The sequence below is a fragment of the Myripristis murdjan genome, chromosome 17 (genome assembly GCF_902150065.1).
Source record: "Myripristis murdjan chromosome 17, fMyrMur1.1, whole genome shotgun sequence".
In the NCBI taxonomy this organism is placed as follows: Eukaryota; Metazoa; Chordata; class Actinopteri; order Holocentriformes; family Holocentridae; genus Myripristis; species Myripristis murdjan.
The window spans coordinates 15856890-15989484 of NC_043996.1; the positions used below are offsets into that span (position 1 = coordinate 15856890).

At 42.5% G+C, this 132595-nt stretch overlaps 5 protein-coding genes across 14 annotated transcripts in view; 3 read left to right on the forward strand and 2 right to left on the reverse strand.

Annotated features, from left to right (window-relative positions):
• Positions 1 to 3862, forward strand: part of LOC115374761 (integrin alpha-6-like) — an 18083-nt gene extending 14221 nt beyond the window's left edge. Inside the window, exons 18-26 of the mRNA XM_030073866.1 lie at positions 1 to 29; positions 137 to 239; positions 336 to 512; positions 752 to 853; positions 1111 to 1221; positions 1481 to 1579; positions 1961 to 2086; positions 2249 to 2343; positions 3004 to 3862. The exon at positions 1 to 29 is cut by the window's left edge and continues 49 nt beyond it. Of these exons, the coding sequence (XP_029929726.1) occupies positions 1 to 29; positions 137 to 239; positions 336 to 512; positions 752 to 853; positions 1111 to 1221; positions 1481 to 1579; positions 1961 to 2086; positions 2249 to 2323 (822 nt within the window). The 3' untranslated portion in view covers positions 2324 to 2343; positions 3004 to 3862. The remainder of the gene's footprint in view (positions 30 to 136; positions 240 to 335; positions 513 to 751; positions 854 to 1110; positions 1222 to 1480; positions 1580 to 1960; positions 2087 to 2248; positions 2344 to 3003) is intronic.
• A 116-nt stretch (positions 3863 to 3978) lies between these two features.
• On the reverse strand, positions 3979 to 18091 carry LOC115374760 (neurabin-1-like). 10 transcript variants are annotated; one of them, XM_030073857.1, is made up of 20 exons: positions 18074 to 18091; positions 17779 to 17859; positions 13908 to 16308; positions 12932 to 13064; positions 12348 to 12468; positions 12140 to 12244; positions 11416 to 11506; positions 11149 to 11286; positions 10862 to 10915; positions 10257 to 10357; positions 9919 to 10047; positions 9054 to 9150; positions 8894 to 8963; positions 7957 to 8093; positions 7608 to 7846; positions 6984 to 7052; positions 5949 to 6162; positions 5643 to 5741; positions 5273 to 5461; positions 3979 to 4769 (listed from the first exon to the last, which is right to left on the reverse strand). In XM_030073857.1, exons 3-20 carry the CDS (start codon positions 15954 to 15956, stop codon positions 4521 to 4523), a joined length of 4284 nt encoding a protein of 1427 aa, XP_029929717.1. In that variant the 5' UTR covers positions 15957 to 16308; positions 17779 to 17859; positions 18074 to 18091; the 3' UTR covers positions 3979 to 4520. The 10 variants fall into 10 exon arrangements, with proteins under 10 accessions (XP_029929717.1, XP_029929722.1, XP_029929724.1 ...); XM_030073862.1 differs by lacking the exons at positions 17779 to 17859; positions 18074 to 18091 and adding an exon at positions 17234 to 17307 and having other exon boundaries at positions 13908 to 15168; positions 15208 to 16308; XM_030073864.1 differs by lacking the exons at positions 17779 to 17859; positions 18074 to 18091 and adding an exon at positions 17234 to 17307 and having other exon boundaries at positions 13908 to 14808; positions 14854 to 16308.
• A 4043-nt stretch (positions 18092 to 22134) lies between these two features.
• On the forward strand, positions 22135 to 50618 carry LOC115374765 (rap guanine nucleotide exchange factor 4-like). The gene is made up of 30 exons (XM_030073876.1): positions 22135 to 22224; positions 26668 to 26810; positions 28112 to 28200; positions 29389 to 29535; positions 34721 to 34793; positions 35054 to 35118; positions 39775 to 39881; positions 40069 to 40190; positions 40662 to 40845; positions 41664 to 41748; positions 42414 to 42474; positions 42582 to 42658; positions 43348 to 43494; positions 43987 to 44081; positions 44183 to 44268; positions 44875 to 44953; positions 45827 to 45977; positions 46087 to 46175; positions 46285 to 46312; positions 46397 to 46472; positions 46623 to 46769; positions 47247 to 47344; positions 47665 to 47790; positions 48478 to 48656; positions 48804 to 48894; positions 49055 to 49105; positions 49216 to 49303; positions 49428 to 49492; positions 49642 to 49696; positions 49885 to 50618. The coding sequence occupies exons 1-30, from the start codon at positions 22157 to 22159 to the stop codon at positions 50010 to 50012; spliced, it is 3000 nt and encodes a 999-aa protein (XP_029929736.1). The 5' UTR covers positions 22135 to 22156; the 3' UTR covers positions 50013 to 50618.
• Positions 50619 to 52648: 2030 nt separating this feature from the next.
• On the forward strand, positions 52649 to 66139 carry LOC115374881 (mitogen-activated protein kinase kinase kinase 20-like). Its single transcript, XM_030074033.1, has 12 exons — positions 52649 to 53462; positions 55532 to 55619; positions 57574 to 57675; positions 58310 to 58375; positions 58514 to 58542; positions 58705 to 58842; positions 60240 to 60326; positions 61727 to 61801; positions 61948 to 62054; positions 63847 to 64027; positions 64610 to 64936; positions 65078 to 66139. The coding sequence occupies exons 1-12, from the start codon at positions 53304 to 53306 to the stop codon at positions 65597 to 65599; spliced, it is 1881 nt and encodes a 626-aa protein (XP_029929893.1). The 5' UTR covers positions 52649 to 53303; the 3' UTR covers positions 65600 to 66139.
• Positions 66140 to 66434: 295 nt separating this feature from the next.
• Positions 66435 to 121510, reverse strand: dnah9l (dynein, axonemal, heavy polypeptide 9 like). The gene is made up of 90 exons (XM_030074186.1): positions 121481 to 121510; positions 120665 to 120855; positions 119643 to 119838; positions 119267 to 119366; positions 118381 to 118592; positions 118009 to 118242; positions 116663 to 116830; positions 116105 to 116221; positions 115867 to 116004; positions 115421 to 115545; positions 114712 to 114907; positions 113689 to 113793; positions 113243 to 113434; positions 112397 to 112597; positions 111809 to 112144; positions 111422 to 111499; positions 111286 to 111341; positions 110784 to 110904; positions 110267 to 110436; positions 109642 to 109864; positions 109424 to 109540; positions 109094 to 109180; positions 108855 to 109013; positions 108429 to 108512; positions 108157 to 108315; positions 107850 to 107972; positions 107103 to 107225; positions 106119 to 106343; positions 105215 to 105433; positions 104381 to 104548; positions 103942 to 104067; positions 103739 to 103846; positions 103128 to 103259; positions 102847 to 103007; positions 102458 to 102614; positions 102174 to 102319; positions 101923 to 102039; positions 92321 to 92459; positions 91943 to 92035; positions 91298 to 91492; positions 90373 to 90450; positions 89941 to 90073; positions 89562 to 89689; positions 88897 to 89045; positions 88635 to 88785; positions 87980 to 88111; positions 87658 to 87831; positions 87286 to 87490; positions 86329 to 86494; positions 86109 to 86211; positions 85632 to 85769; positions 85348 to 85449; positions 84983 to 85144; positions 84325 to 84408; positions 83783 to 83892; positions 83487 to 83649; positions 83235 to 83358; positions 82754 to 82896; positions 81646 to 81807; positions 81324 to 81383; positions 81046 to 81219; positions 80758 to 80904; positions 80360 to 80473; positions 79939 to 80082; positions 79353 to 79535; positions 78663 to 78764; positions 78258 to 78392; positions 77889 to 78062; positions 77631 to 77763; positions 77027 to 77129; positions 76618 to 76740; positions 76301 to 76505; positions 75750 to 75914; positions 75389 to 75529; positions 74671 to 74841; positions 74445 to 74567; positions 73612 to 73805; positions 72876 to 73024; positions 71838 to 71965; positions 71492 to 71629; positions 71160 to 71249; positions 70640 to 70831; positions 70341 to 70460; positions 70110 to 70169; positions 69551 to 69733; positions 69002 to 69184; positions 68382 to 68497; positions 67352 to 67464; positions 67024 to 67164; positions 66435 to 66682 (listed from the first exon to the last, which is right to left on the reverse strand). The coding sequence occupies exons 1-90, from the start codon at positions 121508 to 121510 to the stop codon at positions 66435 to 66437; spliced, it is 13086 nt and encodes a 4361-aa protein (XP_029930046.1).
• Between the last annotated feature and the right edge of the window lie 11085 nt (positions 121511 to 132595).

Genomic DNA, 132595 nt, shown 5'->3' on the forward strand with positions numbered 1-132595 from the left:
GTGATTGAGTTGCAGCTGTCTTTAACAGGGTAAGGCACACACGCATGCACGCACATGCTCACGCATTATGTAGACACACACACACACAGACACAAACGCGCACATACTGATGGCAATGCTTTCTCTGTCTCTCCAGTCAGGCCCAGCCCTCTCAGGTCTACTTCACAGGAGAGGTCAAAGGTCAGGATGCCATGAAGAAAGAAAGTGACATCGGCAGTGCCATCAGATACCAGTTCACGGTGAGTACTGGGTTCTTTAGACGGTCCCTTCAACTATACATTTTTGAGTTGGATGATACCAACAGAGGTGGGACACTGTTATGTTTGGATTTGCAGATCATCAACCTGGGAAAACCCTTGGCGAGCTTTGGCACCGCCTCCCTGGTCATCCACTGGCCGAAGGAGACCGATGTAGGGAAGTGGCTGCTCTACCTGATGAAAATCAACTCTACCGGGGTGCAGCGAACTGACTGCTCTTCTTCCCAGGAGGTCAACCCTCTCAAACTTAAAGAGGTTGGTCAAAACATGGTCACAATGAATTGCTATACATTTGTCTTGTCTCCCTTTTTTATTATTATTTATTCGTTTTGAGCTTTTATTTTCCTCCTGTCAGAATGTTGGCCCTATAGTCGGTATCACTGCGCTACAACATAATTATCTGTTAACTGTCTTTATACCTTTGGGAAAGGTATAAAGGACGGCAGGTGAATCCAGTACGCTTTACACTGTTGTGTTTACTGTTCTGTCCTCAGGAGCCAGGTCACATCAGGAAGAGACGGGCCATGGAGGACACCCCCAAACAAGAGGAGGGCTCGATTTCACTTCTAACGGACCAGAGGAAATACAGAACTCTGGTAATCCTGCAATAACAAATTGAATTCATTTCCTTTCTATTCTGACATAGAAACCTGTGTATTCAAGTTTCACTGAGATGTCATTTTCATAACCTTTTGACCGAGAGTTTCATCCACTGTGCTCTAGAGCTGTTATGATATACAGCATTCCTCTGCGTCTATTTTTATCTTTTAAGTGGAATTCCAACAAGTGAGGGAATCCACTGGTGACTATGTGCTGTTTTTTTTTTTTTTTTTTTTTTTTTTTTAATTTGCAGTCATGTGACAACGGAGCAAACTGTGTGGAGCTCAGATGCCCCCTGCAGGACATGGACAGTAATGCAGTCATCACTCTCAACGCTCGCCTGTGGAATGGTACATTCATAGAGGTAAGTGACGGCGGGTGAAGTGTTTCTACTCAAGTACTGCATCTGCATTTGCATACAGTTTTAAGCAAAATAAACTGGAATAAAAAAAAAAAACAACAACAGCTGTGACTGTCCCTTCGATAGGTTTCTTAAAATCATTGTAAATTGTTGGCACAAAGACTGACTGTAGCAGAAGCATGTTATCTCTTTGTGTTGCTCATTTTTCCTTGATTTCTTCCAGCACCACCCAACCTACACCTTTTTTGTTGTTTTTTAACAGGACTTCTCCAAGATGAACTATTTAGAGGTGATAGTGAAGGCTTCTCTGCTTGTTCGTGGCACAACTAAAAACATGGTGCTGAAAAATCATGAGACACAGGTAAGAGACCACAATATGCTAGAAAAAAATGACGCATGCAGCAGTTGTGGATCCAGTTAGTGGATATAATTATTTATGACAAGTTGCGCAGTTTGTTGGGTTGTGGGTCTTCACATTGATGTCAAAAGCAGGGAGGTAGTGGAACAATATCCCCAAATCCCAAAACACAGAACTAGTGCATGACATAAGTAAGGATAATAATAATAATAATAAAAAAACAAACTCTCAAATACTCATCAGAATCAAGGTTGACAGTTTGACAGGGTTAGAAAGCAATGTATGAACCAAAACTGATCTTTAGACCCATCAATCCATCGAGTGAGTGTCGTTATATTGCTGCTTTCCTGAATACTGAGGCACTGCTGATGGTGTTTTCTCCAGGTTAGACTGACAGTATTCCCAGAGAGGCGTGCAGCCCAGTATGGAGGACTGCCATGGTGGATCATCCTGGTGGCCATCCTGCTAGGGCTGCTGTTGTTGGGGCTGCTGGTCTTCCTCCTCTGGAAGGTAAGACTGACGGACAGAATGAGCCCTGCACCAGCTGACAAGGAAAAAACAAAAAAACATGCTCACTGAACACCTACATGCATTTCAATTAAAACCATTTCACGCCTAAGAGTCCTGAAACCACCGTTTGCACACATTTTCTAACCATTTGCCTTTCCTCAGTGTGGTTTCTTTGGGAACAACGACAAAGATGACACTCCAGCGTCAGACAAAGAGGCACTGACAGCAAATGCATAGAAAAAGAGACAAGAAACGGGGTAAAATCACCTAGCCTGTCATCGAGGAGTGTAAAAGTGGCATTTGGAGCTTTTCCTCTCTTTCCCTTTTGCTGGGAGGGTGGGCAGCTCTCACTCTGTGACATGATACTGCAGTGACGGTGCTGAATGCAGTTTCAAAAGCTGATTACTTTTTGCCAACAGTTAGTGCCTGAAAGTCTTTCTTTCACACATGATTATGTGTTGATCATGCGGGTTTCCATGCATGGCCAAGGGAGGTGATGCCTGTTAAGAAATGTATATATTATTAATGCTCTGAAGAACCGTATCTCAGAGACTTTTCTGCATCTCTTTGGTTCCTTCATTTCCTTGCTGGTTCTTGTTTCTCTGGTTGCCATTGCCAATGCTGTCGCTGCTTTTGTCTGAAGGTTCCTTTTCTTCTACATGGTAAAACTCCTGGATCATTAAAACATTTTGGCTTTCTGAATGGAGAAATCCAGATGGCTTGTCAACACCTTTTACAATCGCTTTGCTGCATCTTGGCTCTTGCCTGTTAAAAAAAAATTGACAGATCCAAAGAAACAGAGACAGAAGATTGATTTAAATTTCTGAATGTCTCTTTGACGGCTTTGAACAGCCGTCTCTCATTTTTTCTGTCCTGATGCGAAAACATTCATTTTGTTTCTCCTTTCTTCTCTGCAGTGTGGTTTTTTCAAGCGTGCCAAATATGAAGACAATGTTCCCAGTTACAATGCCGTACGAATCAAAAGAGAGGAGAGGGATATAAAACCTGGGAATGACAGCTGGGAAAACCTGGAAAAGAAGCCCTGGATGACAAGCTGGCATGACGATGAACATTATTGCTAACGGCGTTGGAAATCTCAATCCAACAGACATTCCTGTCACTTTGTGCTGATCTTCCAATTTTATTGTTTTTCCATAACAACTCCCTGCTTTTTCTCTGCAGTGTGGATTGTAAATATCAGAAAAAAGCAAAAAACAAAGAAAAAGGTTTGTAGAATTTTATACTTGATCAAATATGCCACTTCAGGGCCGATTTGATCTCGGATGACGTCTTAATTGATCACTGAAAGACGTGCTGCAGTGTGGAAGCTGCTCCTGCACAACTACTGTCTGTCAGATTTGGAACTTGTTTTGTATGTGTTCTGTGTTCACAGTATTGACGGGGCGGGGTTTTTAGGTTTTTGTATATTTTCTGAATGTTTTGCAGAAATGTTTGTATTTATTCTTTAAGGGGAGTGCTACCTGTTACATGCTCTACAGGCCAAAGATTGATGCAGTGATTGCATATACAATATAAACTACATTTAAAACAACCTCACAGGTTTTTCCAGTTTAGCACATCTGTATTACATCTGCCTTAACTGTGCATACCATCCTCAATCAGCTTGTGTCTTAGGTAATGCGGTGCCTCAGACCGCAGGTTACAAAGACTCTTCAACAACTGTCAAGGACTCGCTTTGTAAATATTCTACAAAGCCTCTGGAAAATTCACCTTTTTATTCACTGACTGTCAAACGGAAGAGCTTGAGTGTAAAAAGTGAACATTTCTCTGAATTTGCTGAATAAATTTTTGGTAAAGTTTTGTTTTCATATCCATGTCTTTCATTGGTGACATTTCCAGGCCAAACTGAAACACAGTATAAGACAACAGCAGCAAGTTTAAAACATTATTTATTAATACATAAAAAAAGCATTTACAGCAAAGACAATTCGGTGCTGTGATCAGCACACATTTAATATTAAAACATGTATTTGGTAAAGCCTAAGAATAATTTAACTTAAAAAAAAAAAAACATTATAAAACCGTAGTAAATTGTCATACACTTTATCACTGGAAGTGTGCAGGAGATATATATTTGCTGGAAGGGTGAACTTTGGTGCTGGAGTCAAACTCTGCTTGGATCCAATAATCTATCAATTAAACCAATCACTTTTCCTCATTCTAAATGACGGGGTGTCTTATCAAATGTGTGTGCAGTAGAGCTAGGTGTCTGGATCAGCCAACCAGAAATCATTGGTCCTTGTAAATGTGTATGTGTGTGTGTGTGTGTATGTATGTGTGTCTACAGACACACCCTCGTGCTGGTGGCAACATAAAATAGAGGTTATGTGCTTGAAACAGAAATCCGACAAGGCTAGGTTGGTTTGAAATGTTAGGATATACTTATGACATCGCTGCAATACTTTTTATTTTTTTATAAAAGTGACTCAGTTCTTACTGTTCTGCCACTGCGCCCGACCTCCTTTCCAGCTTTTTCTTCCATCATCCTAATCTCTTTCTCCTTTCCTTCACTCTCCCTCTCCATGAGCATGTTCTTGTCTTTCTCCTTTTCCTCCTTCAGTCTCTTCTCTCTCTCCCTCTGCTCTTTCTCTTCTTTTTTCTTCATCTCCTTCAGCCTCTTCTTCAGAGCCGAACGGTCACTCTGGCTGCACACCCCCAGAGCCTGGAGGAGGGAGAGAGGGAGGAGAGGAGAAAAGAAGATAGGGAGCACAGACAGGGACACAGGTGGGGCGGGTTGGGTTTTTTAAATGGGGGAAACATGGAAACCATTCAGAGTTCATGAAATCTGCATGAAATGGGAATTTTTACATTTCATTTTCAGGCTATTACATTTGACTATTAAAGGTCTAGAGGCTACAAATTAGGGATGCACTGGTTCCACATTTTTAGTCATCAGCCAGATCCCAGATTCAGAACTTATGATCCAGACAGAACGAGATCTTGATCACATATATACAAACAAGAGAGATACACAAATCTATCTGTGCCTGTACGTGTATATTTAAATTCACCAGCACGCATCATATACCTCTTCAGCGCCTCTTCTCATAAAAGCTAATAATAGCAGGTATAAAGGGGGTCAGTGAAAGAGGACTCACAAGTCATAGCTGATTTGAGTCTTGTGGGACAAAATCCACAAATCTTGTCTAAACAACAGCAGCTCACCTTGAGTTTCTCACTGTCCATGCTGAGAAGCTGCGGCCCATCCACACCTCTGGCAGTGAACTCGGCCACGTACTGCTCCATGTTCATGCCGCTTAACCACTGGCACACCTGCTGGTTGGTCCACTCCAAGATGGGCCGACTTTGCCACTGGTTGTTGTTATGAGCGGGGATCGGATCATTGTCCAAAGTCTGACATGATGCAAGATTTTTTTTTTTTAACATAAGAAAAGAGGGAGAATGGGAGAAATAAAAATGAGAGACAACAAAACGATAACAAGACACAAGGCTTTGAGTAAAGAAAAGATGAGCAGGCAAAGAGAGCTCCATAGGAAAGGAGGGAAAAAGGGAAGGAGAGAAAGGACAGACTCACCTCAGTGGAGGAAAAGGTGAAAGTGTGTGAGTGTCCAGAGAGGGAGTGATCAGAGACATGACCCACCATGCTGGAGCAGCCCACTGGAGATCCAATACTCTGGAACCAACACACACAAACCCAGGCCTCCTACGTAACACCCCAACTGTGATCATGCCTATGAACTGCAATGTGTGTGCATGCATTCTCATTTTTTAAAGCTACTCCAGTTTGCACTCGACATGCATGCACTAAAGTATGAATGCAGAATTCAAACACATGATGGCCTGCTCTGCCGCCACAATGTGTTTGTGTGAGTTCTCTCACCTGATCTCGTCTGCCCGTGGTGGTCAGATACGGCAAGCTGCTGCTTGACACAGACCGAAGCCTCTCCCTGCCTCTCTCACACTCCTCTTCCCCTTCCTTCTCCCTCCCTCGCTCTCCGAACCAGGGAAACGGCAGGCAGGAAGGCATGGAGGTGACCGAACCTGACGGGGAGACTCCAGTGGGTCCGTCCACCAGGTCGCCACATGAGGCCCTGCTGGAAAACACACAACCTTGATAACAATAAAACCTAGTTCCTTCCATTAATTTATTTTTGCAACATGGTGTACTGGCCACATGGGGGAAATGTAACTCTGCTAAAAGAAAGCAGATCCATAGCTTGGCGAGTTTTGGGTAAAGGGAAAACAAAGTAATGTGTGGGTCATCATTAATAAACTTTATTTAATAGAATTTATTCATAAATTAAATAAATAAGCTTTCTTGGGATTTTATTAAGCTGCAACTAGTCAATTTCTATTATGATTATGAAAGTAGTATGATGAGAATCTTCTACAAGTTTTGTTGGTTGACAGCCAGAGTGTTTTAATTTTAAATTTGCCAGTATGAACTGATTATCATCGAGAAAGATTTTCTATTATAAATATCAATATAATATCAATAAGTGAAAGAGGCACCGATGACATGCCTGACAAAATATGTTTAAATACTTAAAAAGCTGGTAGATTGAGTTGTCAGTTTTAACTGGCTGTAGTTCGAGTCCTTAGTCTTGATTGGCTGTCATCCTTCTAGGCTTACTGCCGTGTTGTGACAGACACTGAAGAGTCTGTGCTTTGCAATGATTTTATTACAGCTAAAAAAGCATTGAGGAACAATGTGAAAAAGAGCAATTCCCTTTTACACCATGATTTCAAAAAACACACCATGGTGAGGGTGATACCAATTAGCATCTATAGATTTGATGAAGCCATGTACCCCTTTGTTATGTCATCGAAAATTCAGGGAAAATCTGCATCAACTTTATAACTCAAAGAGACCCGTCATGTTTTGTGTTTGTGTGAATGTGAGGCATTATCACACCTGTTAGATATGGAGTCTCGACTTTTCTTCTCACTTCTGCTCCTTCTCCCTAGAGACTTCCGAAGGCCACTAGGAGAGAAAAAGAGATTACAAACAGGAAAAGCATCAGGGGGGAATGTACCAGCAGCCGAATGATACCATTAGAGATGGAACAAAATGTTGTTTGAGGTCAATAATAATAATAATAATAATATAATAATATTCTATCTCCTCATCGGCTATAGAATAAATATATTCCATAGCCGATGTGATTTTGTTAAGAATCGGAAAACAAATGTAGGTGGAAAACACTTTCAGTTTTTCAGACAGGCCTATCTAAAGATAATTAGAATTTGTAAACAAAATCCCACGTTAGTTTTGTACTGTTGCTAATTTGGCAGCTACACTGATGATACAAGAAATGCCAAATTTCAGACAAATTTTGGCAGTAAAATACATTTTGAACTGATACCAATATTGCTTTTTAAAGCTAATACAGACCAGTAGTGATCTGTATCAGCAACTTTGGCGGGTAGCTAGCAAAGATCAAGAGGTTCTTTGTGGTTGATGAACTTGTGAACTAGGAAAATGAGGTATTATGATCCCAAGTCCAAGACAAAAAAGAAGGGATAAAGGCTCATGCACCTGAAGTCAGGAAATTTCCTTTTGGACTTTCTGGATGCCGAGGATTTGGTGGGGGAGGGCGTGACCACGTCACTGATGTGGATGGGAGGGGTGAAGATGGAGGTGGTGGGGGGCTGAGTACTGAGGGCGGAGAAGGATGAGGTACTGGACTGGTCACTTCTACTGCTCCTTTGTAATGCCCCTACTGCTGAAGGAGCAGCCAGCGATGGGTTCTCCTGCATTTTCTGGACTTCATCTTCCTACAGGAAGGAACATGTGTGTGTGTGTGACAAGGCTGCAAATGAAGGAAAAAAAACACAGCTACACTACACAACTGAGTGTCAATGCATTTTTCAAATCTGCATCCGACCTGTCTTCTAAAGCTCTCTCTGAGTTTGTCCCGTGAGGGAGGGTGGCGCTTGGCTTTCTGGGCCAGCTGAGCTCTAGCTCTGTGGGCGCTGGAATCTAGACGACCTGTATCAGGAACTGGAATGCACCAGTCTGGACCTGACACACAAACACAAACAACATTTTTTCAAGAGGTCTGACAAACCTGTTCATTTTCGTGTTGGCACACAACAACAGAGAAGGCTTACACTTCCTTTGGCCCTGAACCCATAAAATCTCCTCTACACCAAGTGAGTAATATTACATAATAATTTTCATTTTCCAGTATTAAAAGTAACAGTTCACCCAAAACACACAAAAAAGATAATATCTCACTTATCCCTTGTGCAACCTATCCATCCTGATTCCTTTGTCTGATCTGATTGTTTGGATTGTTAAGCTGGGGGCATGAAGCACCTCAGACTGTCAAAAACTCAACAACAACAAAAACTGTTTCCACAAAAAATGACAAGGGTACTTGGCATAACCTGCAGGCTTCAGGGTGAAGAGTTTCATTGAGAAACTTGCAAACTGTAGCTATACACTTGGGTAATGTACTTGCTGGGGGTGGATGCATACAATTTGCCAGTATTATTTGCCAGAAAATAGTTCCCAACAAAAAAAAAACTCTTCGCCTGTGAGGACTGTGGATTATGTTGGGTATCCATGTCACTGTTTTTGGATAGAACCCTTTCTGTTTTACACATGTACATTTTTGACAGTTTGAGCTTCACAAAACACTACCCATCCATAGGGAAGACCACAGCTAACTGGAAACCTGATGTCTTTTTTATATTTTGGGTGAACTGTTCCTTCAAGTCAGCCATAGAGAAATGTATAGCACACATAGAGTAAGTCAGTACTTGCACACTGGTGTCACAAGTGTTACACCGTCCATCTGCTGAAGTAAAGCTGCCTACCTGGGACTGAAGTGTCCAGAGCGTGATTCTTTCTTTCAGGCACTGGCTCTTTTCTCTCTACCTGTGTGAGCTGTGACGAACAGCATGGAACAGTGACCACAGAGAAATGGCAGGTTCAATGAAGTCAATCCATGTGGGAATGAGAGAAGTCTCCTCTCACCTGCATTTGCAGTCTTTCCACAGTCTCTCTGTGTTTCTTATCTCTGTCCTCCATTTCTCTCCTCAGATCAGCTTCTCTCTTCTCCCTCTCCTCCTCTCTGCATGAACAAAGCAGGCGAATTTTATATGAAAAGGTTAATTCCAAACTCATCTAGAAGAAAACAAAAGACTCTCCCTCACAAAATCATTGCTAGCACAACATCAAAAGTATTTGGTGGAAAATTACAACTTCAACTACTTGTCTTGTCCCTCCTCCAGACTTGTAGTACTCAAGTCCCGGACTGGGACCGCTTTTTATGATTTGTGTATTAACTGCCTTTGCACTCAGAAGCCGTGATTAAGGACTCAAACTTATTTTCCCATTTTCTTGTCTTCTTTGTCATACAGAGGTGTAAAGGCTTCCTTTGCTTCCTAAATGATGTAGTGAAAATGACATTCATAGCTCTTGTGGTTTTATACGGTTATGCTGCATTACTAGCGTAAATGTGTTCAACTTCCTCCCACGTGCTCATTATTGCAGCATGTAGAGATGCAGCAGGGAACTCCCCAAGTTATTAGAGTTTATTAAACACACAATATAGTCTCCTTTGTCTGCCAAATTTGCAGGCTACCAGTATGTTTCAAACCAAATTCAATTAATTAATGACATAGCTTTCAACAGTTGCTGACTGTTCTCAATTTTGCTGATTTTATACCTTTACAATGTACGTCAGCTCTTACACCATAGCAGAGTGGCTATGAGCTCAGCTTAAAAATCAATTCAGACATGTACAGGTGACATGGGCTCAGGCACAGATCACAAGAACTACAACACTGCCCTCCTCCACACACCTCAAACTCAAGGGTTACCAAGAGTTGAATATTACCTGCTCTGGTATTCTCTGACCAGTCTCTTGGCCTTGCTGTATTTAATCTCCAGGCCCTCTGATTGGCTCTGAGCATCAGCCAAACGCTGGCTAACAACCCTACACAGGGTCTGGGCCTCTTGCCAGTACCTAATAGATAGTGGGAAGGTCAATGGGTCATTCACATCCTCTTAACCATTATCATCATTTTCATAATCATCTTCTAAATCATGATCAACATGATTATCTTTATTGCATGCATCAATTTCCCCCCAGTCTCTGTGCAGGTTCTGATCTTTGTTATAAACAAAAACATGATTACAAACAGGAAAGGATGCATAGAGCTTAGGATGCAGTACTTCTCCAGTTTGTCAGCTTTCTCCTCTCCATCTTCAACCCTTTGCTCCAAATCAGCCCTCTGGCTCTCCCACTGGGCTTGCTGCTCCTGACACACCTTCAACTGGGGAACAAAGGAAATCACAGTGTGCATGTGTTCATACATGGATGACTGTCAAATATGTTAAAAAATCTTTCCTGGAGCTGTTGAAAGAGAAGAGTTATTTTGCCTCACCCTACACGTGCCCAATCCTCTTACATCCAGGATGTTGATACAAAAATAAATAATAATTAAATAAAGTATTCACAGATCAAACAGTTGGATAGAAGAAAGCCAGACTTTCCACTGAAAAGCTTTTGCCAACCCAGTTATGTCACAGCAGTGATTACTTCAAGGAAAAGGCAGAAAGGAGGGCTGACGTGAAGTAGTGTTGGAACACGGCCCGTGTCCTAATAACTCCACACCACGTCATTTTATACACAGTTAAATGGGTCAGACTGTTCTAAATGTGGAGGGAAAGGTAGTGTATTAAGAATTGAGTACAGGAGTACAGTACTCGTGTGTGTGTATGTGTGTGTGTGTGTGTATGTGTCTGCATGAGATCTCAATCTCAGCAGAGTGACCTACCTTTTCCTTAGCTTGGTGAAGTTGGGTTGTTCTGATTTGTAGTTTTGACTGGAGCTAAAAAAAAAAAAAAAGCGAGCAGAAAACCAAAAATACACAGATAGTTTGGGTATATCACACCAAGTTAGACATGAAGGATGCACTAATATCACTTCCACACAGGGCTGAATGATATGGTAAAAAAAAACAATGCTAATATTTGCATCATAATCCTCAATTTTTCATCTACTACCGTTGATATAGACTTTGAGCGTATGGATCTTGATGGATTTTTGCTCATTATGAAGTACCTGCTGGTATTTGAGGCAGAGCTGATAGTTGTCAAGACTGGACAGTACAGACACATCCTCCTCCTCTTCCTCCTCTTCTTCCTCTTCTACTGACATGCCGTCATCATTGTCTGCACTTCCATCTCCTGACCTTGCTCTCTGTAATGCACACACACACACACACACACACACATACACGCGCACACACACACAGAAAAAAGTAAGTGAGCAAGCCTGTACGGAACCCTGAGCAGAACTCAAACTCCCCTCCTCTCATAGGAATCACACCTCTCTCTTGGGCTTGTCCATTTCCAGGCTTTCATTGATCAGCCGTGCCACTTCACTCTCTACCCCCTGCTTCTCTCGGCCAATCAAAAACCTGCAGCAAAGGTGAGCAGCCAGTCAAAGATGTGGTTACCGACAACATCTCGAGACAGACTTGGACACAAACACTTGAAAAACCAGCACGGGGCCAAATCAATTCTCCTTTTCAGCTAGTCAACACTGAAAATACCTTCAAGTAACTCAGACCAGACATTTTTTTCATGTTCCAGACCCCCAAACAGAATTTCATTAAGCTCCCGAATGGGCGCCCATTTGAAGTGATTTTGCACTACGGACCATTATATGAAAAAAATTCTTGGTTTGTGTTAAGTATTAAATTCTTTAGATGTCATACTAGGACATCGCACTGACAAATACATTCAAAGTGGTGAGATTAAAATATAATGTTGAAATATTGAAAACCACTGACTTATAAAACTCCTGACCCTTTTCACTGCTTAGTTTGCAATTTATTTTTAAACTGATACACCTTAAGATATGCCTTAAGATATTCAGCCTCCAAATCACTGACAGGAAAAATCTTACATCTCTGACAACTCTCCAACACTGTCAAAGGAGTAGCAATATATAGAAATGCATTCCACCATCTGTCAAATGCAAAGAAACCCTCTCACTGCCATGACAAACATCCCATTGCAAACGCAAACAGCACTGAAACATGACTCACTTGACCAGGCCTGATGTATTCTTGAGGACTGTGGCTGCAAACAGCTGAGAGACTCCAACCAAACTCACCCCATCCACCTCCACTATCTGGTCATTCACCTGGATCCTAATGCACGTGCGCACACAAAAACACAGCCAGAGAAGAGAGTGTCATCTTTTGGGAGTCACGCTGAATCCCACGTAAACAAGCAAGTGATTTTGTACATTACCTTCCATCCTTATGCGTAGCTCCTCCTTCAGTGATGGTCTTGACAAAGATTCCCAGCTTCTCCAGGCCCTGATCGGCACCCACGCCCATCCCAATTATACTGATGCCCAGACCTTCATCTCCTGGAGGCAAGGAGGGAAAACGTTGAGTGAAGACATTTATCCTCACAATACCAACACAGTCTGTGCCATCATAGTAGAAAGTAATGAACAAAAAAAAAACAGAGACACAGATGGAGTTGACTCATCCTCAGTTACAAAGCTGCAAGCTGATTAGCTATAAAACTCAGCACTTGAGGGGACAGCGAAAGGAGAGAATATCATCATGCTAATGCACAGAAAGTATCTGTAAAGATCGGAGAGGGTAACAAGACTGTCAGATGACAGAAACATCTTGCGAGGAGCCTTCTCCCATCCAAACCCATCTATGTCAGAGTCGGATTATTGTTTTTTTTTTTTTATGTACAGCCCCGCTGACTGTTCTGTTTTTAGTTTAAAGACTTTATCTTAAATGGTTCAGGCTAAATCTGTGCAGATGATTACGGAGAAAACATACAAACAGACGCGATCAGGAGGAAACACCTACCTTTTTCTATCTCCACAGGGAAAACGTCCATTTTATCCACCCTCTTTTCCAGCTCGTACTCAGCCGAGGCGGCTACTGGATCAATATCGTCGTTGCGTCTGTCGTACACTGCGTTCGAATAGGTACTGTACACCTGGCAGACAGCAGGAGGGGTGGGAGGCGTGGAGAGTGAGGTTCACTCAATACATGTCTAAAAATCAATTGTGGCGTCAGTTTACCTCAACACTAATGTAAAACTTTGGCCTATTGTAAATACTGCTATGAAAAATGTGCACGGCTAGTGTGTGTGCGCCATAGACACAGCAGATTGTGAAGCCAGCCATCTGCAGTTATTGACACAACAAGACACTGTTTATGCTGGCAGATCTTTAAGTGAGAGTGTGGAGTCACAGAGGGAGACAGAGGGAAAGTCAGAGAAAGTGAGAAAGAGACCCAGCGAGTGCATAGGTGCCATTCTCTCTGAGGCTTGAGCTGCTGCAGGCACACAGGCATCATTACAGGGAATGAGAAAATCATGCCACACACTTGCACAGTCCATTTGTCAGCCTGGCAAACAGCTTCCGGTGCTAACCTGACCATTTCCACCATAATTTGTCATGCATGTGCCCAGGTTAATATTAACACAAACACATGCAAGCACACAGGAATGTTTAGCGCGCTGTTGCATCAAAGCTCCTCTAAGTATTGACAGAGAGGAGCGTGTGCCATCTTGCCTCTCCTCCTCCCCTAATGGATTAGAAACATGGCTTTGGGCGAACACGTCTCTTTTATGGATTCTGACAACAGCTGGAACTGACAGCCACACAAATCTACAGCTACACAGTTGTATGTCAAGCTGCTTTAAATGTATAAATTCAAAAACACCATGCAACATGCAGCTGCCAATCAAGTGAATAAAGGATGCTGAATGCCAGTAGTGTGAGGTAGTTCTTACAGAGCAAATTTTTTACTTCTTTAAAATGAGTTATTTCCTTACTCTGATTGGTGCTGTGGAGAACTTGACCGCTCTCTTCCTGACTTCCTCTGCGTCTTCATCATCCTGCTCAGCTAGTTCAGGAATACCAGGAATTTCCTCGTATCCCAATGACGGCTGCTCTGCCGGAGCCGGAGAGCCTTCCTGATCCTGCCTTGGTGATTTTGAGTCCCTGGGATGAGCCTGGCTCTCCCGTTCCTGATCGTACACAAAAGCCTCATTCTCAATCCCACAGATTGCTGTGGACTCTCCTCCTCCTCCATTATCTTTCCCATCGGCCTCACCTTTTCCTTCAGCAACTCCTCTGCTCTTCTCTTGTTTGACATGCTCTTCTTGCAGCTTAGAGCCGGCATCTTCTACTTTCTCGTTTCTTTCTTCCTCCTCTATTCCAATCCTTTCCTTTTCTCCACTTGACCTGCATTCTCTCTCTGCATCTTCCCCTCCCACTTTTGCCTTTTCCTCAGTGTACAACTTCTCTTCCTTGTAAACATACCCCTCAAGCATCTTGCCCCCCTCTTCCTTCCCGGCCCTTTCCACCACCACTTCCTTCGTCTTTTTCTGTCTGTTCTCCCTTTCTTCTACGAACTTCTCAGTCTCAGCACTGAGCCGTCTGTTGTTTTCATTCTGCTCCTCCCTTTCACCCTCACCCACCCCATGTTCATTCACCTGCTGGTACTTGTCTCTTCCTGCTACCCCGTCATCTTCAATCTCTCTTTTAGGTGGCACGCTGGCAGATAATTCCTTTTGGTATTCTCCTAAGAATTCAACTAGGTGACGATCTTCCAGTCTTTGCTCTACCATATGAAGGCCTGCAGAGGTTTCACATACTGGTGAGGTTCCCATACTTGGCTCTTCAAAAACATCATCCACTAGGGGCTCCTGGGTTTTTCCTAACACTTGTTTCATGCACATTTCCACCTCATCCTTTCTCCCGTTTATGTCCGCCTTCCTCTGCCCGTCCTCCTCGTTCTCATCGCTCTCTGATGACTCGTTCTTCACGTCTACGAGTTCTGCCCTCACTGGCTCTTCGGGGGTCAAACAGGGGTGAAGGCTTGGTGCTCCTGCCGACTCTTCCTCTCTGGTGCCCTCTCTGTGGGACGTTGCTCTTTGGGCATTAAGACAGCAGCAAGTTTGAGAGGCAGCTTGTGTGTTGGACACTTCATTCAAGGAATGCACACAGCATTCAGTCTCCTCCCTCCCAGATGTGACCTTGGCTATGGCACTAGGTGATGGAGGCAGATTGTCTTTTCTTGGGCAGAGGTGTTTTGGGTGATTTTCCAGTGATGTGTGTGCACGAAGCTGTGTCTTTGGTGAAGAAATGTTTATGATGGGTAAGTCTGATTCGTTCAAATGACCTGAGCCATCCTCTTTGTGTTCTCCCTTTTCATTTACTGACATTTTCACATCTTCCTCTTTTTCCAACTGGCTGGCCCCTCCTCTCCCATCTTCCCCCTCTCCTCTCCCATCCGCCATCCCCTTGCTTCCCCTGACAGAAATAAGTTTTCCACCGGGTCCCCCGCCAACCTCCATCACCTTGGTCTCGAATAACTTCCGGGTCACGGAGAACTTCTGAGCCAGAGCAGCTCTGTCTATCTCCTCTGACTTGGAGGGTTTATCTATCAGAGAAGACTCTACATTAAGAATGCCGGCTATGCTGCTGAGAGCAGATGAGGAACCGAGGAAGGAACGTCTTGGCTCAGGAAGAGGTGAGGGAACCTGCAGGGGAGTAAGCTGCGGGGACTTGAATGGTGTGGAGCCAGAACTCAGCAGTGGCGTGCCATCTTGTTTTAGCTGCTGGCTGTCCATCTGGAGGAAAATGTTGTCTCTGATCTTGGGCCCCCTGGTGCTGTGGACCCTCCCTCTGCTCCGTGGGCTGCTGGTGTGGGACATTACGGGATCTGACATGCTTGACGGCAGTCTTGTAGGAGCAACCTTGGACCCTGGATGTCTAGTGGTCGCAGTGTCAAAGGAGCATTTGATGGCATGGAAGTCAGACTTGTAGGTTATCCTGTGGGGGGAGGCACTCCGGCCTTTACTGTCTGTCCGCATCATTTGGGAATGGAGATTCTCCAACGAGTAGAAATAGTACAGAGGAGCTGAGGAAGTGCTCTTGTAGCGTTAAAGTGACTGACTCAATTTAGTGCTGAGCTTAGGCAGACGTGCAGTATATTAGAGCTTAATTTTGAGAACTTGCTGGTACAGTCGAATGCTGGTGATTAAGGCAGGTAAGATGCGGGAGGATAGATGTTAAGGCTGGTGTTGAATTGGAGCAGATTAGTCCTAGGACAGCTGTGACAAAGGGACTAACACTAAAGCCAATTGCATGCAGGTTTTGGTCCGTAAACCTCACAGTTTCCATGCAGTCTTCTTATTTCTGTTCACCATCACCACGCCAAACATTTTCCTGAAAGAGGTATTTGTAAACACGGTAAATAAAAAAAAAGTATGAAAAGACACATCATCAAAACGCACCGTCCATACAAACTATATCCACGAAAAGCAACAAACTTACTCGGGCGCGTATGTCCAACGCATTTAACTTAAAGCTAATAAAATAAACAAACTGTAGGCAAGGTACGTACTCTCACCGATCAGGGTTTGCAATTCTTCCCTCTGTCATATCAAGGCTACAAAACCACATAAACTCGTCGCTGACACTGGAAGATTACAAAGGCCATTCACTTGGCACAGCTATTTACAATTAACTCCAGCAGCAATGGGCGCTCCTGGGTAAATGCTACCTCAAGTGCTGTCGGAAATATCGTAAATCTGAGCGTTGCACACTTGAACGGCCCATCAACGCGATAATTAGGTCCTTGGATAACACTTTCTGTCCTCCCTCAGCCTGCCAAGATGTGTTATTTATAGATCGGAGGAAGCTGTATGAAGAACTGCTAATCAAACGAATGTAGGCCATTGTGTTCAATGGGATTGGGATTCTATATCAAGCAATTAACCGGCTATTGCGACGTGTTTCCTTTTGCATTGATTGTTTATCTTAGTTTTCGCGAAACAAATGAAGCCTACTTAAACAGTTTAAACATCAGTTGTAAGCCCGGTGTGTGCTGTCTCCTCTTCATTGTATCCTGCAGCGCAACGCACAGAAATAAAATATCAGTCAACAAATACTCATTTTGTAACAATGCACAAAATGACAAATACTTGAATGCGTGATATAAGTGGTTGGCGAAGTAGGGAAATAGAAGTTTCGAGGCGCACTTGAAGGCAGCAAATCTCACTAATCCAGGAGCGCGCATTTTAAAGGTGTGATGAGCATGTAATCACTGGCCTACTGGACTGCATAATAAAGTAGTATATCATTTTCTTACGAGATTCCCGATAGTTTCATCTAACTGCAGCAGCTGTGTTGGATCGTAGTCAGCCTCTCTTCACGGCTCCCTCACTGTGTTAATTACAGACAGATGGCGACTCATGTCTCTAAATACTGTAAGTGGATTATTCCTTCAGTAATCCTGTGTAAACTACTCCAGTTACTGGTGAAACACTGATTGTGAGTGGGTTAACTAACAAGTATGGCCAGCAGCGTGCCAAGGTAGCCGACATTCAAAAGGCCAAGTTGATCCATCTGTGCCGTGCTCATCCACACAGGAACCTTACACAGTTTTGTTTGGCTACTGGTTGCACACTTCATTTATATCATAGAGTCCTGTTACAGTAACAATGAAGGCTGCTACAACACAAGGGATGCTATTCTTGAGGACAATGTAGACTAATGATTTAATTGCATCTTTCTTATTTCAAGTGGAAAATGACTGACAAATCAGTTATGAATAGGTGTCATATCATAGAATGGTTCGTAAACAAGCAGTTATTGTCCCATCCAGACACAAAAGCAGAATATAAGAGGACTTACCTTTACCTATGATCATCACCATCCTCATGTCAGTGTTGTCATCACCCGTGAAAATGCAATATCACTCTGACAGAGGCTTCCCTGGGATCAGAGGTAAGCTTTTTGTGAATATATACCTGTGCGCATGATGCAGGTTAGTGCAATCAGCTAGAATCTCCAGCGTCTACCTGTGTGTACGAGGCGAACAGGAGCAGTGATGCAGCACCTGCTGATGCATGTGCCTCTGTGCGTGAGTGTGTGTGTGTCTGTGTCTACCTGTGTGTTTGCAATGCCTGTGAGTGAAACAGTGCAGTACCTGTGCCTGTCTGTGAAGCTGGATGTGTGGCAGATAGACTGGACTGGACTAGACTGGACTGGACTGATCCGTGCAGAGCAGGAGAATGGTTCTGCTTGCTGTGACCTGGATCTGACTGGAGACCATTGTCCCAGGTGGCACCGGGACCTAGTTGATATAAATACTGGCCAATCACAAAAGCCTTCCACTGAATGAGGCTAACCAGGAGAGGGAGAGGAGGGAGGGAAAATGAATTGAGTGAATTGAAGTAGAGACAGAAACTGAGGGAGTGATGGGGCAGGGTGGGGTGGGGTGGGGGGTTGATTTTGAGAGGTGGAGGCAAAGAGAAGGTGAGGGAGGGAGCACAGAAAGAAAGGTAGTGAAGGAGAGAATGGAATGAGAAAATTAACTGAACGGTACAGGCGGTGAAAATTGTGATTGCGGGAACAGAAGATAGGGGTGAGGGAGGGTCCACAGGGGTGAGAGGTGGCAAGCTGGAGGAAAAAAAACGAAATTAAAAGCATAAATGGAGCAGGGAAATGCATGATGATAGCTTTTTGTATGAAATCAGTGATATTTATAATTGGTGGCAGTGAGACGAGAAACACAAAGATCCCTATTTGTTGGCATAATCCTCAACTCATATTTCTTCCATCAGCAGCTGTAGGTCACCTTGACTTGTACAGAAGGCTGTGTGGTCCTCTCTCCTCAGGCTGCCTAACTGCAGGACAGAAACGCTGAGAGATTGTTTAGACAAGATGACACACAGTCATGCATGCACACATTACTAACCCTGCCATTCAGGGTGGGTTTGCAGGCAGACAGTCATAGGCCTGAGATGGCTGTGTGTGTGTGAGTGTGTGTGCAGGAGTAGGGGTGCATCTGTAGGCATGAACTGCAGAGGGGTCAATTCAGTCACTGCCACTTGCTCAGACACACCTTGTAGCGAGAGCCAACATCTATTATAACAACAACAGCAACCTGTACCCCTGCCAATGCAACCAGCTGTGCCAGCTGTTTGTGTTTGGATAAGCTTTGCTTTGGCCATGAAAGCATCACACAAAACTTGAAGACAGAGCTGTATGACAGTGTGGCATGTTTGCTTTCCCGCTTGGTTTTCCTGCGACCTCACATCCTGCCATTAGATTAATGTTGTTAATTCAGTGAGTCCAATTAGGGAAGGAGGGCAGATGCTTCCTCACAATCAGATACTGTCTGAAAGCTGATGCTATCAGCTGTGTGTATGTCATGTAGACTGAATTTGGCAGACCATCATCAGCCCCAGATGGTGATCTATTTAGTCAACCATATTTAGAGTTTTCCCAGCCTCACCAGGGAGTCACACTCAATCCTCTGAACATTCTGATGCACACACACACACACACACACACACTTAAGCTCAACCCATGGCTGTGACAAACACATAAGTCAGCAGCATAAATGAGAAAAGAGCAGCCTAATACTTTTGCAGCCCTCCACAAGTTACTGTATATGGTGCTGTGAGTTAGTGTGGGGTGTCCCTTAAACGGCGGCTTTAATCACTCACATCTTGGTACATCTGTGAGGGTACAAACACTGATGCTGCCACTTGGTGTCCAGATACAGTTACTGCACTTGAAATGAGGTAAAATGCAGTAGAATTTTCTTTTAATAAGAATGATAAGCAGGATAATAATGAACATCTGCAAAATGGACATTGTTTATGCCCTGCACAAACAATTCAAATTGTAGCTTTCTTAAATATTGAAATAGACACATGACTTTGTCTGCCTTGTATGGAAGGTAACTCATAATTGTGGAATCATGTCAAACCCTCAATGAATAAATTTAAAGGGAATGAATTAAGAACTTTATTTAATATAAATGAGCCATCACTCATGGGATTACAAGACAGTTTCACTTGTAGAATTCAGTGACGATGATCTGCGGCTTAACAGTTCATAGGTGTCAACCTATGAAGAACATCAAGATCTCAGTGTCAAATTTACCTTTTTGGAAATCGATTCTACAAGAGCTTTTCTACTGTGTTGTTTTCATGAACCTCATGAACTCATATCTTTTTTAATGCTGTAGTAATTTATTTTTCTTAAACACATTATTCAGAAGAAACATGTTAATAATAGCATGTTACACATTCTGAGACAGCTGGCACTGGTGTGTGTGTGCTGCTAAAACACTTACACAGATGCACACACACAGACACGCACCCACACACACAGACACGCACACGTACACACGTACACACACACACACACACACACACACACACACACACAGATAGCTTTACAATATGGCGAAAATTTGCTCAATAACCCTCCAGTACTACAGTCATGCGTAATGAAATGCCATGTCAAACAGTGAGGCATAAATACACATGCGCGCATGCACACACACACACACACACACACACACACACACACACACACACACACACACACACAGAGTAACAAGTGCGTGCATTATAATTCACCTGATGCAGTAGAACTAATACCTTTTAGGATGGGAATCCCTGTTTACATACTTGTCAGATTATGCAATGGGTGTGTGTGTGTGTGTGTGTAAGTGTGTGTTTGTTACATTGATGCACATGTAACAAATAGCATTTCCTCAGTCTCCCTCATAGCTCTCATCAAGTGTTAGGACCCCCCCCGCCCCCTCCCCGTAATGCCTTCCAGAGCCGACTATGCATCACTGGACACAGTAAATCTTCCTCTAACCCTCTTCTGTTCTCACTACTCTCTCTCTCTCTCTCTCTCTCTCTCTCTCTCTATTTCTCCTTCTCTCTCTCTCTCTCTCTCTCTCTCTCTCTCTCTCTCTATAAACACTCAGAACTGCCTGGTGCTCATCCATCTCCCACCCTCTCTCCCTGCTGTGGCTGTGGTCATCCTGGTGACAGGCCTGCATCACTGGGTTGACAGGCTGCATCTCCACTACTGCTGCCTGTCTGCCATCACTTGGGCTGAGACAAAACACTGAAGACTAACAGCACCTTGTTGCTGTTTGTATAGCATTTCATATGAGATACCAGTCTGCACTGGACCAGTTGTATCTTACACTAATGTTTATTTAGTCAAACCGAGGCTGATGTTGCAGAAGCAGCGTTCACAGGCTTGAACATGGCCTTAAGACATCAGCTCATGCCATGTTGCTCAAACTCTTATGCTTGGTTTAGCATTATAGCATCACCCTGACAATGCTGCAGCTCTAATTGGGTTTTGCTCCTTTGTCCTCATCATAGAGCTTACATTGTACCAAACCTCATGACTTATTTTCAAAGATACAGATTACAATTTGAAAATAAAGTCAAGGGCGGCAAAATTCACCATATGGAGATGTAATACATGTACACACCGAGGATTTCTATGTATTTCATAATGTAACCATATGAAATACCCACGTATAAAAAGCATTTGAATGTGGCACATTTTCAAAAATTGACATAAATGTTTAACATAATTACAAATAAATGCATCATCCTTATTGTAACACCCAGTATTTCATATATTCACATAAATATATATTCAGCATGGATGAGCTACACATAATCACCATATCCAGAAAGGAGCATGTTTGGTTCATAACTCTATGGAACCGATTCCTCTAGTTTAGGGCATCACTACAACATTCCCATAATATTCCTATGGAGGCTTACTGTGTGACTATGGTATATTCAACTGTGGGATTCTATAGGCTACACCCTAACTGTAGTTTGTGTTTTATCTTATATCTCATGTAGCCTCACAGTGACATTCCTATAATGTGCCATGCATTTCCACAGACGTACGCTGGAACATGTCTTGAAATGAGCACTGCTGTGTATGTCACTCTGTTATTTTGCAGCCCTTTCATGCCCTCAAAGCTCCATGAAAGCAGATTGACACAAGCCATCTGCATGGCATGGTGAAGACAGAGGGCTGCAGCCTGTAGCTGTGCGAGCCGCGGAGCTGTACAGTACGTGGGGCCATCAGGATGGATAACGGAGGGGCGGGGACGCCGGGGAGGGGGTGCAACCGGAGCTCTCTTCATTAACGACCACCGACAACCGGGGAGCCTCCTCCCCGTAGCATCACAGGCTTCGCCAACACTCACACACACCCGGGGAAAATGGTCGCGGTGCATACGGCAACTAATTCGCCTCCATCGGCGGAGTGGATCTACTGTCTGGATAAAAGGTATGTAAACACGCTTCATGCCGAGCATCCTCATAAAACCGCATGCTTTTCCCCGCGCCCTGCCTCGCTCCATTCATCCGCGTCAACGTGATTAATCGGAGCCGGCGATTGCTGCGTGTGCAATGAGTGTGTGTGCAATAATAATAGTGTAACACGCCTTGTTTTTTGGGCGTATTATATGTCACTGTCATTTTGTAGTTCATCTGCCTCGCACCCACTGATGAATCACGTTGTGTCGTGCATTACAATGCAGCCCTGCTTTTATTGTGTTTTCATGTCTCCTCCTCGGTCAAAAAGGCGTTGGTGGCTTCGAGGTTCACTGGGATGCTCCAGTCCCTGCATGGGCTGAGCTGCTGTGATAGATGGCAGAATAGACGCACATGCTTTACGCCCGCTGGAATCGAAAAAGACGTTTAGTGGTTGCAATATGTTGGCGGGTTGTTTATATTATTCCCTCATATATGGGTTAGAGGCAGGTCAATGCTCTGGTCTACTACTGCAGGATCATTTTGTCAGGATGCTGCGTGTGTGTCTTTGATTTGTCTAGTCTGACTAAACAGGTCAGAATGTGAGTATGTATTATGATCATGATACTAAAGGCTGTACTCCTAATTTGCCAGCCCTGCTTTGAGTTAATGGATCCATGTAATCATGACACAGACTGGAAAAAATCCCCCATCTATGTGTCCAGTTCCAGTAAAACAGAGAAGGTAATATTGCCTCACATGCAGAGCCGTAAACAGTCTCCAGTTGTCTCCAGTTGTGAAGGCTGGCCTTGAGCTTAAATAAATAATCAAGTGAAAGGGCAGCTTACATACATCAGCGATTAGATAATACTCTTCACAATTAAACAGTTCACAGTTCACTAGATCACACAACAAACATGCATGGCCACACACAGCATTCGCTGTGGCACATCAGGTTACCATAGGCAACCCGAGGCTACCATCTTGTCCTCCCATCATCTCCTTCAATAAAAACAGGATGCATGTTGATAAAGCTCCAAGGAGCTGTTGAAAGGCTGCAGATTAAGTGACAACTCATTTCCTCCCTACATCAAAATAATGGGTGTAATGTGCCACAATCCATTACTTTGCCTTCTGAGCTTCTTAATTACTTGTATCCACACTATGGATGCCTGTGATGTTAAAAGTAGTGTGTAGTAACAACAGTTTGTTGTTAAATGAGCTGGTGTAGAGCAATAGCAGGGTATGATTGCCTATTAAAGCTGTCAGTGTTAGACGGGTCTGATGCTTACGGCGATAAAAATATTGCATTTTATTGCCCTATCAGGTGAAAAAGAGAATAGTACAGGCCTGTGTTATGTCAAATGCAGTCTCTCTTCACTCGCTGGCGTTGAGTAAGTGCAGACTGTGTTTTCATGGGCCATAAGATTGGAGCAGACAGGATCTTATAGTGGAGCACTCAGTCCCCTTCAGCTATGCACCTCTTATTCAATCAATATCCAGCAGAGTGTGTGTTTCAGAGCGTTCATCTCCAGTAATTGTTGATGTGAGTGAGAGAAGAGTGAAAGCCAACATGAGGGAGGGAGAGAGAGAGAGGAGGACAGAGGTTAAGACGGGACTGTCTCTAATATATCCGCCCAAAGACATTTATTGCCAGTGAGTGTGAAGTATGTGAGATAAGATCTGATTTATTCTGAGTTCGGTGATGCCTGAGGCGGGTAATAGAAGGTCCAGTCAACACACACAGCACCATCCGGAAGTGTATAGAAGTGTGTGGCAGTGAGGCCAGATCTTCCACCTACAGATTACACAGAAAACATATGAGTCAGGAGTGAAAAAAAAAAAAAAAAACACAAAGAAAACAGAAGTAACACATAAATAAAGGCTGCCTTCCAAGTTACATTTGACAGCCATATCTCTGTGTCAGCTAATATGCAAATAGATATCAAACCCGGATGAAGCAGGAGTAATTGTCTTGTTTCCCGGTGAGAAAAACTGCTAACTGACATGTTGACATTGTTTACAGCGATTGATATTTGCAGGTTTCTAGAGGCTCTTATATATTTTGTGCTGATGGCAGGTGGGGTTTGAAAAAAGTGCCTACATACACTGCTTTAATCTTGATGTTAATCTGACAGTTTGGGAAATCTGTTTGCGCTGAGGCTGTCTCACATGTTGGTGGGCTGCCACAAATCAACTTATGGGGAAACACTGATATTATCAGATGAATGTTTCCCTCAAAAAAAAAAAAAAAAAAAAAAAATCTGCGGAACCTTCTGGAGTCTCTCTGTTTCCTCCTGAATCTTTCATCCCAGTTGATCTATAAATCCAATAAATCTGCCATGTGTGCATGTCTTTGAGTGAGTGTTTGTGTGTGTGTGTGCGAGAGTGTGGGTGAGTGGCTGTGTTTGTGCAGTTTGTGGTTGAAAACCGAGATCTCTGCTGACACTGGAAATGGGGGGAAAAAGGCTGAGGGTGGAGAAGCAGAGGAAGAGAGGAAATGGGAAAGAGAGAGGGCAGGAGAGAGAGAGAGAGAGAGAGAGAGAGAGAGAGAGAGGCAGGGCGAGAGAGATAGAAAGTGTGTTAAGGTGAGCAGCTCTCAGGTCACATCCGTCTCACACCAGCTGTGGGGGCTGGATTCCTCTGGACAGGCAGTGAGTGAGAAAAAACAGGACACAGAGAGAGAGAGAGAGAGAGCAAATGACTTAGAGAGAGAGGGAGAACAGGGCAGAAATCAAGAGATTACACCTGACACATCCTCACAGTTTCACAGTAGAAGAATAGGTGAAGGGTGACTGTGGTATTACCCATCCAACCCAGCAGTGTTAACCTCCCTGTCTCTCTCTGTTGCAGTGTGTGGGAGTCCACCTGTCTAAATCATTAACGCAGCCTACACTGGGATGTGACGCTCTGCTCGAGCACTGAGGGCCAATGAGCAGGCAGTAGGTGGATGTTGGAGGATGAGTCAGAGAGGAAGAACAAGTGATGAAGGGAGAGAGAAAGAGAGGGGAGAGAGGGAGGGAGAGAAGACCAGCCAGAGCTTACACCAGATGTTCTCAGACTACAGGCTGTGTTTTGTGTAACCCTTTAGGCATTGTCTGTGTTTAACGGGGAGTAATTGTTCTGGGGATAGAGGACAATCCACTGCCACAGGATACAGATTTGTGTGTGTGTGTATGTTCATGTCTGTGCATATGAGGTGTGCTCTGATAGATTGGCCACCTATTTAAATCTTCAATCAGTGGTCAACAAATTGACTGATCTGGAAACCGCTCTATAATCACAGATGTATGTGTACAATACAGAGGCCAGATGCTACTCCAAATGCTTTGTTTTTTCTTTTATAGTGCTGGAAAACGACTTGATCATGCAGTTTGCAACATACACAGAAAGGAAATCTCACATGGGGGGAATTTAGTGAAAAATTACAACACATTTTCTTAACAATAAATAAAACAAATGAATGAAAATAATAATCATCAGTAGCATTGATATGCCTATAATGTATATGTATGCGTATATGGGAGGAATATCACAGTCTTTGTGAGCTTGCACAGCATAAAGAATGTGAATAGATAAGGATATTGTATGTGTGTGTGTATGTGTGTATGTGTGTGTGTATATGAGAGGGGATGGGTGGCTGTGGTAATGGAAAGAAAAGCGAGTGTGCCCATAATAGAGTGGGGAAGAGGGGGAGCTTGAAGAAGAAAGGGGTCATTTTGTTCCTCTCCATTTTGCTTACTGTGTTCCTGAAAGAAAAAAACAGGCAAAGCTTGAAAGGGGAAAGGAGGACGATGGATGCAGATTAAAGAAATGTTTAGGGCAGGCAGACAAAGAAAAGACAGAGCTGGGAGGGAGAAAAGAGGAAAGAGCTGAAGAAGGAAGTCGGGATGGAGACAGCCTGTGGTCTTTGAAGGAGGAAGCCCACTGAGCCTTAGCTATATTCTACAAACACACACACTTGTACGCACATGCGCATGGGAGGTGGTGAGTCACTTGCGAGCGAAAATAACTGAATGAATGAAGCTAACAGCGGTGTGTGTGTGTGTGTGTGTGTGTGTGTGTGTGTGTGTGTGTGTGTGACTCTGAGCAGTTTTGTCTCGGCGGTGCTTTGCCCCACCGCAGAACAGTGTTTAAGTTCTCGGATCAAAAATCTGTTTGTGCCTGTGTCTGTGTAGATATACAACATGTGTGTAAATGTGCGTGTCTGTGTGCAGATTTAAGCACTTTAGAAATAGCAGCAGCACAAATGAGAACTTAGATCCACACCCTGTGGGGGGTCTGAGCCGAGAGAAGTAACGCCTGCAGCTCTCCGCCTTTATCACTGACACACCAGGCAGAACAATGAACACGGCACGCTCATATTCGCTAGCACACGTAAATGCACAGATAACATTAAAAAGCAATGCATCAACCATGTCGCTATATCTGGCGTCGCATCTAAGATTCCATCAAGTGGTTTGTCCTCTCCACGCAGGCCATCGGAGCGCTCGGGAGAGGATGTGGACATAATCCTGACCCGACTGCGAGAGGTCAAAGCCTTCCAGAGGTTCCCCCCCTCCCTCTTACTGCAGATCTGTGCCTGCGCCTTCTACGAGTACCTGGAGAAAGGCATCACATGTACGTATGCAGACACACACAAATGCACACACACGCTGATCCTGGGACGCTTTGGATGAGAGCTTCCTCCGGAGGGAATAGGTTATCTGACAACTGTGCAGCAGAAGATTCCTTTGCTGTATCTTGACTCCTTGAGGCACAGTGCAGCAGAATGCAAAAATACCTCGAGCATTTTCTTTGAATTCATGTGTACATACAAGCCCACATGTATCCATGCGTTGTGTGTATAAGTCAGACAAGCATACAAAAGAATATCAATGCCAGCACACGTTGTCACCCTGGAGAAACCTTTGCAAATCCAGTTTTTTTCCCCATATTTACTGTGACTGATGGCTGACACTTGTCATTCTTCCTTACAACTGGAAAAGAAGGAATTCACCAAGAAGAACTGGAGATGTGCCCATACACACTGTTTGATGCTCCCCAAACGCCTTTATTTAGTTAATAATAATCAAGAAAAAGGAAGTATATTCATCCGGTCAAACGGACAGAGTGACACATACTTCCTTTTAAATTCAAAAATATACTCATAATCCTCTTGTGTCTCCCTATAGATTTTAGCCTGCATGCTCTACAAAGAGAGAAGATAAAAGGGGGAACAGGGAGGGAGGGGACATTGAGGTGGCCGGGTTTATAGTGAGAAATGCATTTAAATCTTCAGAACATATGCATATATACAGTATATACATATTTGCTAAAAATCCAGCCGAAGGAACGCCGTATGACATGAATACAAACCAGTGAGCTGCTGCTCTGTGACAGTGTATCTTAGAGTTAAGACCTGACAAAGGATGTGCATATGACTATTTTTTCTGTCTCTTGGAAAAGGAAGAGCTTCATTCTGAAATGCATTTCCCACCATTTGAAACACATGACATCTTTTCTTACAAAGTGATTAATTGCACAGCATCAGCATGAATTGTGGTACTTTTGATAAAGAATAGTAGATAACCTCTTTAACATACTGGGTCATCTGCACCATGTGAGCTATTTTTAATAATGAGCTTTGGAAAATCCTCAACCCCAAATGCAGTGTTTCGAAGGATTTGATTATTTTTCAACTGTACCAGAGTTTAATATTTAAATCCCTGGAGCAAACCAAACCATAATGTAACATTAAACAATTCATGGGTATCAGTGGGATTATCAACTGGATTTCGTCGAAGGTTTCTGCAATACACTGGTTATACTGTATGTTACCATATTTATGCATGATGTTGTAGGTGGTTATGAGTGCACTGATGTGTTGTTATTGTATGTGAAATGGATTTTACAGTGTTTTTTTGCTGCACTGTGTTCAGTGTTTCGGCAGGGAGACATAGGCACCAGCTGGTATGCTGTCCTGTCTGGCTCGCTGGACGTCAAAGTGTCAGAGACGGCCAACCACCAGGTAAGAACAAGCGGTCAGTTTCAGGCGCGCATTTAGGTCCAGGACATGACAGAAAGACATGGCCACGTTTCAAAGAAGCTCCCTCATGTATTTTGGCAGACACTGCTGCTTTCTCTCTGTCTATTTTCTGCCCTCTCTTTTTCTCTCTTGCACCATTTTCTGTCTTATCCCTCTGTGTCGTGATCTGCTTCCCTGTCACATCTGTCCTGCCTCTCGTGTCCCAGGCTGCTCTACAAGTGTTCTTCATGTTGGAGCGCCAGCCCTGCGCAACTTTCTTGAATGCTAACATTGTTCTGATGCATCAGCTCATGTCTCCGAGCTAAAATATGCACGCCGGCAGAGCAAAGCTGCCATCGTGCAGAAAACAGGCCCACTGAGAATTGTGTTTCCTGATGCACTGTTACCCTTTATGGGAGAGTGCAGAAATCGGGTTATACTTACAGACAGGGGAGAAGAATGGCAACTGGGAGATGGGAGAGAGAGAGGGAGAGGGAGGGAGAGAAAGGGAGAGAGAGAGTGGGAGAGCGAGAGAGAGAGAGAGAGAAGAGAGGGAGAGAGAGAGAGTCACTCTTCCTAGAGATTTGCTCCCAGTGAAAAGGCTGAGATAAGAAGCGCCTCCATTGTGAAATGTCCTTTTCATGTATGTGGCTCTTAAATATCAACGCTGGCCCAGTTTTTGTGGCTATATCTGAAATGTCAGTTTGGACAGTAGGAAAGGTTTTTATAGCTTGCAGAATATTTGTGTCATTTCATGCATTTGAGTATATGTATATATTTATGTGCATATGTATGTTTAGTTGCCTCTGGCCTGTTCAGTTATGTCCATCCTCTAGAGGTATTTTACTGAGGAGAGCCTCCCTTTTAGCAGTCTATCATATATGAATGCATTTGCATTAATTGCCATATGGTAATCAGTCTGCTCTCCATGTTTTTATATGTTCATACAGTCTGCTAACCTTCAGATGTCTTGCTTTGCCATAGCTGTATCCATAACTGAAAAGATACAGTCACAGTACTCTGGTTTGCTTTTTTTGCCACAAAATTAGAATAAACATTTTCCCTTTTTTTGTTATTTAAGCCACAAATTGGCAATACTCACGCAGCCCACACGTTCAGTGGCTCCAGCACATTCATTTTCCAAAAAGCAATGGTTTCAGCAAATCTGTTGTGTGTTGTGCTTGTGTGCAGGATGCAGTCACTATCTGCACACTGGGGATTGGCACGGCGTTCGGGGAGTCCATCCTGGACAACACGCCGCGTCACGCTACCATCGTCAGCAGAGAGACCAGCGAGCTGCTGCGCATCGAGCAGAGAGAGTTCAAGAGCCTCTGGGAGGTAAGAGAGAGATAGAGATAGAGATAGAGATGGAGATGGAGAGAGAGAGAGAGAGAGAGAGAGAGAGAGAGAGAGAGAGAGAGAGAAGGGGGAGCAGGGACAGAAGCAGAATCACTTTACCTAATGGAGCCTCTTTCATTCTGAAATAAAAAAACGCAAAAAAACAGCTTCCCTGTGACACTGCACTTTTCAGGCTTATCCCGCCCTCTGCTGTACTTCTCTCTTTAATCACAAGGGGGCTGTCCGCCATAACTCAACCTCTCATCTCTCTTCCTTGGATACACACCTTAAGTAGGCAGAGAGAGAGAGAGAGAGATCAAGAGTGTGTATCAGAGTGTATCTATGTGTAGCCTCTGTGTGTGTGTGTGTGTGTGTGTGTGTGTGTGTGTGTGTGTGCGCGTCTCTGTAGTTCCTGCTGTTTATTTAACCATTTTCAGAGCCTGCTGTGGCTTCAGGCAACGTTTACAGTGATGTACCAAACAACACAAAAGATATGAGTGCAATATGATTATGTGAGGACAGAGAGGCATGGGGAGTTTAAGCTAGATAAGTGTAAAGATTTCTGGGCCACTTTTTATTGTGTTAGAATGCCAAGGAAGAGGAATACAGACAACATTATTTCCCAAGTCGCCCTGGCTTAATGTCAGGTAAAGCTGCATGAGTATTGTTTTTATTTAATTTTTCGTAAACAGGATAGTGTGGATCCTCTTTGTAAACGATACAGTCAGGCGGTGCCCTCTCCCAGTGTGGGAAAAAGATAAACAGCTGGGTAGATTTATTTTATTGCACATGAACCACATTATTCTACAGACAAAGTGAAATATGGAGCAGAAAGTGTCTTATATTACATGGAAGAAGTGGTCACAGTCAGCCAGTGAGTTGACCCATAAAACAAAAAAGCTCTGAAATAAAAACTATCTATAGCCGTGCTCCTGCCAGAGTGGGAGGAAGCAAAGGTTTATAAAAATTCTTGATGCACAGATGGAGGTGTTTAGATCTCATTTTTAACAGCAATTCAGATCTCTTGTATTGCTTGCTCCATAATTAAGATTCTACTGTATATCCGTTGAATCTCAACTGAAATAGAGATGAGGTTCAGGAGATCAGGTCTGAGCTTTTGTACTTTAAATACCAGCTCTCAGCAGAATTGGAGAACAGCTGTGGAAATGAAATAACAAGACAAAAGATATTCTTCTTATGATGTAACTCAACTGCATAAAAACTGATCAAATGAAAGAGCTCAAACAAGCTTTCCTCCTAAGATAATGGACCTATTTTTTCAAGGTTGCAGATTGCACTTTGGAACAACAACGTATAAACAGATTGAATGCATTAATAGTGTTGTCTTACATAATAATAGTTTTAATAAGTGGGTCATGGTCAATATACACAGGCAGCTGCTGCAAGGATCATCTCACCTTTTGCACCAAAGCCTCTTATAGTAATGAACAGTCATACATACATTAGAGATATTATGTAAGGCGCTCACAGCTCACAGCTCTTTCTTATCGAGCTCTGCATCAGCCAGACGTCAAATTGTCAAAAACAACATCTGAAGACACCCCGTGCACAGCAGGGCTTCTCTCCTGGGTGCAAGCTGGTGCAGGGAAGCAACACGTGAAAAGTGTTGTTCACGCCTTCTGTTTTTTTTTTTTTTTTTTAAATCTTTTAATACAATAGTGTCAACCGTAGTATCCTGGTGTGTGGTGGAAGATTCTTTTTTCTTTACTGCAGACATCAAGTTGTGTTGATATTTGATATTCTGGGCTAATATTGGTCTATTTCAGAACCAACTATTCTATTAATAAACCACCAACAAAAGTAGCATTTTTACTGCCCACCATGACCTTGAAAAGTGACCCCCCCCCCCCCCCCCCCCCCCAAAAAAAAAAAAAAAAAAAAAAAAAAAAAAAAATTAACCGTAAAGGTCCTGACCCAGACCCCAACTAACCTGCCAAGTTGATCCAAACTGGATAAAAACTGTGAGTTGCATGTTGCAGTGATTACAGTACACTCATTCATTACACTTAATGTGTGGGTTTAATCACTTCCAGCAGATGTGTCAGATATTGCCCACTGATATTATATCTTAAACAAAAATCCTCAAGCATCAGAGTCCTAGAGATAACGAGCAGTAAAATTTGGCCTGTGCACTTGCTGTGTTGCTTGAATTGGCTTAATGGCTGCTGCCTCTCATGGGGCCTCCTTGTTGGATTTGGGTTAAGGTCAACATGCATGTAAGGTGTGATCATCGTGTGGATCTGAATTGAAACTGAACTGATAAATGCTGTCAAGGCCCATGATTCCTGCCCTGCTCTTTGGTCAGACCGTTAATTCCGCTGCGTTTGCCTCAGTGGTTTCCTCACATGTGATTTTCAAAATAATAATCATTACGTGGTACTTGACAGACCCCTGTGGAGAGATCCTTGTTTTTTTCCCTCTCCCCGACCTGAACTGGCAAGGAGGACACTTCTCTTGCCAACATGAGCTTTAACCAAAACATTTATCCTTTCTCAGTAAATTCACTAAACTCACCCAAGTCCACGACCATCCAGGGTGACTTTGGACTTGGCTCGTTATTCGCACGAGACAGTTTGAAATGCGATCTGTGCATTTTTTCCTCAGTCACGGGGCTGTGCATAAGAGAGTCTGATGAGTGAAAATTGGCAGATAACCACTGAGTTTTCCAGTATTATGAACACCAGTGAACTTTTTAAACTGAATTTTTTTTCTTTACTTTTTAAGGGCACACAAAGACTTCATAAAGAACATTTGGGTTTGGACTTGCCATATATAGTATATGGATCAAAAACTATCACCTGTCTACCAATAAAAACGATACTGGCATAAGGAACAATAGTCAGTGAGGATATGTAAAAGAGATATTACATTAGCAACATAATTACATCACTGTTTAGAAGTTATTGTGAACATGTTTTTCCCTTAAACCAGGCCTACACAATAACCACCTCACAGCAAATATGCCCTCAAAAAAGATTAGGCTCTTTTGATAGCTACTCTCAGCATCATTACACAACGGATTTGTATATTTGTGCAATTTGAAAACTATAATGACCTCCTCAATAGTATTGTTTCATGAATATAAACGGAGTTTCATGCAGTGTGGTATTGTGTTCCTGGCATGCTGCATTTCCAAATAAATACGAGCCAAGAGAATAATTGGTTATTACAGCGCCTATCTTTCTATCGTATTAATGTGCTTGCCGTGTGTTTATTTGTCGACTAAGTGCACTCAGCCTCCCACTCTGCCGTCTATTTTAGGATGAGCAGAGATAAAGCAGGAAACAGTGCCCGAGGTTGTACTCTTTTTTAAATCTTATTCAGCTCATAGTAAAAGGATCATTGTGTTGTCTGTGTGTATGCATGCATGGATTAATTTGTGTGCATGTGCTTGTGTGCAGTGAGCGCTGGAAAGCCGGGATGAATGCAGTGTTTGATGAAAGGATGAAAGAAAGAAAAAGCGCCGCTCCATAATTTCAACACCGAGTGAAAGTGATATGAATAAACACCATGGAAATGGAAAACGGCTTGTTTTTGACGGATAGGTGTAAACAGATCTCAAACACTTATTGCCGATGCGTTGCCTGGTGCTTCAGTTTGGGCTCTGGGTTATGGCAGGCGGGCATTGTGTCTGTCTCTATCCATCTCTCTCCTTTTTTATTTACTCCTCTGCCCTTTTCACCACCCATAAGTTTCTCTTGCCTGCTTCCGCTCTCCTCTGTTGGACTCTGGCACATCGTCCCTCTCGCCAAACGTAGCAGAGTGTCCGCCCTCCCTCTCTTTCCTCCTGCCCTCCTCCCTCTCCATCCCCACTCTCACTACTCTGCTTTTCTTTGCCTCTCTCTCCTGCTCTCCCCCTACTAGAGTAGCACAGTCATACGGAGGCTCGGATCACCGTGGTAACCTGGAAGAGAGAGAGGTTGGGTTGTCGGCCAGCACAGAGACAGAGAGTGAGAGAGAGAGAGAGAGAGAGAGAGGGAGAGAGAGAGAGAGAGGACTGGGGTGACTGTTTTAAAGGGAACAGTGTGTGTATATGTGTGTGTATGTGAGAGAGCGGCTTGTTTGGAGCCGGATGCTATCCGGTGGCGTGTGTGTGTTGAGTTGTAAAGGAGCAGAGGGCACCTCTCTTGGGTTTTAATCCCCCCAGTGTTAGGCAGCTGAGTGTGTTGCTGCAGGTGAGTTGGGCTCCTTTTATTATCACAATTTGTCTGTGTGGTGTGTATATATTCCACTCTATATTTATTTCTGTGTTTTTTCAGATTTAGATTCACCATGTAAAGTTAATAAACTTGAATTTTCTATTTTGTATTTTTTAGCTGTAGAAACAAATCTGACTTGACTTAATGACTTTGATTCCAGCAAGTTTTTGTAATGGTTTTCACATCATATTACACATTTTACAGAGTGGGAGTGATATACTGATCATATTCCTATCTAGTGTGTGTTTGTGTGTGTGTGTCAGAGAAAGAAAGCGAGGACAGTGCGGGTGTCTCTAGGCCAAGCAGATGCTCTGTTCCAGTGTGTGTGTGTGTTTCCTCACAGTCCTCAGGCATGGGATGCCTGGTGTTGAACTCAAAAGCAGGAGAGCGCACACACTTTGAGGTTCAAAGTTAACTTGATGCATGCACAAGGAAGGTGGTGTGTGTGTGTGTGTATGTGTGTATCTGTGTCAACTGCAGAAACACAAACACAGTTTATTGTTCTTAACAGCTGTAAGACCAGGGCCCGCACTCACATTGCTGCTTTTGCTGCCCTCATTAACTCTGTCTTGAATGCAATTGTGTGTGTGTGTGTGTGTGTGTCTGTGTGTGTGTGTGTTATGTTATATAATGTTAGTTGTTCTGCATGTAAATGATCTTGGTTGCACAAAGGGCTTTGTTTTGAGGACTACTTGCAGTGTGTATGTGAAAGTAACACTGTGTGTGAGTGCCTTTGAGTGTGTGTGTGTGTGTGTGTGTGTGTGTGTGTGTGTGTGTATGTGTGTGTGTGCGTAGGTGCACACCCACTTGTGTGTGAGCGGCAAATATAAAGGGCTGTGATGTTTGCACTGATGGGGTGAGTGAGCACACTAAAAGATGATATATTGTTACTGTGGAGGTGCAATGCATTTTATGAATGTTGTAAATGATGGTGTATGTGTGTGTGTCTGTGTGTGATCTTGCAGAAATATCGTCAGAGCATGGCTGGACTTCTGGCCCCTCCTTACGGAGCTATGGAGAGCGGATCCAACAATGACAGTGAGTCCACACACACACACACACAAACACACGCCATCAAATAAAAATCATTCCTATAAATGTAATTGATAGCATTTCTTACATCTAATTTTACTTATTTGTATACAAAACAGCAGCAAAAAAGATGAAAGTTACAAAGCATTGTGCAGGTGCACTTAGAAACTAAACGGATATTGTGTTATATCTCATATCTTATGAGAATGAAGAGGTTCTGCGTGTAAAATGCACTAACCAGTCTGATGATACTTCTTCCTCCACAGGACTCACAGATAAAGACAGTTTGAACTCAGACTCCGTCAGCCTCATGAACAAGACTCACAACAAGGTAGATAATCACTCCATCTCACATATGGAATCTATTTGTGTGCGTTTGATTGAAAATTGTATGTAAAGAGTAGGAATGTCACAAAATCAATACCTAGGTACCCAGCTAATACCAACATTTTGACATAAAACCAATACTATTGTTTTTAGTATTGACGCAGCTTGATCCTCATTCTTTATGTTTCAACACTTGAAGCTTTTAAAGTCGCAGTCAGCGCTTACAGCATTGTAAATCAAAATGAGAGAATACAATCATATCACTGTATATGTTGTTACAGCAGCATTTGCTGCATTTGAGATGAATGTTCTGTTGTGCTGCTTTGTTTTCTACACGCCGATGTTGCAATTTTAACTCTGTGTTCTAACGTAGTCTATGTGATTAATAACTGGAAACACATACAATTTCTGCTTACTTGTTTTCTGCTTACTTGTTAGTGTTCGTACAAAGTTTTTTGAGATGAAGGAGTGTGAGCTGAATGGGATTTCTGCTTTTTGTCTCTGTGTTGAATCAGGTAGTCCACAGAAAAATGTGGAATTTTAACTGGAATGTGGTATCAGCTATCAAAATTCGGGTATCTGGTAATTCGGGTAAATTCGAGGGTCTAAGGACAGAGGATGTTGTATTTTTCTGTAAAGCCCTTTGGGACAAATTTGTATTTGTGATTCTGGGCTATACAAATAAATAAATTGAATTGAAATTGTATCTGGCATCACTCAAAAGGAGAGGACACCAAGGCTTCAACATACACATTTTTTTATTCCAATATGTTTTGTATGGCTGGCAAAGAATTCAATGAAATGGTTTTGAATTCTTCAAAAAAGGTGAACTTAATATACTGTTATCAAAAAAACACTAGAACCAAACAGGGACATACTGTGAACTATATGAAGCAGGCTTTGAAAATTGGACCACAGCGTTATAACGTCATGCACTGCTGCATACTTCCATGTTTGTGAATGAACCAGAATGCCAGAATAGATATTGTTGGTGTGTGTTCACTGAGCAGAGACTAGTGATGACTCACAGATGTGATGCTCTGTAGTTTTATGCTAATGCAAAGTAATGCATGCACACAGGAGAAAGGTCCCAGCTGCCCAATTAGCATGCTTTCCTTTGTTGTTCTGAACACACAGCTGTCTGCATGTGTGTGTGTGTGAACATATCAGTGTGTGCGCAACTGTCTTTTATTTCTGTCTGTCTCTATCTGAGATGCAGGTGTGTAAAGGTGTGTGTATGAGCTATGTGTGCGAGTTGTGTGTGTGCATGCAGGTGTACTTGTGTGTGTATGTGCGAGTGAGCATGTGTGTATGTGGATGCTCTATTTTTTCTGCTCTTTATTCACCGTCTTCCTATCCTCAGTGACGAAAGGTATGTGGTTGCCATGCAACCTCAGCCGTGGTCGTCAGTGTCTGAAACGGTATTGTTAGGTCGGCTCTGCTTTGCTGTTTTACACTGAGTGTGTTCAGAAGGAGCAGATATGATGCCATTTGATCAGGTTGTCAACATATTAACTGGCTATTGTCAGAGACTGCACAGTGTGCTTTGGTGCTGATGTGAGGGGTCACATAGATGGAATAAGATTTGATTCCAAACAACTTGACCCTGCATTAAAGGACAATTCCAGCATTTTTCCACCTGAGCCCTATTATTTTACCTTTTGGGGTCCACAAGACTGAATTTTTAAAATTTTTGAAATTGGTGCAGTATTGAGCTAGAAAGCTTCAGGCTGCAGTGTAATCACCAGGGACATGTACACATGTCAGATTACATCTACTAAAAGTGCTTGTTTTTGTTGATAGGTATTTTTCTTTATGTCTAATAACATCACCTCTGTCGCAGGTCGCTCTTTGAACAGCATTTTTCTTTAGTTAAAAGTGCTTTGTCATAGGATTTCTTCTGCTTTTTGGCTGGCAGTGGTAATCCTGGTTCAAAATGGTCACTGCAATGGTCTGCAAGGTGCAATGTATATTCAGGAATGTGCTCATCCATGTTCAGCACAGCTAGCCCTATCCAACAAAGGTGGCCTATGAAAGCTGCACCAGTTGTGGCACGACATTTTGTTGCCACAACTCGTAAATGTGCAAACAGAAACCACTTTTTTTGTTATCTTTTGGATAACACAAGCTATGCTCTCTGTACTCCAAAACAACAAACTCTTTCCTGCCAGCACTCCTCTCTCCGGCAGCTCTCATGTTTCTTCTGTTGCCCTCCTGCAACAACTCACCTCACACCAGATTGCAGAGTGAGACTTCTCCTGGAGCTAAACTCCTGTTAAGGTGGTACACACGTCTGTCTCTGTAGGGATCCTTTATGTAATGTTGTCACACACAATGACAATCTGAGTCTGTCAGGGGCAAAACAAGCTCTCTTAATGAATGGAATATGACGTGTGTACATGCCTTGTTTGATTACATTGCAGCCTGCTTCACGTCTGCCAGTTGTATTCTCACTCAGTTCTGGAGCAGTTCCAAAAATTTTTGTCCCCATCAGTCATTTGGACCCCAGAAGGTGAAAAAACAGGGCCCTGATTTAGAAATACTGGAATTATCCTTTAACAATATACCCAGTACATACAACATTTCATTTACTAGTTATGATGCAAATCAGATTTTTTTCCATGCTGTGTGTTATAGAGAACTAGAATAGCATTTAACTACACACTGGAGCTCTGTAAGTTGATACATAAATACGCACATTACTAAACAGGCTCATTTCCAGTGGATTTTGTTTCAAGCTGTTGGAAAAAAAATCTGAGTGCTGCCAAGTCAAGTGCTTGTGTTTCAGTGCTGGAAACCTTACAGATGCTACTTTCATTGAGTTAATGTTGCTCATTTATATTTTAAGATCAACATTTGCCGAATGTCCTTAATGCTCAGAGGAACAGAACAGAAGAAGTTTGGTCACCTTGAGCTTTCATACTCCTTCACAGTGCTGTGAAGTGATCAGTCCAGGAATGCATCTCTTTCTGTAAAGGTGAAAAAACAACCTTTGTAGAGACGTGGCGGTTAGAGGTTTTTGATATCTGGATTTACAGAATCAATCCTGAAACAGGAAAAGTAATATTTACAGGTACACTATATTACCAAAAGTATTCGCTCACCTGCCTTTACTCATACTATGAACTGAAGTGCCATCCCATTCCTAACCCATAGAGTTCAATATGATGTCGGTCCACCTTTTGCAGCTATTACAGCTTCAACTCTTCTGGGAAGACTGTCCACAAGGTTGAGGAGAGTGTTTATAGGAATTTTTGACCATTCTTCCAAAAGCGCATTGGTGAGGTCACACACTGATGTTGGTCGAGAAGGCCTGGCTCTCAGTCTCTGCTCTAATTCATCCCAAAGGTGTTCTATCGGGTTCAGGTCAGGACTCTGTGCAGGCCAGTCAAGTTCATCCACACCAGACTCTGTCATCCATGTCTTTATGGACCTTGCTTTGTGCACTGGTGCACAGTCATGTTGGAAGAGGAAGGGGCCCGCTCCAAATTGTTCCCACAAGGTTGGGAGCATGGAATTGTCCAAAATGTTTTGGTATCCTGAAGCATTCAAAGTTCCTTTCACTGGAACTAAGGGGCCAAGCCCAGCTCCTGAAAAACAACCCCACACCATAATTCCTCCTCCACCAAATTTCACAGTCGGCACAATGCAGTCTGAAATGTACCGTTCTCCTGGCAACCTCCAAACCCAGACTCGTCCATCAGATTGCCAGATGGAAAAGCGTGATTCATCACTCCAGAGAACGCGTCTCCACTGCTCTAGAGGCCAGTGGCGGCGTGCTTTACACCATTGCATCCGACGCTTTGCATTGCACTTGGTGATGTGTGGCTTGGCTGCAGCTGCTCGGCCATGGAAACCCATTCCATGAAGCTCTCTGCGTACTGTACTTGGGCTAATCTGAAGGTCACATGAAGTTTGTAGCTCTGTAGCAATTGACTGTGCAGAAAGTCGGCGACCACTTTGCACTATGCGCTTCAGCATCCGCTGACCCCTCTCCGTCACTTTACGTGGCATACCACTTCGTGGCTGAGTTGCTGTTGTTCCCAAACGCTTCCATTTTGTTATAATAGAGCTGACAGTTGACTGTGGAATATTTAGGAGCGAGGAAATTTCACGACTGGATTTGTTGCACAGGTGGCATCCTATGACAGTTCCACGCTGGAATTCACTGAGCTCCTGAGAGCGGCCCATTCTTTCACAAATGTCTTGTTTCACAGTCTGCATGCCTGAGTGCTTGATTTTATACACCTGTGGCCAGGCCAAGTGATTAGGACACCTGATTCTGATCATTTGAATGGGTGAGCGAATACTTTTGGTAATATAGTGTATGTACGGATATATTGTTCAATTGTCACCCTCAGTTTCATTTCTTGGTTTTAGCTGATTTTTTATGTGTTTGATGATTATATAACCTGAGTGCAACAAGAGGCAGATGGGAGTTATGGAAGCAAACACTGCTTGTCTGATCAATATCTGTCCACTTGTTTTTCTTACTCCGTACTTGAGACCTAGTTTAAGTGTTTATGTTATGTAAAGTGTGACAGCATAACTTCCACTTTCTTTCACGCAGGTTACCTCTGATTCTGATTCTGCTGCAGATAGATAGCTCCCTCCACTTTGCCGTCAGTTCACCACCCCGGCGTTCTTGTGTATTTTCTAGGTTCCCTCAGAGAAGCTGCAGAGAGGCGGGAAGGTTCTCCGCAATGCCATCCTCTCCAGAGCCCCGCACATGATCCGAGACAGAAAATATCACCTCAAGACATACAGGTGTGTGGGTGTATACCTGTTTACAAGCCCATCTGTGAGTTGTTGCACAAAAATGTATGACTGGGTCAGGCGTTTTTTCAGAATGTCTATGTTTTTACACTCATATAGGTGGCTGTTTTACTTTACTTTAGTTTACTTTTAATATTTGAATACCATGCATTTATGTGTGTTTTTGTGTATTTCGCAGACAATGTTGCGTTGGCACAGAGCTGGTGGACTGGCTGGTGCAGCAGAGCGCCTGTGTTCACACGCGGTCCCATGCTGTTGGAATGTGGCAGGCACTTCTGGAGGAAGGGGTTCTCAACCATGGTAAGTGACATATGTGGCTTTTATGTTTTTGTTTTTGTTTTTTTTTTTTTTTTAATTTCATCATCATTGTGATGCCTGTATTGGGCCAAATCAGGAAGGAGGAAAGTGTAACATATTCAGCTGGCCTGTTCCATCCCCTTGAGAAATGTCCTAATATATTCATGTACCATATCAAAGTCCAACCTCAAACCACTGCTTCATTAGAGATGAAAAATCAGAAAATAAGAAAAAAAAAATCCCGATCTAATGTGTTAGCAGAAGTCTCTATTTATTCTCTTTTACTTTATTTAACTTAGTTTTTTCATATATTTCAATACAATATTGATGCCACCAGGAAAGAAAAACAGTGAGCTAAGAATTTCAAATGTCTGAAATAATGGTTTGGGATAAGAAAAATATTCTGAAATTCACAAGTTGCGTAAGCGTTGATGCATGTGTGCACGCTTTTGTGTTTTGACTCCATGTGACCAGTGGACCAAGAGCTGGGCTTCCAGGACAAGTACCTGTTCTACCGTTTCCTTGATGATGAGGAGGAGGACACACCGTTGCCTAGTGAGGAGGAGAAGCGGGAGAGTGAGGAGGAGCTGCCAGAGACCATCCTCTTCCTGGCTCAGATCGGTCCGGACGCACTGCTGCGCATGATCCTCAGGAAATCGTCAGTAAACAAAACAACAACAAAAAAAAAATGCATAAACTTACATAAGACTAGTAATATATTACTCTAATGCTGCACAAAATGTATTACATGTACCAGTTTGCTGTTCCATTCCCAACTCTGTGAATAAGAGATTGCAACACTAAACATATTTGATGTAGAAATAATATACCAGAACATAACCCCTGAAAAGTATTTTCATCATCATTCTCATCATCATTTTCAAATATATCAAGGTAACTACTATTGACACAACTGTATTCCTGTATCTTCCTGTAGTCCTGTATGCAATGCAGTAATTTGCTAGGAGCACATCTCATTATTTCTCAGTCCATTTGTTTTTGATAAATAATATTCCACTCCACCGCAACCGATTTTGCAGAGTTCAGTTCTGCTTGAGAGCTGGCAAATTGGATCATATGAAAATGCTGATCAGTGTTTGTAATATTTACACTTATCTGTGAAAATGAAAACAAATCATTTGTGATGGGTATTTTTAGCATTTGAATGTGCCATTACATCTACAGAAAAGTGTGTGCATGAAATTTTTAATGCAGTGGGAGTGTCCTAGGCTATTTTGTGATTGTTTTATTGATTTTAGGAAGAAAAAACAGAGGAAATTAAACACATATCTGTTAAATCAGAGAGAGAGATGCTAAATAATCAAAAATGCAGCCAATACATGGAGGATAACCTAATATAAAGTTGAATGACATAGTGGTGTTAAAATAAAGGTAAAAACAAAACAACAACAAATTAAAGATACACCTTGAGGTCCTCTCAGTTTCTTTTTAACCTCCAGCTCTGTCTCTCTCCAGGCCTGGTCAGAGGACAGGAGACGACCTGGAGATCATCTATGATGAGCTGCTTCACATCAAGGCCTTAGCTCACCTCTCCAACACTGTGAGTCAGCCAGCTCACCTCTGTGTTAAAGGAACAAGACATGTTTCTGTTTTTAGAAGACTTACAGTGAACAGTGATTTATCATGTGCCACGGGTGCTGTGAGTGCCCCCGTGCAGCTGCCTCTGCGCTTTGCTTTTTGACATGAAAGGGGCAAGTTGTAATCATTGTTAGCAGTTCTTTAGGTGTCAAAGGGGAAACAGTTTCAGGGACATAGTCTGCCTTGTTTGTCATGTGGAAGTGTCCTTGAATAAGACACTGAATCTCTGCCAGGACCACGGGCGATGTTCTGCAGCCGATGCTGTGTTTCCTAGAGGTGGCAAACCAAAACAGAATTTCCCTTTGGCCATTGATATCACAGTACTGAAAAATCGCGTGCAACACCATGTTTACTACATCACAATAAAATGGCAAAAGTGCATTTTTTCTATTGAACTGGTATTCAGAGTTCCACTGTCACAGTGAGCAAATTGCTTTCAAAGGCTAATCATGTTTTCATCTACAGTATCAAAAAGCAAAAACGTGGTGCATATGTGATGTTTGGATGGGCTATAAGGAATCCCCCTTCATGTCAAATCACATAATCTGCTTCTCGCTCATATTTATGCAGTGCAGCCAAAACTAATGTGATCAGAGCTTTTTTAATGCGGGGTATTCTGGTTTGCAGGTGAAGAGGGAACTGGCAAGCGTTCTGATCTTCGAGTCGCATGCCAAAGCTGGAACTGTGTGTAGGTGTTTACATTGTCCCAGAATATTTATGCGTATGTGTGTGGAGAATGGATTAATGTTAACAGTGCATGTAGGGCCTAATGTGTGTTCCCTCTTTCTCTTCCAGTGTTCAACCAAGGAGAGGAGGGCACATCGTGGTACATCATCCAGAAGGGCTCTGTCAATGTGGTTATCTATGGCAAGGTGTGTGTGTGGATGTGTATGTATGTGTGTGTGGGTGTGTGTGTGTGTGTGTGTGTAAGAGAGAGAGAGAGCTCAAACTCTCTCTACAGGAATGTATCCATCTGCATGCTTTTGTTTCTTTGTTTGACACATCACCATTCATATGGTTTTCTGCTCCATTTGATGATATTTCATGTGTACATAATGGATTAAAATGCATAATCCTATTGTAGCCTCGGTCAGTCTCTGTGGAGCAGACTAGACGTAGCCGCCCTCTGGGCTTTGGAGACACCAGCAGTAGACCCTGCCCAGCTCATCATGACTCATCACTCTGCATAAATGGCTTAAGGGGCTGCACTCACACATATTCACACAGAGGGAGAAACACACTGCCTCACATGTCCTTCACACAGCCGCACATACTGTACATGTTCATGTATCTACAAGCACACACATGTACTGTATACTTGAAAACACGCATGGACTTGCATGCACACACGCATGCATGCACTGCACACTTAGACATGCACAGATGATTCATCCCTGTCATCATCCATATGAGTATTGCTGCCACTTTATGTTTTTTCCTCAGGGCTTCAGATGACTAGCAAACAGTGTTTGTGTCTGAGCCTTTTACCTCTATGTTGTTGTGTGTTTGTGTGCTTGTCTGGCTGTGCAATCACACATGTGTGTGTCTATGTGTGTCTCAGGGAGTGGTGTGTACACTCCACGAGGGCGATGACTTTGGGAAATTGGCTCTAGTGACAGATTCTCCTCGCGCTGCCTCCATTGTCCTGAGAGAGGACAACTGCCACTTCCTTCGTGTGGACAAGGAAGACTTCAACAGGATACTCAGGGTAAGTGGACCAGCACGGGACATGTACGACCACAGCAATATCAGGCTAGGTTGGAATCAGATGCTTGTACTCTCAGGTTCAAAATTAATTGCTGAAAACTATCATTACTAGAAGTTTGGTTTATGATTAGAAAATTCCTGTCACTTCAGGGCTGTAGATCAGAATTAAGCTTTGAGCTCTTTCTTGGTTTATCCTTATGCCTTATTCATTTTTTGACTTCCAAAGGTCGTAAGACACTATGCCTATCACGCTGATTAGCTTCTAAATAAAGTGAGCTGAAAATGGAAGGGGTCCAATCAGTCAGTCTGTCTCAAGTACAGCGTCATGCTGGGTTATGTATGGCTGGCAGCGCTGCCTGACTGTGATGTGTGTCTCCCTCCTGTGACAGAGGAGCTGTACTACACCTCACATGCCCCAATTTGATAATGTTACATGCATGCATAAATAATGCACCTGAACATTTTATGTGTATGTATTGGGTTGTATTTTTAGGATGTGGAAGCGAATACAGTGCGCCTGAAAGAGCACGACCAGCCCGTACTGGTGTTAGAAAAGAGTCCCCGCACCTCTACTCTGGGAAGCATCAAGTATGTGTGTGTTTGTATGTGAAGAACAATTTAACTTAAGCACAAAGTCTGATGTAGAGCATACATTCATTCAACTCTTTGAATCCTCTTGCCTTTTCCAGGTACACTGTGATATCAGGAACACCAGAGAAGATTCTTGAACACTTCTTGGAGACCATGAGGATGGACACGCATCACAGTGAACCAGGTAGATACAAAATTTTGAAATGCAAAATGACTTTCATTCTGTTGGACTATAAATAGATAACTGTGTGGCTGAAGAGTTGGTTTGGTTCAACTCAATTCAGAATCTTTTTTTTTGTACATGGGGGGACCAACTCTTAATCAGATATGCTGTTTAGATATGAGCAGATCAAAAGACACAAAGTGCAATGAAAGGCAGCTTGACTGAATAATATGGACAAAGGGAAAAAATACAATAAAATGGTGAGTCAGTTAGATCTAGTGAGTGATCTGACCTCATGTCACTTACTTAGGTTTGATACATTTGTATGCTAGGTACAGTACCATGAATTACCAAACTCCATTTAGTAAGGTTTGCCCTATCCCAAGCCCATAAATACAGCCCATACATGACACACAAAATGTTGACATGGCAATGTGATGTACCATAGATGACACAGAAAATTAAGTTAATACATATGAAGGAAAGATGGTTGGATAACTGAGTAGGTGGATGGGTGAATACACTGATGAAGGAATCTCCATCTCAACATTTTATTCTTTAGCACTCCATTTCCACTTTCCCCTGCTGACAGTCTTCCTTTTTTCTGTTTCTCTTTTCATCTGCCAGACCCAGCCGTGGATGACTTTGTCCTCATGCACTGTGTCTTCATGCCCAACAGCCAGCTGTGCCCTCTACTCATGGCACAATATCCTTTCTATCGCTCTCTCCCTCTCTCTCTCTCTCTCTCGCTCTCTCTCTCTCACTCTCTCTCTCTCTCTTCTTTCATGTACAGTAATTGCTATCTCTCGTCTATTTTATTTATAGTTTCTGTCATAGTGGTCGACCAATGTGGGTTTTTCAATGGCTGAGGCCGATATTTATAGAGCAGGGAGGCCAATGGCTGTTTTTTTTGCATCTCATAAAAAAAAATACAGCAATTTAATAGTAATTACAAATGAGACATGAAATTGCTGAAAATGCATAACTTAAATGAATATTTAACATTAATGTTAGTGCTTTATCTGTTTGCTTAAGTAGTCTGCACTCTGTCTGCAGTGCATTTAATTTAAAATAAAAAAAAATGTATCAATTACATAAATGTCCACAGGTAATCAAAAAAACTTTACTAAAACTAAAAGCAGTGTAAATAGATACCATGGTGACAGCAAATGTTATGTAAGGGTAGTAGATGATGAAAGGTAGTGGTCCTAATACTGACCCCTGTGGCACACCCTGCATATAAATGCATATGAATTCTGATATGTGGTTCTTGTGCTGGACAAACTGTTTTCTGTCTGTGAGGTTGGAAGTGATGGACGGTATCTGAGACTCTAGTGGTAGTGGCAGCACTCAGGCCTTATGCACTTAGATTGAGGAGTATGAGGATGGAGAGATGGCCAGAGTCAGATGCACAGAGGAGGTCACTGGTTATCTTGACCAGAGCAGTTTCAGTACTGTACTGTTCAGTACGAAAACCATTGTTTGGGATTTTTCAAAGATGTTATTTCAGAGGTGTACATTTCAGGAACTGAAGTATGGGACCTGTTTCAATTGCGTTTATCTTTAACCCTGTGTGTACCTATCATGCGGCGGCTCCCCCTGGCTCTGAGCAGGAGAGGTTGGAGTATGCGGTCAACACAAAGAGGAGGGCCCTCACCATGGCCCTGCGCTGGGCTAACACACAAACATACCTGTTGCAGGAGGAGCCTGCTGCACTCTCTTTCCTGGAGGTAAGCCTGAGCAAGCTTCCAAATGCAGCCAATCTCACAATCACATACAAAAGTCCTGGGATCACAGACTGGAACCTCTGACTCAGACTCTCTCTCTCTGTGTCTAAAGGAGTTATATGGAAGTGTATCCAATGATTCCCGGATGCTGAGAGCTCTGAAGGATTTTGTTCCTGACTTGGAGAAAATTGTCAAACTGCAGTATGTTCCACAACTGCTAAGCATTACAATTGCTAAAGGACACTCAGTGCCTTAACACCGATCTAATTTATTGTATGATTTTTTTTTTCTCATTTTTTGCACTTTATAGTTCAGAAGAGGCAAAATCTACAAAAAAGGTATGCTTTTATTTTTACACGATGCCACAGTATATGTTTACATGTGAGCTGCATTAAAAGTGACCACATAATCTGTTTTAACAGAAGACCCTCATAAGACAATTCAGCAATGGAGAGGAGAGACTGCAGAAGAAACAGCCCATTAGGAACCAAGATGACAGTAAGTTGGTGTGTGTGTGTGTGTGTGTGCATTTCTGTTATGAGCATAATGATGTTTGGTGTGTATTTAATTTTATTTGAGCATAAACTATCAGAAGCAGCTATACATGCTACTCTTTATTGTATTCTATAAATATTTCTGTGATTGTAGTCCTCTTAAAGGTATACTGCAGTGACCACACCTACACCACCATACGGGTTGCCGTGGCAGCGACAGGCAGAGAGGTCATTGGTGCTGTGACTGACAAACTGGGCACAAATGATGAGCTGCTATTGGTCCACCTCAGCTCTGCTGGCGGTGAGGAGCCAATCAAATTGCACTCCATTTTCACATATGCATAGTAACACTGGAAAAACCCATCACTTTTATAGGACAGTAGGAACAAACAACCTGCCACATGCTGCACTTTAGATTCACTGCCACCATCCAACATAAGTGCCTTTTCCCAAATCTCAGTATCAGTAATTAAAAACAGAAATTTTACCTGGGTCTCCCATGTACACTGTATGTGTTATAAACATGATTTTCAAAACAAAACTCAGAGTACCTACTAGTCCACAGAATGGCAAAAAAATGTCCGTGTTCATGATCTCCAGTGGAGGTATGCACCAGAGGATAACAATGTCTGACTACAGTGAACTGTCAGTGAATTTTTTTTTATTGTCATATGCTTTTATGTAAGGAGGCATTCATCACAAAGGTTAGCCTGCTGGCGACTGAGGCAGGCCTTGAATTTGTGTTGGAAGGTATCAGCCATGTCTGTTCTTCTTACAGAAAAACAGATCCTGAAGCCTAATGATGTGTCAGTTTTTTCCACTCTGGGAAACAATGGACGTCTGTTTGCCTGTCCGCGAGACCAGCTCAATGCCCTGGTGAGAGACAAACCCTTCACCTGTTTATATTGTTCAGGGTGCTGTTAAAGTAGCAGTAATACCCCAGTTAAATCCCACCACCCGTCAATTAGACATTGTCTAATTATCCCTTAGATTTCTGAAAGTTTTTCAGACTGTTGGCCCATAAATTCTCTCAGTTATGAACTGCTCACTGTCCACTGGCTTTGTCCCATCCAGTTATAAAGGTGCAATTGTCCAATCTCTCCTGAGGGAATCTACACTTGTATTTTTGTTTTGTTGTTTTTTTTGTGAATTTCCACACAATCTTGTACATGTGTATGTGTGCATGTGTGCATCAGACCCCTCTTCCAGACCAGGAGGGCCCCTCCGCAGGCTCCATGTCCAGTTTTGAGCTGATGAGCTCTAAGGACCTGGCCTATCAGATGACACTGTTTGACTGGGAGCTCTTCAGCTGTGTACATGAGGTAGACTATGGACACATTCACAACAAAATTTAACCAGGGCTCAACTAATACAAGGTCTTGATATTGATAACAAGTCAGCCAATGAATCTGCCAGTTCCTAAGGTGTTTACTTGTATGCTGTGATACTGCTGTGAGGTACTTTGGATAAAAGCGTTCACTAAATGACACACCAATGACACAGACCAAAGGGCATATGTAATTGTCTGAAATATTCCTATACTTGGAAAATATTTCTCTAATATGGCTCTTAGTGAGTAGCTCAGGAAGGAAATTCTGGAAATACTTTGTTGATTGTTAAGAAATTGCTACTTATATACTTGTAGCACACTAGGCTTTGAATAAAATTGTTCCTGCAAAGGTCAACATCAGTTCTTGTGCTAATCATAGTGCTACATTTAAGTCTATATGACAAACTGGATACTTATTGAGAGACCAACATTTGCTGATAATAATAAAATAGTAAAATGATAGGTTGATACAGTTGTCAGGCATATCATAGCAGACGTCATACTGAGCCAGATTTTGACACAGCAGCTATATTATTACATAACTGAGTCAAACCATGCAAAAGTAGCCTTTGTGGAGGTTTCCACAGCAAGCAGGCTTTTGAACTGCTGCTCCATGCACAGGATAAATTGCTTCTGTCCTGCAGGACTAACTCTTTATCCTTTTCTCTCCTCTGCTCAGCATGAGCTGCTGTACCACACGTTTGGCCGTCAGAACTTCAGGAGGACCACGGCGAACCTGGACCTGTTCCTGAGGAGGTTCAACCAGGTGCAGCTGTGGGTGGTCACCGAGGTCTGCCTCTGCGGTCAGCTCAGCAAGAGAGTCCAGCTGCTCAAGAAGTTCATCAAGATAGCTGCACAGTGAGTGAGGCTTCTGCAGAACACAGCACATTTGTTAAACACACAGTTCTACACCAGGCACGTTTGTTTTGGCTTGAAAAAATCCTCCTAGATGCAGTCACTGAGATTTGACTGCTGTTTGCTTGTGTTGTGTGTATTTGTCCATAGCTGTCGCGAGTTTAAGAACCTGAATTCGTTCTTTGCCATCATCATGGGGATGAGCAACCCCGCTGTCAGCAGGCTGAGCCAGACGTGGGAGGTAAACCCCAGCTAAAAATGTCGTAAACCACTGTTAGACCAACCAGGCTATTTCTAGACCTCCAGCAAACTGTATCTGTTATGCCACTGTTGCTAGGATAATATATTCATGTCTCGCACATCACTATGAGCCACTGAGCCTCTCTCTTTTTATTTGGCAGAAACTCCCCAGCAAGTTTAAGAAGTTCTATGCTGAGTTTGAGAGCATGATGGTGAGTTGCTTTGTTGTATCAGTCTGCAAAGACGCACTAACATTAGCCATTTGACTACAGCTTGAATTATATTAATTGACTTCTGACCATGATGATATTGTGTGCGTCAGGACCCATCCAGGAACCACCGGGCCTACCGATTAACTGTTACCAAAATTGAGCCACCAATTATTCCTTTTATGCCTCTCCTTCTGAAAGGTATGATTTACTGTGAAAAGAAATGACACACAATTCAGTTTCAACAATACATCACTTTGTAACATTAAACTGTGTGGGGTACTTGGTACTTATCATTTTTCAACTATTATTAATTTTGGAACAGATATGACATTTACCCATGAGGGCAACAAGACATTCATTGACAATATGGTCAACTTTGAGAAAATGGTGAGTATCTGTGCACATAACAGTCAAGGAGATGATTCATTTTGGATTATATCTTGTCTTAAGTTGATGCTATCAGTTGTGGCATAAATATCTGTCACTCCAATTGAATGTAATAATCATAGATATTCCTATCATTCTTGTCTTATCAGCGTATTATAGCTAACACAATTCGGCAAGTGAGGCATTGCAGAAGTCAGCCATTCAGTAAGTCTGCTATCATGTCTCTGCACACTGACTTATCTTCTGTCCTTATATCGTATTTCTTAAGCAATCATATTTTTTTTATCTCCTTCTCTTCTCTTCTCTTCTCTTCTCTTCTCTTCTCTTCTCTTCTCTTCTCTTCTCTTCTCTTCTCTTCTCTTCTCTTCTCTTCCTCCCATCCTTCCCTTCAGATCCTGACATCTGCCAACCCAATAAAAATCACGCAGAGGTTCGGGGTTATGTTAGGAAGCTCTGTGTGATTGACAACCAGAGGACGCTGACACAGCTCTCCTATAGGCTCGAGCCTCGGCGGACTTGAATTCTGATCTCGCTCCCACCAACATCGCCTTCTCTGTGACATTAGCATTGATAAAACCACTTTACCTGGATAAAACAACTCAACACAGATGGACGTACAGTAGCAAATCACAACAGTCAGTAACCTAGTACTATTACGGACTCTTAAGGACTCATACTGTGCCATTAAAAGCGTCTTCTTCCTGGAAAGAAAGTAAACGCTCAGCTGCTTTCTTGTTGCTGTGTCTCAGGCCCCAGACTGTGGGCTTATACAGTAGTTGTTATTGTTTGGGACCTGCTAGATAGAACTGTAATGTATAGAACTTGACTCAGTATCCTGCATGAATTTCATAGGCTTTGTGTTCTATACAGTGGATTTCTATCTGAGTGCCCTGTCATGTTGTGCTCTCCCCAGATGAGCCCTAGTTTACAAGAGATTCCTGTATCTGCCTGTAAAGTACACCTTATTCTCATTACTCTCTTCCTCATAGACACACAAAAAAGCCAAGACAAAATTTAGGGCTCTGTAGCAGAATCTAGCCTCTTCATTATCTGTTGTTGAATTTACAGATGAATATATACAATATGGACAAAAGTATTGGGCCACCTACACATTACACCTACAGGAGCTTTTGCAACAGCTTTGCAGCTAGAAAAGCTTCCACTGTCCTGAGGAAGGTTTTTTACAAGTGTCTGTGGGAATTTTTGTCCATTCATTCAGAAGAGCGTTTGTGAGGTCAGATACTGATGTTGGATGAGAGGCCCTGGCTCACAATCTCCATTCTGGTTCATCCCAAAGGTGTTGGATGAGGTTGAGGTCAGGGCTCTCACTATGCACCTCAGCACTTAGCGACCCCGCTCTATAACTTTTTGGTGGCTGAGTTGCTGTGGTTCCTAAACGCTTCCACTTTGCAATAATACCACTTACAGTTGATTGTGGAATGTCTAGGAGGGAAGAAATTTGACTGACTTGTTGCACCGGTGGTATCCTATTACAGTGTCATGCTCGAATTCAGTGAGGTTTTTAGAATAATCCATTCTTTCACAAACACCTGAATTCAGTGATTAAGAGGTGTAGTATGCCAATACTTTTGTCCGTATATATATATATATATATATATATATATATTCATATGAAATCTGAAAGTGCTTATTTATATCATAATCTACATAGGAATATATCCAAGTCTTTGAGAATCTTTAGGGTTCGTTGTCCTTTAGATGAGCTTCAGTGTCTCTTAGCAGTCAGACACTTCCAAAAAAGTGTTAAGAATACAGAGGAATACACTTAACCAAGTATTAGTTGATTTAAAGCCCTAACAGTGTTTCAAACAGTGTTCACCATAGTGTTTTTCCCCTTTACTTTTGCATTGGAGTTCAACTTCTGAAGCACATGAGTCACACTAGTTGACGAAGAAGTTGCTTAGTCAAGTCTGTTCTTAGGTCAGTTCTATACTGCTGTACTTAGTCTTTATGCTAAAGGCTTGGTATGTTTGGTATGTCAGCACTGATTCAAGACAGAGTCTCAAGGCAACCTCACCTCTGAGGGCAATTTTGTCATTCCTTCCAGTTGTATTCGATCTGAATAAATTTTATATATCTATATATATATATATCTATCTATATATATATATATATAGATATATACACACACACACACACACACACACACATATATATACATACATATATATATAAATACATACACACACACAAATGTGGGTGTAGATTTTGAGTTGAGTGTCTTCTGAACAAGTGTCATTTATTTTCCTTTGATCTCAGGAGCTTCTGATGTGTGTTGAGAACTGCCGTGAGGCTTGCCGTGAGGCAGCCTGTATCCGTACTGTACGTGTAGTCTGCCTTGTAAATAAAAACAGCTAATCTAATAGCCCTGTTGTTTTAATGACCTTATTCAACAGCTATGAAGTAGGACTGGGCAATATATTGATATCATATTGATTTTGCGATATGAGACTGATATCATTTGGAATTTTGAACATCAAAAAATTGGAATATGGCCTGTATTTAAAGACTGCATTATAGCAAAGGGATGCAATTTTCTGAACTTATTAGACTGTTTTGTTATTTGCTTATGCCTGATTGTTCATTATATCCACATTACTAATGATTGTTTATCAAAAACCTGTAAAGATCTTACAAAAGCACTGGTAGTCCATGCAATATTATCACATCATCAATACTTATGTATTCAGTCAAAGCTATTGTAATATTTGATTTTTTTATATATTGCTCAGCCCTAGTATGAAGTCGATGACTAATGGTACACTATGTGTGTTAACAACCGAGAAGCTGTCTGACTTCCCGTAGCTGATCTCACCTGTCCCGGTGCAGTGATGTCAGTGTGCCTGTCCTGCTTGATGATGTCACTGGGTCATTCTTGTCTGGTTGAGTCACCTAATACACTGTCCCTGCCTGTCTGCCTGTTATGGTGAGTGTGTAAATGTATTTGTGTGCGTGTGTGTGTTAAGCTGCAGAGTGTGTGAGAGATGGATTTGGATATCTGGGACAGCAACCCTTATCTCAAGCAGATTTATTAGAAGTGTACTAGATGTACAGGACAGGCTAGAGTGTATATCTGCCTCTCTTTCTCTTTCAGTGTGTGTGTGTGTGTGTGTGTGTGTGTGTGTGTGTGTGTGTGTGTGTGTGTGTGTGTGTGTGTGTGTTTGTGGTATATAGTCTGCTTTATATAGCAACAGTTATCCTGGCCCAGGAAGAAGGAATGCCCTGGATGCCAGTGACCATATTTGAACAGCGTGTTTGCTAGAAGCTGACGACACTCACACTGACTGCATATCGTAACTTGCAGTAACACACACTCAAACGTACACACGTCCAAGCCCTTCATCTTTACACATTGTGAGTAGGTGTGTGTGTGTATGTCCGTGCGTATGTGCATGCTCATATGTCTGGGTTTGTGTGCTGCAGTTACACGAGATCACCACCGTGAGGCAGTGTAGTGCCTTGTGTTTTAGTGACAGCGAGCTTTGACTTCAACTGACTTTTACTGACTCACAGGGAGCAAACTTCTCTCTCTCTTTCTCTCTCCCCCTCTCTCTCTCTCTATCCAGCACTTTCTAGTTTCTTCTCTCTGACAATCTGTTTTGCTGACTCATAACATCCACTGTGGAGGAACTTCTCTCCCTCTCTTTTCTATTTCTCTCTCTCTTTCTCTCTCTCTCTATCTCTCTCTCTCTCTCTCTGAACTGATCCGTGACCCTGTGTGCTACTTGTACATTTTGGGGCAGCAGCCGTCAAGTGCGAGCTTGTGTGTGTGTGCGTGTGTCAGTATGCCATGTCGTCCCTGGGCTCGTCGTTTGTGCAGATAAAGCATGAGGACCTGCTCTTCTATGAGAACTGTGGAGGGGGCAGCTTTGGGAGCGTTTACAGAGCCCTCTGGATATCCCAGGACAAGGAAGTGGCTGTGAAGAAACTTTTGAAGATTGAAAAAGAGGTGAGAAGGAAAGACACACACACACACTCACATACACACATAGAGCCATCACACACTTCTGCAGCAAAGGTCTTAGAAACAGGCCTACATCACACACCCAGTAAGGCCCATATTCAAACATAATACCACGATCGATTTGTTAGTATTGTAGCTTTAGTTACTTATCTGAGCTACATATACCACTGGCAACTGGCACTGATTTTTCCAGTCCTCTTTGTACACCCCCACCTCCCCAACCCTGTCTGCCGTTGACCATGTGTTTATCTTAAACATACCTCTCCTCTTTCCCCTCCTCCCCTACTCCTCCCTTCTTTGTTGGTGGAGCAGTTGTTTATGCCAGCGCTCCCCTGTTCCTCCTATTGTACGTTGAGGAGAGGTGTGTGGTCGACAGTATTTTGGCTCCTGCATTGGAGGTTGTATTGGTGGTTCTCCATGGGCATGAGCCTTGTAGTCATCCAAACATAATTTCCTGCTTTGTTATTAATACTGGAGTGGTATGGATTTGCGGCCCAGTGTCAGGAAACTGTTGTAAGTTAGGGTGACCTGTCAGTGACTCAGGCACGGCGTTATTGTTGTGGCAGTGGGTTTGAACAGTGCAGCTGATGTATGCCTACATGGATATGGACACACATACTCACACACACACACACACATTTCAAAGGCTTTGTTTGCTGAATTAAATGTGAATTTGTGCAGGGTTTAAGGATGACAGGTTGATTATGCACATGCGCATACACATCCAGGCAGACACCCATAAATTCATTCATGTACACGAGCACATACATACACACACAGACATGTGGTCAGAGGTTGAGCCAATACAAATGGCTGGATCATGGGAGAGAATGGGAGAATGGGAGAAATGTGCAATGGCTATTATAGATCCTTTTAAGATAGTAATGGAAATGAAAAGTCAGTTTTCTGGAACCTTGTCGAAAATGGAGCTCCTTGTTGAGTAATATGACATTAAAAGGCATCATTAATCTTGAGTGTTTGTTCAGGTGTGCATTTGCACATGCAGTGCCTTCACACTTGTAAAACTGCATGTGCAAATATATGCACACAAACTGATATTCACAGTATAGTGTCACACATAGATGCACTAACGAAAATAGGTGTTAAAGATGTGGTGTACTTTGTATTACAGTAGGACCTTGATTATTCTGATTTATAAGGAACGACCAGTGAACTGCACAGCCATTTCCTGTTTTTTATTTTTACTTTTTTTCCCTCCCTCTACAAGCTGCGCAAAACTCTTCAGTAACGTACAGTGGCCCACTGATCTAATTTCTTGTTCTTACAGTATTGCTCTTCAGTAAAAGCAGGTCTAATGTTGTGCTGGTTTAAAGGCTATTTCTTCTCCAGTAATGAGTCTATTGTTCATTGGTCAGTTTGTAAGTGATTTCTTTGACGCTGCTATTGTCCCTAAGAGGGTTTGCGGACAACTGTAAGTTTCTTACCAGGACAACATATTTGTTATGGGGTTTTGTACATCAAAGTGTTTGGAAACACGTCATTGATATATCCAGTTATGTAGAATTTTTCCCCATCAGGTTTGGTGCATTTTATTTGCATGTTTCAATTATCTGAAATTTTAGCTATCTGAAATACCTTCATTCCTAAGGGGTTGGGATAACTGAGGTTCTACTGTATTAGATAACAATTTCCATGCCGCTTCATGAGCATTTATGGTTAGCTATTATGTTGCTTGGCAACAGTTACATATTCCACATATGTAGAGGGTATGACCTGTATGTCAGTTCAGATTAATGGCATGTTTGTCATAGTGGTGTGAGGGCTCTTGATTTATTGACTCGACCTGTGGTGTGAAAGAGATGCAGGACTGTGTTGCGATACAGACACACTGTCGACACGGCCACTGGAAAGGTTTGGAGCAGAGTCTTAAGAAAAGCTGGATAACAAATCAACATTTTGGTTTACATCAACAATGACCTATGTCGTATTCTACAGAATTATATATTTAATGTGTGTCACACACTGGTTAGGTAAACATGTTACTGTGGTTGTTCACTCTCTCTCTCTCTCTCTCGGTCTGTTCCTGTGTCCAGGCTGAGATTCTCAGTGTCCTGAGTCACAAGAACATCATTCAGTTTTATGGAGCCGTCCTGGAATCTCCCAACTATGGCATCGTCACAGGTCAGACCCCATGAATGTGTTTGCATGTAGTATTTCTGCTGCAACTCTATTCTTTTACATGTCCTCATAAAAATACAAAACTTCAAATTGCTGTTGTGGGAGCAGTTTAATTAATAATTAATTTAATCAGCCATTCAGTAGAAGGTTATCTTTAGGGCTAAGACTTAGATATAAGGTTAGTGGATAGAATTAGCATCAGTTTGAGGTGAAGGCAAGGTTTTATTGTCAAGATAGAATGTCATCACATGTCAGACAGTGCAAGTATGTATGTGTGTTTGTGTGTGTATGTGTGTGTGCTTTACAAGGGCATACTTGACTTTATATGTGCACCCACAAACACCAGCACATGCTCTGATGGTCAGCCAGTGTGTGTTTTGTAATATCAGTGTATACTCTGAGTGGGGGTCTATGCTAAGTTTCCTGGCAGGACATCGGTAACTGAAACCAGAATGTTTTGACGTGGTCGTTATCCTGGATGTGGTCATATGGTTGAGATAACACCTACCTTTAACTCTGACTCACAACACCATGCTGCTCCAGTTTGATCCAGCAACAACACTAAAGAGTGACCTAGTCTAACATTTGTTTTAATCAGGAGAAACTAAAGAAAGCTGAATAAGTTAATATTCATTGCAAGATAGAAATTGCTAGAAAATCTACAATTATAGAAAGACTTTGCTGATTAGCATAAAGCACAGATAAATATCATCTGATGGAAATATCACTGGTGGTGGTGGTAGTGGTGGGAGATGACGGTGATGAAGGTGACTTTCTGCACGAGACCAGTGAATCCTGATTCCTCGAGCTGGATCTCGCACTGAGGAGGTGGATGAGGTCATCACCAGAGGTGGGCCGCTTAATAGCAGCACTAAAATGACAGCTGGAGGGAGCAGAGCATTGCACATTTAAAATTCTAGGAGCAATGCAGCGATTAGCTCACAGAGTATGTGGAAAATCCTACGTAGTTACATGTGATAGCTGAAGCAGCAAATGACAGCAGACAGTGGAAATTTGACAGTGTGGGAAAAAAACAACTTAAACTAAAGAGAGCATGCATCACTAATGTGGGGAGACTGGTGTGAGTCCCAGCAAGCATTGTAGATTATTGTGCAACTGGAAACATTCAACCGTTTAGTGGACAGCTTTATTCTCAGCACCTTGGGGTGCATCATTTTTATATGGGTCCATGCAGTGGTAATGCAGTGGCAGAAATTAGGTTTCCCAGATGGGGCTGCAGGCTTCACTGTTTGTGATAGGGTGAGAAGCTCAGCGGTGCAGGGCGACCTCAGAATTGAGCTGGCGCTTCTCTGGATTAGAGGAGTCAGCTGAGGCGCTTTGGGAATTTGATAAGGATGCCCCCCTGAGTTGTCTCAAGCATTGGACGGGGCAGAGGTCGTGGGGCAGACCCAGGACACAGTGGAGGGATTACATCTCTCAGCTGGCCTGGGAACGTCATGGAATCCGCCAGGCGGAGCCAGTGGAAGTTGCTGGGGAAATAAAGACCCGGGCTGCACTGCTGGCCCTGTTCTCACCATGACCCACAAGGATAAGTGGCTTCAAAATGGATGGATGGACAGTGTTAACTGCAGCACTAACCTTGACAGTGTGAATGCCATGTTCTAAAGACTGAGCTACACGTGACACCTTGGATTCGACAGCATTAATGAAGATGTCATCCTTGTCATCTACTAGTCCATGCTTCAGTTGTCTAATATTGCCAGGGAATGAGACAGTAACAGCCAGTCTATGACAGACAGTTTTGCATTCCACAGTCTTGATGTGGCATTTCCTTGTCCTCCACACTCAGTCTGTGTGTGTGTGTGTGTGTGTGTGTGTGTGTGTGTGTGTGTGTGTGTGTGTGTGCGTGTGTGCGTGTGTGTGTGTGTGCGTGTGCGTGTGTGTGTGTGCGTGCGTGCGTGCGTGTTTGTTTGTGTTTGTGTGCTCCCCCCTCCAGAGTATGCAAGTGGGGGGTCTCTGTATGAGTACCTGTCCAGTGAGCAGAGTGAGGAGATGGACATGGAGCAGATCATGACGTGGGCCATACAGATAGCTAAAGGTAACAGAGATGCGACCATCTCTTTGTCTCTTGTCAGGGTCAAATATCTCAGAATCTCATAGTAAGTGTCCATACCAATGATATGTTTTCATTTTTTTTTTTTTTTGTTAAACTTATCTGTGATATCTTAGCCACCAGCATCTAACATCACTCCCCCCCTGTTAAATGATCATGACTGACTTAATTTACTGATAGCTGCAAACAGGTGAATTTTATGGCATTTCATGGCAGTTCATGGTAAAACACAATAAAGTATATAAAAATTAGCAAGCAAAGGGTCAAAGGACTTGAATCTTATAACATTCTCTGTAAGAGAAATCATATGCATTTCAGGTAATGGTACAATGGTGCGATGGCGATATTGGGCCCTAAATAAACCTGAATCTGAACTTGGCTTGCAATTTTCCCAGTTCACCTTAAATTCAATAGATTTCTGTCTAAATCTGTTCCAAAATGGTTTTAATGTAGCTGTCTGTGAACCGGAATCACATTGAATCCCAAAATATTTGACTATGGTTTTTGATAAAATGATACTGTAGCCAGATCTAACCAAAAGAGTGAGAAACTCACTCATTTTGAACACCAAAAAGTATGGTTATTAGGTTTTTTAACACTTTTAACAATTTTCTCACAGGAATGCATTACCTCCATGCGGAAGCTCCAGTCAAAGTCATTCACAGAGACCTCAAGTCACGGAATGGTAATGCATTATTCAAACCACAACATGATTTCTTTTAACTCACTGTTACAATACGTACTGTGGGAATGTGAATCTAGGATTTTCTTACGTCGATATGAACCACAAGAGCTAACCCATATATCTCCATTTGAATTGCAGTGGTAATGACAGCAGACAAAGTGCTGAAGGTTTGTAACAACAGTCTGGTGATCCCTCTCTCCATACCACAGATCACATTTTTTTTTTTAAATTCAGTTTAGGCACAAATGTCATGACTTTCTTCTCTCTGTTTTTCTTCCCTCTCTCTCCTCCCTCTCTCTCCTCCCTCTCTCTCCCTGTGGCGATTCCAGATTTGTGACTTTGGGGCATCTAAGTTCCTGTCACACACCACCCATATGACGGTGGTGGGCACTTTTCCCTGGATGGCCCCTGAAGTCATCCAGAGCCTGCCTGTCTCTGAGACCTGTGACACCTACTCTTATGGTGTGGTGAGTTGATAGAGTATGTCTATGCTTATATGTATGTGTGAGCATATGGTTTGATAAGGCTTTTTCAGTGTGCCTGTCTGTTTAGGGTTCACCCTATGCAAAATAAACATTTTGTCGTTATCCACAGCAGGTTAGTTGGCACTTTGTTGCAGCCTTCCCCACAACAACAGAAGTGTTCTTGGCTCTTTAAAGTTACAAAAAGGGTGAAAAAAACCATAAATTTAGACCAGACAGCTCATACAGCATAATACAAGCATTCTGAAGCCAAATGATTACGCTGTGGGTCCAAATAAAGTCCAATATGTACCACATTATATTTTAGATTTCCACTCACAGAGCCCTGGTCTTGCTGCCTTCACTTGACCCTGACTTTCAAATTTCAAGGCATTTTTTTAAAGTTTATTTTTAGGCATTTCTACTTTATTTGACAGTCACAGCAGAGATATACGGGAAGGGCAGGGAGGGAGAGGGGGGGCGCTCTACCAGGTGAGCTACCGGAGCGCCCCTCAAGCCAGTCAGAAATAATAAAAACAGACCGTGAAATTTCTTTTTGCTCTCCTGGCTGCTCCCTCTAGGGGTCACCACAGCAGATCATTTGCCCCTCATGCATCCACATGTCTGATTTGACACAGGTTTTATGCCTTCCTGATGCAACCCTCCTAATTTTATCTGAGCTTATGCACCCTCAGAGGCAGGAGAGTTAACCTAACATACATGTTTTCATAGTGGGAGCAAACCCATGCAAACTCCACACAGAAACGCCCCGTTGCGGCTGGGATTCAAACTCAGGACCCTCTTGCTGTGAGGTGACAACTGTGCTAACAACTGAGCCACTGTGCATATTGGCTTATTGACTATATGTCCAACAGCTAAAAGTTAAACAAGGAGCGAGAATGTCACGTCTTGGCATCGTGGATATAGAACATTTTGCTTTCCCCTTTGTATTTACCACTTTATTGGTTATGCACACATTACAGATAACGACAGTATCTCAGACAGGACAGGTTGTGCTTGCCACTGTTTTGTCTGATGGCAAGGATAAGTGTGAAAACATTAGGAGATACTGAGATTAATACTTTACTTTTGGACCCATGGTGGATTATACCGCATGAGCTGTTTGGAGTGATTTTATGGTGATTTTTTGCCCTTTTTGGAGATGTAGAGAACCAGGACTCAGCCACCTTAGTTCTTTTGGAGAAACCTGAAACAGAGCTGTGCCCGCTAACCTGCTGAATGTTACACTGATATACAAACGTGTGGAAACGTGTGTGTGGTGTTTCAATTGAACAATGACAAAATGGGTGAACTATTCCTTTAACATATCTCGACAACCATTCAAAATAGAGCCATAAAACAGAACAATACACAAATAAAAAAACACATTCTTTCCTCACCAGGTGCTATGGGAGATGCTGACTCGTGAGGTTCCTTTCAAAGGCTTCGAAGGCCTGCAAGTGGCATGGCTGGTGGTCGAAAAACAAGAGGTAGGCCACACATATACATATACATACACATACACACACACACACACACACACACATAGACAGAGAGCTTTGAGAAGGCTGCAGGAACAATGTGATGCTCTCATGGTTTCCACTGTGAGCTGGTGAGGCTGAGGCTGGGTATTTTTAGGCCTGATGTCAGTTCTCTGTTCTTGTAAGGCCTGGATACACAGCAGTGGAGCTCCGCCAGAGTCCCCCTGGCTACAAGCCTTTACTAGGTCTGGAGAAAGATTGAGTGAGAGGGAGAGACACACACACACACACACACACACACACACACACACACACACACAGAAAGACCGAGAGCGAGGAAAGAAAAAGATTGCAACAATAGGGGGGTGGTTAATACAAGGGGTTTTATGGGAGGTGAGGGTTGATGGTTATACGGTGTATGTGTTTCAGTTATTGACATGCTTGAAACTCTTGCAAGACTCACGGGTGTATGCAAACACACACTCACACACACACACACACACACACACACCGGGGCCAACAAACAACTCAGAGAACATGATTCCTGCATAGCTGTTGGCTAATCTCCAAATGCTCTCCCTAAATAACCCAGTCTGTCTATCTCCCTCCCTCTCTTTTCCCTTTCCCTTTCTCGCCCTGTTTCCCCCCTCCATTGCTACACCTCCCTCTTCCTAGCCTCTTTACTAGCCCTCTCTTCACTCACAGAGTCTGTGATATTTTAGGATTAATCTCCAGAGAAAACTCTTTCCATTTACTGTACTGTACTATGGAGCTGTCTGGGCTCATTCAGGCCGGTGGTGATGCCAAGAGCCTGGATTCTCAGCTTTATGGAGGGCCATTATCCCTGCAGCACAGTGCAGTCCAGCGTTGTAACTGCAGTTCACATATTACACAAAGGCAAAGACAAAACATGCCAAACGCCATTAATCCAGACCCATTTCACTTTATAAGAGACCTGTTTTCCATCATGAAATGTGTGATCAAAATGTATTTTTTAGAATCAGTCCTTCAAATCACTCCTTCAAACAGAATAATTCATTGGTCCTTAATATCGCCACTGTTGGGTAAAGTCCCTGTAAAAGCAATTATGTTGATTTTCATGTTCATTTATACAACCATTGCATTTATTAAACTTTTTCAAAACCGACCAATCAGCACTAAAAGGCTGATTTTTTTTTTTTTTTTTCTTGGTTCTGGAAAAGTCAGCATTAATCGGTGATATGTGGCTCTCACCTGACAACAGCAATACCATTTTGTAATACCATTTTGAAGATTTTGTTTGGTTTATACTGTAGTTGTAGTGGTTAGGAAAACCAAGCTGGTCCAGTGTGATTTTTCTGTAAAAGTGTAAGGGTTTCCTTGTGCATGTGTGTGTGTGTATGTGTGTGTGTATGTGTGTGATTATCTAGAGGCTGACCATCCCCACCAGCTGTCCACAAAGCTTTGCAGAACTGATGAGGAAATGTTGGCAAGCCGACCCCAAAGTAAGCTAATGGGATGAGGGATACAATGGTTAGTCTATTGAAAACCAGCGGCTCATGTATATACTTCACAAAACGCATTGAAAACACGTGTGTCATATGTTTACTTTATCTAATTTTGCATGTGTGCATGTCTGCACTTCTCCCAGGAGCGTCCGCAGTTCAAGCAGGTGCTGATGACTTTGGAGACCATGGCCAATGACAGCAGGCTACCAGACCAGTGTAACTCCTTTTTACATAACAAGGACCAGTGGAGGTACACACACATACTTATAAACACACACACAGATGCAGAATGTCATAGGCGTGCATAAGAAGACACTGGGTGTATCGTGGGTACATTTCGTCTGTGCATGAGAAGTGTTCTGTCGTTTTACAAGTGTGTACAGTACTGTAAGTCTCAGTCTCCTGTCAGAATGACAAATAGAGAATGTGGTTTACTGTACTTTTATGCATGCACACACACACACACACACACACACACACACACACACACACTCTCTCTCTCTCTCCCTCTTGGACCCAAAGTCTCAGGGGAGAAGCTGAATGTGTGACCCTGCACTCTACTTTAGTCTATAATAAGCCCTCTGGATAGTGTCCATGGAAGAGATTCCTCCACTGCTCTGCTCTACAGTGACTCTCGGAGGAGGAAGGGGGGTGAGAGAAATCAAGTATTGGAAGAAGAAGAGGAGTTCAGGAGGGACAAAAATGTATTGGGTGCATGTGAAATCTAAAACACTGAGCAAACAGCGAGGAGAGTGGGAAACGAGAGGGGACAGATGATACGGGTGAGAGACAGAAACTGGAGGAGGAGGAAGTGGAGGAGGGAAGGTGAGAGATTCTATGCATGTTTGACATGAGTACAGCAAGGCAATCAGTTTTGAGGGAAGTTTTGAGTGTGGGTGGAAAAACTTGGACAAGGGGAGGAAAAATGAGGAGGAGGAGGATGAGGAGGAGGAGGGAGCCTGGGTGAGGGGGTAAAGGGGTGGGATGAATGAATAAAATGGTATGGAAGGAGGGGAAAGGAGGGAGAGAGGGAGGGAGGTATGGCTGCGCGTCAGATGTCTGTCTATATTTAGTTGCTGTGAGACTTGATTGTGTTTGTGTGTGTAGGTTCATGGACACTGACTCAGTAACTCCCACAGTGCCCTCTTGTGGTGTTGTGGGTCAATCCCATGGAACAAAAAACTCAATGCCCTGCTGTCACTGCTGTGTTTTAAACCTGATGTTACATTTTTTCATGAGCAATACTTTCCTTAGCAGGTATACTGACCACAAAGGAACAACATGTCTTAAAATGTTCAGCTTTAAACCAAAATCTACTGCTGCTGATTCACTCATTGGCACATCTTATCTATTTTGCCCCACAGTGTGGCATTATCATGTGTGCAGCTTTGGCGTCACCTAATTAAATTCATGATTCATGTGCTCCAAGTTGCATCACCGTCAAAGCAATTTGATAAGGAGAATCAAGTATTTTAGGTCAATGCTAATGAGACATTAGAGAGTTTTATTATGCACACACTACTCTCAACAGTTTACTTGTTGTCTTAAAGTACTTTCTTGCCTGCAGAAATTAAACATATCAGGGGGGAAAAAAAATCAAAATCCCACTACTTCTAAGTGCATTTTAATGGCGAAATCTTGATGAACCAATAAGTGTAACCAACCAATAAAAATGCCTTTCTGATCTACCATTGGTTTATACTTTTGAAAGATGCCTGTTTGTGTGAAGCCCCACCCCTAGCAACCTCTTTCAACAGGAAATACCTCAGATTAACTAAGCAAGAAGCTCTTAAAATGCTCTTTAATTGGGATCTTGAGACCCATGATTACAAAAGATATACCAGAGTCCTATGCCCCTTTGAAATATACAATATAATAATATATTTCTAGATAAGCATTTTGGAATTGACCCCCATATTTTTTCCATAGTAGTTGCAGTCAAGTTGGCTATGAAGGTCCACTCAGGGCCGTAGATCTCCACATATATTGTGCAGTAGTTGATATGTATGTTTGCATGTGTATGTGCATGTATGTGCACTTAGGTGTGAGATCGAGTCAACTCTGGAGCGCCTGCGGAAGCTGGAGAGGGAGCTCTACTCCAAGGAGAAGGAGCTGGAGGAGAGGGAGAGGAGGCTCAGGCTGTGGGAGGAGAGGCTGATGGAGAGGTCCAACATGACACCCAGTCCAACCTCCCTGCTCATGGAGCGCTCCAATATCCCACCGGTGAGCAGAAGTGGATTTCACTGACTGTAAAAAGTTGCAGTGTAAACGGTACATATTGGAACACCTGGACGAAAAGCTTATTATTGATCCTGTCCCGAGGGGTGTAAATCTTTGGCTCGACGCAACTTCAAATCGATTCATAAATCATTAGTTGGTGATTCAAATTAAGAATGATTTTTCCTAATTGAAATTATTTCATTTGAATGTATAAACCATGATTTAATTTTTTTTACAACCATAAGATAAACATGCAACAATGTAAGACTATGCTTTTCCCTCTGAAATATGAAAAACATCATATAACAAAATTGCTTAAACATTATGGATTCTAAAACAGCATTTACAAAATATTTGAAAGTAATGGTATTCTTTTCAGTAACAACTTTAAATCTATTTTTTTTTTAAATTTGATTCATATTGATTTAGGTCAAAGGCAGAGCAATTCATTCTTTTTTATGTCTTTAAGCAAATCGATGCAGTTCAGCAGAATTTATTATCAGTGCATTGATGCAATGGATGAATCCTCACCCTTTTCATTCTTCATCTTTTTCTGATCTCTCTCTCTCTCTCTGACCTTCTCAGTTCTTCAGTTCCATTGGTTCCTCGGGCTCCTTCTTCCGCTCACACTCACAGGAGTCCAACAGCGCAGCGGTCAGCAGCGCCGGGGTCAGCTGCCTCATCCGCACCCTCAGCAACGGGGACACCGAGAGGGGAACCGGGGGAGGAATTGAGAGGGGAGTGGGCTCACTCGATGGCGGGAGGCTGCATGCCATGCTCCGAGGGTTCCAGGGTCGGTTCGGAGAGGAGGACGAGGAAGAGGAAGGAACCCTGGAGGAGAAGGGCTGGGGGCAGAGGGAGAGGGAGAAGGAGAGGGAGGAAGGCGGGAGCATGGAGGGAGGCAGGGTGCAGGTGACGCTCAGGAGCTTCCCGGGGGGAGTGATGGAGAGGGAGGAGAGGACATGGGGGGAGGGAGACAGGGAGAGGGGGGGAGGGGTGCAGAGGAGCAGGGTAACCACCATACTCAGAGGGTACTCAGGTGGGTTTGGAGAGGCAGAGGGGGAGACAGAGAAGGAGGGAGGATGGGAGATGGAGAAGCTGGGGAACAGGCTAGAGGAGAGAGGGATGGAGGGAGGGATAGAGGGAGGGAGGCTTCAGACGATGTTCAAGGGCCTCCAAGGTAGCCTGGGGGGTTTCAGTGACATGCTGTCCTTAGATATGGATGAGATGGGGGAGATGGAGGGACTGGGTGACATGGACATGGACATGAACATGAACATGGGCGACTTGGGTGTCATGAAGGTCGTAGGCCACGGGGTCAGGAGCGAGCGCAGGAGGAGTGACATGGGCGTCGTCGTCCAGGGAGTCAGGGGTGACCTCAGTAGTGAGGCTGTCAGCCAGAAGATCAGAGGGGAGGTGGGGGTCATAGGTCACTCAGGGGTGCAAGTGAGCATGCGGGCTTCTTCCAATCAGAACTCTTCGAAGAGCTGCAGCGTGCGACATGGAACCAAAATCAACATGGCGACAGCAGCCATGGACATGATGGAGCTGGGCTGGTCTGATGATAGCGACTAGGAAACACTCACCAATACACACACTCAGACACTCTAACACACACACACACACACACACACACACACAAACACAGAGGCCAAACGCAATAGATTTTGACCTTTGAGCACATATCTGAGCTATGTGCCTTAGGGACGCCAGTTGCAAAGCACTGGGTCTAAACACATGTCTGTTTTTGTTAAACTATTCATTTTTTATTGAGGCAAATGTATACTACACCCATATGTGTACTGTGAAGTAAGAAGGAGCAAAAAGGTAGAAAGTGGTTGTCTTGTCTTGTTGTCATGTTGTCAGAATGACTTCACCTGTGTACTTTAATGTGCTATTTAAAACTGCTGCATAACATAAGAAGTACAGGTGTTACAGAAAAAAACACTTGAATGTCGCTCTAGTGAGGCAGCACCTCGTGATATGTATTTTTCCTGCTTATAGAGTATCTTATAGTTTATAGATTTGATTTGTTCAAAACAATAAGCTTTGACTTCATCAATTCTAACTGTGATCCAGTGTGTGAATTTTTTTTTTTTTTTTTTTTGGCATTTCTCTCTGTATATTTTATCATTTTTCAATAAAAAGAAAAGACACAACGTCTTTGGTTCCATTCTGTTCTTATGATTTTATACTGGATTAGTAACATGCATGAAAAGGCAGAATATGTAACATCATACAAAATTAATACAATGAATTCACTGTATGCCTCAACTACAACATGAAAACATGCATACAAAGAACTCCTAAGTATTTCACATTTGATATGAAAACATCTCACATTTTCACATTTTTATACATGCATACAAATTTATGTTGCTCAGGAAAACAATCCATCCCAACCTCTTCCTCACACACTGAGCAGTAGGGCGACTCCTGCCAGCACCCATTTGGCAGGCCTCTCTCTGGTTTTGAGGTTGAAGGTCCACACGTAAGTGGGTCCTCTGATCTTGGTCTTGTAGAGCGGACACTCGTAGATGTTCCTGGTCTCCTGTCGGTCGTTGGGCACAGCACGGACGGAGATGACAGGCATGGAGGGTGTCAGGTCCTTCAGACGAGCCTCTGTGATCACCCCGGCCTGGGTGTCCCACCTCGCCCCTAAGGAAGGACACAGGTGAGGGAGAACGAGAGGCAAAATGAGGTTGGCATGTTAAGAGAGAGCAGGGACTTTTTTTTTTTACCGTGTTATCTAATTTTCCATGTATATACACCTATTAAACAAAAAATGCATTTACTTGCATTACTTTGACTTGCATTTTTATCACAAAATTAATTGATTAGTTGACTCATAGTGCAGCATGTCTGAGCAGACTGCAGATTGGAAGCAGCTGTGACTGCACAGGATATAAAACCAGGCTGTCCATTTGGGGACAACCTCACCAACCGCCAGACATTCCTGCTGTCCCATAAGAGAGGAAGAATAATAGATGTTTATCCACCTTCCATGTAAAGTCCATAGACGTATGCTCCCTCCCTGGCAGGCTGGTTGAACTCTTCTTTAAACTTCTTAGTCACGTCCACAGTGAGGTTCACCTTATCCAGGGGCCACTCGTTCTTACGGGCCAGAGACTGCATCACCGCTGGAGAGCAACAACAGGAGCAAAGATGAAGCAGAATCATGAGGTGAGACGGGATGGAGCAAGAGAGAGAAATCGGGTGAAACTTGCTTAGACAAGTAGGTGTAAACACACCCCTGTCTCTCTCTCTCTCGCTCTGTACACACACACATGAATAATTTTTTATTTGTGTTGTGTGTGTGTGTGTTACCAGTGAGAAAGGACTGTGGGTTGAAGAGTCCAGACAGCCAGACAACACTGGGCAGAGACAGATCCTGAGTCCAGCTGTCCAGCTCTCTACAGCGCAGCAACATATCATTATACCTGACAGAGAGAGAGAGTCTTTTTATTACCACTCATAAACACACACACACACTCCCCAATGTTTTAATCTGCTGGGTTTTGTTTACTTCGTGATTTACTTTATCATCCATAGTGATTGTAGCATAAACTGCACAGCATACATTACTGAAATTATTACCTAACCCTTACCAACACATATTCTATGTATATTATATGTTTAACGTATATTGTATATTGTAATGCAATGAAATGTTTGTCATGACCTTAGATAGATAGATAGAGATAGATAGATAGATAGATACTTTATTCATCCCGCAGGAAATTCGCAGTTTTTCAGCAGTATCCAGAGATTACAGATTAAATTAAATAAAAAAAGATAAAAAAAAAATAAAGAATAAGATCTAAGTACAACAGAATAAGATCTGAGTACAACAGAATAAGATCTAAGTACAACCCAGTGTGCAAAAAGCAATGTGCAACAAAAAAAAAAACAGAAAAAAACGTGTGCATGGGTGTATAAAATGTGCATAGAGGTATGTCAATGTGCAAATGAAGCACATTGAAATTGATAAAAAATGAAGACTGAGTTGGGGCATGACATCAGAATCTCACAGCAGGTCTAGATGACACTGTATTCACAATAACATAGCGACAATCTTTTAAAAGTAAAATATTTGGGTCTATACCCAACACATCACACAGTAGAAAAGGTACTTCCAACAGTTAAACCTATTATTTTGAGCACAATGCATAATAATACAATAACTGCACCTGCTACAAGTAGATGTGCACCTCCGATATTAGTTTATATACTGCAGCCACATGTATCAAGGGGTATTGGCACATACGGCTGCCCACACACACAGACACACACACACACACACACACACACACACACACACACACACACACACACACACACACACACACACACAGACCATGTAGCCAGGCTGTAGGTGGAAGGGTAGGCCAGTTTGGTCCAGGTATCAGGGACATTGTCAAAGAACAAGGCCGCCTGCAGCTGCTCCATCTCAGAGGAAATGGCCAGCTCACCCTTTGGTAGAACAAAAAATCCTCTATTTCATTGCTGCAAACATCAAAGATGCTACATGTAGCATTTTAAATTCAAATTATCACCACATTTGTGGCAGTGGTAAAACAAACAAGACCATTGCCGAAAAGACTGGCAAGAAACGTTTTTTCAATCAGTTCTTTGCAATGGCAAAAGGAAGGCGTGAAAGCCACTGGGTATGGGGGGGATTCTGAAAAACACTTAAAACACCACTGGCATGACATGAGAGGCTACCATTCACCATATTCCCATTTGTGTTCTTGTGGTTATACTGTACCAGGGTGCGAGACTAAATTTGATAATGATATAATGATGTTTAAAAATGCTTTGTATCATTAACTTCATGACAGTGAGTTTATCTTAAACTGCTAACATGATTTAATCTATTCAGGCACGCTTGTAGGAAAGCTGACCAATGGACAGGGTTGCATTGTACACACATTGTTTGCACGTACACACACACACACACACACACACACACACTACCTTGAGTCCCAGGTCAAGCTCTTTGAGTGAACGGCGCATTTCATAGATGAGTGTGTTCATGCGCTCACACTCCTGGAAGCAGACCAGGATGTAGGGGGACCGATCTGCCGTCTTGGAGGTGATGTCGGACATATTGTACTCTTCCGGTAGCTTCTCCAGTACCTCGTCCAAAATAGTTTTCACCTAGGGGTAGATTTAGTCAGCTATGTCAAGCGATGGCGTCAGCTCTTATATACCTACTGTCACCATGTAAACATGTATGTCACATGGCAGATATGAGCATTCTGTTTTTTATGTTCTCCATCTTGAAAGCTTGGTAAGTGATCTTTTTGAGGAACACAGAATCAGCGATGTGAAGAAGATATACAGTAAAAAGCTTCATAGTCAACATTTTAAAATCTCTACACTGTGAGACCTTCAAACAGCACAGGGACCACTGACTGAAGACTACTTAGTTTTATCTCTTCATGAAGTGGATTTTTTTTTTCAGAATTTCCTTAAGCCTATAAAGAAACCACTGAACATGTAGCAAACGTAAGATGCAGCTACCTTCTCCTCCAGAGTCTGTGAAGCCCCTTCGCCCATGACGGCGTCAGGAGACTGCAGCTCAAGCAGAGTGTGGAACAGGCTATCTGATGTCACCGTCAAAAACTCAATTTCTGCATTGGGGTGTAGCCCATAATGCACCGGGCTCTCATGAGGCAGCATCTCATCTATGAAACCGTGGTAGCCCTGGAAACAACAGGCGAGTCAGTGCTGGATGTCATCCATCATTTTCATTAATTCATTCATCGGTTGTTGCGATTTGTTTGAAACATACTAGTGCATGAGTCATTTGGGGCGGGGATGCTTTTATTCACACTGTTTTACGTTCCCACACATATTTAGCATGAGTTGCCCCAGTGGGACCTGAGCTCTTAACCTTTATTTACCCAGGGAAAGCTGACAGAGCACCATTGCTCTTTTTCAGTCTGGCTTCACATGCGTGCCAGGGACCCGTCACCCTCTTCAGTTAATTATTCCATTCTGGCAAATGTGTGGCTATGAAAAGTTCAAATGTTTTAGTGTTTACAGGAACAGCTCACCAAACACAATCTGTCTTACATACCTGATAGTCGAGGTTAGAGGGAACAAAAAAACCTGGGGCCAGTGCAAGCTTTCTGTCAAACTAGGGGAACAAGAATGAAAAGATGGATGAGCTTTTTCATAGCACTACACTGTAACCCAAGATAACATTAAATTACCCCCAAATTACATACCATTACAAGAATTACACTTATACTGCCAAAGCAAGGAACGTATTTCTTTCTCTCTCTCTCTCTCTCTCTCTCTCTCTCACCTGGTTGGGCTGCATGTATTCTTCTAGGTATGTTCTGCAGAGCCTTCTGTCCCAGTCATCAGTAATATGTCCTCCATACATGATTTCCCCAAACAGATACCGCAGGTCCTCCCACGGCACCTTCATCATCATAATCATTATTTTCATGACTGACAGCACTGTTAACATCATCATTTTGCAGAACCACACCCACCGTCACAACAGGCACTCACTGCCAAAGGACACACATGGTGTATTCACCCTGTCAGTCAGTCGCACTACCACCACCTCTCATCAACCCACCCAGCCCCTCGTCCCACCTGTGAGTTAGCCTCCAGGTAGTTGTAGAGCACATTAACAGATATGGTCAGGTCTCCTGTATTGAATGGGTACTTCCTGTTCCAACCCTGGGGTCCAAACTTCCTCCTCTCTGCCACACAGGCGTGGAAGTAACACAGAGAGAACAGGATGGTCTTAAACTCCTGCTCTCGACTACACTGGTCCAGGATGTCCTAAAGGGAGGGAATATATTAATACAGCTAATAACTAGGACACACACCACACACAGGAACTGCACACTGTGTTGTCTTGGTGGCTAAAAGTGAATAGCATGATGCTAATTATTAGCATTCTGGATTGTTCAGACTTCACACAGTCAAAAAATAGACCAAAGTACAAAATAATTATTTGATATATATTGAAATAATTACTGATATTGACTGAAATATTGCATTTTATTATGGTAACATTTTTGGCCAAATCACCAAGCCCAACTAGTAACAGCAAATAGTAAAAACAATATTAATGGTGAACCTAATAAGCAAACAAAGTGACACTGACCTGATCAAAGTTATCCAGAGCAGCATGCAGGTTGGCATGCATGCCTGTGGGAGGCTCATTGGTGATCTTGATAGCATTTTCCAGAATGCCCTGTGTAAAACACAAAAAATTAAGAGATGTGTACATCTTTAGTGTGTGTGTGTGTGTGTGTGTGTGTGTGTGTGTGTGTATGTGTGTGTGAAATGAAACTCTATTATTGCTCCACCCAATATAAAACAATTGTTAGTTGTTTCAATTTTTGATCTATTTTTAGCAATGACCAATGTGCCACCACTGTGTTAGGCTATAATGAATTACATTGTATTGATCACATGTGTGTTGTGTGTGTTTACCTGTGGGATAATGTGCTCTTGTGGAGTCAGAGCTGGCTCAGCACTCATGAACACCCTGTAGTCAGGGTGACTGCCTTCACAGCAGCGCTCCAACAGCTTTTCAAGTGAACCCAGCCAGCGACCAACCAGGTGGATGTTCTACAAAAAAGGGGAACAGATACACGCGATGAAAATAAAACATAACAAATGTGCTAGAAAAGGTATGGAAAGCATCACATTGTGTCAATTCTTTGGTGTAATGCAATGATGGCTGTCCAGAAGGGTTTAGATATGCAGATACCCCAATGAAATAAACCCATGCATGATGTTGGCTAACTGAATCTTGCTTTCTTTCACATATCCAGACCTGCAATATGACCCAGTGACCCTCCCTTGCAGCCTTTTCCATAGCTATCTCAGCCACAGCCTCCTGGCCCTGGCCCAAGGACACGTTGTGAAGCTTCCCAAGGTCGATGGTGAAACCCAGCTTTCTTCCTGTGAACACACAGGAAGAAATGGTCTGAACTGCAGGGTCACATCCTCTGTCATAAACTGATGGCTCATCAAGAAGTGCTGCATGTCATCCTCTCCTCAGTGAATAATATCACATCTTCAATCATCACTTATTGCACTCAAAAATCACTTCTATCTCTCTCTCCTTAACTCTTATTTTAGTTCTTATTACTTCTTAACACTTTCCTCTTACATGATCACTCCCCATAGGGCTGGGCAATCTATCGATATTGTATCCATATCATGATATATGACTAGATACTGGATACTATAATATCATGATATGGCATAAGTGCTGTCTTTTCCTGGTTTTAAATGCTGAATTACTTTACAGGGATACAGTTTTCTAAACTTACTTTTCTGTTTCAGATGTTATGACTTTTTGTCTTACCTACTTGATCATCATATTCACATTACTAATGATTGCTTACCAAAAATCTCAGTGTATAAATTTTGTTAAAGCATCAATAGTCATCCCTACAATATCGAGATATCGAGGAATTCGGTCAAGAATATCATGATATTTGTTTTATCGCCCACCCCTAATTCCTTGTCATTGTTATTAAACCCATGGTGGGAAGATTCCCCACTAAAACATCATAAACAATGTGAGACACAATAAGGATTTGTACTCCAGCTGTTGATTGTAATTTTGGTGATCGTACTTATTCTAAGTCACTCTGGATGAGAGCATCACTAAATGTCTATAATGCAAATAAAAATGTAGATGAAAAGGACTCCTGTCTATGTTAGTGGCCTAAAGTATCAATGGGGTTATAATTATACTCATGCTTTGTATGAATGATCATTGCCTATGCAGGTATGTGTGTGTTCATATGTATGTGCATGCATGTGTGTATATGTGTGTGGCTGCTTTGCATGTATGTATTACCCAAGGATTCCACATCCTTAAGTGGGTCCACCCCAGGCGAGAGGATGAAGAACACAGGGGAAGCTGGACCACATTCTCTGAAGGACTTGGCAAACTCCGTCTTCCGACCTTCTGTATACTTAACCCCAAGCTTCTCCTCCACAAAGTTTCTGTGTCGGGAGACAGACGTGACAAGAAATAGATTGGCTTTAGCCAAAAGGGGAAAATCTATGGGTGTGCCTGACTGTGGATGTACACACAGGATGAGCCCAAATGAGACTGGATGCGCCTGTGTTTGGCCTCTATTCCCCTGGCACCGAAAAGAGGCCATACTAATAATCCAAAAAGTACCTAAAAGCATGCAAATGTGATGAAACAGTTAAGGTACCCCTTGAAATTCATATGGTGTGTTTGATTTCAAAACTGAATTTTAGAGTATAAAGATGTTTGAAGCAAGAATGTTTTCTTGTCCCAAAAATTATGGGTAATTATGGGTACTTTGGGGTAACTGTTTGAGCACTTTGGGTAGTTTGAGGTGGTATCAGGATGAAACACTACTGCATGTGTCATACCGCTGCACTGTATGGCTCCTATGACCTATAAGTTTGTATTTTCTAAATGGGTGAGTGGGAGGATTGCCAGTAAAATGTCTACATATCACCAGGGCTGAAGGAGACATTAATTAAACATAAAGATGGAAAGCACTACTGTATAAAAAGTCAAAAGGAGTGGCATGAGAGGGAAGAACCCTCCTCACCTGACAGCATAGGTCATGCGGTCAGGTCTCAGGGCTCTCATCATGATGAGTTTCTGCAGGGAGCTTTTTCCTTTCCACTCCTGAGGAAACTTCTCCTTCTCTGGACACTCCGACTCCACCACCTTTTTCCAGCGCTTAGGGGAGCCTTCGATGTCCCGGTCAAGCCCGCGGAACTCGTCGGTGAAACTCATCACCTGGGGCAAGACAATGAACAGGACACTGAGAGGATGATGATGTCATTATTTTGGGTTGAGATCCTGCAAACAACTTTTCTGTAGATGAAATTATTAGCCAACTTGCACATGTATTTTGTGTGTATGATTTGTGTGTATTTGTGTGTATGATCTCAGTTTTCCCTCTCCATGGAAGCCCTGCCCTTTGTCCCTCTCACTGACAGACACACACCCTGGAGACTAATGACTAATTAATTTATTTTAGGCGATGGAGCATGAGTGTGTGTGTGTGGCAGTCTCCTGACCTTAGTGTGGCCCTCAGACTCGTGGAGTTTTTTAAGACTTGCCGGTTTTATCTTTTTCTCTAGCATCCATTGCAAGTTGGCACTAACATCTTGTACTCTCTCTCAGGACTGTTTGTGCTTTTATTATGCTGTAACAAATAAATTAACAAAACTTTGATTTTATAACTGTGATCTAATAAATTGCCCAGCCACAGTCAAAATCCATGTCTCTGTATTATTGTTACCACTACCTGTGGGGAATCCATGTTGCCCTTTTCTGTTTGGTTTTCCTGGGGATTTTAACCCCAGGTGGTGCTGTCCAGCACTGAGGCCTACTAGCCTTACTACTGTGCCTTGGTTACATGTGTATGTGTACCTTTATGGCACTCCATGCTGTATTGGAAAGAAAATCTAGAGGGCTAATGTAGCTGTGGTCAATGTTGAAGCGCAGCAGGAAGTCGAGCTCTCGCATGTCTATCTCCTTACTCATCAGCAGCAACTGAAGGGAGAGAGAGAGCATACAAGTCAGGGAGTACACGCATGCACACACAGACACTCTCATACATATGCACACAGACACATTCACAGAAACACACACACACCTGGAAGGCTAGCTGCGCAGTAAAGGTGAGCTTGTCTCTCTCGAACAGCCCCCTGCTGATGTAGTTGAAGGTGGAGTAGGTAATGCAGTCTATGAGCGTGTTCACCCTGCTCTTCACATCTTCATAGGCCTCTGCTGACTCCACCGCCTTGTGGAAAACCATGTTAAAGGCCTGAGAAGGAGACAAACTGTGAATTTTTGGGCACCTTAGTTCTATGTCAGTCTGCAGTTAATCAGACGTTAGGCTACTACATGACTGAGTGTGTATTGTAGTCTGACATTACACTCAGTGGTAGTGGAAGATTATAGTCAAGTGTTGACTAAGTCTTGTAGCATTTAGAGACCTTGTGACGAAATAGCATTTAATGAGCCTTACACTGAAACACACTGTGAGACTTACTCAGCTGTGCATCATCGTCAAAATGAGAACAGGTCTCAGTGGGGAATGCCAGGAAGCACTCTAGATGAGTTCACTGACATTTGGTTTACAAGGTGCTCATTTGAAATGAGTGATTGCATAATGTCAAGTGCTGAATTCTTTATTTGCAGAAAATGTGCTGTCTTTTGGAACAGAGTCAATGAGCAGATAAAAGCTACTGTGATTAAAAGAAGGAAAGTGTGTGTTGCCTCTTGTTTTAATCACTTAATTATAGTGTAGTTGTAGCACAGACTGAGTGTTTCTGCTTCCATGAGGAGATTAAATCCTGTGAGTCAATTACCTTGAGGCTGAACTGGTACATGGGGTTGATCTTGTTGAGATCATTCATGATGAAGTAGAGCAAAGACGCCCTGACGGCGACGGGGCGGTAGTGTTCTCTGGCCTCATTTATCTTCACCTCGTTAACCTTAGCCTCAAGGACCTACAGGTGAAGGATGGAGAGGAGAGGAGGATGCAGGGAGGAGAGGTAGAGGAGAGGACACACGGAAAGAAAAGGCAGCAAGAGGATAGAGAAGAAACAAATTAGAGGGTGCAGAGCAAGAAATAACTTAAATTGATATTCTATTTACACATCTCTCTTTGTCTCTCTGCCTTTTCTCTCTCTAATCAGATACATGCATGTATACCCTGCATCTTCTTACCTTCATCTCAATCTCAGCAGCGGTGTGCTTGGTGGTCTCTAGCTTCTCCACCAGCACGTTGTCTCCCAGGAAGTTACTCTCTGCAGCAGACAGCCTGGTCAGTAGCTCATCCTCTAGAAGCTTCAGCTCGATCTTAAACATGTTCTGCTGTTTGGTTAGTTCACTCTGTGGGGTTTTGACACAATCGTGTGTTACAGGCACAGATCTTTTGGTGGGAGTAAAATGTACATAACAGTATTTCCTCGATAATGTGTAAGCAGCGATGACTCAAACATTATCATCCCTAGTTTAGTGTAAATTTCCTTTAAATGTTTAACATTTCTGGGGGGAATGATTGCAATTCCATGTTCTGTCACAATAAAAATGCAAATTAAATTACTTACCACCACTGATTTCAAAATATACTGTAGTTGAGAACAATGGAATACATGTAATGGTTCAAACACGTGCAAGAGGAGTAGGATATAGATGAAAGGCAGGCGAACACAGCCAAAGCTCAAATCAGAGAGAGGCAGCATTAAGAATTGAGCCAGCAGGCTCATCTGCCACACCTTGAGGTGCTCGAGGTCGGGCCTCTCCTGGTTCACCACCTGGGCTAGGAGCTGGTCCTCCAGGCCGTCCCTGGTCACAGTGAAATTGATAAGTGTTGTCTGGGCTTGAATCTCTGGCTTATAGTGAGGATTGGCCAGCTTAGTGTGGAGGATCAGTCTGAAGCCTGGGTGGAAGAAACACTCCTTATCCCCAACCTTTATACAGCTGAAGGAGGGAAACAGAGGAACAAGGGTAGAGCATGAGAAAACGACAAAAGAACAACAGAGACAGATGGTGTGTGTGCCTGTGTGTGTGTGTGTGTGTGTGTGTGTGTTACCTGCCCTTCTTGATGGTGTGTCGACCCAGCAGAGGGTCTATAACAGGGTCAATGGTCTCCTCCAGGTTTTCTATGAGGACAGTGTCCCCTGTCACCACAGCTTGTTCTATCACATCTACGTAGCTGAGGCGACATGGGACATTAATAAATTAAACAAGGAATTAATGTTTTATTCACACAAATGAAGTCAGATCACACTGATGGAGAAAAATACGTTTTGCTGCATTCATTTTTGCCCTGTGACATGACCAATGGTAAATCTGCATTGCTCAGTAAAAACCAAACCTCACTATGTAACTCTATGAAAAGCATATTAGCATTTCAAGTCTTGAACAAACACTGAAAGCCATTTTTATGTCTTACGGCTGAGCTGAACTGGATTACTTGAGATAGAGCAGAGTCCTCTCACCCTTTCTGGCCTAAGCTGACCACCTTCAGGCTGCTGCCACAGCGACTCTTGATCCACTTGATGCCTTGCAGCTGAGGGTCAATGAGGAGAGGCCAGCGCTCGCCTGCAGGGATATAAACAGATACCATGATGCATACATGAAAATGATCATACAGATCAGTAGCCAACACCTGAGGGCTGTGGTGGATTTGTGTCGATTAGGCAGCTGGGATAGGTGTGTGTGAGTGTATAGAGATTAAAAAAAAAAAAAATCGCTCTTCTTAAAAAATGAAGTACAAAATGTTCTATGTCACATAGCTAAAAAATTAAATCATTATTAATCCTTGCTATGATTAATCACCGATCTGTTTTATAATTGTTATTCCTCCAGGGTGAGCATATGTGTATAACGGTTAAAAATTGTCCTGCTTAAAAAGAAAAGCCAAAAATTCCCCATTTTAATAACCTAACACGATAAATCGCTTTTGTGTTCATTAGTCCCCTATCTTTTTTACTGTCTTGCTCCTGGATTGAGTTTCCAGCTAGATACGTGATTATTTTGTAGTATGGGATAAAGCAGCTCTTGTGAAAGCAGTGGTTGTAATACGAAGTCTCCTCCACTCACAGTTGGTGAGGATGGTTGCATTTTGAGTGGACATTTTGTCTCCTGGCAAGCCCTCGTTGTTCCACTGGGCCACCGTCGCATCATCAGTCAGCATCAACACTGGATCTAAGCCCTCTGTCATAGGAATAGGAACCTGGTAGAGGGAAAGGAAAGAGAAGTGGATGAGATAACGGATACACCAAAAAGGTGCAGATGCATAAATTCATATAATTATGCAATATTTTTGGGAGAATTTTTAGATCTTTTTGAAGCAGCTACCCTTTGGCTCCGCAGAAATGGCATCCAAAGGTTGTCCAGAAGTTCTCCTCTGTATTTCTTGGAGAAGGAGCCGGAATAGGAGATGAAGGCTGCCGTCAGGAGGACGTCTCCACAGAGAGTTTCCTCCTGTTCGTGGTATTGGGCCACCGAATGGGCCCAGCGCACATTCTCACTCTGTATGACACACACACACACACACACACACACACACAACCACACAAGAGCTTCTTTATTAGGAACATTCAACATTCCCAAAATACTGTAAATACTGAAAGCAATGCATACAAATGATCACAATCTGAAATATCTTAAGGCTCCTGTCAGGCACATGAATCAAACTGATCTCCTGATGGTCGTTACTGTCCTAACCTCCAGCCCTTTGACCAGCCGATTGGCCAGCTCTATTGTCTTGTTGGTGCGGTTGACCTCATCCTGACACCGCAGTTTCTCTGAGGTTGCTCTCTCAAATGCAGCTGTCAGAGTGTCTAGACTATTGTCGAGCTCCTGAGAAAGAGGCAGAGAGAGAGAGAGGAAGAGGGAGGAGGAAAATGAGTTTCAGTCTCTGATAACTATAGCTCAGGCTTCCACAAACGACTTGCAGAAAATGTGAAGTGGGGAAAAAAGCTTTTTAGTGCTTTTTCTAGACAAACCGCTGACTGATGAAGGTCTACAGTCATTTCAACAAGAACCTAATAACATCAGCACATAGAGATGCCTGCCCCTTCTGGCAAGCATAAGAAAGTGGATGCGACAGGAAAGTATGAACAGACTCACAGACAGTTTTTTCCTGAGGACCTCCAGTTTCTCAGCAGCCTCAGTGAGATCAGCGTTGGCCTGAGACAGACACATCCTTTTCACCTCCACCTCACAGGCCACCTACAGACACAACACACACACCAACACACACACATACAGCACACATGGCATGGTGTTACTTAAAGAAATCCATTTTTCTGAAGAATTATTACCCATCAGCTAATTCAGAAGCTTCCCTACAGTTTAATTAATATAGTGGCATATTTGTCTTTCAGGCCTGCAGACATATGTCTAATGTGATTGCAAGTGGGTAGATGCTTCTGAATGAGAGCTATAGTTAGTAGGAATGACACCCAGTCAATGTACATGATTCACATTATGTTATTACTATGCACTGTCCCTGTCAAATAAAGTAATAAATTAAACTAAACTAACACATGCAAAACATATCCTGCTAGTGCAGCTCAGAATATGCCTCATCTAGAAAACACTAGAAATTTTGTGAAACCATAAAGCAAAGACAAAGATGAATTGTTGCACTTACAAAAATCTATCCGAGGCAGCATGGGAAATGGGGAGGAAAGACATAGCCTATCAAACAACAAGAACACAGTGCTGCACAGTGAAAACCACACACACACACTGGCGTAAGTAGGGCGACACTAAATATGTATGACAGTTTGTGGGAACACGTCTGTATGCGTGTACCTCGTGGAAGCGTATAATGTTGATGACCCAGGCACAGAGCCCTGCAGCAGCCGAAGATTTGAGTCGAACGAACTCGGGGTTGAACTCCGGGTCGCTGAGGTAATCGTCTCTCACACACTTCACCGTGGCCTCGGGGATGTGCTCTTTGTCAAAGTTCACTAGAGCCTGCAGGAAGTCATCCACCTGGACATGTGCATAGGTGTGTGTGTGTGTGTCGGTGTGTGTGAGAAGATGGATAAGGTAAAATGACTTCAATTCAGGATGGCAAAATTAATATTTTTGCAGAATTTGTAGATGTGAAACAGTGCGGGAAGTAAAACAGAAGTAGTAGGTAATAATATTGCCAAGCTACAAACAGTATAAGCATCTGTCTAATACAGCACCGTTTCCCACCGTTTCCTTAGGTTTTCAGTAATAATAACAGATCAGATGAGACGGGGGATGATAAAAAATGCAGAGAATTTTTTTCATGGGACACTTTTAAAATGTTACTTCATCCATTTGTGATGGACTAATCTGAGCATATGGTGGGCTGACCCTCATAAACGTCTGAGAAACAAAATAAAACGTCACCATAAAACCTCACCTTGCTCATTACCACCTTGGAAGCCTTCCAGCTACGGTCTTTTGGGATGCGGCCCTGGGGAGCCAGAAGCACCAGAACAGCTGCTGAGACGTTGGTGACAATGGCTGGAGGGTTGGGAAACGTCCTGAGCTCAGTCAGGTTCAACTAGACGGGCACACACACACACACATACAAAGTTTGAGGAGGTGTTTGGAATGAAGACTACCTTGTAATTTGTTTTTTTTTTTACTTTGCATTTGTATGCATGTGACAATCAAGGTGAATTTGAACACACTCCCACACTCATAAGGACATAAACAAAAACATGTACAAACACACAGAAAGTCACACACACAATCTGCACACAGAAAGTATCCACCTTTGTTTTGAGTGTATAATATTTAGGCCTTTAGGTGAGCATATATGTGTGCAAGTGTGTTACCCTGTTGAGTGTATTGAGAGCTGCGTTAGCTGCCTGTAGAGCAGGTTCGGCCTTGGCCAGGTCCTCCTCACTCTCCTGCTGCTGCTTGGTCACCTCAGCCTGGATCGCTGCCACCTGAACAAAAACATAAACAGAGACAGAGGAATGTGAGAACAGAACACTGGTGCAGTAATGGAGTTACGCATTACCTTGTTGAATGTCATAACCTCTCTTTCCTATGTGTATTCTTGACTTTTTAATTGCAGAAATGCCATGAAATTCATCTAAACATGCATTGGAGATTTGGTGATCTCTTGCACTCACTGCAAGACAACTAAATAAAATGACAGTGTGGTCAAATGAGGTTAAAGCTACTGAATACACCCAGACACCAACAAACACATGTATGTACTCCCTACCTTTTGCTCCTCAGCGTCTGCCACAGCCCTCTCCTGGTTGAGTTTGTCAGTCTGCTGTCCTATCTTAGCGATGAGAGCCTCAGTGTCTGTGTTCCTCTGCCACAGCTCCACCTCCTGCACCGCTAGCTTGGCTTTCAGATCCTCCACCTGACACACAGAGACGAAGAGACAAAGATAATATATAAGGATAAGGTCAAGAAATGACAGCAAGTAGCTAGATATACAAAGCAGATAGATGGACGACCCACCATTTTTTGTATTCATGTACGATAGTTTATTTTCTCTGACCTGTGAGGCGGTGGTCTGTAGTTTCTGCAGGCCGTTGTCCAGCCTCTCCATCTTCTGTGTCAGCTCTCTGCGTTTTGCTCCAAGCAGGTTGTCATACAGCTTCATGAACTCCAGGAAACTCTTGGGCGTGGTGTAATTAAAGTGCTTCTCGTTCTGCTGGTACCTGACACTCACCTTGGGCATAGTTAAACGAGATTTAGGCCGAGGTCAAGATGTCAAACAGGATGTGATTAGAGGAAGCGATGATGTCAGCCAAAGTGCTTTGCAGTAACTCTCACCTCGTTGACACTGGTGTGGGCGTAGGAGATGAACTCACTGATAGATGCCCGGACATGTGGCTGCATGGCATAAACACACAAATACGAAGGCAATTATTATATCTATGGATATCTGTTAGCGCTAGCACATTTTCATAACTTTAAATCAGCATAATGTGGACTAAATTTCAAACTTTGCAATTGTACCAAAGACATATTATTCATTTTACTCATGCTGTTATATATTTTCCACTAGCCTACGTTTTTCTATTATGTGTAAGATACTAATTTCCTACAATGAAACTATCAGGTGAACAGGAAAGCTAGGTGAATGCTTTGTCACCTCCAGTCCAGGTATCTTCTCTATGAAGGAGGAGCTGACAGACTGCAGGGCGAGCTGAGGCCACGGGTGGAACCAGTCTATAGCAGTGCAGTTCACCAGAGCCGGAAACTTCCGCGCACGCGTACGCAACGTGAACCCAACAGGGGAGAAACACAAAACCACCTGGAGGACAGACAGTGGTGGTGCAGGTGTTGGTAGGACATGACGAGAGAGTGAGATAAAGAGCGATAAAGAAATACTGGGGGTGGTGATAAGATCAACAGATACATATAAGCCTTTCTTTCATCAGGTAGTCAGATTCAAATTTCTTTCACAAGAGAGATTTTATGACAACAACAACAAAAAATCTGTAAAAACAAAAAGTCAAAAAAAATCCTGCTGCACACTGACAAAGCTCTAGGCCCACTTGATCAATATACTGTTTCTCAGCAGTGACCAGTGTCATAGAAATTATGGATGATTAAATCTTTAAAATTATCACAGGGAATAAAAGTTCTAATGCCTGCTGCCGTCAGGCAAGAGATACAGAAGTATCTGCTGCCGTACCACCAGACTACAGAGCAGCGTCTTCCCTCAGGCTGAGAGACTACTTAATGCACCATCTGCACTCCTCCATGTTTAATAATTTTATTTTTTATACAATCAATTAATCAATCAAGAGGGAATCACATTTTAATTTCATTATCCAACCTGTTGTATAATGACCAATAAACTTCCTTGTATCCTTGTATTTGTTTTTCATTTCATTTATGAGGTGCATGGTGCTGGGAACAAGTTTGGTATTTATACGGTGAAGAGTAAATCTAGTGCTCTCATTTGGTACCATAGTGACAGGATGCAAAAGGATAGATACTGCAGATATTCAAGACTAGAGTCTTGTATGTAAACACAGTGCCATGAAATCTCCTTCATTTGGCTAGAAAAGAATATCCCACTTTTTAATGTAATTCACAGTTCTGAGTGTGAAAACTCTCTGCTGTGATGAAATGCTTGGCACTGTAATAAACTGCATCCAGGAGCTTCAAGGTGGAAGTGGTGCAGTGTAAGCAAGTGTCAAGCTTTGATTGCACATGCGGCTGAATAATACTGAGTTAAAAATATACCAGACCTTGAGCTGTCGTCGTATCCTCTCAATAAAGAAGCTCCAGCAGTTGTCTCTGGTGTCCATCAGACCTAAACCTCTCAACTCCATACGGATAGACGTCACGATCATATCCACCTCCTCATCACTAAACAGATCTGGAATATCCCCTAAATAACAGGAAGAACACCAGGTTACTGTGCGTATTTTTGTCTTTGTATATAATGTATGTATGTATACAGGTTTGTGTCACTGTTGGGTAAGTTTTGGGGTAATTATGTGACATTTTGCTTGTCATTTAATTGTAAATATACTGTATATTGATAATAATATAAATACTTTTCTAGTGTTTAGTAGTATCTAGTATTTATTTATTTATTTGCTTGCTTATTTTCTGGTAATATCTAGTCCTTTTTAAATTATTTAGATAAAGCATCTTCTGTTCTGGTAAATCCTCTGCTCATCATATGAAGTGACAATCATCCAAGGTCCAAGAGTCTGACCAAACCTGAAGCCAGCATATCATTGATGAGCACCAGGAAGCGCTCATCTGGAATTTGGGCATCTGTGTGCAGGAACACTGTTCCAATGTTCTTCACCCCAACTTTGATGTACAACGCTGCTATATCACTCTGGAGAGATGAGAAAGAATAGAAAAGAAAAAACATATAAATGAATACAAAACGATAAAGAACAACATAATGATTTTGAAAAGCATTCAGGCAGTAGAAGAGTGACACTAGTGTGTATGCATGCTCACCTTGAGGTCATTGATTCCGTAGCCTTTGCGCAGCGTGATCTGGAAAACTTCCAGCGAGCTGAGGAAGGCAGCCAGCCGACACAGACTCTGCTTCCCACTGCCTCCAACACCCACCAGCAAGGCGTTACCATGGGGAGCCTCCAGGATACGACTGATACGACACCTAAAAACACATATTAAGATGAATAACGGGTGTCTGTGTGTAGTCTGTGGTTGTAAGCTGTGTGAATAATCCCTTGACATTTTGTGTTTGGCTGTTATTTGTGTGGAAGTGCCTGTGTGCATGTCTTACTTACACATGTTGGATGGCTTCCTCAAACAGCACCAGGTTCATGACAGCGTGCAGCTCATTATAGTGCTCCAGTGCATCAGTCAGAGTCTTCTGGAGCTTCTCCCAGTCTGAAGCCTGACAAGAAAGGCATATCAACAAATAAACCAGTCTAATTTAGCATGGCAGGAGCATCTTCATCACTCTGTGATACCCTCTAGATACTGCAACGAAATTCATTTCTTATCAGCATTAGGGTCGATTCACTTCCAATTCCAAATTAGTGCAAAAAAAGAAGAGCCATTCATTTGCTAATGACAATGCATTCATTCTCATTCATCTCCTAAGAGATTTGACATGACAGCAGCAGGCTCATGCCAAAAGGTCTTTCAATATTTGAGCTGGAGATCATCCACGTACTAAATTGAATGCACTCAAAGACAATTAAACTCGCCCATTTTTATTATTACAGATAACGAAGAGTAAATGGGTGCTTGAAAGGGCCAAATGTTGCCTTCTTAATTGACTGACTGGCTCTGACCTGCACTGTTGTATATGAGTGTGTCTAACCTGGTGATAGCGAGGCTCTCCCACTCCTTGAGAAAAGTGACAGTACACCAAAGGCTGGTGGATAAAGATGGACTCATCTATCCCCTGGCAAAGAAAGAATGAAAAGTAAGAAAATGTCATGCATATCTTTAATACCAACTTTAAGTGCTACTCAGTGGCTAAGAGCATTAAGTGTAGACCTTTCATTTTAAGGTATGTGATGCCAGACTTGATTTTATCCTGCATATTTAGAAAAGTCTAAATAAACTCTCTGTTTTTTTGTCTGATCACTGCTGATTTAATGCCACAATCCCAAAAACTCTGGCATTTTCAATAAATGGTTACTTCCTTGTGTGGAGATGGACAGAGTTTGCAGCAATTTGGCTCAGCAGTGGGCATGAATGCTAAGTGAGCGCACCCTTTCAGATTATAAAGACTGCCTCATTGATTTGTTTGAATATGATTGGTTAGCTGATACTGCCCAGCTGATTTGGATGGGACAGCTGATAGCTGGCATACACAACCTCAGTGTCAGATTTAGAAGCTCCACTTCATGGATTTTGAGGAAAGTCTAAGTTGACCTCCCAGTTGTTTGTACCTTAATGAAAATGTGTTTCTATGTTGATATTGTGCGTTTTAGACATTTTCAGACAAGGACAGTATGATCCTTGCCTCTCACCTCAAAATATCTTTTGCCGGTGTCTAGCAGAATTTTGTTGAAGAGCTCCACATCCTTCTCTTCCATCAGTTTGTCGGAGTAGACCCTGGAGCTCTCATGGAGCCACAGGTGAACGAGCTCAATGGGATAACGAATACACTCTGGCGGGGCAAACAGGATCCCCTACACACCAGGATACGTGAACTACATGACTACATGACACACTCAGCATTGTAGTACCTGTTGATTTGGCACAGCATCCTGTACAGAAAAATGTACTGTATCTCTTTCTTTTTTGTTCAGTGAGTCAAATGGTATGGTTTCATCCTTTAGCAGTTAATTGCAGGATTTAATTGTTCCACTGAGTACATATATGTGTGTATTACCTGGAAGATGTTGGAGAGGTCTCGGAGGTTGAAGATGTAATGGAAGCGTATGGCTGTAGGGAGGAAGTTCTGACTGATTTTCTGATGCAGACAGATAGCTGCCTGGATTAACAGAACCAAAGAGATGGATTAAACGGTGGAATAAACGGATACTGGAATTAAGGAAAAAAGGGCAGTGCTAGCACAGACAGATTGATTGACAGATGAATGGCTGAATGAATGGGTGCAAAGAATGAAATGAGGCGTTCATATAGATTAATACGGCACAGATACTGCAGGTATACCTGGATGAGAGTTCCAACAGAGCGAGAGACGCCGTAGCTGAAACCTCCCTGGAGGAAGTGAGCTGACAGGATACTCGAGAAGATGGTGGCCAGAGCATCAGCACCAGGGAAATGAACTGCAAACACTGCAAAATGCCTCTGGAAGGGAGATGGAAAGATGAGCTAGAAATTTGTTGGTGACTATAGAGTGTAATGACCTGTCAAATCAACATATATATTTTATATTATTTATTCTCTAATGTAATCATCTTTTATTGACTGCCTTTCCATGGATATTGAATTACTTATATTGCTTTTTGATTCTACTATTCAATTTTATCTTTTTTCTGTCTTTCTATTTTTATACTTTTTCAAGATTGTGTTTTGAAATGTTTTAACCAATAAATATGATGATACCAAATACAAAAAGTAGTAGAAATAGAGGTGATGATGGTGGTGGAGTTAGTCTGCATCATGTGTGAGCATGCATGTCTGTACCTGTAGTCTGGGGTTGACAGAGAAGCTCCCAGCTGTTGGGTTCATACATGTGATGTACTGGCAGTTATGGATTTCCTTCAGTGCCAGTCTCTGTCTGTCATACCTGCATAGATTCAGTTTATTTCACCCCAGCCTGGATCATCACATACTCTGTGTACAGTATATGTATTTGTCATTATGGGTGCGTGACTGATGAAATGCATGAAAACAAGAGTCTTACCAGTGGCTGTAGTCAAGGTGTTGGCGTATAAGTGTGTGTGGCTGGACCGTCCCATAGACATCCACCTCAGGCATGTTGAGGTCATCTATGAAGTAGATGAGTCTCTTGGCGGCAGGAGGAGCAAAGTTACGACCCGCCTTCTTTTCCAGGGGCTTCTCAAGGACGCCTGTGTTAAACATGATGCAGGACACATTTCAGGAAAGTGATACAAAACTGTGGGTGATTCTTTAAGTAAACTGCTCATTTGTTAAGTGGTAAATGTGTGAAATAGATGAGTGTCTCTCAATTCTGTTTTTTTTTTTTTTTTTGAACAGCAACCTGCACCCAGAGAAGAGAAATTAAAGGTAGATGCATTCGTGCATGTCCAAAATCAGCTGTTCACAAAAGCTTTTATTAAGAAATGTGCTATGTAAGCAATGCAGTGTTAGTCAAAATCTGGTTTATGGCCATGGCTCACAGCGTGTTCATTAATATATTTAATACAGCACACAGAAAGTTTTAATTGCTGTCATCTTCACTTTGAAGAGGACAAGAACATCCATGAAAAAGATGTATCCTACTTTAACAAGAGCACTCTGTCCTTCCCTGGGAATAACCAAGGCACAGAAGTGCCTTTTCCCCATTGGTGCTGTTGCTGTGGCACCTTGGACATCAAGAAGCAAATCCAGGTCAGTTATTTTTAGGTGAGAGACTTCACTCCTCTACACCTGTACACTATCAAACATCATCACAGTATACAACAATTTGGAAAAAAAAAAAATCTACAAAGCATTTTTGTTGTCAAACAATATCTACTAACAATTATAGATGGAAATAATTTTCTATGATGAAAATCTTAGTTTTATCCTTGTATATAATGAACTGATTTTTTGATGCTTTGTGTATTATTAATCAAAATGTATTTCTTACCTGTCACAACGCACAACTTTTTATTCACATTTCACAATTTAGACTTACGCTGCAACATGGCCGAGGTGGTGTAGTAGTTGAAGGGGACTTTAGCCACAACGTAGTCCTCCTTTAGCTTGGCTACTTTATCAGACACCAGGATGGTCTTGCCCACTCCAGCATTGCCCACTAACATGATGGGCTTGCCTCTCTGGAGCAGCAGGTCTAAAAAGTAGGTCAAGCAGATTGTCTCTGGTGTGTGGACCAACACAGTCTGAAACACACAGACCAATACACACATGAACATACATCAACATGCCCAGTTCTGTTTGTGTTTTCAAAATAGTGTATAATATTTGAAGACTATTTAAAGCACAAAATGACTGAGCACCAAGGTAATGAAATTCCACGGTTACTGTACCCAAAGGCACATAAATACACCTGCAATGGGACATCGGGCTCCAGCTCAAACGGCACCATCTTCTCGCTCCAGGGAGAGAACTTTTTAGTTTCAGAGTCTATGAAGTAGTCAAAAACGGTGCCCTGTGAGGGAAACTTCACCGCTCTCATCTCCTTAGACCACCAGCGGCTGAACTCTGCACGGTAGTCAATCAACTGGGACAGATGTTGGGGGAAATATAATATAATAATTTGAATTAGTATGAATTATCTGATTATCTGGAATACTAAAAAAAAAGTCGTATTCCCAGCAAAAATTCAGACACTTTTAACACACACACACACACACACACACAGCGCTCACATGATCCTGGAAGAGAGCCCCTCCGAAGGCCCAGACGCAGGCAAAGACAAAGTAGATCTCATACAGTTCTCTGGGAGAGTCTGCTGGAGTGTTTTCCTCTGTCAGCAGGCAGTCCAACAAGGAACACAGCGTCTGATTGGATGACATACACGAACACGGCATCACACTGGACAATAAGCAGTAAAACAGCATCTGATAGGATAATACAGAGCAGCACAGTGTCTGAGTGGATGTATTGATACATACTGTATTGTATACATAGATAATAACTTTCAGTCAATCTGATATTAGAGCAATAATACATTTTGCTGGGGATTGGGTACTTTAAATTAATCACATTCAATGCCAAGAACAAAGAAGTGATTTCAGTCTGAAGTTGAAGTCATACAGGTATCAGATTGCATTTGAATTGCTGAAATTTGAATTTGTTGTTTGTTGTTGCTTTTGCTTTTTAATATTGTGTGTAAATCATTGGTAGGGCTTCTTGACAAGCCCATTTTTCTTTCTTTCTTTTTTCTTCTTTTTATAGTTTTTTTTTTATTATTGTCTTCTCCAAATGGTGCTTACGCTTTTCCCCCCTCCCCTGTCTGTCTGCTCCGCTATGTTTGATTTTTTTTAAGGTGACAGACAAAGCAAGTACTGTGTGCGTCCTCACCTGCACCATGCTGTTTTCTGGTATAGGAGTGATGGTTTTCAGGTTGCAGCGGACCTGCTCCAGGCAGTAGGGCACATACTTATCAAACAGGATAGTTAGATTTGCTCGCTCTGACTGGGCCTGCCGGGTGTCAATCCAGCTTGTCACATAACTGAGAGGATGGGCAAAGAGAATGATGCCAGTTGAAACAAAAATTAATGTGTAATGTGTGTTAAAAAAATGTGTATGCACTTGTGTGGATGTGTGCATATGTATGTCTCACGAGCTCCAGCCGAGGTCTTGTGGGTTGACATAGAGTATTCCTGCCCGAGACACAGTAGCTGGAGTAGCAGCCTTCAAGTGAGAGATCTCAAAGAGCAGACGCATGGAAGAGGACAGACTGATCCTCTCATTACTGGCCAGAGTCAAGACCTGGATAGTGGGAAAGAAGAGAAACAGTGTAACAAGTTCATGGTCAAGGTTACTGGATCAGACATCAAATATTTGATTTGAGCTGTATTTCTCACTTACATGTTCATGGGTGGGTTATGTTTTGGTTCAAATACTATTGGAAACTATCATTATAGTGCCCTTATGTTGTATTGAGGCTAACAAAAAGTTATATGCCCTAGAGCTTGGTGTGGGAGTAAAGACAAATTTTTAGGGCATCTGGGTTGTTCATTCCTTAAATTTTTAGACCTGTTTCAGATCTACGAATGACGAAGAAAATACAGAAACCCAAAGAAAGCAGAGGTTATGACAAACAAACTGAGGGTTAGAGGCAGAAAGAGAGGAGAGAAGAATTACTTAGATACTGTATTTTATATCACAAATGTTATATCATAAATGTAAAGAGAATGCGAGTGAAATAGAGTGAAATAGAAAATGTTAAAGTTAAGACAAAATATTCTATATAATGATGGTGGACGATCAGAGCTCTGCTCAGACCTTATTGTCATCCATGACTGTGTTGAGTGACTCGATCCACATGGGGTCGATGTCTCCATCGAGAACAATCCATTTGGGCCCGTCATGACCCACAGAGGCCAGTTCTCTCATGGTAGAGGAGAACAGACCTGATACAGGAAGAGAAGAAAACACATACTATGGCAATAGCGTTTACCTCATTTTCATTCAAAATCAGGCCTTCACTGTTGCGAAAATGTGTTTTGCAATGTGAGGGTTAATGATGTACCAAAATAAACAAATACGAGGCAACTGTAGCCAATATATCACAATATATCAAGGAAATAAACTCTGGACCATGTGAGTACACACAGTCCAGACTGAATTCTTTGTATAATCCTCCACTGACAACTCCCCTCACCATCCTTCCACTCTCTGGTGGCAGGGTGGAGGTATCCAAACAGCTCATCTGTGGTCACAGCTTTGGGGTTGATATCGTTCCATACTGGCTTCATCTTCATGTTTGCATAGGTTCTATGGAGGGTCTTCAGGATCTGAGGAGGAAAGTGTATTTCTACTGAGCCCTGCGTTTTCTGTGTATTTTAACAAGACCAGATGTTATTATAACCTCTTCTTACCGGTGAGTATAGTGAAAATGAGTGTTTTGTTTAATTTTGCTGCAGGCAAGTGTGGCCTGTTATCACATACAATGCCTCTTAATAAATCATACCTGGATATATCATAAAACTTTAAACAAACATCTAACAGGTAAGAGACAGTTGAAATGGGAGACAGGAGTGATTATAGCATGAAGGAAATCATTAGACACAGTTATTTAAATGTATTTAAGTACCTGACTCTTGCCAGTTCCTGGTCCTCCAACTACAAATACTGAGTGTCTCACGGCCAGCAGCTCCTCCAGCTGGGTCACCTGTGGATACAAAAATATGGATGTCATAGAAGTATACTGCACTTGGCTGAGTCAGAATAGGCCTGAGAAATGGTGTCAATTATCCAATAAGATAAATGCTGATGAGGCACTGGAAGACCCAGCTTATTGCCCCCATAAAACACAAACAGTTAAGAATGTGAGCCCCTGAATGGCTGAGTATGAGCCGCATTAGACCTCAGTACCCTGACTGGACACAAAGTGAGTAGCTGCCCCTCCTCTGGTGAAAGTGCCTGATTGGGAGAAAAAGCACCAATCTCAATCACCTGGTTCAGGGTATGAGGACTAACTACCTTTGGGAAAACTGATGAATTCATCGGGAGACACATGCCTTAACATCACCTTTCCATCTTAAACACTGATCACTCGGACAAAAACTGTAACTTAAGTAGGCTAAGGCAGTACAAATAGCCAAGAGGGATGTCATTTTGTACAACAGGGATCAAAGATCACTCCTCCAGTGGTCCACAAGCGGTTGTCAGGGACCATCAAAGGTAGGTGCCTTTGAAAATATCTCCATTATCAAAGGTATGCACCTTTGACGAATTCAGACACTAAAAGAACTCTCCCCACTGACGCACCCTTACTGCTCCATGAAAGAAAGATATGGCTGTTAGATAAACCTTGTTGCTAGTTGCCCAACCTGAAACGAAGAGTGACTACAGGAAGCAAGCAAGTTTCCCCAGTCTATACTGTTACCAAGCCTTTCATTTCTCACTACAGCCTTGATGGCATTGCAATAAAGACATTAAAATAAGGGTGTTTAAATTTTGGTATGATTTTATAATGGGCAACTCCTCTTGCATACCTTGAGTATGAAGTTGCATACCTTGAGTATGAAGTTTTCCTCAGGCTGCAGGTGTAGCTCGCTGACTGACTGGCGAACAGCATTCTCCAGCTCAGTGTCTCTCTTCCTCGGTACATCCAGCTGGGGGAACAGATCACTGATGAGCCCCAGGAAGATAGGCACGTCACTGGTCACTATCTTTGGCAGGTTGAAGTCTCGTAGTGCCCGCATCAGGACCTGGGGTAAAAGGAGTGTTTAAGCATTTTAAGCCATATATAACTAAAAAAATTAAATGTTGAATATAACATTAACACTAACACAGCAAGGAGGATCATAATGGATAATAGTATACATACTGAAGTGGATTAAATATATACAATAACATGCATTCCAATGCATGTTATTGTATATCCCAATAACATGCATTAGAATGCATGTTACTGGGATCAATGTTATTAATTATGGGTATCAGTCTTGCATTGAGTAAAAAAAATATTTTGTTGCACTTTTCCTTTTTTTTTTTTTTTTTTTTTTTTTTTTTTACATATTGACATTGTGACTGGATTTGGCTGGATGAATGGCTTTAATGGCTTGTGGAACCCTTGTGGCATCTTTATGGACACAAGACAATATAGATGAAAGTTTCCACCAATGAGTAACAAAACTGTGTGAGTTAAAAAACAGTACCTGGTCCTCAGGTTTGCTTCTGTCCTCTCTTTTTAGAGAGCCAGCCACCACCAGCACTGATTTGATGGCCCTCAATCCCCAGTCATAATGATCCTGACAAAATTGAATAAAGTTCTGGTCAGCATGTTCACTCTGGCATATTGCATGCTATTACCTCTGAACATGTTGTTGGTCTACTTCAATCTCTAATGCTGTTACTTCTGTAATAAGAAATGTTAAGTGTGCCCAGTGAAAGTCCTACTCCCATCCTGCTCACATCATCTACTCCCTAACTAGCTTTATACATAATGTACAGTATGTTCTTATCCTAAAAGAGCAGAGGGGATAGCAACTTACATCCAATCCTGTGTCTTGTTGAATAAGTATAGTTTTACACACCTGCTTGGACAGCAGCTCCTTACAGAGAGTGTAGAGGCTGATGAACTTGCATGCTAGCAGACGAGCATCTATGAACCCCTCTGCCACCAACATGATCTCACAGATCAACTCAAAGTCTGGGATCACCATTGCACAGGGCCTGAATAGTTAGTAAACATTCTGTCAGTTAATCAGCTCAAGATCAGTTCAAATTTATTTAAAGTCCCAAATCACTGTTTACAATCTCAAAAAGCTTTATAAGCCAACAGGTTATGACAAACAAAACAGGATAACACACCCTGACTTAAACCTTCATTGTGGGCAAAATAAAATTCCCCAAAAGCAGGATAATAGGGAAAAAGGTATGAAATATTGGACCAAAGAGAGAAGGGGCCCCTTCCTGGCTAGTTAGAAGCGCAACAGGTGCTAACCAAGTGGGCAAATTCTCAAATTAAATGAGCCAATTAGACCAAATTGGTGTACACAATATATACAGTGTAAATTATTCAGTGGAAATGTAGCAGTATAGAAATATTTATTATGCTTGTATGTAGTGAGCTGCCTCATGTTATGGTGCGCCTCTGGTGGCCAATTACAGAGTTGGGAGCGGAGTATTTAAGCAGTGGCTCTCCCCCTGCCTCTTCCTTTGCACTCCCATCTGCGTCATTTCCGCTCGTGTTAGGTGTTGGTTTGCAACAGGTATGTCTCATGCTGTATCTTTGTGATTGTTGTCTCATTGATGAGATGCTTAAGGCAATTATTTTGCACTGCAGAGCGACTGTATCCCCGGGCTTGTGCGTGCGCGAGCCCCCACTCCTGGCCTGTGGTAGGTGTCCTCTACACCAGCATCACCAGTCAGTGTTTCATTATGGTGAGCTGCGTGACTTGTTATAATAAACAAAGAGGTTAATAAGAGTGTGCTTTGCATCTATGACAGTGTGACCTTGATTTTTTTTTTTTTTTTTTTTTAATCAGATTAAAAAATGGGGATGTTATTTGCATGAATGAGTTTGTTGGATGCCGTCTTTCATGGAGCATTAAGATTCATAATCGGCTGTAAAGCCCTTACACACCGCTCCACTTTGTACTCTTTGGTCAGCTGGTTCATGCACAGACTTTTTGCATTGCTATACTTTTATTCACAAATCCATCCTGGTGCTGCTGCTCACTTATTTTTCCTCTTATCTGTCAGTAAACAGTGCAGCCTCTCATTTCTTTCAACGTCACCTCAGTATTTTGACATGAGTCTTCATCTTTTGGCACTTTTTGCACATTCACTTGACTGTCTTGTGTTAAGTCTCTCTTAAGAATGAGACCCTGTGAGATTACCTCCATAAAGGTTAACTTGCCCAACATTTACCCCAATATTATTTGTGAATACATCCTAGAAAAGCATATATAACTGCATAATCTGATTAGAAATCCCAGGCTACCAACAATTTCTTAATTCTTCTTCCCTGTGGCATTGCATACTTGTTTGAAATCTCAAGTTTCATATGATTTAAAGAAGATTATTTAGGTAGGTTATAGAGGGAAACATTTTTTTTTTTTTTTTGCAAGACACACATAACTTTGATTCACTCCGACCCTTCCGAGCCCATTTTTTTTTAATCTGTATGAAATGTCTATATCAACTGTATGAAATAATGTGTAATAACTTGGTAAACAAAACTAATCAGTTCAGCAATAGTGTTCATTTATGCAGAATTTCTCCTTGTTGTTGTCTGACCATTATGTTTACTTTCCCATGAACACACAGTTTGAAAATAATAATAATAAAAAAAATCATCAAAGCCAGATGTGGCACTGAAAAACAGACATTTAAAATCAGCTTCCAGTTTGTTGAAACCTTTAAAATTCACTCACTCCCTATATTTTTAGACAGTATAATAATAAAAAAAAATGATTACATTATTAGTATAGAGTACAATTATTTGGTTGTTACTTTTAAATTTCAAAGAAACTTCTTGCTAATTCTCATATCTTCACCTGGACTCTGCAGACATGGGAATAAAACATGTAATTATGGCTATGAATCAACTTTGTATTACTTTCCTAAAAATGTGTTAAAGAAATTACCAGCCATCTATTATCTGCCTCTTGGGAGATAGTGGAATACAATTATAACATAACACTAAGGTAATTTTCAATAAATATTGTGGTAAAGGTTGATGTACTTTGGTCCTTTGAAATTCACTCACACCCTATATTAATAGACTATATAATAACTACACAATTAGTATACAGTGCAGTTATTTGGTTGTTACTTTTAAATATCAAAGAAACGTCTTGCTAGTTCTCATATGTTCACCAGGAAACTGCAGACTGAATAAAGCATTTGTAGTTATGGCTATTAATCAACTTTGCATTACTTTCCAAAAAAATGTGTAAAATTACCAGCTATCTATTACCACATTTCAATAAAACCTCTCAAATACCGATAGGTTACTTCACACAGAGCACAGAGTTGACTGTGGTGGAACTTACAATGATCGACAGCCACAATAAAAGCAGTATAATTTTTTTTTTTTTTTTTTTTTTAATTGAATGAAAGGGAAAGGGTTTGGGAGGATGTGGTGTAGAGGGGGTTTGGGGTGGAAGTTGAAGTGTGTGTGTGTGTGTGTGTGTGTGTGTGTGTGTGTGTGTGTGTGTGTGTGTCTGTGTGTCTGTGTGTGTGTTTGTGTGTGTGTGTGTGTGTGAGCACAGGTGTTGGTGTGCTCAGATTCACTGAGGGAGAATGAGGAACTTGTCGGGGTCCTTGGCCTTAGGCTCAGTCGTCCTGCCGGGAGGAGATGCAGAACAGTCTTCGCCACAGGCTCGGCTTCTTGGACTTTCCCTTGGGTGGAGAGTCGGCCTCTTTTTTTCCCTCTTTCTGGGTGGAGGCTCCAAATAGTCTCTTCCACAGGCCCGGCCTCTTGGACTTTTTGGCCTGGGTGCTCTCCCTCTCCAGCTGGGCGATCTTCTCTTTCATTATGGCCTCCTTCTTCGCCCACTCTTGCTCTTTTTCCTCCAGTGCCTGCTGAGCGTTGTTTTTGGCCTGAAGGAGAGAGAGCCTCTCCTCCTGTGCCTGCTCAAGCTGTTTCTCCAGCATTTGCTTTGTGCTGGTCAGAGTGGCTGTCTGGACCTCTCCATCCAGGACCTCCCCCTGCAGAGTCCTGGCTTGTTCTTCCTCTTTGTGGAGAGTGTCCTGTACCTCCTCTGATTTAGGCACCGCAGGACTTTCGCTCACATCCTCTTTCAGCTCAAGCCTGAGGTCTTGGGTGGTTCCCTCAGTTTTGCATGAGGCAGTGGTGCTTGGAGCCTTTTCTTGGAGGATCAGTTCGAGCTCCTTCATTTCCTGGTGAAGGGCCGATTTCTCCTCCTCAAGGGCCTTGAACCTATCTACCTGCTGTTCTGCTTGGCTGACGACTGTCTGCAGCTGACACTGAAGCTGGAGCTGGGCAGGGTTTTCCAGGGTTGGTGCAGCCTTGTCAAGCTGTGTAGGGGGCACAGTCTTGACCACCAGGGCAGGCTGCGAAGTTTGGCCCTGACTGTGTTTAACTGCACAGTCCTGGGGTTTCGCAGCCTGCAGCTGTTTATCCTGGGGCTGCTTGGGCTTGGCTCCAGCCTCCACCTCAACCTTAATGCGTGGGGGTTTGACCCAGGCATTGGGGATTTCACCTTTCACCTCAGTATGCAGCATGGGTACTTTGCTGCACTTGTCTCCATTTTTCTGGGGTGATTCAGTTTGGTGAATCTCCTGGTGTGTGTCTTGCTGCTCAAATTTTTTCCAGAGCGTTTTTTTCCTGCTGGATTGGGCAGCTGTCCTCTGCTGTGGGGGGCTTCTTGTCCCCATCCTGGGCTGAGTGGTTTTCGCCTCGGCTCCAAGACTTGGCCAATCCTCAAGCTTGAGGCTTGAGGCCTGACCAGTGCTTGGGACCTGGCCCCAGGCATTGGGGATTTCAACCTCACTTTCTTTCTCCTGAGATTGCAGCTGGGTCTCATCGCTGCATTTTGCAGCAGGTTTCTGCCTGCTGCTCTTCTCAGGAGTCGGCTCAGTTTGAGGAGTCTCCTGGATGGTGTCGTCCTGGAGCTCCTCAAACTTCTTCCACAGCGTTTTCTTGCTGGTGGATTGGGCAGCTGTCCTCTGCTGTGGGGGGGTTCTTGTCCCCATCCTGGGCTGAGTGGTTTTAGCCTCGGCTCCAAGAGTTGGCCAATCCTCAGGCTCGAGGCTTGAGGCTTGACCAGAGCTTGGGACGGGGCCCCAGGCATTGGGGATTTCACCCTCACTTTCTTTCTCCTGAGATGGCAGCTGGGTTTCATCGCTGCATTTGGCAGCAGGCTTCTTCCTGCGCCTCCTCTTCTTCTCAGGAGCCTTCTCAGTTTGAGGAGTTTCCTGGATGGTGTCATCCTGGAGCTCTTCAAACTTTTTCCACAGCGTTTTCTTGCCAGTGGATCGGGCAGCAGGCCTCTGTGATGGATCGTTCCTCATCTCCCTTGTGCATTGTTGGCTAAGCCTTGGCCAGTCCTCTGGGTCAAGGCTTGGGCTCTGAGCAATGCTTGATTGCTCAGTCTTTTGAAGCTCACCTTCTGGGAGTTCAGGTTTGACTCCCAGTTTTGACCAGGCGTTGGGCAGCTGGTCTGGGGCTTCATTTGTGGTTGGGCCACCACTGCAGGGGACTTTAGGGTCAACCTGCTGTGGGGCCTCAGTTGGGGCTGGGTCCCCAGAGACGGGGACACCAGCGGGTTTTTTGGGTGTTACGTCCTGCATTGTGTCTTGCAGAACGGACCACGGTTTCTTGGAACGAGAGTTGTGATAGCTGTACACGGCTGTCGTCGGAAGAATGGGCCGTTGGCTGGGCGATGTGTGCGGACTTAAATGCCCTCATCTGATGATGTCACTCCTGTATTTGGTGATGCCACAGCTATTCAATGATGAAGCTCTTTCTTCCTGCAGATATGATGCTGTGATGTCACAGTAGCTGCTGTGATGACATCACAATGGCTACTGTGATGATGTCACAATGACCCATCTGCATACAGCATTATTGTAGTATAGTACCAAAGCAAGTACTGTCAGACAAGTCTCAGGATGTGAATGCCACAGATCCAGAGGTTATCTCATCTACGTATGGATAGATTCTGAAGTGGGTGATTTGAGTAGAGAAGCACATGCTGAACCACTGAGCCATTTAGGGGTGCTCAGGGATAATTCATGGATTAAACATTTTGTCTTCAGGATTCAGGTCAAATATTTGGGATTCTGTGGGAACAATAGCAAAAAAACAAAAACAAAAACAAAAACAAAAACAAAAACAAAACAAGCAAACAAACAAACAAATATAAACACTGAATCCAGTGTGTTCTGATTCGTAGGCTACTGCTTACAAAGTGAAAACACACCAGAGTTATTAAAGTTTGATATTTTTCATCTAATTTGTCTTTCTATTTCACTGTGGTTTTAGTTAGTTTTAGTTACTGTGGTTTATGCGGGCTTCCTAGTTGTTGTTGTTTTTTTTTCTTTTTTCGCGTGATGATCAGTTCAAGTTTTAGTGTTCATGGTATAGCTAGTATATTTTAAAGCTACTGGTGACCATGTGTCAATGAAACAATATGCCCAGCAGTATGAATAGAAATTATGTAACTGGACCAGCTAAACACACAAGGTGTAATATTTTAAGATGCTGTGCGGTGTGAGCATTTGCTTGTTTTGTGCAGGGATGTATTCAGTTGATGAGGACATGATTTAGCAATTATTCAGCAATATTTACTGCATTTACTTGAGCTAGTGTACTTTATTTTTACTTAACCTCGCTAGTTGGGTCAAAAAATAGTTTCAAATAAAAAGATAAAACTCTGGTAGCCAGGAGAAGACGTAAGGTGCACACATTTGCTGTGGTCCATTAATTTTGTCACTAGGTAACTTTTTTTTCCATACAAACATAACATCAGTGGTTATTTACTAGCAGTCACTCTGAGCTCCTCAGAGATCAGCAGCAGAGAAGCTGCATTATGACGTCACCAAGAAATGGAATCCTGCAGCTGTAAAATTCCAAACCAGGCAAACGTCAGAGAGCATCGGGAGCTTCATCTGCACACAGACACACTCAGTGCTGCTGGGCCCGCCATGCATTATTATAAACTTTTCCACACAGTACAGATGTAACACCAGTCCATCAAACTCCCAGCTAGGTCACTGTTATGGATCTGATTATTCAGATGGACAAAGATCTGGCTACTTGTTTGATTTGTGAGTCCGCTGCAGAAGTTTTATTCATTCAACCTTTATTTACATCTCAAGGATCATTGAGGGCTTGCCCTCATTTTCATACATGTTGGGAGTCCAGTAAAAAAGCAGGATAAATACACACAAACAATAACTGATGAGAAAAACAAACAAACGATATAACACAGTTAAAAACAGTTATATTCAAGAGTTTGTGAGAGTTTGTAATCATGGTTTTATGGACTGTTACAGGACTTTTGGATATGCGTAAATAAATGGTTAATTTTCCAATTTTTTTGTTGCATGAATTTTTGTATTGATTTTTGTATTTATTTTTAACACTCAGTAAAATAAAAAATCTCTCTATCCTCCTGAGACCTAGCTGGTTTGTAGCTGTCTGCTGTGGTGGACATTATACATATGGAGCTGTAACTTCCAGAATGCCTGCTGCTATCATGAAAATTCCTCATGTGACTTCAAGAGGACAACCGAAACTTTACAAAGATGTCACATGTTTGGGTGTTGGATCTTGTGAAGTTAAAATAGATGATGCAGAAGATTCCTGACAGCTACATTTTGATATTTTATGGAAGACAGATTCTTCCTGTCCTGGGCCGTGCATGGGATGTGCATGGCCCAGGACAGGAAAACATCATTGGTACCCATCTACCAAGTATCAGTGATATTGGGGAGGTGAGGTGCCTGCGCAGAGCCAAAAAGATCCTAAAAGACAACACCCACCCCAGCCACCGCCTGTTCACCCTGCTGCCGTCAGGCAAAAGATACAGAAGTATCTGCTGCCGTACCACCAGACTACAGAGCAGCTTCTTCCCTCAGGCTGTGAGACTACTTAATGCACCATCTGCGCTCCTCCATGTTTAATAATTTCTATTTTTTATACAATCAATTAATTAATCAAGAGGGAACCACATTTTAATTTCATTATAAAACCTGTTGTATAATGACCAATAAACTTCCTTGTATCCTTGTAAATTATTTTTTCAGTAAAATACCTTTGCTTCTATGTGTTTGAACCTGATGAAAACTCTCATGAGACTGTAGTGAACGTTTTGAGGCATGGAATTCTATAATTTCATGATCATCATCATCAATATTGAGACTTAATACACATACCTTTGATACAACCTATACATAATGTACATACTTGAAAAAAAATTGTAAGGCACGTATTTTTGGATCAGGAATCAATAAGTATCTCTGATTCTGATTCTGAATTATCATCTCAGTCTTTGTTAACTGTAAAATAACTACTGACTAAAGTTTAATTCACTATCATTTTACCATTTATTCTTTATGGTTATGGTAAAGTGTTACCACTTCAACAATCTAAAAACAAATGGCTATGCAATGATGTTTTTTTTTTTTTGTTTTTTTTTTTTTTTTAATGAAATACAGCTAGGATTGCAAATTATCATTCATATCAATTTGCAGGTCACTCTCATTCAGTTAGGCTATATCTGTTTGCTTGTTTGTTTTTTAAAAAACACACTTTCTTTCATTAATCATGGAATATATCCTACAGTGTGAAGAAACCCCAGACATAACAAATATACTGCTGTAATTTGCAATTTCAGTCCTTGGCAGTCAATCCTGACATGATAAAAAGGCTAGTAGTGGTTGTCCAACTGCCTCCACTACAAACATGGAGGATGTGTCAGCTGTGATTTACATGCAAAACACCGCTGTGAGCTGTCAGTCATGTATTCACACAATCATCTGCATTTAAAGTAAAGTCTCCCGCTTTTACAGCCTCCATATTATAAGGGTTTCTATTTGGTATTATTAGCCTCTCCTCAGTGATGTGAAATAACAGATTTTGGAGCGACCAGGTCATGTCCACAGACGAAGGCTCTTATCGATTGGTTGAGACTCAAAAAATAACATTTCCCCAGTAAAAAAAAAGGCTACTTGCATCTGAAATAATATAAATAAAACCATTGTCATTTCACTGCTTCCCAACTGATGAACTGAAAAGACATTGGAGGGTGAAAATCCTGATCCTGAGGGACATCGGGCCGAATTTCAAGGTAAAACTACATATATGCTAGCCCGTTAGCGACCATTAGACAGCTAACGTTACCTTTCAGCCACTTCCTTGCTAACGTCACCCTTTAATAACATTGGATGACATGGCAGGAAAGGCGATGTTCCAAGCACTTTTTGCTGGATTTAATATGTGCTCCAGCGAGCATAACGTCACATAACATTGCCGAAATTTACCAGCACATCGTGGACATAAGTTAAGAAATGTGTCCACAATGTGTGTTGATATTTCAGAGTTCATTTACACCTTTCCTGTCATGTCACCTAATGCTAGTGAAAGGTAATGTTAGCTAGGAAGTGGTTCGATGCTAACGTTAGCTGTTGTCTAACGGTAGCAGTAGCTAACAGATTAGCAAATATGTTGTTTTCCCTTGAAATACAGTCAAATGTCTCTCCAGGGGGGATGTATGTGGCTAATTTCATCATATAACATTTATACATTATTTTAAATATTACCTATCTTGTAACTATCTATTGCCACATTGCTCCCATTCTCCTCTATCCAAGCCCATCGCCATTTATTCTTAACCCTCTTAACCCTGCAATTTAACTAAATCGGCCTTGATTTATTTTGCTTTTTATGGTTTTACTTCACAACCGAGTGCGTGTCACGTGTGCGTGGGTGATTTTTGGTTTGTTTTGGTGGATCCCTCTCCCTTTCACTAGCCCCTGTCCAACTGGTAAGCCTCGGCACATGATTAGGCTCATTTTTCCCCTCCCTGTGTGAATGGTGTTTTTTAAAGGAAATATATATATTTTTTAAACTGTCTCAATAAACCATTTTGTACATTTTGAACCCACGTCTCCTGCCTTTTGATAACAAGCCTGTGTGTCCTAAGTGTGTGAATAAGATAATTCTCTGGGTTAAATTCCCTGGGTGGCGTTGTCTGGCAACCTTTAATATCATCTGATCACCCTGAATTGTTAAATGTGCATTGTATCACTGTAGCTGCCATAGAAGCACACTAAGGTACAAGCAGACAAAGCAAAGAGAAGCAGCAGGGCGGCTCATCAGAGGCAGGTGTGAGCCACAGCAACGCGGTGATGAGGACCAGTCACAAGGCCATAGCAACAGCCAGGATGAGGGGTATGTAGGCAGGGTGCATGCATGAAAGAATAGAGAAAGAAAAGAAAAGCTTTGGGAAAGCAACTGAAAACATAATGAAGCAAAGCACATCTGTTTAATGGCTGGGGATGGTGCAGGAGACGCAGGGCCATGTGCAAAGAGCAGGACAGGACAGCGGAGCACAGAAGCAGAGTCACGCTGCTGACCTCAGAGGAAAACTATTGTCACCTTCACCTATTGACCTCTACAAACATTCATTGTCACAATGTCTCTTTCATGGTATCTGACCTGAATAGAGCCTTGAGGTTCTCTGGGAGCTCGGCCCTGCCGGCATAGCCTGGGTTCAGAGTGATGAAGATTCCCACTGTTGGCCTCAGCTCTATGTCCTCTCCCAGGAAATGGAACCTAGATACATGATACAGGATCAACTGAAGGTGGCTGAATGGCAGCATAAATGCATAAATAGCTCAACTGGCAGATAAAAGGATGAATAAATAGAATTTATGACATATACTACATGCTGATATGCCCACATCTACCTCTGTTTCTTATTGCGTATGGCATCCTGTATGGTTTTGACCTGTACAGCCACCACAGACAACACTTCAACTGAGATCCTGTTGAACTCATCGAAGCATCCCCACACTCCTGTCTGAGCTAGACCCTTATAAATGTTACCTATAGACTGGAAGAGGAGAAGAGCAAGAGAGATGCACAGATAGCAAGGTGGAGGGTGGAGAGGAGGTCAAATTAAATTATTAGAAATAATTAGAATGATACAATCCTGCAGAACAAGGGGGGAATTCAGTCCAGTCCACTCTACCTTGTAGTCCATCTGTTCTGAGCAATTGAACACATAGACCATGATGCCTAGGGAGCGTCCCAGGTCCTTGGTAGTCTCTGTCTTGCCAGTGCCAGCTGGGCCAGAGGGGGCGCCACTCATAGTGAGATGGAGGGACTGGGTAAGGGTTATGTAACACCTGACAGGGGAATAGTTGGGATTAGGGATGTATTGATTCATTCATTTTATTGATGCATTCAGATACATAAGTCTGCTAAAAGTATCGATTCACACTCTTAGTTGATAGACAGTGAAACTTGGGTAAGCAACATGATGATTTATTTTAATCGGGTTGGAGCCTAGCAAAATGTGTTTTAATATGTACTCTGGATATGTGTAATTAAACGTTACCCTTTTGGGTGTGTGTATACCTGTCAGTGAGAGGGGTGATGACCAGTCTGTTAGTGTTCCCCAGGTATTCATAGCTGAACTGGAACTGGGCATCACAGATATTGATGTAACAGTGTCGGGTTTCGTCATCCCAGCGGTGACGTAACTGGGACAGCCATGCAAAGGCCTGGCCTGTTGTCACCTAGGAGACACACACACACACACACACACACACACACACACACACACACACACCAATAGATAAGCCAACATCTCGTGGATATTTGACTCAACAAGCATCAAAATTATGTCAAAGGACGACCTTCTGAGCAATGAGTTTGGCGACTACGTCTCGAGCGTGGACATCAATGGTGCAGACGGTCATAATCTTTTGTCTGTCTCCAGGAGTTAAATCCCCAAGCAGCATGTGGATCAGCGAGTTCAGCTGAGTGATCTACAAAACCAGAAAGCAGCAAACGTCATGACCAATATCATAATAATCAAAATACAATGATCCATCAAAATCAAAGGGTGATGAAACCCAAAATCTTTTAAGGTAGAGAAGCATTTTTGCACTGACTTCTAGAAGCTGGAATCTTAAACTATGCTGCACTTCTGACCACACCTGTCACTGTTGGGTGTGATTATGAGTATGCTCTTTTGCATTTGTAACCACAACCACTCAGCACTGCAGCAAGGTAAAAAAAAATTCAACCTCTGGGTGCCAGCAAAGTCTAAAACATCTGTCTGGATTTCATGCTTCTTTAAGCATCACGTAATGACTGTCAAATTGTCCCTGTTTTTGAAGATGACTGTTATGTAGCACATATCATACCTGTTTTCTAACATGGACAATCAACCATAACATAACTATAACTAACCGTTATACCTATGCCTACATTATAACCATTCTTAATAATGTGTTTGCAGTACCTGTTTTCGGTTGTAGTCTTTCAGTGCATTCTCAAATCCCTCTTCCACCCTCTCAAAGGCAATGCCCACATCTGTGGCCCACCATACCTGACTCCCAGTCAGACCCACCTAAGCATGGAAGGGAAACAGACACTGTAATTTATTCTGCATATGAAGTGGTACACTGTTGTTGTGCTAATCATACAGATGAGCCACAGTCAGACCTGTGCAGGGTAGTCAAACAGCCACTGGTCTCGTGGTTTGTCTTCATAGGCAGCGACGGCCTCCTGGATCTCCTTCCTGACCGTGCAGCGCATGGTGCTCTCCAAGGCACTCAACCAACACTCTGCCTGAAGGGAGACGCACAATATACTGTAAGAGAAGTAACAGTTTTTACCCAAGATTTCTTCTCTAATTAGAGTTCACATACACATAGATATTATTACACATACTCATTTACAGCGGTTGTACAAATCAAATATCTTTACATTGATATAGCAAATACAGAGAAGGCAATTTATGACATATTTACCATGGTATAATCGAGCAATGGATGTAGAAACAACATTTGGTTGTATCTCTAAAGCATAGTAGTGTAGATCCATTTGTATACAAAATAATAATAATAAAAAAATAAAAAAATAATAAAAATAAAAATCATACCTGTCCCTTACAAACACAGGGCTCAGAAAATGGAACATACTCTCCCTCTCTGCTGTACATCCCTATGGCAACTGCCTCCCCATCCTCCTCCCCATCGCCACCTCTGTTGGAATCCTTGAAACGAAGGTCGGCTATGTTGTCAAACAGCTTCAGCAGGTGTCGGGTCACCTGGGAAATATTTAATTTAATCTCATTATTATTATACAGGAACAGAATAAAAGTAACATTACAGATGTTATATAACATACAAACCATCATCATCCTCATTGACTGGGGCTCCAACCCATTTTTTACATGTATGGTCTCTTATTTCTTGACTGGATTTGAAAAACAAAAAACAAAACAAACAAACAAACAAAACAAAACAAAACAAAAAAAAAAACAAGAGGAAAGAGAAGAGAAGAAACTGGCTGGCATTCAAATATGTATGCTCATTAATGATAATGGTGATTCAATTTGCCATATTATTTGATTGCTGACTAGGATTATTAATATTCATTACTTTGTGTATTGAAACTAAATCACATCTTGAACTGTATTTTTCCAAACTTTTTCCAGTCTTTCTGTGCAATTTCCATTTTTTTCAACACTTTGAGAAAAAAAAAATCTCATGTTTCCAGACCTGCCTGGGAACTCTGAATAACTTTCTAATGAAAGGTGTCTCTACCTATCTTTATAAACATCAAACTCATATCATCATGAATCATCACTTTCTTCTCCAAGATGTAAATGTTGTATATGCAATATATTGGTATCTACTGTATGTTGAATATCACCTCGTGTTTGTTTGGAAACAATGTCTAAATCTCCATCCACATTGTGAGCTCCAGCTACCTGTCTGGGCTGTGTTCCCTTGGAGACAATCTCCAGCAGGTCAGAAGCAGAGACAAAGTAGAATCTGGGGAATGTGAGCCTCTTGGTTTCCAGGTACTCAGCCAAGGCCTTCTCACACACAGACAGCCTCTGCTGCAAAGTCTCCAGCTTCTCCAGGAAGCCAGGCTGGTTGGTTACCTCCACCACGTTACTGGTCTGCACCACTTCAGTCATCAGGTTCTAGAAAGGGAAAGGAGATACACCATGAGGTTATGGTGTGATGATGACATTTATATAGTAGTCAGAGATGGAGCTGAATGGAGATTCAGCAAATGGAGAGCGAGAAGTTAAAAAGAAAAGGGTATTAGGCATCAATAAATACTATCCAAATGTCTTATTTTAGTATTTATGTACTGAGGCCGATGGAAGCATACAGGTGTGTTTGGTTCCGGTGTGTGTTGCAGTTCGTACTGTTTGTCAGGCACTGGTCACCTTGCAGGACCTGCAATAAAATCTAAATCTGGAGAGGGTGTTACTCTGGGCTTAGTATCTGTGTCCTGTTGGTCTTTAAAGTCTATTAAAAACCTTTGAAGCATTTAGTTAGATGTGTGTGTTTGTGTGTGTGTGTGTGTGTGTGTGTGTGTGTGTGTGTGTGTGTGTGTGAGAGAGAGAGAGAGAGAGAGAGAGAGAGAGAGAGATTGCTTTTGGGTGGATGTGAGAGATTACAGCTGCTGTGCTTAATTATTCCATTTAATGATATTGTATTCACTCTATTTATATGGGTACTTTATAATTACTGTCAATTTTGTTTTATGTAAAGCACACAATGTGTGCAAAGAACATTTTTCTACCCGTGGAGGCAGCTGCAGTGTGGAGCCCCTGCAGTTAAATGAATGTAAGGGGAACACAACACAGGGTGTGTTACCTGGAAGTCAGTGTGTATTCCCTGGAAACGCTCGGCATCACTGGCCAGCTGGCACCGAATGTCATGGCTGTTGGTAAAGATGCTGTTAAGGTGGGCCCAGGTCCTCTGGACAGACATCCAGGAGGAGATGACGAGGTCTGCCACCATTAGCTTCCTCTGCCAACCACTCACTTCTGCCTGGAAGTACTCCACGTATTTACTCATCAGGATGTTCTGCAGCTGCACCTTTAGGGAGTTTGAAAGGGGAGTTTGATAAGTGTGGGCTTTTGGAAGCCTCTTGGATGCATTTAAACACACATCATGTCTCCATAATCTGTGCATCTGCACATTCACCATGCATATCTGCCTGGTTTGGCTCTGTTATTTAACCTCTCTTCATTAGTGTTTACAGAGATAAGTCTATATAGGGAAGTATTCCATTTGCAAGACTATCTTAGGCCTTTTACTGTGCATCAGTGAAAATGAGCAGATGCACATTTCTATTTGCTGAGATGAATAAAATCTGGAACAATTTAGGGAAACAAATGCTTTTTTCCCCCTCTGGTTATGCCATCAGTCAACACCACATAACCTGAACAATAGTGTAAATCGTCTGAAATTGCCATCATTTTACAACCACTGATTTCATGCCAGCTCATGTCTTCTTTATGGATATAGGGGCGTCTATTTTGAAAGTGCTCAGCATTGACTTGATGGCCTAAAGACCGTACTGCTCTCTGTTTTTCTGTCTCACTGTAGTCAGTCATGGTGGTTGAGTTTTCCCTCTCTTTACAGGCTTTCATGTTAGTGCGTCTAGGATTTGGTATCAATGTTTTGTCTGAATATAATATGAACTGAAAAAACTGCACAGAGGAATAATGCAATCCTCGTCCTGACCTAGTTACAGCAGTTATGATTAACTGAACACCAAGCTAGATGCTTTGTACCACAACCAGAGAAATGACAGACATATGGCATGCTGTGGGGAGTCGGGAACCTGCTCACCTGGTTGTCCTCCAAAGTTTCAATCAGATTTTCATCCGCTTTAAGCAGAGGGATTCCTGTGCTGGAATGAGTCTCATAGGACAAAGCCATAACACTCCATGTCTGGGTAATCTCTGCCAACACCTAGAGGACAATTAGGGAAAATTTCACATCAAAGGGAGATATCTGCCACTGAAGGCATCTGAATCAGTTTTAAAAAGTGAGAGCTGGGATGCAAGCAAAATCAACAGGGATATTACTTGTTATGCATATTTTCCATGTGTTCCATGTTTATTAAACCATTCTGGATCTGCTTCAGTATTATTTTTGTAATGTCCACATCAAGAGGACATTGTGACAGTGGTGTATAAAAGGCCAAGGTTTAGGGTTATTTGTTCCTCAGGACAGAACTGCATTAGGTTCAGTAACAGTACATTCATGTGCTCTGCTCCCTCTTTATAAAAATCACTGTTAAATGATTTAAAGATGAAAAGGCTATGCTTCCTTAGATTAAATTGCTCATGGAAGAGCTTGTGAAAGACTTAATAAAGAGCTATCCCTGCTCTGTTTAATTCATATTTGGCCAGCTTTGTGCTTCTATATCGCACGACTACTTGTTGTAGCACTAACATAGAAAACTTTACTTCGCTGTCTCTTTCATGTGATTTTTGAATGCTTTTGCTTTTGTATACAGTACATCGCAACAAGAGCCTCGACCCTACTGAGGTACAAAGAAACCCTGTGACACCAAATCATTATTAAACTTACCTTCTCTATGGCCATCTCTTTCACAGCCTTGTCCACTATGTTTTTGACCTCTTCTTCTACACGATGGAGCTGTAGTTCCAACAGGTCCCCCAAGGTGGTGCCATCGCCCATCACAAACCTCACCTGGGGACCAAATGTGTAATGAGTGAGACCAGATGCCTGTCAGGATTGCTCAACTGTTGGTCATGACAGGACAAGTCAGGCACAGAGAGGATAGATACAAAAAGCATACACCGAACCAAAGCAGAGTTAAAATGAAGAGAGTTAGTTCAGTATACAGTAAAGGAAGGAGCAGATTGTTCTGTACCCCGGTGGTGTTCATAAGCTGTTGCCAGTGCCTCTCCCTGACGGCTGAGTTCTGCAGCTCGTTGACGGCTCTCAGAGAAGTCAGCAGGTTCTTTACAGTCGACTCCAGACCCATGTAGACATCCCACACTCGCACTTCCTTATCCAGAGTCTTCATCTCCTTCAACATGCAACAGAAATACTCACAAATTACAAATGATTCCTTGCTTGAAGCCTATGCCTACAATAAAGATAAAACTGTTTTAGGCATTCTTGACGCGTAGTTTGTTGTACCTTGGCAAATCGCCTGAGCTCCATGTCCATCTGCTCAACATTGATCTCTTTCCATGGAGTCTTAGTCCAATCATCGATACTGGTCTGGAAAGGAGATTGAGATCATTTGGGAAACTCTACTGAACCCCAAATGGAAAATCCTCTTTTTGCTCACTCTCTACATGCAAATCAAAGAAAAGGGTGAGCTACATGACAAGAATTATGGAGTGTGCATAGTTTCAGTGACTTGATCAAGGACATTTGAGCAAAGGTATTACTTGTTGTCATGGAAGCATCTGGTTGCATCTACCTATTCACATTCAAGAGCTGCTGCCTTGTGTAAATGTGTAAACTATGTTACATAAACATAGCTAAGGGCTCTAAATGTCGGTGTATAGGTAGATGTAAATGGAGGGGAGTGTTTGCACTGTGCTGACTGACATGTACCTTGACAAAGATGACCATGTCCCAGACAGCTTTAACCAGTATGATGTCTGAGCGACACTGATACAGCTGTTTGTATTCTGGAAAGCTGACCTCAAACAGATCAGCTGTTTCCTGCAGCTTCTGCATTTCTGCCTCCAACACTGCTACTGCTCGATTAGCCTGAGGACAGAAAACATTGATTATTAAAATGGTCTCAGTGGAAGGCACAAGGTTGCCAGGGTAGAAGTGCCCTCCCTCACCTTATCAATCAGTTTGTATGGCTCTTCTAGGTTAATCTTAAAGATAACTTCGGTGCGGAACTGCTCTCTGAACTCATGCTGCTTGACCTGAAAGGAGAAAACACTGCACACTTAGCATTAAAGGATCTGCAGTCAATATGCATATCTGTCTCTAGGTCTCCATCAGTAACACTAGGGGGGTGGCGGTTCAGTCATACATAATGCAGTGGAAAAAAAGAACAGTTTTATATGTCAGACACAGAGCGCTTTGTTAGGGGTTGCAACACTGACATCCGACCCTTCTCACACACAGCCTCACCTCTAGGCACATACACATACACACACCCTCACCTCAAACCGGACGCATTTCCTGCGTATAACTGAGACTTCATTAGATTGTAGTGGTGCCACTTCATGTTTGACTGTGAAGGCAATCTTCCGCAGACTCTTCCACTTCTCAGGCAGCTCCTGTGTTATTGTGGTAAAAAATGTACAGAATGTGATGTAGTTATACTGTATATGTGTATCATGACCCATAAAAGACCATATGTGTGTTTGCTGATACACACCTCCAGCTGTGTGTAGACGCTTTCTGGCAGTTGTTGTCCGTAGGTCTTGAGGAGCTCAGCAGTAGACTTGAGAGGTTTGAAGTGTTGTTCGCTGCTGATCTGTCTGTCTCGTATGGCCATGAGGTGACCCATGATGTCTACCAGGCCTGCATAGTCGCCGTCTGCCACCTTTTTAGAAAGACCATGGGCTGTGTCCTGGACAAAGGAGGACAGCTCCCTCACACTGAGGGACAGAGAGGGGAAGCAGAGCAGAAAAATCATTCTTGAACAAAAATATGGTGAAAGTCAAATTTCTAGTTCAACCAAGGTTGGTCCCCCAGATCCCTTAGGTCCCTATTGGGGACCTACCTGAATATGTTAGCTCAGCAGAATCAACTGTCATCTCTAAAAACTGTTTAAAGACCCAGTTTTATGGCCTTTCAGGGTGACTTGTGTATTTTACCAGCTTTTTTGAAAAGCTTTTGTTTGATTAGACTGTTTGCCATTATAATATTTTTCTTTTTTCTTAAAAAGTTTCTTAAAAAGTTTTTTCTTAAAAAGTTTTTTATTTTATTCTGCCAGTTGTGAGTGGCAAAGAAATAAGTGTATAAGTATGCATGTGCTTGTGTGTGTGTGAGTGTCTAACCTCTGGTTTACATGGTTGAGCAAATGCTCCTTGAACATCCAGCTCCATCTCTTGATGACGTTCATCAGTGTGTGTTTGAAGGGTCTGATGTCTAGCTGCAGCCAGCCACAGAACACCCTCCTGTCCTCCATCTTGCTCACTCGTACATACAGAGATTCAAACAGGTTGATCTGCAATACAAAATGCAGCGTTGTAACTCAAGAACATAAATCAAAAAGGAGTGTGTTGCACTGTCATTTGGGTACAGTGTTACCCTACAAGTTAGAGAACTGTGCTTGTCCCCAGAGAGCAGCTTATTTGGGTCTGAGAACCACCTGGGAAAAACTGAAAATGAATGAGAAATACTTTTTCTGACATCAGCAGCCACCATCAGTGTGACTTTGAAAAAAGCACTTATTACTGGGAAAGACTAGAAGACTGTAGTGGCACTGATGAGCTCTCTGGATAAATTATGGTTTCTCAAGATAAGGTTTAGAGCTATGAGATTCATGGATGTGGTTTATGATGTGGAATGCACCTGTTCTTTAAAGTTGTCAAGAGTAGGAGGGTTCTTCTTTAGTTCATAGTCGGCATACAGCTCGGCCTCCTCTGTGCTCAGTACATGGCCGTACAGCAGAAACTGCCTCATAAATTCAGACCTGTGAATGTTGCGGGGAAAATGACAGGTAATTAGGTAATTATGACTTTTCAAAAGGTACCCATTGTTATTTTCTGCAGGAAAGAAATTCTGCACTCTGCATTAGGTGTGAAGAATTCTTACGTCTTGCCTTAAGCATTACTTAATTTCATTACAAAATATTTTTGGTCTTTTTTCAAGAGACAGGAAAGAAACTATGTGCAAAACCTTGAAAATATGTATGAACTCAAGGTATTTCAAAATATTAAGACAGAAATTACTCTCGCCATTTACAGAAATTATACCACTCCCACTAGAGATGTTCACACACACACACACACACACACACACACACACACAAATAACAGATAAATCAGCAGATTAATAGTTACACACTTCTCACCTGTCATCAGTCCAGAGGTAGCGGTAGTTGGCAAATGATCCTTGGTATTCCCTGACCTGTAAGTCCACATGATTGCTCTAACTTAAGCATCATAAATGAACATCAGTGTCTGGATGAGAAAAGAAATACAGCTCACCCTAGCGATGGCTGTGCGTGCCCGGGTGCGGATCACAAAGCACAGCTCTGACAAGTCTTCCATCTCATTTATGTCCAACTACAAGTGGAAGAAAACATCGTTATGCTAAAAAATACTTAACCTATGCACAGTAGTGAAAAGATCCTACACCTCCTTCAAAAGTGGCAATACCATAACAGGGAAAAACTCAATAAAAGTTGTACAGTCAAAATGTTACTTGAGTGAATGTGCACAACTGTTACTGTAGCAGTAAAATGCACTTAAGTGTGAAAAGTAAAAAGCAGTCATTGTGAAGAATGGTTCCTTTTAGAGAATTAAAACACTGATGCACTGATGAAATATGCTTAGTTACCCTCCACATTATATGTATTTCTGTATGTGTGACACCTGATAGTTATCCAGCTGTTTGTGCTTTGCCACTCTGGGTATGAACGACGCCATGTTGGTGATATTGGTCACCATCTTATCGACAATATCATAAAAGTTGCCCTGGAGAGTGAAGTCCAATGAGGGGTCAAAGGTCATCTCATTGCCGTTGAGGACCAGCTGGACTTCAAAGAGTGGGGAGATGCGCTGGGCTGTATCTGTATTGTCCATGAAGTACTGCAGGGAGCAGCGCACTGCACTGGAGAAGCCTGTCAGGATCATCCGGTCCACATAGTCTGTGTAAGCCTGCCACTCAACACTGTTTGGGTCAGACACACCCAGCAGAGACTGGTTCTCCTGAAAAGTGAGGGAGGAAAAATTCCACGCACGTCTGTTTGATTGATAACTGCGGTATTTCTTATTTGTGAGCATAGCATCTGTCAAATGTCTTCTTGTCTTTTTCTACTTGAAGCATTGCATATCTGCTTTAGAGTATGCATTTTCACATGCAAACCTACAACAGTGTGTAACTGCTCTCCATCATCAAGACACATGTCTGAATTTGGGATGTTTATTTATTTTGTGTATTATTTTGTGTCTGTTTTGTACCTGCAGTAGTTGGTGTATCTGCTCCCCAGTGTCAGTGATGAGTGTGTACTGTTTGGCAACACTGTCTTCCATGTCAGAGAGGGTGAGGAGAGGAGAACCACGGCCCTTCCTGGTGATGAAGGCCCGGTGGCTGAACTTCCCCATCAGGGCCTGGATGGCCTCCACGTTGGCTTTACTCTTCTGGACACGGCATGAAATGTCCTAGTGATCACAGAAGAGAGGGATTATTGTATCAGAAATATCAAAGAGGGGGGATTTTTTTCTTTGGTGATGGATATGACAGTCCTGTGCTTCTTTGGGTACCATCAGCATCACTGAATGTAAATACCCAGAACCATGGTGGAAAAAAACCCTCTTAAACATACTGTACCTTTTATTGAACTACTAGAGTGGGTAACAATGGGAAGGAAGTTGGTTCTGTAAGTGCACAAGCAGTTTTGTGTCAAAAGTTTGTATGTGCGGTAAACTGTGTGTGTAATGACGTGTCCTTTCAGGCTCGGCACTTTCTAATGTCAACCGCACATGACGTGGACTGCAGGAAGGAGGATATGAGGCCTCATGACACAAGGGCAGCTGATGTTGCAATGGAAACTGTGCCCTATGTCATGTGCTTTTTTATATGTCAGCATGAAATGCAGCTGAGGCAGCAATTTTTCTATAAATACTGTGAATATGCACTTGAATAGGGCAAACACAAGTATAGAAGAGAAATTATGCCATACACCGAGTTTAACTTGCATTGTTATAGTTGTTGTTGCTGCAGTCAAAGATTTTTTTTTCAGAGTGATGAGTGTGTGTGTGTGTGTGTGTGTGTGTGTGTGTGTGTGTGTGTGTGTGAGAATGCACCTTGACGAGGTTGCGTGTGGTCTGGATGTAGTCCCACAAGTCGTCCTGGGCCCATGTCAGTTCCTGGAGGGCGGGGCCTAGCTGTCGCCTGGTCTTGTCCATCTCCTCCTTGACCAATCCCAACTCTACAGCCATGATGGTGCTGTGGAGCTGGTTGTACCACTGGGTCACAAGGGCCAGTGTCTGGGTGTACTACAGACCAAACAGCGATGTTAACTCTGTTCTCCTTCATCTGTTTTTGACTTGTGAACATGTATACTTTTGGATGCATAGGACTTGATTGAAAGGAAATGTAAGACTTGGCTGAATAAAGGCTGATAAAAAATGATCCCACTGCAGTGTTCAAATACAAACAGACCATTTAGAGCTTCAAAATCCATGTAAAGCTGATGAAGAGCTGTCACATGCTGTCAGCAGTTCAGTGTAACACTCGCAGATTAACTCACCATGTAGAGAGTCTCTCGTTTGGAGTAAAGATGAAGAGCTGCTTTGGGGATGTTGTGGTTCTTCAACATGCCGAGATACTTCACCTCTCTTAGCACTGAGGTCAGCTGAGGAGAGACAGAAGAAGAGGAAATTTAACCGAAAACTGAGTTTATTCTTTGTTTTCCTCACAAATGATCAATCTTAATCATATATCTATTTTTTCCTCTGCTGCAACATATCATATGCTCTACATTTTACTTTTTAAAAATGTTCTTTATTTATTTAAGTTTTGGTACTTTCGGTGCAGTTTTATTGTGTTGTTTTACTTTTGTAAAATGTACTGAGACCCTGTGGTATGATATTGTATTTTAAAGCCCCAAGAGTGCAGTGGTTGTGTGGACTACTGCAATAACACAAGCGAGAGTTTGTTTACATCTTCAGTTTGTAAGCTGGAGGACAGGAGGGCAGTTCCACTGTGATGTCAGGATCAGGAAGGGAAAAAGCCTCAGCAGGGAACAAGAGAGTTTCACTCCCATGTCATTCTCTAACCAGGACTGCTGTAATGTTATTTTCTAATACAACAGAAACAAAGCCAGCTCCTTGAACTAATTAGAGGTTTTCAGTTCCCGCCACTTGTCGCCTCTCCAGTGTTGATTTGACATTGACCTTTATCCTGTATAACTTGCTTTTCTACAATCCCACTGTTGAAGCATCTGAATCAACCATTTCTCTCTTTTGTTGTCATATTGGAGCACTCCATGTTTATAAACGATGAAATGGTTACTGCCACCAACTGGTGAGGAGTGTGGTTACAGGCTTGCCACAGACAGAGGAGCATGGGGGGGGGGCACCATTTTCAAATTCCGGATTTGGACTTAAAATATCTTGACTTCACATACAGTGGATGTTTGTGATTACACTTTAAATGATTAGACTTTAAATGATGACACCTCAGTAGCCTTTTGAATGATGGGTAACAGATGTGAGGCGGCCCGTCACTCAGGTTATGTCACTCTTGATATTTGTATTTCTTTTCTCCTTACAGCAGGGTTAAAGTTGACCTGGAACAGGCCCGTGTCAGCGTCCAGGGTGAGCAGCGGTTCTCGGAGGTGTGTGTGACAGAGCTCCTCCAGCCCTTCTGTCCACTCTGAGAACAGCTCTTCATCGTGCTGGTCCAGGACCTCCAGAACATGCTCACACTTCTGCAGGACCTCGTCTGCCTCAGCAGAGCCCAGAGGCCTGGGAGGGGTGGAAAGTGGGAGGAAAGAGGCAAGGCAGTGAGATAAAGATGAAGATAAAGACATACGGACATATTTCATCTGCATGTTGTTGACATGTCCACTATATTTAGACAGTGTGTGTATATGTATGCAACGACTTTCATTCCAAAATGAGATTTCCGCCTGATGAATAAAGAGAAAACTCATTCAATAAAATTCTTCTGCTATTCTATTTGTGGAAATTCTGACTGATAAATTTCAGGTAGTAATATTTTCAATTCTTCATGCCTATGTTCTTAATAATATAGTCAAAACAAAAATATGGTAACAGAACACTACTTTTCCTATTTTCTATCCTATGCTTTAATGTTGACTACTAAACAGTGTTTCTTGGATTGTCCTTTGACGAAACCCCCTCCACCTCCCCATAATGCCAATACCAATGACATATTAACATAACTACTGATCAGTTTTTGCATTGTGGGTTATATCGGTTGGCAGATGAAAAGTGTAGTTTGTGTTGTGTCCATACATATGAGCCAGCTGGTTAAGGTTGCTCCTGCTGGTGAGGATGCGATCCCGGAGCTCCTGAGACCACTTGAGGTTGCCAGCCACTGCAGGCATGTTCTTACCCAGGACCGCACAGCCTGACCGCAGCTAAAACACAAGAGCATTGTTTTGCCGATGATTAAGTCATATTCATTGCTCAGTACCCTTTGCAATATGGTAACACACCAACAGTACAGCTATTGTGTGTGTGTGTTTACTGTGTTATTATGATGTGTGCGCCACTTTAAACACTTATCACTTATTATACACAGTGGCAGACCTACTGCATGTTAGTGATTGTATGTAGTGTGGTTAATATGACTAAAACATTGGTCTTGACATTCTGACCTCGAACGTGAGCTAATCACCACGCCACACAGTTATTTTAACTTCCTCTCTGTTTCCTGTATGCTTCACTGTTTCTCTCACCCCGTCTCTGTGCTGCTCAAGTATAAAGTGACAGTGGTTTATTTCCTGGTTGAACATGGTCAACAATAGGCTGTAGTTAGGCGAGAACAGCTGGTTGATCTTGGGTCTCTCAAGCAGGGTGCCAAAAATCTTCAGCAGCTGGATAGGACACAACAGCCCAATTACATGATGAGTGCAATGTGCAGCCTTGCATGTAGAATATATTCATAAATCAGTATTCAAGGTGTAGTGGGCATACTTTAAAGGTAGACTTCAGGCTCCTGGAGTGCTGGAAGGCCAGGTTGAGCACGGTCCCCAGCCTCTCGTCAAAATCTCTGTTCTGCTCCATGAAACGTCTGTAATGACCCACAAACTCCTGGACACAAGATGGCATCAGACAGGAGAGAGTGGCTTTGTTCACTCCTTTGAACTCGGTTACATGAAAAGTGTGACTGAAAAAAGCTTGGAGTGCACTTTTATTATTACTTTTACTTTATCAAACTTTAAGTGCGCTATGCTTCATGTAGGTTCATCTGAGTTAAACAGATCTTTGTGGATTAGAATAATACACTATTCCAAAAAGTAATATTTAAAATGGTTAGTTCAGCACTTGAGTCTGTTTGATTGAACAGGCCCTTTATTTATTAAGCTATTGTTCAAAAATTATGCTTGTAGATAGAGGAATATTTTATTTTTTTATAATGATTATTTAGCTGTGTCTATCAGCTGTTCTTAAATATAATAATTCACTAAGAATAATTCATTTGGCATTAATCATTTGTAGCATACTGATATCTGAGATGACTGCAAGCCTCACATCGTTAGTGTAATCCAGGGGATCATATTTGCTCTCTCTGAGGGCTCGCCAGCGGTCATGAAACTCCTCGCTCATACTGAAAACCATTTCACTGAGGATCTTTCCTCGTGATCCACCCAGCTCCACCTTCTCCAGCTTCAGGAAGTCCAGTGCTGTTGCAAACAACTCCTGTGGATCAGAAGAGGAAAGCCACTGAAAGGTCAGGGTCATAAGAGGGAAGTGAGTGTCAGAGGTCCAGTGCTGATGATTCAGCTGAATCTTACTGTAGTGCTGTAACGGTGGTTAGGAAATCAGATTTTTCTGTCAGCTGGCAGTTTTTTCTAGTACTATTAACAAGAAAAAAAAATGTGCTGAATACTGAAATACACAGCTTCTCCCTTCATATGTACATTTTTACAATAACACCCTCTTGAAACAAAGTATAGCATCTTTTTCAGTGACTGATGTTTTTGGACAAAGAACAACCATTTTTCCTTTTAAATTTGAGATGATTTTATGGCATCATTGCTATACTATATAGATTGGGGACAAGAGTGGAATACATGTAAGGTCACCCTCACAGTGAGGGTAGCAATATGCACTTAGTCCACTGAACTATCAGTATGCCCTGATCTTTGTTAAACAGCTTTATTAGAAAGTGTTTAAAAACTTGACGTTGCATACTTTCAAGTGCTGTATAGCATCATCACTCCAGATTATTTGGGCAGACTATACAATATGTATATACCAGTTTTTACATCTGCATGTAAATGGTTTTCACATTGAGGGCCCTATCTTGTGCCACCCGCTATCCGCTGCCACTACCCGCTACCCGCAAATTGCGGATTTAGGAACTTCCGCTATCCCTAAACGGTATCTTGCGCCACCCGCTACCCGCTATCCGTTATGCCGACTCCGTCATTTGTGCCTGGAGGTGTGTCCGTGGGCGTGTTTCATGCGCTATCCCTAAAGTTGCTATCTTGCGCACACACTTTAGGGATAGCGGATAGCGGGAGGTGCACAAGATAGCAACTTTTATGGGGGAACGCCTCTTCCTAAATCCTAAATCCGCAAATAGCGGGTTTAGGGAGTCTGGCGCAAGATAGGGCCCGAAGTCTTACTATCCCTGCGTTCCAATACTCATACTACCATACTATTTAGTAGGGAAAAAAATAATTAGTATGTCCCAATACATACTAAACTACATACTTCGTAAGGGCAGCTGCAGTACATACTAAAAGTAAAAAGTATAAGTATGCGATTTGGAACGCAGGGCTAGTTTCAACCCTACTTAACCTTTCCTCAAACAAAGAGCATGTGCTCCTTTCTGCTTGTCCTCTGCCTATCAAAAGAGCTAAGTGAGTCACCTCGATCATGAGCAACCTGTCCATGATACGATCTGTGCGCTCGAACACCAGCGTGGCAGGGAAGTCCCACAGCCTGATGGTCTGGCCGTGAGTGTAGTACTGAGGGATCCTCTGGCGATGAACGTGGAACAGACGCTTGAAACTACGAAGAACTGAGATGGTCATCTGGACTCTCTCCACTCCTTCCTCCAACTCCATTTTAAACAGCTCCTCAGGGATAAGGTAGGCAAAGGCCTGCACACACACAAGCCGCACGTATGCATGTGTACATGTGAAACATGCACGTACACAGATACATACAGATTCGTGGTCACTTGGTTGGTCTTTCTCCCTTTCTCTGTCTCTCACACAAACACACACACATTGCTGTACCTTCTCAATGATCAGGTTGCAGAGCTCTTGCAGGAGGACCACCATGCGCTGTGGGGAACAGTAATACTGCGAGTGGCTCCAGATGAGACAAAGTGTGTGGAAGAGTGGAGGCAGCAGCGACTCTGTCTGTGGGAAGCTCCTCTCCTCCAAGCTGCTAATCAGCCTCCTCAGAGGCCGCAGGTACAGATCTATGTCCTCTGCTTCCAGTACCGCTAGGAGCACCACAAATACATAGGGCACAACTAATAGATAACAGTGTGAATCAGCAGTGTGCCTAGGCGTTTTGTTGAGCAGTGGGGTTTGGTGATTTTGTTCTTTGTTCTATGCTTGTTTCAGCTCAAGATTTTATTCTAGGGAGAGACACACAGCTGAAATAGATCTTTTTGGACTTACTTGATGGAAACACAAATTGACAAATCCATTTGATGGGTCTACTTGTTTGTGTTTTTCAGCGATATTGGGGTGTAAAATATTCTTTTTATTTCTACAGATTGACATTTTCTGTAAGCAGCAGTGGCACTTTGCTTGCCATGTCGGCCCAGCATTATTGAGTGAACACACTGACACACACAAAGCAAGGGGCAATGAAACATTTGAAAATCAGAGAGATGCCGATGTTACAATGCCGAATAGATTATACACTGTGTGTGTTTATGAAAATTAAAGGAACTGAACTGGGGAGAAAATGTTGCAATGATAACTGTAAACTGTTGGAGTAGGAGCAATATTTATTAAGCCAGTTTCTGCCTCTAGGATAAAACTGAATGAGAAGGTTCTACTGCAATGGCTTGACATTAGCACTGAAGAACTGGCACAGCTACATCATGAGAAAGAAGGAAACAAATTGGAACTGATAGATGAGGAGAAACAAGTTCTGCTGATCTACCATTGTTCACTTTGAGGCAGATATCGTTGAAAGATGAGTAGTAACTGCTCTTGATTCTCCTCAGGATCTCCATGATCTGCTTCACTTTGGGACCCTGGATCTGAAAACAAGGGTAGCATGGTTGGATGCTGGAGACTGGAGATAAATCACCTATTAAAGGAGAATCTGAAGTGCCATGCAACAGGGTTGGGGATGTGCTCGCTTTCAGCTGAGACTTTCTTACAGTTCAAAATCTTGAAGTCTTTTGCAATAAAAATGATTCTTTGACATGGAAGACATGGAAACTATTTAAAAAAAAAAAAAAAAAAAGATTTTCCAGTTCTGCAGCTACACATACATTTTTTCACAGATTGACACACACATTCAAGCCTCATACTTGTGACTGGATGCCTAGGAGGTTTTCCCTCTGAGTGGTCCAGAACTGGAGCTCAACAGTGGGGCCCGGGTAGTCTCCCTGGTGCAGTGCTTTGCCAGATTCCTTCGTCAGGACAGTCCATATCTGACTGGACCACTGAATTATCAGCGTTTCTATGGAGTACAACAACCCACGATCCAGCGGCCAGCCAGTGGGGCTGAGGGAGACAGAGACTGTTGCCTCTAATGTAAAGTCAACTTGTAATCCCACTCAGTTAAGTAATTTTGATCTTATGCAGTCTAACTGAGGCCATCACGTCTAGACTCAGTTACATGGAAGTTACATGGAAATTAACTTTACACACAATATCACATTTTCAAGTTTTGTGGCCCGAACAGAAAATCCTTTAACTCTCCAAGTCAAAGATTCAGACTCAAATATCCTGTTGCCATGTGAGTGAGATCGAAATCTTCTGCAAATATGAACTGAAGAAGGTTCTCGAAACCAGATGTGTTGAATTGACAGCCTATTGCTGTTACCATGGTAGACGGTCCTTCTGCTGAATTAACAGGTGTTATAGATTTTCAGTATTAATAAATTGTCAGGATTGTCTTTGGTTTTAATATTGACTTTGATTTTTTTTTGTTTTTTTTCCCTATTATATCTACATTAAAGTTAAAAAAGAAACTGAATGAGTGGGGTTTTGAGTCAGGATTCAAAACAAGAAATAATAGAAAATGTGGAAGTGTATAAAGACTTTCGACATCCACCTGTGGGTTAAATGTGAGTGGAATGCTGCTGCTGGCTTATCAGTAGTGGTGTGCCCTCCTCTCATTAAAGGACAACAACAGCAGCAAAATGGGCTTCATTTTGTGTGTTAATAACATTTTGTCTTGTCCACTTCTGAGCTGATAAAAGACACCAATTAAGTGAATATATTTTATAAATGTCATGTTTGAGCTGTTGTGTAGTAACTGTCATGTAAGAGTTGCTAAAGAATTTTCTTTATCACTCCTAGACAAAATAAGGATTCTTACACTAACCTGAGTACAATGTCCTGAGCCTGCGCCCTCTCAACACAGAGCGGCAGGGGCAGCAGGGTCCGTCCCTCAGCTCGGCCTCTCAGTGTCACAACCCTGCTCCTCAGCTTCTCCAGGTGCCTGTGGATGTCTTCAGACACCACCTGCGGCCAGTCCCCATGGTTCAGGCCATTGGACAGGACACACACTAGCACCTATGGCGCACAGAAGCACCCACAGAGGCGTACACATATATGTAATTTTCTGAGGTGAGTAAACAAACTGGTAGCTTACCCTTTGAGCATCATCTTGATTTTTCTTCCATCTGGACTATATTTTAATCTACAGCAGTAGGTTTCAACCTTGAGGGAATTACAAGGGGTCCTCAGCCATATATGGAATAGTTTAATTTGATTTTTGCAATTTAATTAAAAAGAAATTTATGGATGAATTATTACATGTTAAACTCACCACTTTGAATCAATGGTTTCAAGTGTGACATCTCAACAATTTAAGGCTATATCAGCCAAAATACCTTTGTCTCACAAGAGGGTCTCTCAGGGAAAATCACCTCAAATGCAGGTTTATGGCTCAAGGAAAGCCAGCTTGGAAGTCAGGAACATGAAAAAGTTTGAAAACCTCTGATCTACACTGTAGCTCATATTCAGTTTTCACTGTATCCAACTTATCCCTTTCTCCAGATGATTCTTCATGACTGAGGCTGCCATCAGTGGAAGCAGGAGAGAGGGTGGCAGAGTGGGGAGTGTCACCCAGGATATTTTTCACATACACGTGCACACACACACACACACACACACACACACACACACACTGGCCTACCTCTGTGATAACGACAGGTAGGTGCTCCATGGGGTATCCTGATACCTCTCCAAGCCGCAGTTGGCTCCTGAAGCCATGACGGCTGATTCTCTTCACACCCCTCTTCAGCACACACAAAAGCTTGGTCTTCCATGGTGGGGATGTCTTCACAGATGCAAATACAGTAGGAATGCTTTCAATAGTATTGAAAGCACTAGAAATAAGTAGTGACTTATTTCAACAAATGGACTCGTTAGACGGAGTGTAGACAGCATGCCCGGGAGGTTCTGCTAAATACAGATTTGCCTTCCTTCAAATGCATGCCAGTGATTATTTTCTTGCTTGACAGATGGAATGTTTTTCCACTATGTGATTGTCCACACATGACAGTATTCATATAAAATCCCTCAAGATGTGAATGATTTCTCTGCAGTCTCAGTCTGCATTGCCATGCTTTAATGGCACTCAAGCTGCCAGCAAGGAAATTTGTCTAATCACTTATGTGATGCACTAATCAGTGCCACAGTGTGCAGTCTCATTTTACTTTGCTGCAGCATTACATAGAGGTCACTTGTGTACAAATGCAAAAGGAACACCTGGCTCTTTGCAGGAAACAGACAATATGAATCTGTGTGAAAACTAAGATCCTTAAGTGAGTCAAGAAAATTGACTTTAGCCAGGATGGGGAGATATGCAGATAAGCCACATTTTACAAAAGCAGGTGCAACTAAGTGTTTAAAGGGTGACCCACTCACCTGAGCATCCCCAGCATGCAGCGTCCCTCCAGGCCCGGTGAACAGCAGCAGCCTGCTGGTCCAGATGTGGTCTAGGAAATCCAGCAGAATCTTCTGGTTCTCCTCTGCGCCGATGAAGCGGTTCCACTTATCTGTCTTCACCCGCAGGATACAGAAGGCCTGTTCCCGCAGGAAGTCCACCCTCTCGTCTGATAAAGCCACTCCAGCTTTGAGCGGGGAATCTTGGGGGACACGCACTCCTCCACCCCCTCCACTACCTGAGACTCCACTCTTACTGCCGCTGCTGGCAGCCTCAGCCATGAAGCCTCAGCTGGAGGAAGGGAGAATATGAATTCAAAGAGAGCAGAAAGAAAGATAGGCTATAGATTACCATATGCAGTGGATATGTGAAGAGAGAGGAAAATCCTTCAAGAGTGACATAAAGAGCTACAACTTCATACACTCATTTAAGAACAACTTGGCAGAAAATTCTTGTAGGCAGACACTACGTAAATAACAGGAAGCTTGCCCAGTGGTAACAATAAATGCTCCTTTTCTGTTGTCCTTGCTGTAAGCTGCCTGTCTCTTCTACAGCACAGAGGGCTATCAGATGGAAAAGTGATACACCTTGACGCCACAGGCCACCTGTCACTGTGGCAACCTGGTGTGGGCTGGTTCTGTTTCCCTTGATGATGGTTATGTGTGTTGTCTGTATGCCTTGCAAGCCTATCCTGTAACTTGAGCCATCAGGGTAGATCAAAATACAGTGACACCTCCAGGACGGGTAATGATAGTACGCCTACAATCTACCTAACCTCAGTGATGTGACATAGGCATATGATTTACTGTTTGTCTGTAAATGGTAAACACTAAATACAATATAGTCTGTGCAATTAATAATTTTGTATGTTTACATGTGTTTGTATGTGTGTAAGTGTATAGTTCATCAAGCATCAATCAGGGAGTTGCATACTGAATATTGTGGTGCTATTGCATTGACAATAAAGGTATTCTCTTCTCTTCTCTTCTCTTCTCTTCTCTTCTCTTCTCTTCTCTTCTCTTCTCTTCTCTTCTCTTCTCTTCTCTTCTCTTCTCTTCTCTCTTCTTCCTCTTCTCTTCTTCTCTTCTATGAATGAGTAGCAGATACATGCGCACTTACTCTCCAACCCATTTATGTAATGTGTACCATGAGCACATGATGGCAGTGTGGTACAGTGCTCCTGACAGCATCCCTCAGCTGTAATCCAAAGTGACCCTAGCCATGACATCCTATTACGCATGTTATGCCATTTATGTAAAAAAATGTCGAAAAATGGGACATTTCTCTAACTGTGTTACTTAAAATACCACAGCAATGATTACCCTTTTTAAAAGATTCCCAATTTTTCCGGTTTAACTTTAATACATGGGTGTAAACATAACCCAATATGAAATGGGCTGACTGGAGAGGACAGAGGTTTTCTGGGATGTCTGACATTTGAGTCTCTTGCTAACCTTATAGTCATGACTTTGATCTATATTTAGGTGTGGGCCACGCCTACAAACAAATGATTTTCTTGCTCCAGTTTTCTTAAAATGGATGTCTGACTCAGAGAATCCATTAGAAAGAAGGTCCACTGAAACCTGATGATTTCTATTAAATGCCAGTGTATAACAATTCTGCATATCTGCGCAGGTTAATTAACCCAGGGATTATTCTCTAAAAATGTTGTTGTTCATACATTCACTCTTTCTGCAGTTCCCTTTGGCTGTAATTAATATTGCACTGGCTGCTTTGGATACAATTCAGGGACGTGAGTTTTCACAACGCATATAATGTTTTTCGGGTGTATATAACCTTTGGGGGTTTATAATTTCATTTTTAACTTAAGGGTTAAACATACAGTACATCAGCAGTGGAAATTTCCATTGTTCACCGCATTGGTTATACCAGCCAATAATCCATGGCAGTTGTCCAAGGAAATTTGTCCTTTCCGAAATTTGTAATTCCATGCCTTGCTCTGTTTGTATGAGCAAATGTGTGTATGTTGAATGTGTATGTGCATGCGGGTAACATACAGATACATTACTTGTGTGTGTATGTTTGTGTACCCATGTCCAACGGTGCATGCATCATGCATGGGTGTGTGCTTTTTTGTGCATATTTAAGCAATATTTATGGATAATTGTGATTGTGTGTGTGCACATTTGCTGAAGGGTGTGTATTTTTTTTTTTGTACTTGTATGAGTGTGTGGGGTTTGCATGTACATGTGTGTGTCTCTCTCTCCGCAGCCCAAGGCCAGTGGATGTGTCCCCTGGGTGTCTCCACACACACTATAGCTAAGCCCATTTGAGCCTGCTGACAGCAGGAGCACGACTGCCCATCTCTCTGACCTCACGCCCAATGTCACTCCTGCTCCACAGGGATGGAGGGATGCAGGCAGGGAGGGAATGGGGGCCAGGAAAAAAGAGATCTGAGGACATTGGGGGGGCGGAAGAAGCAGGAGAGGGAGCCAATGGAGAGAAAGAGAGAAAAAAAGAGAATAGGAGAATGGGGAGGGGTAGCAAACTCTCAGAATTCAGATGAGGAACCACAATGAAGAGAAAGAGAGAGAATGGGGTGATTGAGGCGCAGAAGAATGATGGCGGAAAAGAGAAACGTTGTAATTATGCTGCAAAAAAAAAAAAAAAAATCTCCATCTTAACGGGTCATTTAGGCTCATAATTATTACAATCATATATAACATCTTGTTGTTCTTAAAAAAGTGAAAAATTATCCCATCTCACAGGCTGATTTTCTTTTCTCTTGTTTCAAGAAAAAAGAAAAAATATCAGACTAAATGACTTGTTCAAGATGGAGATTTTTTGCTATTGGTGGTAACAAATCTTCCACTGGACTGCTGGACAGAGTCATCGCTGAGCAATGTAAACAGGAGGAGTGAGAGACAAATGGAAAATAAACATGTACTCCCAGGCCAGAGTCAAGCTATTCATTGTCGCAATGACTCAACAAACAAGGCTGGATGTCTTGGTTTATTTATTTATTTATTTATTTTCTGGATTGTAAGCCACATTCCACCTTGCACTCAGTCCAAAAGACATTGCATGCTCTCACCTACACACTTGTAAAAGGAGTGGGGTATAAAAGCAGGGCATGCAATATTTTGCCTAAGCCGGCGAAACTCTTGTGGTAACATAGTTTTAACCTGATGCCTCTCTCACTCCATCTCATTTCTTTTTCCTCCCTTCCTTCTCCCGCTCCTCTGTTTCTCCACTTCTCTTCCTTGCTCTCTCCATTTGCGGTTGCCATAGCTACGTGTTGCTTGACGAGTAGACTGCTGCTCTTCAGTCCAGGGCTCGCGCTCTCCTCATCTACCCCTCGACTCCTCTCCTCGTCACCTTTCCCTCTCCTCTGCCAGGGGGGAATTTACATGTAGATGAGTTTGTGGTCACTGTCTCTCTCTCTCCCTCTCTCTCTGAGTATATCTTTATCTTTCAGCCACCCTCAATCTCTTGCACACACACACACACTCACACATGGACTCAATGATGACCACCATCTCCTCTGGCATTAGCTGTCTCAAGCAAGCTCGCCCTTTGCCACTTGTCTCAGCCTTTCTTATTTCATCTTGTAGTCTCTGGGGAAAAAGAGCAGATCCATGTAGTTCTGAGGCAGCTGGACTCAGGGGAGGAGTTGGACAAAAAAAGAGGAAAGAGGGGAGAGAAAAAAATAGCAGGGAGAAAGAACCGAAGAGAAAAATGAAGCCAGCGACAGAGAGAAACTGAGACAGTGACAAAGATGGCAAAAGCGTACACCATTCACACACACACACACACACACACACACACACACACACACACACACTTACACACTGCTCATTTCAGAGCCTCCCTCCTGTTGTTGGCTGACTAAACATGAAACCCTACAATGACTGGCAAGTGGCATGTATGTGCATGTGTGTTTGTGTGTGGTGTGTGTATGTGTGTGTGTGTGTGTGTGTGTGTGTGTGTGTGTGTGTGTCCAGATGGTGCTGACCAGCCGTCCCTCCCAAGGTGGGTGAAGTAAATGGAGCGATTACAGTAATGACCGGCACACACATCTGTCTCATATCTCTGCATGCCTGCCAGCTCCTCAATACACACATATACACACATACTCATGCATACACACACAGATACGTACACACACAAACACACTACTGGCTGAGATCCCTGGACTTGGTCAGAGCTGGCATCTGCCAGCAAACACCATTATAATGTGCAATTTTCCTGGTGTTTTATAGTATAATGTTGCAGTCTGTTATTGTGGAGAACAAGTGTGTTAAAATCTAACCAGCTAGATGACACCTTGGGCACCTCAGAAAAGAGAACCACTGGTAGTTTTTGTCAATTATTTTAACATATTTTTCTGAACTAAGGTCCATGCTCTCCAAACAATTAACATAGCTTTGTAAACCCTTGATAATTTTACAGATTTTCATTGTTTTCACACGACACACAAAACTACAAATGTCGCTTTTCCAAACACTACACCCAAATCTCTGCCTCTAATTAAAAGTTTAATACTTTTGTAGTTTTATTCAAATTGCAAAACAAGATGTTAGTGGAAGTTTTCCATGGAACACATGGAAAACATGTTTGTCAAAATGTAAGATTTGATCATTAACAAATTATGGATGAAACTGCATAAAATAAGATTAAGCAAAACGACTTTGAAACTTTGAGACAGACAGTCGTCAGTTTCATCAGTATTCATGCGTGAATATATCTGGATATGTTGTCTTATCAGTAACTGGTTCTGTAAATTTTAAGACAGTATTTATTTTTATAAAGGCATTACAAATAGCGTGTCGTTATGCAGCACAGTTTGGCTGTTGTACAAAATGAGAGTCTGTTTGGAAAGCAAATCAGTTGAGAAAATCTGTATGATGAAATTTGACCTCTCTCCTCAAGGTCACACTGCTGCTTTACTGTCCTCTCTCTCTCTCTCTCTCTCTGCCCCTAACTCTGCCTTTCCTCTCCTTCTGTCCCCGACACTCTCTCAAAATCCCTTCGTCCCTCCTCTTTCATCACTCAAATCTGACCCATTTCAGGCTTTTCTCCTCCCCTGTTCTAACCCCTTTCTTTTTCTTCCTCTTTGGTGTTTCCTCTGGAACCAGGAGTGGGTCAAGAGAGGGGACAGTTCGGGACGAGCCACAGGGGACGGAAAGTGTCTTTGTAGGGAGGAGAAGAGGCACAGAGTCACCGGCAAGCTCTTTCTTATCAGACCTCTGCTTTGTTCTTGAAAGGTCTCTCCTCTATCTGGACTCAGTGATATTTGAGAGGCGTTCTGTGTACACAGGAAGGGATTAGAGAGCACGGACAGTCTTGCAGGACATGTGTGTGCTTGTGTGAGTGTGTGTGTGAGGGTGTGAGTGAGTGTGCTTTCAGGTTGACGAGGCCCTGCGTAGCAGCTTGCATCCAGAATCGCTGAGTCCATGCTGACCACTTCCAGGATATTGTTCTCTAAGTCAACACGCTGTGTAAGAGAACACCCTTATTTCACTGGCAAAGTACTGCAGAGTGCCCTCTCCAAAATCTGCAGATACAGTGTTTCCTGTGAAAAAAACAACAAAAGAACAGCATTGTTCTGTGCTGTGGAGACATCGGTAGTTTCCTCTTACAGCAAATTCACCTGGGCGGGCTCTCGGGGGGCTCGTTAAGCTTTGCTGAGACAAAGAGATATGCTGGAATTCAAAGTTACCATGCAGGAGGTTGTTTTGGGTTGTCTTGCAGTGGCATTTTCATCCTGTAGATGGGGCTCTTTCTCTATCAGGCTCCACAGAACGCCTACTGGATGGCCCAATCCAAAATGACTCCCATGTCTCAGCCCCTGGTTGCCTTTGAATACACACTTTTGCCCTGGGGAGATGTGTATTAAGTGCGGACAGGATTGGTGTTGGCTTAAGTCATAATAAACAGATTGTGGACAAATGCTGGTATGGAGGAATGTCTGTACTGTTGTGCATGCACACACACACACACACACACACACAGTGTTCCTTTTTGTCATAGGTGCACAATAAGTAAAAGTTTTGCTTTTATTGATTTATCATCTTCACACCTCAGTGATATTAAGACCATAAAACATCAAAGGGTGACTGAAATGCACCTGGGTGAAACCTCAGCAAATACAAATGGTGTATATCTGGTCACCGTGGATGAATGGAGTTTTAAAAAAAGGCACCAAGAGGAGATGAAATGAAAAAAGAGAGAAAAGAAAAAAAAATATAAAATCTCCTATTGCTCAATCCTTTCTTTCATTCTTGAGAGAAGCAAAATTGTGTGTACCTCTGAAGCAGAGCTCTCTAACCGCCAAGATATTTGCTTTCCTCTCAAACCACCTCAGGGACATTCCTATAGATTAGGATTAATACCATATTCTATATCTCCCCATATCTTTCTCACACTCTGTGGTTTAGCCAAATGAAAATAAAATAAATAAATAAATAAATCATTTTTAAAAACGTCAGCCTATCCATGGTTAAAATAAAATTGTCTTGGAACAAAGCAGGGAATTACAGCCCTGTCGCAGGGGAAAAAATGATGACATTTTATGTTTCAGCACACCTGAGAAACGGAAATGTCACGTTTTCAAGTTTTGTGATGTGGTAAAAAGTGAGCGAAAAACACTGCATTGGGAGGCAGGTGGGACGACGGCTGGCACAATCAACAGGGCTTTGCTCTTGCAGACTGGGGCTTGAGTCCGATGTCAAGCAAGAGCTGTGTTCGTTTTAGCTAATGTTGCGATGATTTGTAACATTAACCATGACCTTTTCCTAACCATAACCATGATGACGAACCTTTTCCCAACCTTAGCCAAGTCGTTCTGGTGGCTAATGAAGCTAATGAAGCAAACACAAGCGGCTAAAGTCGTCTCAGTGTTTTTATGCAATATATTTTTGTTTCAGAATTGTTGACATTTCAATGTATTTGTGGTTTGCAGACACGCAAAATGGCAACATTTTATTCTGGTGACTGTGTTGAGAATTAGACACATGGACATACTTATAATACCTCCATTGCCCTTTAGGAAGGCCACACTATACTTTGTCTGATTGGCCTCCGCAGTCTGCAGCGCTGGGTCATTACTGTATACTGTGTGTGAAGAAATGTTAATGATAGAAGACACAGGGAGGGTGATCGACCGTGACGTTTAACTCAGATGAACAGAACTGTAAGGCACAGAATGTGATTGCCTGTCATTTTGGTGACATTCATTCGCAATTATTGCCATCAGCTGCAATTAGTTTAATGTTGCATATAGGTTAACTGTGGTGGTGTCGCTTGTCCTTATTAGCAATAAGACAATTGTTCCTCTGTCATTCCTCCATCGTTACTGTGTAGAATTTGAACAACCAAGTACTGACTCACTCTGGGAAACTCTGCTCATCCTCGTTGGCTGACCACAAGGTTTAAGCCACAGCCAGCGTTGACCGAGCTGGAGAGCTGCGTTGTAGCTAATTAGTTCCATTGTCAGTTAATCTATTCTTTTTAAATTAATTGATTACATGTAATTGTTTCATCTATCAAATGTCAAAAATAATGATAAATACCTCCGCTCACAACTTAACAGAGCCCAAAGTCATGTCTTAAAGGTGCACAATGCCAAATTAACAAGGGTCGACTGAAGTGAGGGCTCTTGACTTGACTGCCAAGAAGCATGGGATGAACAAGAAAACTGATGGTTGAAGCTACGTGGTCCTCATCATTAGACCTGATGATGAGGACCATTTAGACTGAACAGGCAATAAAACATGGAATAAGCGTGAAAATCGATGTTTGAAACTACAAGGTTCTCATCAGCAGCCTGACTCACTGACAGATTATGCGATTGTTCCCTATAAACGGTGCTTATTTCAATCTGCCCCCAATATTACATTGTGCACCTTTAAAATTGCCTACTTTGTCTGATCAGCAGCCAAAAAAACAAAACAAAACAAAAGTTTTCATTTTATTACAAGATTGAAAAAGAAAAGCAAATGTTGGCATTTGTGAAACAGTAACCAGCAAATGTTTTTTTTTTTTTTTTTTTTTTAATATTGCTAAATTACTAAACAAGTAGAGAGAGCAGGCGAACCTTTCCACAGTTTCATGTGTGCAATGTGTTGCAGGGACCACTCTGCTCTTATAACTGGATTTGTCACTGTGTGTTTTTTTCTTTGTTTTGCCCGTTCCAGTGACCCCAAAAGAAGAAGCGAGGTCAGAAAAAAAAAGGCTCTGCTTCTGTACAGAAGAGCCCTGCAGCTGGTAGGGATTCAGTTTCCTGCTCAAGGACACTTCTTGCTGTACAGAGGCTTGAACTTGTGTCCTCTTGTTGAAGGACGATGCCTCTACTCCACGCCACCTGCTGCCTAAACCCTCTGTGTCACAGGGTTAATGGTGGAGATGGAGGAGAGCCTCTTTAAGTCTGAGAATATTCATACAGGCGTTGAAATTAAACTGATGCATAAATACACACAAACAATCACAAACAAACAAACAGATTAGCCATTGATCGGGGTTAATCTTTGATCTCTGTGTGAGAGCATGCCATGGCCGATCGATAACTTTAATTCGGCCACAAGTGTGTGTTTGCACGCTTCTGTCTCACACACCTCTTATCCCTCTGTACCTATCAGCCATGCTACCGTACACACGCACATACACATGCACATGCACAAACACATACACTGTGTACCCCACCCACCCACACCCACACACACACACACACACACACCAACCTGATTAGGTGAGCCACATGGGTTAGGCCTAATGACAAACAAACTCAGTGTGTGCACAAACACCTCAGACTCTCAGATGAAATATGGATTTTCCTCTGTCCCCAAAGCTGATGGGTATTACCGTGTACATGTATGTGTGTGTGTGTGTGTGTGTGTGTAATCTTCTTCTCCAGATTGTTTTCTATGGGAGGAGGAGGCACCAGGAAAATAGTGTGTAAGTGATTGGACACTGCCTTGTTACTGTTAAAGACCTTCTCTCTGGGGAAATAGTAGGTTAAATAACTATGTGTTTTGAGTGTGCGAATGTGTGTGTGTGGCTGTGGGTGTGAGTACCAGTGTGTGCTGTAAGGTGTATGTTTGTCCGATAAATTAATAGGGCTCTTGTCTCGATCCCTGGGGAAATGTGTTGGCATTGTTTGGACCCTTCAAGACCACTCAAAATATGTCTAATGAGTGTGTGTGTGTGTGTGTGTTTGTTAAAACTGCAAAACAGACATGTATTGTGTTCATTCTGTCCATTCTGTCCACTATGTACAAGGTTTCATAATAACTACACGCTACCTGAAACTCATCAGTTAACATTTCAACAATATGAATGATTCTACCATCAAAGCCATTACTAGTTTGCATTCAAAGGGATTAAGATGCCCCATAACTTAAATTAAAAACCATAATGGCCTATAAATTCAACCTGGCAGTCATTTTGCAGGAGCAGGCAGCAATTTAATCAAATGCTGGATATCTCATTTTGGAAAGAAAATCTTAAAATTGTTTTAAGCCCTTCTGTGATATCTTAATGCCTCGAGGTGTGCAATGTGTTGTAACCATGCGTGTCAGTGTGAGTGTATGTGTGTGTGTTTATGTCTATCTAGGTTAAGCTAAGTGGCTGTTTGGCACAGGCATCTTTGATTGTCTTTATTTATCCCTGCCTCCCACTGTTCCTCCGCTCACACACATCCCTCCTGCTAAAAAGCTAATCTTTTTGCGCTAATGAAAGGTATTGGGTTTCCTAACAGGCTTTTAAAGGAAGGTGATGGATGGAGGGATGGATGGATTGAGGGAGGGGAGAGGGGACAAGGGGAGAAGATGGAGGGAGGGCAGGAGGGAGTGAAGGAGGTGAGGTGTCAATAAGCACATCAACCTGATCCCTTTCAGACTGCTTGGGTGTGCATCTGCGGCTAATGTATGCATGTGCACATGCATGTACACATACATACAGTACACACCCACTCATGCACATGCCTTAAGTCGCTCATAAATATCTGAGTAAAGCATAAAAGCAAGTCTTTTGGTGCCAATAAGCTGTGAGATGGATTGCAGGAGGTGTCTCCACCTTGACCAGTGCTGTGATAAATGCCTTGGGGTGCAAATGCATGCACCGCGATGCATTACATCAGTTACGAGCTGTGCTTTCTGTGCAGTATATCTTATCGGTGCAGAAGTATGGGTAATAATTCTCTTAATAAAATGTTTTGTGTGTCGCAGGGAGAAATTCATGGTGTGATTGCGAAGAAAACAATTGCCAATTTGAGTACATTTGCAAATGTAGTTTGTGATGTCACATCTTACTTTGGAACAACACATGATCTGCATACACAACAGTTAAAAATGTGCTAATGAGCACTCAAGTCACCAATTCATGTTTTTGAACCGGGTTTAT

Excerpts from the sequence above, each read along its gene's own strand:
- LOC115374760 (XM_030073857.1), bottom strand. The coding sequence starts at position 15,956 with ATGATGCGGACAGACAGTAAAGGCCGGAGTGCCTCCCCCCACAGGATA. Across the intron at positions 8,094-8,893 it reads TCTGGACACTTCAGTCCCAG|GTCCAGACTGGTGCATTCCA; the intron begins GTAGGCAGCTTT and ends TTTGTGTGTCAG. Across the intron at positions 5,742-5,948 it reads CCACGGGCAGACGAGATCAG|AGTATTGGATCTCCAGTGGG; the intron begins GTGAGAGAACTC and ends TGTTGGTTCCAG.
- LOC115374765 (XM_030073876.1), top strand. The coding sequence starts at position 22,157 with ATGGTCGCGGTGCATACGGCAACTAATTCGCCTCCATCGGCGGAGTGG. Across the intron at positions 42,475-42,581 it reads TGCCAAAGCTGGAACTGTGT|TGTTCAACCAAGGAGAGGAG; the intron begins GTAGGTGTTTAC and ends TTTCTCTTCCAG. Across the intron at positions 49,697-49,884 it reads TTGCAGAAGTCAGCCATTCA|ATCCTGACATCTGCCAACCC; the intron begins GTAAGTCTGCTA and ends CCTTCCCTTCAG.
- LOC115374881 (XM_030074033.1), top strand. The coding sequence starts at position 53,304 with ATGTCGTCCCTGGGCTCGTCGTTTGTGCAGATAAAGCATGAGGACCTG. Across the intron at positions 55,620-57,573 it reads CAACTATGGCATCGTCACAG|AGTATGCAAGTGGGGGGTCT; the intron begins GTCAGACCCCAT and ends TCCCCCCTCCAG. Across the intron at positions 64,937-65,077 it reads TGGAGGGAGGCAGGGTGCAG|GCAGAGGGGGAGACAGAGAA; the intron begins GTGACGCTCAGG and ends GGGTTTGGAGAG.
- dnah9l (XM_030074186.1), bottom strand. The coding sequence starts at position 121,510 with ATGGAGCACCTACCTGTCGTTATCACAGAG. Across the intron at positions 81,220-81,323 it reads CCCACACCAGTGTCAACGAG|GTGAGTGTCAGGTACCAGCA; the intron begins GTGAGAGTTACT and ends ACTATGCCCAAG. Across the intron at positions 80,474-80,757 it reads CAGACGCTGAGGAGCAAAAG|GTGGCAGCGATCCAGGCTGA; the intron begins GTAGGGAGTACA and ends GTTTTTGTTCAG.